This window comes from Myxocyprinus asiaticus, chromosome 10 (assembly GCF_019703515.2).
Source record: "Myxocyprinus asiaticus isolate MX2 ecotype Aquarium Trade chromosome 10, UBuf_Myxa_2, whole genome shotgun sequence".
Classification (NCBI taxonomy): domain Eukaryota; kingdom Metazoa; phylum Chordata; class Actinopteri; order Cypriniformes; family Catostomidae; genus Myxocyprinus; species Myxocyprinus asiaticus.
The window spans coordinates 380,996-514,952 of NC_059353.1; the positions used below are offsets into that span (position 1 = coordinate 380,996).

Here is a 133,957-nt window from a genome sequence, read left to right on the forward strand (position 1 = left end):
TGTTTGTGCACGCACAACTGTTTAAATTAATGCTGGGCAAATGAGGACATAAATTAGGTCAGACTACTACTAATTACTTTTCTCTTACTTTTGAAGCCCACATTAGAACCATCACTAAAACTGCTTTCTTCCATCTACGTCACATTGCATGACTTCACCCCATTCTCAGTTTGAAGGATGCAGAATCACTAGTTCGTGCTTTCATATCATCACATCTCGACTACTGTAACTGCCTCTTTACTGGCCTACCAGCTAAAACAATTTCCCGATTACAATACATCCAAAACTCTGCAGCTAGAGTTCTCACTAACACCAAGCGTTCTGCACACATTACTCCCATCTTGTTTAGTCTTCACTGGCTGCCTATCTCATGCCATATTAAGTTTAAAATTCTTCTCCTGACATACAAAGCTCTCAGTGATCTGGCACCTCGTTATATATGTGATCTGCTGCATCCATACACACCAGCATGCACTCTTCGTTCTTCTGATTCCAAATTGTTGTCTGTCCCTAGATTTCATCTATCCACTTTTGGTGGGAGATCCTTCAGTGTAGTTGCACCTAAACTGTGGAACTCACTACCTCAGAGCCTCTGTGACATCTCCTCTATTTCTATCTTTAAATCTCAGCTTAAAACACATCTTTTCTCAGCACATTATATGTCCATTACTGATTGATGTTTTATTTCCCCCTTTGAAATTGAAATTGTAACTTCTGTTGAAATGAATATTAATGTACTTTGTCCTGTTAAATGTTTATAGAGTGTAAAGTGTCCTTGAGCTTGTGGAAAGGCACTATATAAATAAAACGTATTATTATTATTATTATTACTTCATGTCTTCCTAACAAAACGGACAAACTACATCTCCTCAACCGTAGAAACAAGGACTTTTCAACCTCTGCTGCCTTGTGCCAGTGCCATTCCAGACAGCGCATTACATCTGCTGGGCTTCCAGCTGTTCAGAGCGGATCACATCACAGATTTAACAGGGAAATCGAGAGGCGGTGGAACATGCTTTTACATCAATGAAGGCTGGTGTACAGATGTAAATGTTAAAGAAGATGTGCTGTCCTAATTTGGAAGCGCTCTTCATTAACTGTAAGCCTTTCTACTCGCCACGGGAGTTTTCCTTGTTTATTCTGGTGAGTGTTTATATCCTGCCACACGTGTTTGTGAATGCAGCGCTGCAACAGCTGGCTGATCAAATCACAGACACGGAACAACAATACCCGGACTCAGTTATTATTATTCTTGGAGATTTTAACAAAGCAAACCTCACACGTGAACTGGCCAAATACAAACAGCACATTGCATGCCCAACCAGAGACAGAAATATATTGGATCATTGCTACACAACAATAAAGGATGCATATCGCTCTGTCCCTAGAGCAGCTTTTGGGACTGTCTGATCATTGTCTGGTTCATCATCTTCCAACCTACAAGCAGAAACTAAAATCTGCTAAGCCTGTAGTAAGGACTGTAAAGAGATGGAGCAATGAAGCAGAGCTGGAACTACAAGCCTGCTTTAACTGCACTGATTAGAGTGTTTTTGAGGCTACAGACACCAATCTAGACGAGTTCACAGATACTGTTTCATCATATATCAGTTTCTGTGAGGATTTGTGCATTCCTACTAGGACTAATTTAACATACAACAAAGACAACTGTGGTTTACAGCAGAACTCAGGCATCTTCATCAGGCCAAAGAGGATGCTTACAGAGGTGGGGATAAAGTTTTGTACAATCAGGCCAGGAACACACTGAATAAGGAAATCAGGGTGGCTAAAAAAAGAATACTCAGATACTCTGTGAAGCTGAAGTTTTCAGCTAACGACACTGCATCAGTGTGGAGTGGCATGAAACAACTTATGAATTACAGGACTCCTGCCCCCAGCACTGTAGGGGACCAACATCTGGCTGCCGATTTGAAAGTGTTCTACTGTAGATTTGAAAGGCCCAATCTCACACCCCACAGCCGTTCTGACCTTCACTTCACACAAACACTAACACCTCCTGCAACCCCCCTCATCCCCCCTCCTGCTACTCAACCTGCACTTAAGATCTGTGAAGAAGAGGTGTGCCATGTCTTCCGAAAACAAAAGACAAGGAAAGCACGAGGTCCAGATGGTGTTTCACCCACTTGTCTTAGATCCTGTGCTAACCAGCTGGTCCCCATCTACACACTGATCTTCAATAGATCACTGGAGCAGTGTGAAGTCCCATGCTGCTTCAAATGCTCAATCATCATTCCAGTCCCAAAGAAACCCAAAATCACAAGACTTAGCCAGAGGGGAACTGGTCCCCACAGTGGTTCTGGTTTCTCCTAAGGTTATTTTTCTCCATTAACCAACATCTTATGGAATTTTGTGTTCCTTGCCACGGTCACCTTTGGCTTGCTCACTGGGGTTATAAATACAATTATTATTTAATTATTTATTTTTAAACACAATTCACAATTGTATTTTATCAAACTACACAATGATGACTCTAAGACATTTTAGATATTACAGTTTTATTTTCTGTTAATGCCTGATCTTCTGTAAAGCTGCTTTGAAACGATGTGCGTTGTGAAAGGCGCTATACAAATAAAAATGACTTGACTTAATGACTACAGACCTGTCGCCCTGACGTCTGTGGTCATGAAATCATTTAAGAGACTGGTGTTGGCCCACCTGAAGGACATCACTAGACCCTTTCTAGATCCCCTTCAATTTGCTTGTCGAGCAAACAGGTCTGTGGAGGATGCAGTCAACATGGGATTGCATCATATCCTGCAACATCTGGACAGACCAGGGACATATGCAAGGATCCTTTTTGTGGACTTCAGTTCGGCTTTCAACACCATCATCCCAGCTATTCTCCAGACTAAATTACACCAACTCTCAGTTCCCACGTCTATCTGTCAGTGGATTACCAGCTTTCTGACGGACAAGCAGCAACTAGTGAGACCAGGGAAATTCACTTCCAGCACCTGTACAATCAACACAGGTGCTCCCCATGGATGTGTGCTCTCCCCACTACTCTTCTCCCTGTATACAAATGACTGCACCGCCAAGGACCCCTCTGTCAAGCTCCTGAAGTTTGCAGACGACACCACTGTCATCAGCCTCATCCAAGATGACGATGAGTCTGTATATACAGAAGGGAGGTTGAACAACTGGCTGTCTGGTGCAGTCAAAACAACCTGGAGCTGAACACGCTCAAAATGGTGGAGATGATTGTGGACTTTAGGAGGAACACCCCAACACTGACCCCCCTCACCATTCTAAACAGCACTGTGGCAGCAGTGGAGTCATTCAGGTTCCTGGGCACTACCATCTCACAGGACCTGAAGTGGGAGACCCACAATGACTAATTGTGAAAAAGGCCCAACAGAGGTTGTACTTCCTTTGCCAGTTGAGGAAGTTCAACCTGCTACAGGCGCTGCTGATACAGTTCTACTCAGCAGTCATTGAGTCTGTCTTCTGCAATTCAGTAACTGTCTGGTTTGGTGCAGCTATGAAATCGGATATCAGAGGACTACAGAGGAGAGTTCGGACTGCTGAGAGGATTATTGGTTGCCCCCTGCCCTTCCTTCAAGAACTATACAATTCCAGAGTGAGGAAAAAGGCCGGAAAAATCACTCTGGACCCCACTCAACCCTACCCACTACCTTTCTGAACTGTTGCCTTCTGGCCGACACTACACAGAAACATTTTTCCTTTGCGTTTTTGAAAAGTTTCACGTACAGACGACAACGTTGTCAAAATGATCCCCGTTCACACGGATCCGCGAAAATGACTAAAAACACTGTATTATGCATGCCAGGCCAGTAGTTGGCGATGTCAATTTCTAAAGAAACACTACGCGCCTGCGCATATAAGCATTCTTCCACAGAGTGGTGAATACAAAAAAAGAAGATGGCGAAATTTGTCTGGACGGACGATGATGTTGCATAATTACTACAATTACTTTGCTGGAGAAGCGTTAATAAACTCAAAATCTTGAGCAGCACAAACACAGTCTTGTAGTCCGTCATTGTAATTTTGAATGTCTCATGCGTTGTTTTGAAGTACTCGCGCGCATGCCTATAGACTGGACTCTCAAGATTATTCAATAAACTTTGCTCATTTTTACCATCACTTTTTCTCCTGCCTTCTTCTGTATTCCCCCTGTGGACTCTTGGGCTGGTAAGAGAGTAAGTTAACATAACAAGCTGTTGATGTTGACTGGTTTTGGATATCAGACAGAACTCTGATATTTGGATATCTTCTGACGGAGAAAGAGGTCTTGTGTACACTGGATCTAACATGCATTTTCACTGCCACATGTTTTCATATTTTAAGCATATCATTGAATACTGTACATGGCATCACATCTCTGTCTATAGGCTATATACATAAGCGGTGGGTGAATGAATTGCAGGGTAAAGGTTCATCAAATAAAATTAAGTAAATAAATAAATAACATTTAAAATACAGATACATTTTTCGCATCTGAATCCATACATTAATTTCAAGATTTTCAAATTGCAGGTTCTGCCTACTGTACAATGTTCACACTCCATACAAAACACTCCAAATGAATAAATTGTTGATTATTGTTATTTGCACAGACACCAGTATTCATAGTATACATCTCAAATTGATGCCTATCAATCCATAATTCTTTATATAACATATTGTATGTTTACAAAGAGACGATAACGGCATCGTTTTCAAAAACTTGCACTTTGAAACCTGTTTTCAAAAGTTTACGTTTTCAGGCCCCAAAACGCCGTTGTCGTGTAAACGAACAGCCAAAATGCATAAAACGTTTTCAGTTTTTAGTTGAAAACGTTGTCGTGTAAACGGCCCCTCTGATTCTGATTCTGTTGTCCGCCCATAGAGTAATCATTAAAAGTAAAAATTACCAACTGGTAACCAACAAAAAACCATTGAACCACTTTTCTGGTTGTCACAAGTTACGTTGCCAAGACGAAAGTTTGGTCATCAAATTATGGTGCAGGGGCGCCTTCAGGATTTAATCTGAGGGTACACACAGAAATCTGTCTAATAAACCTTATATCTAGTGGGGTCCAGGGGCATGCTTCCCCGGGAGAATTCTTTTTCTTTTTTTTTTGTTGCAAAAAACAACACCAAAGAGTTCAATTCTGGTGACTTTGAGATAAGCATTTGTTTTATTTTCTCAAGTATGAGTAGCATTATTGTAACTATTGGCTAAAGCATTTCTTCCAGTAACCATTCAGACAGACGCGTTTTCGCACTAAAAAAGCAAAACATTTCAACTTGACAGCATCTAAAAATGTAGCGCTCCCGTGAGAGATGCTAAATACACAGTGAAATGTGACGCAGTTGTCAAAAGACATCCATTTAGCAACAGCCCCTTGTTCACTTGCCACAGCACTAGCTGAAGTTTCTCAAAGTTACCTCTCAAAAAGACAGCCTTTTGTTTTAGTTGATTGTTGGTACATTTCCACTATATGCAGCACTGTTTGTTATTTGTATTCGTAATATCCCGATACTGTTTTACTGTGTAAGAAACCGCTCCAAATGATTCAGTGAGAGAGCGCTCCGGACCGTTTTGCAAGCCTGTTTGGCCAATTCACTGAAAAGAACCAACTCAAAAGAATTATTCATTCACAAATTGGGCATTGCTAGTTCTTTTAAACAGCCAACAGAAATACGGGACACATTTCATGATTGATGAAATATTCTGAGAGCACTTGCTTCATTCATGAGGATAGTTCGTATCTGTTTGGGTATATATATTTTTATTTAATACATTTCTGTGCCATGCATTAACTTACGTCCAGTTAAGGATTGCCAGCTATGTTTCTGATTTCCTCGGGACAGTCAATATATTTATAATAATATAAGTAAAATATATGTCTTTGTGTTTTGTTTGTTATAATCTGACATTTATTTGTTGTGGTACTGAAATACTTGCTTTTGACTAAATTTGCTGTGTCTTTACAGTGCCGGGTATAAACCATATAGGTGATTCACAAACTTTCTCATGTGTGTCAGGGCTGAGAAATATTTATTAAGTCAAGTCATTTTTATTTGTTTAGCGCTTTTCACAATGCATTGTCTCAAAGCAGCTTTACAGAAAATTATGATGTAACAATTGGAGCTTTAATTTCAAAAAGTCTTAAAGTCATCTTTATGCTGTTTGGATGAATAGCGTCTTTCTTCGTAGATTCTTCATTTTAATGAAAAAGCTACTTGTCTTTAGGCCCCAAAAACAAATATTTTTTTGAAATGCCTATGAAGAAAATTAATGGAGAATATCTCGTGCTTTTCCATGGGTGCTCGTGCTTTTCAGTGGATGCTTGGTCATTCCCGTGGCTGTTTAAGCCGGGATGTCTGGAGCAGAGTATGTAAGTGGAGTGGAGTGGAGCGGCAATTTCTCCTCCGTGCTCAAAGCATTCTTTAATCACTCCGCTCCAGCTTCATTTCCCGCTCCGCGCTCCTGTATTAGAGAAACCCCGCTGCATGTTCGCTCCATGGCAAAATTAGCGCCTAAATACCTCTCCACTGTAAAGTTATTTCAGTATGCTTTTTAATATCACAACCTTCCATGCAGAAGGTGTATTAAATGAAAAATAAATACACAATACTAGAAGAAAAGCTACAATGTGCTTGATTAGAACACTAACATTAGCCCAAGACTAAATTACATAATTTGTATAGCTTACTTTTGAAACATATCGGCAGCATTCTCTGGGTTTGATCAATTAAATAAATTGCTAAATGCAAAAAAAAAAAAAAAAAAACAACAACAACAACAAAAAAAACATTACATTAAATATATAAATTACCAAACAATTTTTTTTAAATAAATTACCAGAACAAAAACAAAACATTAAATCAAATTAATAAATTACCAAAAAAAAAAAATAAATAAATAAAAAAATAAAAAATAAAAAACATTATTAGGCCTATGTATTATTGCCTAATTATTGCCTATTATTTTATATTATTGCACTTCTTTTAATTAACCTTGCCCTATAATTCTGTGAACGAAAAAAAAAAATACATTCTCAGACTGTTCTACACTTTTTTTAATCAAAACTAGATAAGACTGTCAAAACTATATGTCTAATGCAGAGTTCACTTTTAGAAATACTAGCATTTGAATTTTTTAAGATTTTAAATATTCCTCTATTCGCATTTGCTGAGCTTCTTCATCTGCATATGTATAACGCATAAATTACTACACAATATTAATATGTTGATTAGTTCAGTTGGTGTTTTACGTCATTAAAAGTTCGATTCTATTTAATGCAGGACATAATAGCCTACAGTTAAGATCGAGATGCATTAGATTAGAATGTTGATATGATTATTCAAAATATTTAATAGGGGATATATGTATTACTGACCTTTAGATTTTCTCTGCACATGTGAACGGATTATCATGTTTTATGGAGATGTCTTTTAGGATTTCACTACAAACCTTTGATTGTGGCAATCACCTCCCCACTCGTGTTCTCCTTTGCCATCCCATCATTAATTTTCACTATATGCCAGTTGACGTAAGAATAAAGAGACGAGACACAAGCATGTAGTTAAGTCAAGCTTTACCGTAAGCTTAACTCAGTAATAGTGAGCGTGAAAACAGAAAGCGAAAGTAACCTTCGCGCTGGAGGTCGAACATTACCATGTACCATTTTTTTTTTTTTTTTTTATCACATTCTTTCTGGTTATATCAGAAATTCCATCTTTCCTTCATGCAAATAGTGTTTAACACTGCTTAAAACGTGGTGAATTATTGCATTAAGGTCCATTAACAGGTGTTTTGCCCATGATGGAGCATTTGTGGAGCGCTCTTTGAGCGAGAGAAAACAATGACGTTCCGATTTTTTTAAAACCCGCTCCTTGCTCCAGGCAAAATCATGCCGCTCCACTCCTTGCTCCACTCCCACTCCGCTCCGCTCACATACTCTGGTCCAGAGCGCTTGTTGCCGTGGTTCACTCATTCAGACCTCTTGAGTTTAGAAGATAAAAATGTCCTGCCAGAACTTACATTTTTTTAGCAAATTAGCCATCAAAACAGTCCCATGGTTTGTTAATAAAGAAGCCATGGCTGCAGTATTACACTTTATATAACTTTAATAATACTACACATAAATAGCTAAATCAGCCACTATAAAATGTGGACTAGTTGGAGGATACAATTGAAGCATATGAAGATAAATGAAGGTAAGAAAAACACAAATGTGTTACTACGTGTCTTCATACGTAGACAACGCGTTGGAAAGACGATCGGTTACTCGCATCTCTGACCAGACGTCATAGGTACATGTTAGCAATGTGTAAGCACATGTAGGAACATATGCATATGATTTATTTATTTTTTATTTTATTTTTTTTTTGCATATGGCTCATTGTTTGTATGTCGCTGACATGAAAATTAACGAATATAATTTAGGATTTAAGATATTTTATAATATTAAGGATATTTTATTCTACAATTTACTTTGAGTTTTTAAAGCATGTGAAATTTTAAAACAATTGCAATCTTATTTAATTACAAAGTTTAGCCTGTCTGTGCGCACACTCTTCTAGGTAAAGAAATCAGATTCAGCTGATTGTATAATAGAATAATACTGAAACAGAAAACTAACCTTGAAAAGTGAGCCTTTGTTGGTGAAACAATATACTTCCATATACAGCTTTTTTGTGTAATCCCAAAAGATAAAAGAGTAAACAGTGTTTGGAATGCTTTAAACTGTTTATTATATACCTGTTTTAGAATATAAAAATATATACTTAGAATAGAAAAGTTTAACATAAATGTAACGAATGATGGAAACATGTAGTAAACATATATATATACAACAGACAATTGGGGAATGTATGAATATGTTTTACAGACAAAACTTCGGAGACTCAGAAGAAAGAGATCCAGGAGAAGGAAAGGTTGTCTGGCCAATAAACTGTGAAAGAGGGCTCTAAAGGCTCTCTTAAAGCTGCACATGACATCATCTGGAGGTTCTCTAGATTTCCTGGAAAGAGGGGTAAAGAGTAGGGCTGTGCCAATACAATCAAATATCAATATATCGTGATACTTTTTCTCATGCTGATGTATCGATCCAAGTATCAATATTTGTATTCAATTTTTTGGTGTATAATATATATATATATATATATATATATATATATATATATATATATATATATATATATATATATATACAGTCCGGAAAGTATTCACAGCGCTTCACTTTTTCCACATTTTGTTATGTTACAGCCTTATTTCAAAATGGATTAAATTCATTATTTTCCTCAAAATTCTACAAACAATACCCCATAATGACAATGTGAAAGAAGTTTGTTTGAAATCTTTGCAAATGTATTAAAAAGAAAAAAAGAAAAAAGAAAAAAAATCACATGTAGATAAGTATTCACATTCTTTGCCATAACACTCAAAATTGAGCTCAGGTGCATCCTGTTTCCACTGATCATCCTTGAGATGTTTCTACAACTTGATTGGAGTCCACCTGTGGTAAATTCAGTTGATTGGACATGATTGGAAAGGCACACACCTGTCTATATAAAGTCCCACAGTTAACAGTGCATGTTAGATCACAAACCAAGCCATGAAGTCCAAGGAATTGTCTGTAGACCTCTGAGACAGGATTGTATCAAGGCACAGATCTGGGGAAGGGTACAGAAAAATTTCTGCAGCATTGAAGGTCCCAATGAGCACAGTGGCCTCCATCATCCGTAAATGGAAGAAGTTTGGAACTACCAGGACTCTTCCTAGAGCTGGCCGCCCGGCCAAACTGAGCGATCGGGGGAGAAGAGCCTTAGTCAGGGAGGTGACCAAGAACCCGGTGGTCACTCTGACAGAGCTCCAGCGTTTCTCTGTGGAGAGAGGAGAACCTTCCAGAAGAACAACCATCTCTGCAGCACTCCAACAATCAGGCCTGTATGGTAGAGTGGCCAGACGGAAGCCACTCCTCAGTAAAAGGCACATGACAGCCCACCTGGTGTTTGCCAAAAGGCACCTGAAGGACTCTCAGACCATGAGAAACAAAATTCTTTGGTCTGATGAAACAAAGATTGAACTCTTTGGCCTGAACGGCAAGTGTCATGTCTAGAGGAAACCAGGCACCGCTCATCACCTGGCCAATACCATCCCACAGTGAAGCATGGTGGTGGCAGCATCATGCTGTGGGGATGTTTTTCAGCGGCAGGAACTGGGAGACTTGTCAGGATCGAGGGAAAGATGAATGCAGCAATGTACAGAGACATCCTTGATGAAAACCTGCTCCAGAGTGCTCTGGACCTCAGACTGGGGCGACGGTTCATCTTCCAACAGGACAACGACCCTAAGCACACAGCCAATATAAAAAAGGAGTGGCTACGGGACAACTCTGTGAATGTCCTTGAGTGGCCCAGCCAGAGCCCAGACTTGAACCCGATTGAACATCTCTGGAGAGATCTGAAAATGGCTGTGCACCGACACTCCCCATCCAACCTGATGGAGCTTGAGAGGTCCTGCAAAGAAGAATGGGAGAAACTGCCCAAAAATAGGTGTGCCAAGCTTGTAGCATCATACTCAAAAAGATTTGAGGCTGTAATTTGTGCCAAAGGTGCTTCAACAAAGTATTGAGCAAAGGCTGTGAATACTTATGTACATGTGATTTTTTTTATTTTTTATTTTTAATAAATTTGCAAAGATTTCAAACAAACTTCTTTCACGTTGTCATTATGGGGTATTGTTTGTAGAATTTTGAGGAAAATAATGAATTTAATCCATTTTGGAATAAGGCTGTATCTTAACAAAATGTGGAAAAAGTGAAGCGCAGTGAATACTTTCCGGATGCACTGTGTGTATATATATATAATGTCCAACAGTTTTATAAAGATGAAGCAGATTGTCTAAATAATAGTGGCATTCCTCATTTTTTTCATATATGAGCAAATATGGACATTATAACTGAAATATACCCAAATTAATTGGAATTTAATCAAGAGCTTGTGAATCATAACTGAATTTAATCATGATATTGTGATGTATCATGATATATCGAATCGTGACATATGTATGGTGATACGTATCGTAGCGTGAGGTGCCTGGCGACACCCAGCCCTAATAAAGAGACTGAATATATAAAGAATGATGGATTGATAGGCATCAATTTGAGATGTATAATTATCAATATGAATACTGATGTCTGTGCAAACAACAATTTATTAATTTGGAGTGTTTTGTATGGAGTGTGAACATTGTACAGTAGGCAGAAACTGCCATTTGAAAATCTACCCTTACCCTGCAATTTGTTCACCCACCGCCTATGTATATAGCCTATAGACGGAGATGTGATACCATGTACAGTATTCAATGATATGCTTAGAATATGAAAACATGAGAGGCAGTGAAAATGCATGTTAGAGCCAGTGTACACAAGACCTCTCTCTCCTTTTAGAAGATATCCATATATCAGAGTTCTGTCTGATATCCAAAACCAGTCAACATCAACAGCTTTTGTTAACTCACTCTCCTACCAGCCCAAGAATCAGCAGGGGGAATACAGAAGAAGGCAGGAGACGCAGTGAGTTTATTGAATAATATTAATTGCGTTTTTCTCAATGCTCAATCTGACCATCACTAATTCAACAAGTGTTACTATACCATGCAAAGTCAATGGACAATTACTTCTTCACAACATCGTCCCATGACATTGAAGACCTTGAAATTGAAACTCTTTATCTCTAACCTGTGAGACAATATAGCACACAACATAAAATTAAACAATTTGACAAATAACAATATGAAAAATGAGTAAAAAAAAAAAAGATTATATAAAAATGATATTTGTGAATAACAAAATAATATGGAAACAAAATGGAAAGACATGAATTAAGACTTTGTATGTATGTAAGTACAGTATGTTTGCTCTCTTTAAGTAACACACACTCACACACTCTCAAGCACACACAGACTCACACACACACATTTTTTTTTTTTTACAGCTGTCAGTTCATCACTCAGAATGACTTAGAATAGCCTACAACACCTTTCTCTAAATGCTTATTGAGGGAAGTAAAATGGTTGAGTATTGTTTTAGGTACAAAATGTCTACATCTAGTGCCTGTATTGTCCATTTATAGTCTTTAAACAACAGCTTGGCTCCATACCTAGTTAAAAACCAGCTAATTTCAAGACATTGACATCACATCAGGTGTCATGTGACGTCGTCACTAGTGATGGGAAAATTGGATCATTTTACTAACTTGGATTTTTGAGTCTCATTCAGCAAATGAACAGATCTTTATTCAAGAATTTTCGTTCATTTCGTTCATTTGAGCAGAATTAAATGAAAATGTTACATTTTCAATAGCCAAATCCACCCAACACGTCTGCTTATGCAAACTTTGATTATAGTCCCAATAAGGAAAAAATTATAATGCAGCCAAGGACAAATTATGAGCAACAGAAAGATTAGTTCACCTCTGGAATGTTCTTGTCCAAGTCGTTCGTTCTTTTGTCACTCTCTGAGACTACTCATTCTTCTGAGTCACATGAAAGATTCGTTCAAAATGAACGACCCATCACTAGTCTTCACGTTGGTCACCCGCTGTGTAAGACGTTAGGTCGGTCTGTCGGTTGGTCGGACGCTTGGGTTTCGGCACGGAGTTCCCTCCATAGCTGAGTCAAGGCAGGATGGGAAACGACTTGCTAATGACACAGCTTGATGCTGATTGGCTTAAACAACCATGATGCTTTGTTCTTTTTTAAATGTTTGATCTTTTTAACTGTCATATCATGTTTTTATGTGTATAAATTATGTGTGAATATTCCCAACACTGACAGTGCAATTTCTGTATGGGATATGTGATTATCAAATTTCTGAAATATCTCAAATGCATATCTTTATTGACTAAAAAATGGATGAAAATACACGTCTATGGTAGAAATGAAATAACATGTACATTGAGTGTCTTTTTCGTCATATTTCCTTTCAATATAAAGCAACAGAATTTAAATTATATCCACTTTATCAGCAACAGCCATGAAAGTGAATCCCGCGATATCTGCCTTTGATCTCGTAGCGGCTGATCCACTACGAGAAGTGAGAACTGTCTAACTCTTATTTCACTCCTCCCCTGGCTGCAGCCGCCTACTCTAATCTACTTTCAAGGCGAGGCGTTTGGCATCTCAGACAAGCCTCTTCTGTGACTGGTGTATGTTCAGCAGGCGACAGGAAGCGCAAGTGTGCGGCTTGCCTGCTCTCTTTTCAACTCCTCCCGCGACTGCAACCGGCAGATCTCGCCGAATCGAGATGTAGTTCAAGTCGAACTATTATTGCACTCTTCCCCAGATTGCACCAGCCTACTCTCGTCTACTCTCGTCTACTTTCGAGGCTAGGCATTTGGCATATCAAACGAGCCTGTGGAAACATTAAGCACGTGATTTTCAGTAATGACGTTGAGAAAGTAGAGTTGGGAACTCCCTGCAAACCCTTCGTAGTGTGAAACTCTATCAATATATGTAGAGGTACATCACATAACGTGCTCTCAATCACTGACGAACGGATAAAGAACGTCACGGATTTACAGGTATTGTGACAATTTAAACGTGTTTAAAGCCTTGTTACGGTGAATTTCAAAATCACTTGTGATTCTTGGACATTGACTCGTTGAATTGCATAATGTTTGTACCCGGGCGCGAGCAGTAATTCTTAAATGGAAATGCGTTGGTTTGTAAAGACAACGTATATATCGAAACATGACAAATAACGTTTATTTATCTGCTTTTTTTTTTGTCGCGAGTATTTAATTTCTGTTGCAAAACAAACAAGTACTCTGGCCGAACCATTGTACAGTGATTGTATCAGATGGTATTACCATGATAATACACAATATAAGGTACTGAATGATTAACAACCTCATATACAGTATATTTACTTGGTAGCCTTAAGTACTTAAAAGAATACCATAGTACTACCTTGGTACATGTGCAGAAAAGCGTGGTAGTACATGGTACTTATTTGAAAATGTATAATGGCTTGTAAAACTGTATTTTTCTCAAGAGAGCAATATTTTTATATTTTTATATCCTCCTGAGTCCCCGTATGACTGCTGTGTGCATTTTCCATTTCCCTTTTTGATTTGTAACTAGTAGCACCTAATTAACAAGTAATATATATATATATATATATATATATATATATATATATATATATATATATTTCTAGAGCAAATAGTTTTCCTAAAAATGAATGTCCACACATGTGGACAGTGAGACAAGGTTGTGAGATTTTAAATAACACCAAGCTATATATTTTTCATCAAATTGTTAATGTTTCCAGGAGTGTTTGTTTTTAATGTTTTTGAGATGTTACAGACATTACATCAGAAATTAGCATAATTAATTCTGATTCAAAGTATTGGCCAGCATCATCCAAACACTGCCAACCATGTTAAAATAAAATGTTGCATTATAAAATTCTGAATCTATGTACTGATTAGCATTGTCCCATGTCTGCCAAACATATTGAGTGGTCCAAACATCATCTGCAGTCTAAAACTGAACTTTTGGTCGGATTTTAGGATTGAATGCACTTAGCTGCATAGAAAGCTATAGGATGCTCCCCTGCTCCCTATTTAGTGCATGACGTAACCTCCAGTGTGCTGTCTGTCTGCACTGGTCTCAGAACAGTTTGAAATGCACCTTATTTTCATCCTAACTCCATATACAGCCTCTGAAAGCAACATTTTTCAGCTTTTGGATGAACCCATTTATTCTCAGTGTGAAAATGCACAGTTTACTAATTTACTATGTTAATGAATAGAATCCTATTGCACTGTAGTAACAAAATAATATATAACAAAATGTATATTAAATTGAAGCAAAATGACCCACAGATATTTTAGAGTTGAAAGTTATTCAAAATAACTAACATGTTTTTATTAATTTAAATTATGCCTTGCGTATAGCGAAGCCAAAATACAATGTCCACACATGTGGACGCGGGGTCGCACGAGGTTAAATCAATAAACTTCAGTTTATTTGGGAGGTGGGGGTTCTGATGTTCTGCACGCTCCAGTGACGTCATCATAAGATTATTGTATTGCATATCGCATTTTTCCTCTATATCGTGCAGTCCTACTCACAACTGACTAAACCACATATGAGCACACACAAAGTGTTCCCGACCTTTGCCAATGGTGACTACATTTTTAATTATTGTTGCAATTATTTTTTGTCGACCATTTTAGTAGCAGTCTGGAGCCCGGACATATATATTTTGTTACATTTTTATTATTTACATGCCTAATTTGAACCATTTACAAATGTTTACATTGATATGTATAACAAGTGCTAAAAAAAATACTGTCTCTTTAAAACCAGTAGCAGGGACTTTGACGGAAGTGTTTGTTTTTGTCGGATGGCTTCTTTACAGTATCCGTGCTTCAGTATGTGTAATTAGAATGAAATGTTTCTTTTGTTGTTTTTGATCAACAACTGACTGTAAAAAAAAAAACCAGAAAGGGTATTAAAAGAGACATTATTCAATGACAGTTGGATTGTGTGGATCTCGTCTTTGGACAGACATTACACGGAACGAGTGAAACCAAACTTTTGCTCTCAGCACGCAGTGAAAGAATCTCGCTGCTGAACTTCACCACTACACTACTCGATCACTGGTGAGTGGAATCTGAAAAATTACCAGCGAGTGGCTAATCACAGACATTTTTAGTCATGTGTGTGATTTAAACACATTGGAGAAGGTTGCTCTTAGAATAAAAAGCGATCTTAGGATGTTAAGAAACGACATCGGGATTGTTTAAATGAAGATTGCGATTAAGCGGAAAATCAATATTAAAAATCAAATCACTTTTATTGTCACACAACCATATACACAAGTGCAATAGTGGGTGAAAGTCTTGGGTGTAGTTCCGAGCAACATAGCAGTCATGACAGTGATGAGACATTTACCAATTACAATAAACATCAGATTTACACAACACAGTTTACATATCTAATATACACATAATTACACACAACACTACAAATAATAATATACAATGTATAGTATACAATACACACAATATAGAATACACATACAATAACAATAGTACAGTAGGTTGTATCGTACTGTATTAACATTCAGGCTGTCAGTTGATAGTCAGTTGCCAGTGTGTTGTTAAGAGAGAATATAATTTATGACAGTCCAGTTTGAGATAATAAGATTAATAAAGTGCAGTGCAGATATATATTGATTGTGAGCGATCAAGAGTTCAAAAGTCTGATTGCTTGGGGGAAGAAGCTGTCATGAAGTCGGCTGGTGCGGGTCCTGATGCTGCGATACCGCCTGCCTGATGGTAGCAGTGAGAGCAGCCCATGGCTAGAGTGGCTGGAGTCTCTGATGATCCTCCGAGCTTTTTTCATACACCGCCCGGTATAGATGTCCTGGAGAGAGGGAAGCTCACCTCTGATGATGTTTCTGGCAGTTCGCACCACCCTTTGCAAGGCTTTGCGGTTGTGGGCGGTGCTATTGCCGTACCAGTTAGGATGCTCTCTACAGTGCTGGTGTAGAACCGTGTGAGGATGTGGCGGTTCATTCCAAACTTCCTCAGCCATCTCAGGAAGAAGAGGCGCTGATGAGCCTTCTTCACAATGGCCTCGGTGTGGACGGAGCATGTGAGTTCCTCGGTGATGTGGACACCGAGGAACTTGAAGCTGCTGACTCTCTCCACCGGAGCTCCATTGATGGTGATGGGGCTGTGTTCTCTGTCTTTTCTCCTGAAGTCCACCACGAGCTCCTTTGTCTTGCTGACGTTGAGGTAGAGGTTGTGCTCCTGACACCAGCTGTTTCATCATTGTCAGTGATCAGACCTTGTCGTATCATCAGCAAACTTAATGATGGCACTGGAGCTGTGTGTTGCCACACAGTCGTGTGTACAGGGAATACAGGAGTGGGCTGAGAACACAGCCCTGCGGGGCTCCAGTGTTGAGGGTCAGTGATGAGATGTTGCTGCCCATTCTAACCACCTGGTGTCTGCTTGACAGGAAGTCCAGTATCCAGCTGCACAGAGAGCTGTTTAAGCCCAGAGCCCGGAGTTTCACATCAAGCTTGGAGGGCACTATGGTGTTGAATGCTGAGCTGTAGTCTACAAACAGCATTCTCACATACAGTGGTGTGAAAAAGTGTTTGCCCCCTTCCTGATTTCTTATTTTTTTGCATGTTTGTCACACTTAAATGTTTCAGATCATCAAACAAGTTTAAATATTAGTCAAAGATAACACAAGTAAACACAAAATGCAGTTTTTAAATGAAGGTTGTTATTATTAAGGGAAAACAAAATCCAAACCTACATGGCCCTGTGTGAAAAAGTGTTTGCCCCCTAAACCTAATAACTGGTTGGGCCACCCTTAGCAGCAACAACTGCAATCAAGCGTTTGCGATAACTTGCAATGTGTCTTTTACAGCGCTGTGGAGGAATTTTGGCCCACTCATCTTTGCAGAATTGTTGTAATTCAGCCACATTGGAGGGTTTTCGAGCATGAACTGCCTTTTTAAGGTCATGCCACAGCATCTCAATAGGATTCAGGTCAGGACTTTGACTAGGCCACTCCAAAGTCTTCATTTTGTTTTTCTTCAGCCATTCAGAGGTGGACTTGCTGGTGTGTTTTGGATCATTGTCCTGCTGCAGAACCCAAGTTCGCTTCAGCTTGAGGTCACGAACAGATGGCCGGACATTCTCCTTCAGGATTTTTTGGTAGACAGCAGAATTCATGGTTCCATTTATCACAGCAAGTCTTCCAGGTCCTGAAGCAGCAAAACAGCCCCAGACCATCACACTACCACCACCATATTTTACTGTTGGTATGATGTTCTTTTTCTGAAATGCGGTGTTACTTTTACGCCAGATGTAATGGGACACACACCTTCCAAAAAGTTCAGTTTTTGTCTCGTCAGTCCACAGAGTATTTTCCCAAAAGTCTTGGGGATCATCAAGATGTTTTCTGGCAAAAATGAGATGAGCCTTAATGTTCTTTTTGCTCAGCAGTGGTTTTCGTCTTGGAACTCTGCCATGCAGGCCATTTTTGCCCAGTCTCTTTCTTCTGGTGGAGTCATGAACACTGACCTTAACTGCGGCAAGTGAGGCCTGCAGTTCTTTGGATGTTGTTGTGGGATCTTTTGTGACCTCTTGGATGAGTCGTCGCTGCGCTCTTGGGGTAATTTTGGTCGGCCAGCCACTCCTGGGAAGGTTCACCACCGTTCCATGTTTTCGCCATTTGTGGATAATGGCTCTCACTGTGGTTCTCTGGAGTCCCAAAGCTTTAGAAATGGCTTTATAACCTTTTCCAGACTGATAGATCTCAATTACTTTCTTTCTCATTTGTTCCTGAATTTCTTTGGATCTCGGCATGATGTCTAGCTTTTGAAGATCTTTTGCTCTACTTCACTTTGTCAGGCAGGTCCTATTTAAGCGATTTCTTGATTGAGAACAGGTGTGGCAGTAATCAGGCCTGGGTGTGGCTAGAGAAATTGAACTCAGGTGTGATAAACCACAGTTAAGTTATGTTTTAACAGGTGGGGCAAACACTTTCACACAGGGCCATGTAGGTTTGGATTTTGTTTTCCCTTAATAATAACAACCTTCATTTAAAAACTGCATTTTGTGTTTACTTGTGTAATCTTTGACTAATATTTAAACTTGTTTGATGATCTGAAACATTTAAGTGTGACAAACATGCAAAAAAATAAGAAATCAGGAAGGGGGCAAACACTTTTTCACACCACTGTAAGTGTTCCTTTTTTCCAGGTGGGAGAGAACAGTGTGAAGTGTAGATGCAATGGCATCATCAGTGGAGCGGTTGTTGTGGTAAGCAAACTGCAATGGGTCCAGTGAGGGAGGCAGCACAGAGCAGATGTAATCTCTGATTAGTCTCTCAAAGCATTTGCTGATGATGGGGCAACAGGATGCCAGTCATTTAAGCAAGTGACTTTGGATTGCTTTGGTACAGGCACAATGGTAGACGTTTTAAAGCATGTGGGGACCACAGACAAGGAGAGGGAAAGGTTGAAAATGTCTGTAAAAACACCAGCCAGTTTGTTCACGCACGCTCTGATGACGTGGCCCGGAATGCCGTCTGGACCCGCGGCTTTACGGATATTCACCGTTGGAAGGATCGGGTTACATCCGCTACAGACACGGAGAGCGAACTAACCTCTGTAGCTTCGGCCGCATGAGCTCTCTCCAAGAGGGTGGTGTTATTTCCCTCGAAACGAGCATAAAAAGTATTTAGCTCATCCGGGAGAGAGGCAGCGGTGTTCACGGCAGAGTTTTTATTCCCTTTGTAGTCCGTGATGATATTAATTCCCTGCCACATGCTTCTAGAGTTGGTGGTGTTAAACTGTCCTTCAGTCTTGTCCCTGTACTGCCGTTTTGCTACTCTTGATAGTTTTGCGGAATGCATAACTGGCTTGTTTCTGCTCCTCCGCGTTCCCGGAATCAAAAGCGAAGGTCCGCGCATCAAGTGCCACGCGAACATCGCTATTTATCCATTGCTTCTGGTTGGGGTAGATCCGTATTGTTTTGGTCGGAGCAACATCCTTTACCCACTTTCTGATGAAACATGTTACGCTATCAGCGTAAACCTTGATGTCTTCATCAGAGGTGGACCGGCACATCTTCCAGTCCGCGTGATCAAACAGTCTTGTAGCGTAGAATCTGATTGGTCCGACCAGCACTGGATCGTTCTGAGGATGGGTGCTTCCTGTTTCAGTTTCTGCCTGTAAGTGGGCAGAAGCAGAATGGAAGAGTGGTCCCATTTGCCAAATGGTGGGCGGGGGAGGGATTTGTTGCCATCCTGGAAGGGAGAGTAGCAATGGTCCAAAACCCGGTCCCCTCGTGTGTTGAAACTGATGTTTTAGTGGTATTTTGGTGCGATTGATTTGAAAATGGCTTTGTTAAAGTCCCCGGTCACAATGAACACGGCCTCAGGGTGCACGGTTTCCTGCTCACTTATACTCCCATACAGTTCTTTGAGTGCCCGGTCTGTGTCGGCTTGTGGCGGGATGTACACAGCAGTGATAATGACCGCTGTGAATTCCCTCGGTAGCCAGAATGGTCGACACAGAAGCATGAGAAATTCCAGATCAGGAGAGCAGAAAGACTTGATAGAATGTACGTTCCTCTGATCACACCAGGATTTGTTGATCATAAAACATACACCACCACCTCTACTTTTACCTGAGAGGTCTTTCGCTCTGTCCGCTCGGTGCACGGAGAACCCCGCAGGTTCGATGGCTGAATCTGGAATCTCAGCAGACATTCAAGTTTCCGTAAGGCAGATAATGCAGTAGTCCCTCGTCTCTCGTTGGAAAGAGATCTGCGCTCTCAGCTCGCAGAGCTTTTTGTCCAGAGGTCAATTTGCACGACATCTTAATCTGATGAGAATGCCGGCTCTCCTTCCCCTTTTCCTTCTGCGTTTCCGCGGTTGGGCTGCCCAGACAAAGGGCTCCGCTGCCGTGTTTGTACACAGCAGGTTGGCATTGAGGAATTTGAAATCAGGTTTACGGTGTGCAATTGCAGAACCAATGTCCAAAAGTGTTTGTCTGTCATAGACAATAAGGCAGACAACATCCAAGACAAAAAACATAAGAATTGTAAACAAAACAAACAAAAAACTGCAATGTTGTGTCGGAGCTCACAACGCAGCAGCCATACTCGGCACCATCTTGAGTCCATAATATTCTTGCCCGGTCCTAGTGCCAAACACGTGAGAGAGGCCCAGCGTGTCTGCGAGAGAATCCGGCTCAGTTTCAGTCTCTCTCGCTCCTCTTAAAAACATCTCTGACTGCACTAAGGAACACCACTCTGAGTTTGCACTTATTTAGACAACCTGCTGCTTCTTTGTTGAAATGCTGGACATGATATCATATAAATATAGATACATGTATCTAAAGTATAGATACAATGTCATGGCAAGGTACAGTGATACAGTTGTGCTCAAAAGTTTGCATAAAAGACAGAAATTGTGAAATGTTGGCATTGATTTTGAAAATATGACTGATCATGCAAAAAAACAACAACTGTCTTTTATTTAAGGATAGTGATCATATGAAGCCATTTATTATCACTTAATTGTTTGGCTCCTTTTTAAATCATAATGGTAACAGAAATCATCCAAATGGCCCTGATCAAAAGTTTACATGCCCTTGAATGTTTGGCCTCGTTACAGACACACAAGGTGACACACACAGGTTTAAATGGCAATTAAAGGTTAATTTCCCACACCTGTGGCTTTTTAAATTGAAATGAGTGTCTGTGTATAAATAGTCAGTGAGTTTGTTAGCTCTCACGTGGATGCACTGAGCAGGCTAGATACTGAGCCATGGGGAGCAGAAAAGAACTGTCAAAAGAACTGTGTAACAAGGTAATGGAACTTTATAAAGATGGAAAAGGATATAAAAAATATATCCAAAGCCTTGAAAATGCCAGTCAGTACTGTTCAATCACTTATTAAGAAGTGGAAAATTCAGGGATCTCTTGATACCAAGCCAAGGTCAGGTAGACCAAGAAAGATTTCAGCCACAACTGCCAGAAGAATTGTTTGGGATACAAAGAAAAACCCACAGGTAACCTCAGGAGAAATACAGGCTGCTCTGGAAAAAGACGGTGTGGTTGTTTCAAGGAGCACAACTTGAAACATAATCAGTCATATTTTCAAAATCAGTGCCAAAATTTCAAATGACTAATTACTTCATGGAAAGGTAATCATATTACTAATTACTTTTAAAGTAAGTTATTTTCTTAAACACTTTACACAGGAAAGTTTTCGTTTTTCTGTTCAACGAATCCAAAACAGTGTATAAATGTCCTCCTTTTTCATTGGGGCATACAAGTCAAATACTCAGCACCATGTGTTTCTCCCTTACAATGAGTCGTTTGGGGCCGCACGTCCTTCTCTCACAGAAATGCAAACACGTGCATGTGAATATAATTAAGTTCTACTTAAAAGTAATTAGCTTAATTAAAAGTTAGTAACTAATTTGATGTACAAGAATTAAAAATTAAATATACACTACTTGTTACTTTAAAAGTTACTTTAAAAAAGTTACTTTAACAGAACACTGTATCCATTATCATCTCATTAAAAAGTATTAAAAAGTATTACATTACATTTCCCAAGGTATTTAGGTTTTTTGGTGGTTGAATGAAAACCTTATGAATGAACACCTTCCACGTCTTGCAGATTGCAGAGAATAGAGTGGGTGCGCGATTGTCACTTGATGTGTGTGTGTGCATTCAGTGTACATACAGTAGGCGCTGATCCCGCCTGCTCTGGGGCTAGACATTTTCCGCATCATTTTTTCCATCATTTCAACATTAACAGACTGGGCGATTACACGAGGGAAGACACATTTCAGTAAATTGTACCGTATCTTTCAACATGCACTCAGATGTTCATTCTTGTTTTTTTCTTGTATAAGTCTGAGAGAGAGAGCGTTGTGCCGCACCATTAAAGAGCATGAATTTCGAGATAAAAGCGACATCAGTTGAAAGCATCATTTGATCATCCAAAAAATGGGAGTGTGTCACAAATTGTGCATAAGTAGCTGTAATCGGCGCTGTCCTGTGCTTTTATACTGCATTGGTCTGTGTGTAGATAATGATGAGATGCTGGTAACATCATTTTTCAAAATAAAAGTCCCAATTTGAACATGAATTAGTGTAAAATAAAATATTCTACAACAGATTATTAGAATATCACACAATATGGTGAAATTAACTTTATATTCTTATGCTTTTTACATAAAATACAAATAATTGAATATACATTTTACAAAGCTAATGATAAAACTGCATAATACTACATATTAAATGCAGTCCATATGCAGTTTGGAATAGAAGACAACTATGTGGTATCTGGAGAATATTTATCTGACATCTGATGGAAGCACATTCCCCACTGAGGAACAGAAAATGTGAATGATCTGGAGAGCGACTTTGTGCCTCGTTGCAATGGAACCACCAGCAGAACCCTCCTACATAGGGGAGCCTACAAGCTTAGACTAAAATAGCATTACGCAGCGGTCCCATAGACATTCAATGGGCTGTACACAGGCTAGGAGACTAGAGACCGTTTTTTAATGGATGTCTATGGAGGAGATGCTTCTGTACACTGAATAAACTGCTTTTGTGTGGAAACAGCTCATTTAATGAATTAACCACCTGTCCGCTAATCTTCAACATGTTTTACAAAAAAAAAAAAAAAAACCTTTTGGAATGAACTATGTGTGGATTTTACTATGATAAAATAGCTGTTTTATGAGAGAAGACATGGACAATTGTGCGACAGTTAAGTGTCAGTTTGCAGCTCTCCCCATTAATTTGTATAGTATCCACAAACAGTGACTTACTTTCGTAACAGGCTAGTTGACCGTAACGCTCTCTCCTATGGTAAAAGTGCTGAGGTTGTTATCTCTGTATAGAATATCTCTGCCAACAGGCGTTGCTCATTCTTAGATCGCAGGGAGCGGGAGAGGACATAAACCTGGAGGAGTGAGTTTTAAGTAAGAGGGTATGGGCCAAGAGAATGCCAAAGTCAAAGCCAAGTTATTATACAAATCGAATAAAGTGACACGGTTCCATAGAAGAGGAGATGACTGTCTTTAACCAGATTTAAAATGAGGAACAATGTAAACTGTGTTTACTTTCCGCCAAAATAAAGGCTCCAGGTCTGCCAAAATAAAAGCTCCTAGTGAAAGTGAAGTAAATACTACAGAAGTATATTACTATTATATAAAACAAATCTAATTCTCAAAATTATCATGTCAATTTTACATTATAATAAAAAACATACATAATAATATCATAAAATTCCAATGGGTTCCATGAAAAAGTGATGTTGTACAGTCGTTTTTGCACATCCTGTTAATACACAAAGTTTTATTAGAAATATATGTTGGTAACTAAATACTGCTTTTTATTAGGCCAACTTTATTGCTGTATTGCTGCAAATAAATAAAAAGGGCCTGTAGAAGTGACTGCTTCAGTGTGGCCTGAACAGAACAGTGGTAAAGCACCACCCATACAGGTTTAATGAAGATATTTGCCAGCTTTTTCAAAAAAATTCCCAGATATAACAAAAAATATATCTCCGATAAAGCTAAAAGTTTCACGTGTGGCATGACGTCATATATAATTCAGTTTGGTCTAGTTCAAGGAAAAGCTTGTTAGAAGTGTTAATAATTTGTGCTCATGTTTAACGAGAGCCTCAATGAGTGCACGAAAAAACAAATGGATGGTCATGTAAGATTTTTGGAGTGACGTCCAGTCGAGTTACCTTGGGTATTGAATGAACATAAGCCTAAGTAATTAACTTTAATTACTACTGTAGATGAACACAAAAATACAGACAGTACTGTAGGCATACAGTATCAAACCAGATCTTTCCTCTCGCATTAGGTACGTGTCATTTTAATATGTGATTTCATTTTGCATCTAGTGGTGGGAAAATATATACATTAACCCTGATAGTGACTGAAGTGATGTTCAGGTCTTAAATATTTTTGAAAAGGTCTTGAAAAGTGTATTTAAAATTATTAAACTGGATGTGCTGATACCTGCAGGTGGTTAATATCAGATTGGAATAAGTATAGTCTGGGTACCTAAATGAGTATATAGATACACACAGTGTAATTTTAACCTTTCCACAACCATGGATGGAGAACAGGTTTTATTTTGATGGGGAGTGCTTGTGACTTGGAGGGGAATTAGAATACAGCTTAGATATAGTGGCTGTATAGAATATAACTGGTAGCCAACCCGTAACAGAGGGTTTGGCTTATCTGCTGAATAAATAAGTGCTCCAGACAGAGAGGACTTGTGAAGAGATGGATGCCACGTCCAGGTTGTAAAACCTGGTGAACGGGCTTTTTGAAGACCATCCTGCTGCTAAGCATTTGTCTTGTAAGGACACCCTGTTTGTCCATGCCCATGAGGATGCCATACCTTTAGTTGAATGTACTTTGACCACAAAAGGGCAATTTGTGCCTTGTGATTTTTATGTGAAGTTGATCGCATCTACAGTCCAGTGAGAGAGTCTTTGTTTGGAAACGGCCATGTATTTCCTGCGGCCTCCATAACAAATAAATAGTTAATCTGACAGCCGTGACTGGTGGGTGCGTACAACATTTGTGTAATACCCGCACCGGGCATAACGGATGCATAGACTGCTCTTGGTCTGAATTAAACTGTGGTGGACAGAAGGCTCGTAGGTGGACCACTTGAACCCTGAAGGATGTTGACAAAACCTTAGGCTCGTAGCCTTTCCTTGGTTTAAGCATGGCTTTTGAAATCCCTGGTCCGAACTCCAAGCATGAGCTGTCAGTCGACAGTGCCTGTATGTCACTCACTCATTTGAATGAGGCCAGATCCAACAGGAGTGCGGTTGGAACTCAATAGATTCTTATGTTTCAAACGGGGCCCCTTTAAATACTTTCAGCACTAGATTTAGGTCCCAAGTTGGTACCATAGCAGGGGGAAGGGGGGATCAGACACCTTGCTCCTCTAAGGAATTTTATGATCAGATCATGGCTACCTACAGCAGAACCCGCCTCTAAGCATGGAAAACCGAGATAGTTGCTACATAAACTTTGAGTTGACCAGGTAAGACCAGTGTCTAATCGCTCTTGAAAGAATATAAGGATCTCAGCTATGGAGCAATTTACTGGGTCTTCGCCATGCAAAGAGCACCAGTTTGCAAAGACTTGTCATTTTAGCGCATAGAGGCATCTCATGGACGGTGCCCTAGCCTGTAAAATGGTGTTCATCAGCGATTGAGCCAGTTCTGGCTGTTTCGATGTGCTCCATTCAAGGGCCACTCATGTAGGTTCCACAGCTCTTGCTGGGGATTCCAAATCATGCCCTGTGCTTGAGAGAGGAGGTTCCTCCTCAGTGGTATTTCTCACGGAGGGCCATCCAATACCTCTATCATCTCCGGAAACCAGGACTGATTGGGCCATTTCGGCGCCATCAACAGAACCATTTCCTTGTCCTCTCGGACTTTGCTGATGACAGAATGAAGGAGGCATACCAGGGGAAATGTGTATTTGCATTTCACAGGCCATTTATGGGCCAATGCGCCCAGCGGCGCGTGGGGCATGGAGTACCCAAGGGGACAGTGGGCATTTCCTGCTGAGGCAACTTAAGTTGACTTCCACTTTGCTGAATACTTCCCAAATCCTCAGAACTTTCTGAGGGTAAAGTCTGCATTCCCCTGGTAGCACTCCCTGGCATAATAGATCTGCCCCGTAACTGAGGCAGCCCAGAATGTGTGTCGCACGTAGGGAGAGGAGATGATGTCATGCTCGTTAATTGTGGCGATTTTATTTACGCCACTACTGTTGTGTTGTCCGAATGAATCAGAATATGATGATTCACCATGTCAGAATGAAAACCCTTCAAGGCTAGAAAGACAGCCAGTAGTTCTAGGTGATTGATGTGCCACGTTCGCTTCACACCTGTCCAGGTACCGAAAGCGGGGCGTTCACCGCACACCATGTCCCAACCTGTGTCGCACTCGTCTATGGTCACCACTTTTCATCTGAAAACTTGACCCAGGATAAAACCTTGCTGATAGAAGGCTGGAGCTGTCCAAGGTGCTAAAGCAGCCAGACAGTGGCAAGTAATCCCAATGCATTGTGGAAAATGTTGTTTGAGCCAATACTGAAGAGGTCTCGTGTAACAGACCTAACGGGATGATGGCGGATGCTGTCGCCATGAAATCCATATCTTCTGAAAAGACTTCAGTGGACATGCTTTCACCAGTTTGAACTGGGATAGACACTGAAGAATGGCCTGAATGTGCTCGCTCGTGAGGTGCGCATGCATGCTCACAGAGTTGAGTTGAACCCCTAAAAAGATTTGTTGGCTGTGGGAAAGCGTTGCTTTTCACCCGGTTGACATTCAAACCCAGGTTTTTCATATGGCAAAGCAATAAGTCTCTGTGCTCGCTCAACATGGCCTCTGATTGGCCTAGAACAGCCAATCATTGAGGTAATTCAACATGCGCACACTGTTCATTTTCAGTGGGGCGAGTGCTGCATCGATACATTTCGCAAACGTACGTGGAGCCAGAGACAGACCAAAAGAAAGGACTTTGAACAGATATGCAGTTCCCTTGAACGTGAATCTCAAAAATCTGCCTTTAACGCGCGCAATTTGTACATGAAAATACGTGTCCTTCAGGTCTACTGGCGTAAACCAGTCCTGTGGATGAATGTGCGATAGGATTTGTTTTCTGGGTTAACATTTTGAATGAGCACTGTGCAAGAGCATGATTCCAGCATCTCAGATCTAAAATGGGCCAAAGCCCGCCGCCTTTCTTAGGAGTAGGAAAATAGCATCTGTAAGCCCTGCTGTGGCCGTAGCAGTCCGGGACAGTCTCCATCGTGTTTCTCGCGAGTAGATTGTGTATTTCTGGTCACAATACTGGTGCGTCCAGTGGTGGGACCACAGATGACGCCTTTGAAGCAGGGTTGCCAGCATACAAACTGAATCATATAGCCGTGCTCCATTGTTCTCAACACCCAATTTAACATGAAGTGAGAGCTTGCCTTGCGTCTGCGCAGCGGGACAGGTGGCTTAATGATTCACTCACTGTAGGGGACAGAGCGCCGCTTACCATAGTGAAGCAGTTGGCCATGGTGTGTGGAGTGAGATAACAGGCTTATTGATTCACTCGTTACAGGAGACAGAGTGCCACAGGGAAGCGGTTGATCAATATGTGTGGGTGAGATAGACCCTTTTAATGTAGACATTAGTATGGTATCCATTAAAGCTACATGATTGATTAAGATTGAAATCGCAGTATGGTCTTGCATGATTACTAAACATTAAAAAAGCTTAAAAAGCTTAAAGACTGCATTTAGTACTTAAGTCAGCGCTTCAGTTAGCATTGTGTAAGCAAGCGGCACCCTCTAGTGGTATGCATGGCGTTATCCATTATACCGCTTTAAAAGGGTGTTTTGTTCCTTAGATAACTTTTAAATTTTTCCATGATGATCGACATTTACGTGGAATTGCCCAACATATGCGTAATATGAATTTGTAATGTTCTATTATATACAGTATAAACATGTGAGTTCTGTTGTTTTGAACCACAAAAAGAAGTGCAAAAATGTTTTAGAAGTACAAAATGTTTTTTTTTTTTACATCAGTCATCATGCTTTTATATTTAGTTATTTTTCAATATTATTTAATATAATATATTTTTATCGTCTATTTATCTTTCTTTGTGGCTCTCTTTAAAATTTTGGCCTGTCATGTGTTCAACAGATTCAATCCATTTTCAATGGAAATTATTTTTAGAATAATAAAAAGCTTTTGTAACAATTTGTATATTTTTAAAACATAATTTCTGAGCAAAAACAGTGATCTGATGACAAGGCAAGTAGCAAAATATCGGTGTCTGTGTCAGCCAATAGTTTTTTGTTAAAATCAGTCTCGGCCAAATATTTTCATATCGGTGCAACCCTACTAGAATCGTGTTGTCATTTGAACTCATTTTGCAGTTGTACTGTATGTTGAACTTCTTGTATGATGAATATACGATAAGCTAGTTTTTAAAGTTAACAAGCGATCTTGTGTTATGAAGCTGGCTATTATTGTTAAAAATAAATCCGCTAACACATTTTTGGTAAGATAGAACCTCACCTGTCTCGTATCCAGTATTACAGAGCATGGGTTGCAGAACAGAACGTGCAATTGAAATATTTTTTTTACATGCCTGCAAGGTAATAAAACGGCATTAAACTGATTTAGTGAGATTTACATTACTGTTTATATTAAATACTCCCGAGATATGTCATTTAATCAAGGTCTCTCAGCTGTGATAAACCTTAATGTGAAGCTGTTCCCAGGTGTAGTGTAGTTGTAATCCAAGCAATTATGGAGTGTGAGACAATGACGATGACTTCAAAGAAACTTCGCTGGCTGAGGTGCGCTGATTTGATGCGTCAAACTTTACTGGCTCATAACGCACAAAAATTCTTTTGGTGCCACCTGCTGGCTAAAATCTTGAATGTCACAGGGAAAAATTAAAAGATGCATCTAGCTGCTCTTACACTTTAGTTTAGAACACTACGAACACAAACGCAGTGATACACACAGTGAAGCGTCCGAGTGCTGATAGTGTGAGACATCAGTACTCATGGAATGTCTCTCGTCCAATCAGATTCATGGACTGGACCTAACTGTTGTATAAAACTCCACATAAACTTAATTTTCCATCTAATTCTGTTTTGTTGTTGTTGTTGTTTTTTTGTGTGATGCAAATTAATAATTTTTATTTTGTTTCCTCTTTTATATTTCAGTGTGAGGTTGTTGGCGATGGTGAATTATGATTGTCAGTCAACATGAGCACATATTTATGGGGCTTTTAACCCTCATGCCTCTCTTTACAGGTATGTTGATAAATGGCATTTGTCAAAAGCAGAATCCGTCCTTAACATCAATATACATTTTCCTTTTTTACGCAACTTTTTTGGCTCACAAAACAATTGTCATTTGCAGTTCAGTGCTAATGTGGCTTAGAAAATCCAGCTGTTCATTCTAAATAGGAGCACTAAACAACACCAAAATACAGATTTAAAGTTTTTTTATTTTATTGGATTGATTAAATCAACCTACTTATTCTCATGAGTAATGAAATCACTTTGGGCAATTGATAAATAGGCCTGAGACAGACACTCATATTGAGTTGTCATGATTGAACAAATTATATAATGATCAAATATTAAAACAAGATGAGAGCTGGTATTATATGATTTCATAATTTATTTTCGTAAGTAAATTTCATAAGTGGCATACTTTTTCACTGTTTTTTGACATTTGCTGCAATGAATGAGCATGTTAGACTTTTGGTTTCCTTTTCTACAACTTTGCAGCTGTGGCGTCTCTACCTGTATGTGCATTTGCTTATTTTCCGGCTTTGTGTTTTGTTAGACAACATTTCTAACTTTTTTCTTAACAATCTGGTTTTCTATTTTCATATTAGTAATTTATTGTGTATGGAATTTGATCACTGTCAAAACTAAATGTAAAGAGACTTGGCAAAGAAAGACAGCAACCAAATCTAGACAGTACAAAAGATACTACATAAATACATAAATCAACAACATATAAAAACACAATCATTTACAACAATTACAATCAAAACATTCTAGTTCATTAGATTTAAAAATCATTTTAAATTTACTAAGAGGAATAAGACTTTTAAGTTTAAGGACAGATTGTAAATTGTTCCAAGAAAGTTTCACAGCAAATTTAAAAACCAGAGAAGGCTTTTGGAACAGTCATAAGCACCATATCACATAGCATAGAAACACAGTATATACTGTATAACAAATATCTCGAGGAAACTGAGGTGAGACATTCTAGGTCACAATTGGTAATGGAAATAAATCTGGAAAATTTTCTCTGGATAAAATTTGCTGATAAAATTAGGTAATGTTCACCTTATTTCTGCCCTTTTATTTAAATAAGAACTTTTTTCCAACGTTTTGCATAGTTCGAGTAGAAGGAGAAAAGCAATTGTTTGTGATGTTTGTCTTTTTATATTTATGTTTGTTTCCTTAAGTACTCCACACAATCCCTTCTCCAGTTAATGTCACAATACTGTCTCACAACTTCAATCACATCTTACAATGGAGCCCTGGCAGAAATTCACCTCCACAGACTGTTTTCAATCTTAAACCAAGGTAAGTCAACTCTGGAAGCAGATTCTACAACAAATCAATTTAACATTTCTTTTCATTTCATTTCATGGTAGAGAGGAAAATAGAGAAGGTGATTTAGTGTGCAAAATATATTTAAAAAAATAAAATAAAATACACCATTGTATTCCATGTGATCCAGTATTCTCAGTGTAATGATCTTCCTCAGGGATTTTTCAAAGTCTTAAAAAGTAAAAATATTAAAGGCTGTGTCCCACTTAAGACCATTATGGTTAATTTATATAGATGTATATACATACAATAATGTTGTATATAGGCCTATACAGTAGCCAAGTAAAAAAATAAGATAATATTAAAAAATAACTTTTTTCCACTAAAAAGAGCAGTACATTCTTGACACTTGTCAGGTTTTATCAGGTTTTGTAACATATAAAATGTTATTTTATCTAAATGTATCATATTTCAGGCTTTGAGGCAATTCACACTGGAAAAAAGTGAAAGCAGCTCTAATGTAAATACTTAATGCATTTATGTTTGAGATGAGAACATAATTATATTGTGTTAAGTCCAAGTGATATTCAACACAGTTATCAAAAAGTGATAAGATCACATTGCTATGAAATGTTCAAATGCATTCAGACCTCTAACAAATGATGTTCACTCATCGAGTTAACTTATTTAAAATGAGCTAATGCAACACAGTTCTTTAGCATTTGGTCTCAACTTAATTTCATTATGTACAATCCATCTGTGTTCACTTAATCAAATTGTGTTGGGACAATGTGAATAATTTTAATTGCATCAATGTATTGCTGAAGCCGGACATGGGGATTTCCAGTTACCAGTATGCTTTGCATAGGGATGGATTGGGAGAGTAAATTTAAAAATAAAGTGTTATTTTAATGTATTTTTACGCAAAATGAAACAAGTAGGCAACTTGTTAGTGTTTAATGTTCTGTAATGTTGCTTGGAATTTAGAGCAGTTTCTGTCATGTTTATTTTTTTTGGAGGTTACCATTGTAGAGAAGAGTGGAGCCAATGGTTAGGCCATAGGTTGTGTACATTACTACTGGAAAAATCAATGCATATTGTTTTTCTCATGAAGCAAATACTGAGGGATCATCAGTATAATGACTGATTGGGGATCTTTAAACTCTCAACAGCACAATCTTTGTCATACAGTACAAAAAGATTTATATGTAATATGCTAATGTGTTTGTTGCTAGCTAGCAACAAGCTGCAAGGTTCAACAGAGTTTGAACAGATCAAATTTAAGTTACTTTAACTCAGTTGATTTATGTTTTTGCTACAAATGCACAAAGTATTTGAGTAGAGCCTACATTTAAATTTTATATCAAAGAAACTCATTTTCATTGTGTGCGTGATTTACGGCTATAAATATTTCTATTAATAAAATGAAACAATATGATTGACTTATTTTTTTTTTACATTAAAAATACATGTTTGACCTTATGATAATGGGATTGCTGAACATTTTGTAGTCTATATTTTTATAAACTTGCATCACTTGAGCCAGTCTGTGTCACTTGTCACAAGCACTTGAAGACGCATCGACCCGAAATTGTTAAATTCTTAATAATGGACACGTCGTAATTTTGTTCCACATATTTTCTATGTATGTGAAGCCACATGAGTTCTGAGAAAATCGTTTATGCACCCTAGTTAAACTTGTACAGGTAAGTTTTCCATTGAGGTGACAGAAGACGTGAGTCACAACAAATGCTCTTAGTTGAAGGTTTGTCATTTTGATATGCTTGCGTCTCTTACATCATCAGCAAGCATCAGAATATTATTCTTACAATATGAATTTAACCATGTATAACCATATTTAACTGCAGTTCCTAAAAAGTTACCGGCCAAATGGGCAGTTGATTCCTCAAACTCCAGTGTTGTTTCTCCCTCGATATAACATCTCAGTGAGGCAGAATATTTGTATGAATGAACAGAGGTAGAGCTTTATGGCGTTATAATAGATTTGCGAGTGCACAGGACATGTTTTGATTGTGCATATGCACTCTATGAGCAAGAGCAGGGAGATATTTGTAGTATATATTATATTTGAGAGCGTGCATCCAGTTTTGTGCAAGGGCGAAGAGATTCGCGCTTGGGCAACAGCTACATGGATGCGCTTTTCCATGACATGCATGTGATCTCAACATTTAACTGTATTATAACAGCATAGAGATACAGTCTTTTAAGCTGGACTATGGTCTATTAAACTATTTTCATTTATCTTTAAAATACCTTTTTATCGTATTTATATATATTTAGATTTTAATTGGTGAATTTATCATAGTTTTCTGCAACGCCCTCTGAAATGCTCTGGCACCCCCCAGTTTGAAAACTGTGGTTCTTCCTTAAACTACAGGAGAAGGAAATAGTAAGTGTTGAAATGTATTTACAATGCCTTCAAGAATATATTCACATATTCAGATTTCAGTAAAATTACCTTTCCTTCAAATGTACCACATCTGCTATTCATTGTTTCTGAGGCAATTTTTTTCTGTGTGGCATACACTGAACATAAACCTATTTATTAACCTATAAACCTATTAATTTATTCGGATTGACTGTTTGCACTAGGTGTAAAAAGCACCTGCCACACAACGCAGCTATTTGCACTCAAATAGTCTGGTGGAAACAAAGAAATTAAAGAAAAACTGTGCCCCCAACTGCCTGTGCAGTGGCTTAGTGTGTAAAGATGGTGTGGATGTGCTTTTAGTGCAGACAACCCGGGTTCGATTTCCCCCTTTTGTCTCACTTTTCCCCATCCTGTTTCCTGTCTCCACTCTTAATATTTCTTTAGTACTACTTATAATAATAATAATAAATAATATAAAGGTTGATTTTCTCGCAGTGATTTGGTCACGATGAAGGTCAGAATTTTTGTTTGATCCGGGTAAAATTAACCATGGTTTTACTATAGTAATATTGTAGTAACCATGTTTTTGGCGGAAGCTATAGTTTTATTGCAATTAACCATGGTGTTACTACAGTAATATGGTGTTAACATAGTAACCATGTTTCATTTTGTTGTTACTATGATTTTACATCAAAATACCAGAGTGACACTATGGTTACTGTAGTAAAACCATGGTTAAATTTTGTAATGTTAGGTTTAGGGGTAGGGGTTGGTATAGGGTGTCTGTGGGACTCTAAATACACGCAATAAACACGCTGCAGTGATGCCACTATACTGTATGTTAGTATTTAATTAGGGGTGCAAATAGCATCTAACAATATTTGCGCTTGGTGCAAAAAAAATGCTTTTTTGTTGCTATTTACACTTCATGTAAATCAAATACATAGCTATTTGGGCTCCTATGGACAGCAAAAATATATTGTAGTGAACTACTTGTCCTCTGTTTAAACACATTTATCTGTTGGGCTTGATGCAAGTTCCAAACACAGTAACAGGTCCTGTACATAAACAGGTTCTTTTCAATAAATCTGACCGATTCCAGATATTTAAGCAAGTCTCAGATTTCAATTTTTTTTTTTTTTTTTTTTTTTTTTGAAAGTCACAGTAAAACTGACTTAGAAACATTTACCAGGCCTTTATCATTTATTCTTGGTATTTTTCAAATGTCCATTATAAAAAAATGCAAATTATCACATGCTGTAAACTATGAGAATCTAAACAAAGAAATAAACAAACCATTTTGATATTTATTGTGCAAAAATGATTTTAAAAAAATGATGACTGTCTCACAGTTGTGGCATCATTTCAACCAAACAATTTAGGTATCCATTTTCATGAGTGCGCAAAGCGCAGCGCTACATACTACGACTGTAGTCGACGTCGTGTCCCATTTCGTGAGAGCGCTAATTCTAAGTGCACTTTTTGTGCCTGCTCAAAACGCAAGTGGCCGTGTGTGGGAGTGTTTGTGCTACTGTGAGTGTAGGTGCATAGATAAATAGGTCATTGCGATAAGACGTTTCAATACCACGTCTTATCTCGGCGCAAAGTCCAAATTCAGTTTCTGCATTTGAAGTTTTGAGATTCCATCAACAGGTGTTAATAAAGTTCATGTCAAAACTCTTAAATATATTGGAACATTAAATATATTTAAAACATAAAAGTCCCTGACAATCACTGTCGTAGCCGTTTTAAGAAAAAATATTTATGAGATTGTGTCATGGCTTATTTTACAATTATTATTATTATTATTGTTTATATTTACAATTGTCTAATTTATATTGGTGTTTTTCCACCTGTTGTTGTAGAGTGATTTTAAGTCACCGCAAAAGGGGCTGGTGGAAGAAGTTGGAGAGGGTTAAATGTTTGAATTTGGTCCGATATTTTTTATTTTTTTTATTTTTTTTGACCAATTTATTTTGATTATATTTTTTAGTTTGAAGTGTAATTTGAATTTAGGAATATTTTTTGTTTATAATTTTTTCGTGTTTCAATAAATGAATATTTCAAAATTGACTAGTAGAAGGAAAGTGTGTTCTGATACAATCACTGTTAATACTAGCCATGATTTGTGTGTCAGTAGATGAAAATGATTAATAATACTTACATTCTCTATAATTTAACAGTGCATACATCCAAATTCTGACAAGAATCAAATTTTCTATGCATATAAAAGAAGTGTCACTTTCATAGAAATATGCCTGGCTATAAAGGACGCAGTTAATGCTCAATAGAATGTCATTTTCAATTCTTCTAATTCATTGCATACAGTCCATTCACACTACCAACTTCTTATGAATGTGCTGTCTTTGTTAATATCGCTGGTGCTTGACAAGGAATAGACTATATAATAGGACGCATACGATCCAGACTATTTGAGTGTTACGGCAGTGATTTCGCCAAACCCATTTGCGCCTAGACTTAGTGCATGCTTACGTGAAAATACAAAAACTTCATGGCCATACCCACTGACTTTGAGCGTATGACTTATGGAATAGCACTGCGTTTAACGCTAGCACTCTTAAAATAGGGCCCTACTTGTTAAGCAAGTTGAAAAAAGTGTTAGTGAAATTAAAAAATAAGTGATGTTTGAAGAAAACATAGAAAGTGTAAGGTAAATATTACTTGTGAGCAAAAAAAAGCTTTCAGAAAAATAATAAATTACATAAATGTCCTGTGATTCATGTACATATTTTTCCAGGGTTTTTGTAGAAAGCGGTATCCCGAAACGTCATGTAAACAAGATTTCAGATTTGCTTACGCCGTTTAAGGTATTAAGAGAAAGCGGTTAAACACACCCATGTTTCTCCCGGAGAACACTGTTTATGTGGTCACGTAAATGCATAAGCAGCATTCTTACAGGCTTTTGAAGAGTGTGCATGTGCGTAAAATAGACCGAAATGAAGTCATAGGATGGAGCCCAACAAGATGTCAATACGGCATAAAGAATTCAACATTTCTGGGGGTACTGTGGGAAAAGCACATACACTATAAACTATATCCATTTACACACCAATGAAACAAACACCTTAACAACTCTGGAATATCTGGAAATAAAGCAAAGCAATGGGGAATAAAACAGTGAAGTCTTCCTAGGATCCCATATTTGTTAGTTGTGGGGAAATTATGTTACATGTATACAGGAGTAAAAAAAAAAAAAAAGCTGATAACACATGTAAACGGGAACGCCACTTTCTCGCAATAAAACACTTTCTGGTGTCCATGTAAACATAGTCATTGTTAGTAGACAAATTAAATAAACTAGTGTGTCAATTGTTTTTAACAAGAGTTTACTTTCTAGAAGTAAACAGTGCTAAAAGTGCCTGAAGTTGAAGAAGCGCCCATATATACTTATTCATATTCTGCAGTTTGAGGTTTCGGTTCAGTTCTGTGAATGAATGACAACGTTGATGTAATGATGTGGTCAATGCAATCCTCCTCTTCTATGCGACAAAATACAATGGAGTGAATACTGTAACTAACCGTAAAAGTTAGGAGGCACTATTTCCCAATTCCTGTTTTGTAGTATTCAAGACTGGACTTGGTCTTGGACTCACTCTCGAGACCATATTTTTATGGTCTTGGTCTTGGCATCCACTCGACCCTCTCCGGTCTTGGACTTGACTCTGATTCAAACAAGTGTGGAATCTGATTTTTCCTGAGACCAGTCGAGTTCCTTGAAGAAAAAAAGCCTGCTTATTATCATGGCCTGTCTGGTGGCTGCTTTCCAGTACGCATGCAAGAAGAAAGTTTGCGACTCACTATTGCGGCTGTGCATGAGAACAGTCAAAATGTCTTCGTAAGATATTGAAAACTGTTCGACTTGGTCTATCCACAGAAACAAAGATTAACAGATGTATGTGAGGAATTTACAAGCTTTTTTGCAAAACTCTTTTATTAAGATGCAGTGCTATGAACCTCCCAAACTTGGGCATATCCAGAAATATTTTTTTCCTCAAGCAGCTATTTTTAACAGCCTGCTAAATTCTAAACTAACTTAAACACACAATGAAACAATGATATGATATTGTTAGTTGTACATAATGTGATTTAACTACGGAATGCCTAAAGGGACTTGAGTGGTTTTTAATCATGTTTTTAAAGTGCATTGGTTTAAAAGAAAAAAAAAAAATCTGCTCTGAGCAAATCTGAGGCTGAAACAAAAGTTAGTGGGACCTTTTAGTTTTAGTTCCAGAAATATTGACATTTTTACTTTATATCAAGAAAAGCACATAGGTTATCTGGAGCCTGGTGTATGTTTGGGTAACAGGGTGGTCTCTCTCAAATTTTGTCAAGTAATTATTCCTTGCTGTAGCTGTCAAGACCTGACGTTATAATACAGTAGGACTGTATTTTGTATATCAGAAATGTGAACTTGGGTTACATTGGATGGAATATAATAGTGCAATTGAAGAAATTGTAAACATTGAAAGTAAAGCTTTCGCTTCACTTAATGCGTTTACATTTTATACATCATAGTTTTGTTTCCCCATTTTAGTTATAATACAATAATACTGTATTTTATAAGCAGAAATGTTTACTTGACTAGAATATAATAGAACAAAGAAGCAGGTAGTTTGTATTGCCATGCTAAGCCAAAGAAACCTTGCACCTTTAATTTGAGTTTTTACTGACTGATTGTTAACACTGACATGTCATATTTGTGTTAAAATTGTGTTCATTTAACCTAGGATATGGCATTTTTCATTTTCATTCTCAAATAATATATGTGGTATATTTGATAAATTATGAGCTTAGTTGTTTACATGGTATATTTAACATTAATTGAGATTGAATTACTGTAGGTCTAATATGAGTCTTGTCTCAGACTCAGCCTCTATGGTCTTGACTCGGATGAGCTGGTCTTGACTACAAAACTGACCTGTCTTTTAAAACTCAGTTAGGTTACATAATTGCAGCTGCTTTTCCAGTGCAAAATGTCACACAATTTGGCTTAAAAGTTTGCTGATTTTGACCATCAAAAAAATTGTTTATCTGTTATTATCTGTACAGCTGTTATGAAAAGTCACCAATGCAGCTGAACATCAGAAATACAACAGTAGATGTGTCTGGAGTGTTAGAGGACATCTATACACCCTGCACTTTCTCTGTCTGGGCATCTCTGGACAACATGACATCACGCAAGCGTAAACTCACTATTACACCATATGAAGACAGTAAGTCATGCTTGAAACGCTGCAGGTTAGCCATGATGTGAAGCAAGTTTTACAATTTAACATTTTCATAATTTACTTTAGTTTTTACATGTGAATGTGGGTTATTCAATTAGGAGAACTTTTCTGTCCCCTAGGAAAATGTAAGGAAAAAATATTTAATAAAAACATCCATTCTAGTTTTAATAATAGCTTTAAAAAAAAATTTTAAATTATGTGTTACTTTAATGTTACATTTGCTAGAATGTCTCTACTTTAGGCATGTCTGTCACCCAGACCTTTTAATTTTCCCTCTAATAATTTATAAAATGTATTAAATTCAGGAAAATTCTACTTCGCACACAATTGAATCATATTTTCAATTAATTTGGTATTTACACTCACTGACCATTTTATTAGGAACATCTGTACACCTACTTATTCATGTGATCATCTAATCAGCCAGTCATGTTGCAGCAATGTAATGCTTAAAATCATGCAGGTCCGGTTGATCATGCATGATTTTGGTGATTTGGACCGTGGCATGATTGTTGGTGCCAGACAGGCTGGTTTAAGTATTTCTGTAACTGCTGATCTCCTGGGATTTTCACACACAACAGTCTCTAGAATTGTCTCAGAATGGTGCCAAACACAAAAAACATCCAGTGAGTGGCAGTTCTGCAGATGGAAAAACCTTGTTGATGAGAGAGGTCAACAGAGAATGGCCAGACGGTAACTTGGATAACCACTCTGTACAACTGTAATAAGCAGAATAGCATCTAAGAATGCACAACACGTTGAAACTTGAGGCAGATGGGCTACAACAGCAGATCACCACGTGGGGCACTTTACTAGGACCATAGTGTTCATAATAAAGTGCTAAGTGTGTATGAGTACAGTTCTTAATATTTTATAACAAAGAATCGCTGACCTAAGTGTCATTACTATCAGGCCAAGCACTTAACAGAACAATTGAGTTGTTACGAAGAGTTTATTTGTTTATAAAGGAATTAAAAAGTGACAGAAATGTAATTAACATTTTTACATCATCAGAGAGTTATGGTGTCATTTCCAAACCCATCTGTAACTCAATCGAAATTCAAAGTTAATTAACTGCTAGCTAACTTGTAGTGTGAAAAAAAAAGTCCAAGTCTTATCAAATTTTCCTTTAGAAAAAGTGACTTTCACACACAATATCACAAATCCACTTGAAGGTCTTTACTCCAGGACAGGTGAAACACATCTTGACGAAGTTTCATTTTTCAAGATCACAAATTGTCAAAAGGAGTTCCCGGGGACGCCATGCGAGAAGCAGACGTGTGAGACACGAGCTCTGCGAACTTTGCTAGTTTTTTAATTATTTTCATGTTATAATCTGGTGAGATTTGATACACCCAGTTACATACTTGCTCTTTGAGGTAAACATGGCAAAGAAATCAAAATCCTCAGACTCTGGAGACATTAAAAAACACTTACGTGTTCAAGCTGAGGCCTCTGACGGGACTGCGAGACAGGGACTCGATTTGGACTGCACGTCGGTAGATGAAATTCAGTGTCAACTGTCCAACATGTCGGTGATGCTGACGAAGGTTGTTGCTGACTTGGAGGATCTTGCTGTAATACGTCGATCGATTACGGCTATGGAAACAAAATTCTCTGAGTTGTTTACAAGAGTGACAGAAGTTGAAAAACGAATCGATTATCTTGAGTCATCGAAAAGGGAATTATCCGCTAATCTGCCCGCGTCCAAAACAGATTTGGAATTAATTTCGGAAAAACTGGAATATTTTGAAAATATGAGCCGAAGGAATAACATACGAATTGTTGGAATTCCTGAGCATGAAGAGGGCAGAGATATGGTGAAATTCCTGGACGAACTCTTCCCGGGTCTGCTCGACATAACAGGCCATAAACTGGAAATCGAGCGAGCTCACAGTGTCCCGGCTCGCAGATCTGCTGAGGGAGATAGGCCCCGATCGATTTTGGCCAAATTTCTGAGATCATCCGATAAAGATCTCGTGTTGCGCCAGGCGAGGAGCAAAGGGAAGCTTTCTTGGAAGAACTATAATATTTTCTTGTTCCTGGACTTTGCGAATTCGACGAGAGAAACGCAATCAGTTCAAGGAATGTAAGAAACTCTTACATCAGAAAAAGATCTCGTTTGCTCTGATGTTTCCGGCCAAACTGAGAATAGAAACGAAGAATGGTCGCAAAGTATTTACATGGCCAAAACAGGCACTCTCCTTTATAAATACATTGGAGTAAGCCATTTGATGTTTCTTATATTGGTGGACTGACTCGTGGTTCAGTGACTCTATTATCTGAGGAAGCTGGGTGCCGTTTTTGTTTCTTTTTGCGCTGGTTCCACCTAGCGGCTGGAGTTTGTTTTGTGGCATGACTCCAAGAAACTTTTGCATTGATGGAAGATCTTTTTTTACACTGAAGTTTCCGGCCAGATCAAGAATCGACACTTTGGATGACCGCAAAATATCTACATGCTCACATAAAGGATGTCTTTTATAAAGTTGATGGGCTGAGTAAGTTACGGTGTATTTTTCTTATTTTTTTATTTTTATTTTTTTTGCGGCCTCCGAGTTAGTTTGGCTCTTGATCATCCGAGGAACCGGGATGCCGGTTTTGTTTTTCGTGCTGGCTCCGCCTAGCGGCTGGAGCTTGTTCTGTTGAATATCACTCCTTTGGAACAGCTGTGGATAAATCTGTTTGTTCTTTGTGCTTATTCCTCCTGCTGGCTGGAGTCTGTTTTGTTGAGTATTTTTACGGGACATTGGAATGATTATGTCATCCGCTGAACTCATAACAGCCGGCTCACTGAACAATTGCTTGTCTGTCCGAGAAAACTGAACGGCTTCATATCAGCTAGAGTTTATTTTGTGGAGGAACACACCTTCGAGACGGTTCTGTGAATGAATCTACATGTTTTTTCCGTTATTCTGCCTGTTGGCTGGGGTCTGTTTTGCAAAGTATTTTCTGTTATGTAATTTTGCCTTACAAAATTTGTGTAGAAGCTTGTATATACTTGTATAGACTTGAGCAATCTGATGGCAAAGTTGTCGTGGGGGCTCTCATAGGCGTACATGGACTCTTTGAGTTTTAAGGGATTTACGCCGGTTGGCGCTGTCGTGCGAGGGGTTAATGCACACGTTTTTCTTTTTTCTGTATGTTTTGTTTGGGGGGAAGTTCAGGGTTTGATTGTTGCATTAATGGGGAATGTGGTCTGTATAATCTTGTTTTTCACACACAATTTATTTATTTTTATTATATCAAAATGTCAAATGTTAATATGAATAAGTTGTCTCTCTCCACATGGAATGTAAATGGGTTGGGGCACCCCATAAAAAGAAGGAAAGTTATTTCTTTTCTTAAGCGTAAGAAATATGATATAGTGTTTCTTCAAGAAACACATCTTTCCCCTGGTGAGTTTGGAGATGTTGCCACATACGGAGAAAAATAAATCATATAGTTGGCGCTTTAATGTTTCCCTTTTGCATAATCCTGATTTCCAACAAATGTTAATGACCGAAATCAGTGTTTATATGGAGACCAGCTAGTCCTCAGTATCCCCTGTGGGCATGGCTTGGGAGGCACTTAAGGCAGTTCTTAGGGGTCGGATCATACAGTATGCCTCATTCACCAAAAAATCCAAAGCACGAGAACTTGTGGAGTTGGAAGAGAATATTAAAAGTGCAGAAGCAGAGCTGAAGCGCAGAATGTCGTCTGATGGCCTCAGAGAATTGACTAGATTGAAATACAGATATAATGCTATTTTGTTGCGGAAAGTGGAGTTTTGATTATTCAGGGCAAGACAGTCATACTTTGAGTCAGGGGACAAAGCAGAGAAGCTTTTGGCTAGATATATAAAGCAGAGAGAGTCTTTTTCTACTATTCCCTCAGTGAAATCTGCTGGTGGTGAAATATTTACCTCGGCCACTGATATTAATAATGCTTTTAAAGAATTCTATATTGATCTTTATAGTTCTACGTCTTCGTCTACTGATGAAGATATTAGAAACTGTGGAACCATTAAAACTCCCTAAACTGACGACTGAGCAGAGAAATTGTCTTGATTCTAAGATAACCTTGGAGGAACTTGACGAGGTAATTAAGGCCTTACCTACAGACAAAGCTCCAGGGCCAGATGGTTTTGCTGCTGAATTTTTTAGATCTTATGCTACAGAACTGGCTCCACTTTTGTTAGAAGTTTATACAGAATCATTAAAGAATGGAAAGCTTCCTCCAACCATGACACAAGCCCGGATCAGTCTGATTCTTAAAAAGGACAAAGATCCGTGTGTGTGTAAAAGTTACCCACCAATTTCTCTGATCCAGCTAGATGTAAAAATTTTGTCCAGAATTTTGGCTAATCGTTTAAGTAAGGTTATGACATCTCTTATACATATAGATCAAGTGGGGTTTATTCGGGGCCGCAGCTCTTCTGATAACATCAGGCGTTTCATTAATATCATGTGGTCAGTAGTGAATGATCAGTCTCCGGTCGCTGCCATTTCACTTGACGCCGAAATGACGTTTGATATGGTAGAATGGGATTATCTTTTTAAGATTTTAGAAATGTATGGGTTCAGGAGTACATTCATTGGTTGGATTAAGTTACTTTATAGACACCCTGTTGCAGCGGTACAAACAAATGGACTAATTTCAGATTATTTTACTCTGGATAGGGGCACTCGGCAGGGTTGCCCTCTTTCTCCATTATTGTTCTGTCTTGCCCTGGAACCATTAGCAGCTGCGATAAGAAAGGAGGATGATTTTCCAGGGGTGGAGGCGGGAGGTATGGCGTATAAGCTTCTGCTTTACACAGATGATATTTTATTATTAGTCTCTGACCCCACTAGATCTGTGCCTGCCCTCCACAGAATTATTAATTCCTTTTCCAATTTCTCAGGATACAAAGTCAATTGGTCTAAATCCGAAGCTTTGGCTCTGATAGCATACTGTCCAGCATAACGGCTTTCCAGCCGGGCGCCTTTCAGTTAAGCATTAAGTATTTGGGTATTTTATTCCCAGCAAATTTGTCTGATTTAGTTAGTTAATTTTGACCTTTTAATACGTTTTTCGAGCGATATGGACAGATGGGCTTCATTACATTTATCGATGATTGGGAAGATTAATGTTATTAAAATTAATTGTATTCCAAAATTCAACTACTTGCTACAGTCTCTCCCTGTAGATGTCCCCCTCTCTTATTTTAAGCAGTTTGATAGCATAGCGAAGTCCATTTGGAATGGTAAACGTCCCAGACTACATTCCAACAAATTACATAGGCCGATTGACAAAGGTGGGTTAGGCTTACCCAAGATTTTGTTTTATTATTACGCATTCGGTCTCAGACATTTGGCTCATTGGTCGCTTCCATCTGAAAGAGCCCCTCCCTGGTTTTCTATTGAACAGGAAGTCCTTGCCCCTATTTCACCATTGCAGATTCTTTCTATTAAACTAACCGGAGAAGTTAAGTCACACCCCATTATTTCACATTTGCACATGATTTGGACAAGAGTGGCCAGAGTATTTAATTTGGACGTTTATTTAAATGTTGCCTCAAGCATATGGCTGAACCCAAAATTATGTATCAATAAGTACCCATTCTGTTGGTCAGAGTGGATTGTGAGAGGGGTTGTTACACTCAGCAACCTGTATGAGAGTGGAGTGTTGAGATCTTTTGAGAATCTGGTTCATCATTTTGGGATTCCCAGATCTCAGTTTTATAGGTATTTACAGCTGTGCCACATGCTCTGTACTATTTTTGGGAGTAGCACACACCCCCCTAAAGTGGCAGATGCTTTGGGAGAGGTGATTACTGCTTTTGGAAAAGGTCATGAGGCATCAGTGTATTACTCCCTGCTGGTTTGGTGTCTGGGGGATGGAGCTTTAGCTTCTATCAAGAGATTATGGGAAAAAGATTTGAATTTGGTATTGGAGGAAGAAGTGTGGACTAGGATTCTAAAAAATGTCAAGTCTGCATCTAGAGATGCAAGGGTTCACCTTATGCAATTTAAGATTCTACACAGATTTTACTGGACCCCCTCTAGATTATATAGGCTTGGTCTTAAAGACACACCCAACTGCTGGCATTGTCAGAAGTTGGAGACACAACTCATGCCTTTTGGGGGTGTGTTAAGATTCAAGATTTTTGGATGAAGGTGCAGAGCTATTTGTTTGATGTTTTGGGCACTCAAGTTTTGCTTTGCCCCAGACTTTGTATTTTGGGTGACAGAGCTGTCATAAATTTGGGGGACAAATTTATAAAAATAATTGGGTTTTAACAAGTGTTATGATTGTCAGACAAGTCATTTTAAGTGGTTGGAAGTCCGACAGAGCGCCATCATTTCTAGAGTGGTGTACAGAGTTTGGGAGGGTGGCAGCATTTGAAGGGGTTTCTAGAGGATTGGGTAATTTGGACTTGTTTATGGGAAAATGGGGCAAATATTTGGCATTTTTGGAGGGCTCTCGGGGAGGGACAGTGGAGAGAGTTATGTAGAGTTTGTGTGTGAATAATTCTATTTTATTAATGATTTTATTTTTTAATATTTGTTTTTGTGTGTCTATAATTATGTGGGACCACTGGGATGTTGTTTTGGGTGGGTGGGTGGGTGGGGGTTAAGTATTGAGTCTGTTTGTATATGTTCTTGCTTGTATGTGTTAATATAGGAATCAATATAAAATGTTAATAGAAAAAGAAATTTGTCAAAAGTGCCTCTAATTGAAAAAAATCACCTCAGTCGAGATCTGATCCAAAGGTTACTGTTGGTCTTTGGTTTGTTTTGTCCAGCCATCATCGGTCCACCCACTGTACATCTGTCTGGCTGTGGAGACTGTCTGAAAATCAAGATCTCTCTTCCTAAAGGATCCGGGAAGAAGGATCAGCTGCTTCAGTTTTATACTTCTGTGTCCTTCAAAGTAAGCTGGAAGAAAGCAGGAGAAAATAAGGTAAGAAGTGCTGTATGGAGGAGTGTCTTTGTATCCTGATAAGTGAAGTTAATTGCAGGCTCTGTGCAGTTCAAGGATGTTTCACTGGGAGTTTCTTATCATGCAGCGTTCTCCTCCTTTCTCTTCTCAGTGGGTTAATCTCTCAAAAACATGTCACATTTCGCTCCTCCAAGAACACAAAAAAAGGGATTGTATTTTGCCTAAAGAAAATGAAGCTTATTTTAGACTGTTTTTTTTTGTGTTGTGACGTTATTTTCATGACAATTACGCATCCCTCCCCCAGTAATTTTTATTGTATTACCGTTAAATATTCTTTCAATTTAAATCAGCATGAAGGCAGTATAATAAATACAGCCATGATGTGTAAATTCTTTATAATTTAAATAATACTGTTATTTTTTTCCGGATTACTGTAATGACAGATACATTTTAGCATTACGGTAATGAGAATTTGAGAGGAAAATTGACTGATCATGAAAATAATGTCACCATCCAAAAAATATTAAAGTTCCTGAAAAAGGTGTCACAGAGCAACAGTGATGGGCCAAGGGAGGTGGTAGATAGGTGAGGACCTCAATCGGGTATATCCCCAAAGGTGCTTTATTGTAGTTAGTGCAAGGACAGGGGTGCGATATACTGTACATACTACTGATCAATAAACTAGACAAAAAAGAAAATAGGAAAAATATACAGTATGTAGTCAGCGTACATTTTGGCAACTAGATCGGTACCATATAAAAGTTGCTTCAAACAGCAAAACCACTACAATCTACAGTAAATGTGAATATGAACCACTTTACCCCCTTCACTCTCCCCAAACTGCTGAGAGAGACTGACATAAATAGTCTACATTCCTGCCAACATGCCAAGGAATAAACCAAATTAGACAATGGGGTGAAATATATAAAAAGTGTAATAATAAACAACAATGACAAAAATGAACAACACTCAACATACGCATTGATCATACTGGGGATATTATGAACAAAAAATATGAACAAACTGAAATTATCCTTTTCTTAAATTTTTTTTATTTTTTTATTTTTTTTATCTTTGCTGCTGTTTTTTTATGTACTTGACAGATTTATGAGATTCACCTGAGCATGTGCTGCTGTGTCTGTTTGAGCTAGCTCATTTTGTAAAAAATAAAGAGTACTCTTGCTCAAGAACAAATCTGGACCTTTTATTTTTAGAAGATTATTTATTCAACAATCACTGATGACAACGAACTGAATGCTTACGTACTCCTATTGATTCTGTTTAAAAACTTTGTATGTGATATCAGCAGTTCTGACTTCTAGTTTTGTGTTCATGTAAATGCAGTCTAACGAGATCTGGATATCGAGTGGCAAGTATTTACTGCAGAATCTACAGGCGGGGGATCAGTACTGTGTCAGAGTACTTCCGTGGATCAACTCCAATCGCAACACTCGTCCATCTGCCTGGCAGTGTGAATACACTAGCAAAGAAGAGCCAAGAGGAGGTAAGGACGTACATTTAACGGTGATTATTTAAGTGCTTGCATGGCAGCACTGTATCAATATTCCTCAAGCATTCTGGTGAGGGTTTGTTCTAAACCACTAACACCAAGTATTAAACTTCTGCAATTAATACACATCGAACCACTTAACACATAGACTCCATTCAAACTTCGTTTTGTAGGTAAATTCAGCATTAGATTTGCTGTTCACAGAAGTAACACTGCAGTGCTATTTCCTTCAGGAAATACAAATCTAGTTTTTAATTAATTGATTCTGTGTTTGAAACAACGAGAAAAAGTCTACAGTTGATATTTACATTACATTTATGTTCTTAGGAGTTCATATCAAAGTGACTTACAGTGTAAGAAAGTGCATTGCGCCAATTACCAGGGTTAGTAGTTAACAAGACAAATCAAGTGCTTAGACTTGAAACTTGCAATGATACACCAAAGATTCCTGCATAAAATAACAAATAGACTGTGTTGGGTAGTAAGACTACATGTACTCTGGATTATGTAATCAGATTAAAAACAAGTACTTGTAATCAGATTACATCACATTTTAAAATGTGCCTAATCAAATTAAATTTTGTTCTATGGATTACATGATTACATTTTTATTACATTACCAATCAGCCAACAGCAAAAACTAGCATGTAATGTACATATTATGCTCCTAAATTTTAAAAGAGCTGTTTGAGCCAGAGCTAGAAATGCATGCGATAGACCCAGCCTGGCAGCACTTCATATGAAGTGAAATTTTTTTAATGAAAAATACTTAAGAAGCATAAAGAAGCGCTTGGAGGTACATTCTCTATATTTGTATGTGCACAAAAGATTAAGGCCACACTTTCTCTTGAATAATTATGAGGTACAAATATTACATCTTTACAGTACAACATATTTTGAGACCTTCACTCATTATTGACTTCCAAGCTGTTTTATCTCTATTCCTAATTTCCTAAATAATAGTAATAAGCACCTTTGTTTTACTTAGTGACTGACTGAAAGAGTAAATTTTTTTTTTTTTTTGTCTAAATCCAAACTAGTGGATGGAGATTCAAATCAGTGACTTCACTGAACTCTCCATGAGGTGAGAAATCAGAGGACAAAATGTGACAATGCTTTAGTTACAAGTAGTAAAACAGTGTACAATTTAAACTGATGGTGCACTAGAGAAAGTGGAAGACCGAAAATTGTTATCTATATATACAGATTATTCAGACCCTCCTCAATCAGTGTGTGAAATTTCACAACTTTCCTCCATACTGTTCTATGGGCTGCCATTGACTCCGGGATGGGGACGTCCTGGCTTATACTGGACAGACAACCCTATTCACATAGTACCTGAGCTCACTTGCAATATTTGAAAGTATTATGTAAATGTGTGTGTGTGTCTCTCTCTCTGTCTGTGTGCAGTGGTATATTTAGTGAGTTGGTCTTTGGGAGCAACAATATCAGGTTTATGTGTGCTGGTTCTGGCAGTCAGTCTGTTCTACACGGGGTCTGTGTGTAAGATCATGACCCCTCTTCCTAAACCAATGGTAAGACTCGATCTACATCCAAATACAGTGTTTTCTATTTTCCATCAGGATTGTAATGCATCATTACTTTTTCTAACCTTATAACAAACATTTGTTTTTAGAAACTGTTTGTTACTAAACAGTGTAAGGTTGTTTAATAAAAGATTGTAGATTATGGCTTAAAATTAAAGTTATAGGTAAAGTTGGCTAAGCTTTATACAGCTCCACTGCTTCAGAATAAACTCAACACTGATGTCATCTTCCCAGCAGAAAGCATCCCACTCTTTCTTTTAGGAGTCTTTGATATCTAGACGGTAGCTTCCAGTTAACTTCAACATCTTGACATGTGCTTGAATATGACCTAGTGTTTACTAGAAATACTCCACACACACACACACACACACACACACACACACACACACACACACACACACACACACACACGCACACACACGTCTCTTACCCTGCTTCATTTTTTTTCCTACTTGTCTTTTTCACTCACACCCCTCACTGCTATGGAAGCCCAGAAGTGCCATTTACAAAAGAATGAAGGAATTATAAATCTATTAATTTGAAAATAAAAATGTGAATAAATAAACCAATTTATAAATGGACAAATAAATAGACATATAAATATGTGTTTATTTAATTCATGTTTTAAAATGTACTTATATTTAGCAATAAAACAGTACATTAATAAGTGATTTGTAAATGCACCTTGAAATCGCATTTTAAAAAGCATTTGGCAATTGCTTTTCTTCATCCATTTTCCAGTTGCTGTTCTTCATCCATTTGCCAATTGCTTTTCTTTATTGTTTGATTTTCCTTTTTTTTTTTTTTGCTCCCAATTTGGAATGCCCAATTCCCAATGTGCTTTTAAGTCCTTGTGGTCGTGTAGTGATTCGCCTCAATCCGGGTGGCGGAGGACAAATCCCAGCTGCCTCCGCGTCTGAGACCATCAACCCGCGCATCTTAACACATGGCTTGTTGAGCGCGTCGCCACGGAGACATAACGCGTGTGGATGCTTCACGCCATACACCGTGGCATCCATGCTCCACTCACCACGTGCCCCACCGAGAACGAACCACATTATAGCGACCACGAGAAGGTTACCCCATGTGACTCTACCCTCCCTAGCAACCGGGCCAATTTGGTTGCTTAGGAGACCTGGCTGGAGTCACTCAGCACGCCCTGGGGTGCGAACTCCAGGGGTGGTAGCCAGCGTCTTTTACCACTGAGCTACCCAGGCCCCCAACTTTTCCTTTTCTTTTACAATTTGTCAATCCATACCAGCTGAAGCCCAGGAGTGCCAGTTAAAAAAGAATGAAGGAATAAATTACAAATCTATTAATTTTGAAAATAAAAACTTGAATGAATAAATCAATTTATAAATGGACAAATAAAAAGACACATTTAAATGTGTTTATTTAATTCATGTTTAAAAATGTAATTGTATTTAACAACAAAATTGTGCATTAATATATAATTTATTTTGTGTTTAAAATGTCATTAAATGTAGCAATAAATGAGTACATTAATTAGTCTTTTAAATGCACTTTTTAATGCACTTTAAAAGCACGTTTTAAATTGCATTTTAGGTATTTGGCAATTGCTTTTCTTAATACATTTGACAATTGCTTTTCCTCATCCATTTGTCAATGGCTTTCCTTTTTCGTTTTGCTTTTCTTTTTCCTTTTCTCTTAATTCTCCAATTGAGAATCGAGTTATAAAAATGCCATTTGACTGTTGACTTGTGAGAGCAACCAATGATCTTTCGACTTAGTTATAAGACACACCCCCTCTCCCACTTGCTACTCAGAGGATGTAAGACGACGGTACGAGCAGTTTACGTGATATTATTGGCTCTCCGAATCCCACGCATAAGAAACGGATGTGAAGCATATCAGAAGTTAATGGTGGCTCCTTCACTGTTGCTGTGAAATGCTGAATGCAGCCCTACCTGAGTGGCCCAGCCAGAGCCCAGGCTTGAACCCGATTGAACATCTCTGGAGAGATCTGAAAATGGATGTGCACTGACGCTCCCCATCCAACCTGATGGAGCTTGAGAGGTCCTGCAAAGAAGAATGGGAGAAACTGCCCAAAAATAGGTGTGCCAAGCTTGTAACATCATACTCAAAAAGACTTGAGGCTGTAATTGGTGCCAAAGGTGCTTCAACAAAGTATTGAGCAAAGGCTGTTTCACGTTGTCATTATGGGATATTGTTTGTAGAATTTTGAGGAAAATAATGAATTTAATCCATTTTGGAATAAGGCTGTAACATAACAAAATGTGGAAAAAGTGAAGTGCTGTGAATACTTTCCGGATGCACTGTAAACCAGTGAGATTCGATACATCCTGATCCATAACTGTTCTATGAAGACAATATGTAAAAGAATTCAAAATCCTCAGGCTCTGGAGACATTAAAAGACACTTACGTGCTCAAGCTGATTCCCCAGACAGGGCCGCAGACAAGGGACTCGGTTTGGACAGTGCGGCGGGAGAAATTCAGCATCAACTGGCGAGTATGTCTGTGATGCTGGTGAAGGTCATTGCATACTTGGAAGATCTTGCTGTAATATGTCGATCGATCACTTCAATAGAGACAAAATTCTCCGAGTTGGTTACGAGAAACGGATCGATTATCTGGAGTCATTGGAGAGGGAATTAGCTGCTAACCCGCTAGCGACCAAGGTGGACTTGGAACACGTTTTGGAAAAATTGGAAGACCGTGAGAATTGTAGCCGGCGAAACATTGTCCGAATTGTTGGAATTCCTGAGAACAGAGGAGGCAGAGATATGGTGAAATTCCTAGACGAGCTCTTCCCGAGTCTGCTCGACATAACAGACCATAAGCTGGAAATCGAGTGAGCTCACAGAGTCCCGGCTCGGAGATCCGCTGAGGGAGACAGGCTTTGATAAATTCTGGCCAAATTTGTGAGATCATCCAATAAAGATCTTTTGTTATGCAAGGCGAGGAGTCTTCTTGGAAGAACCACAGCATTTTCTTGTTCCCAGACTTTGCGAATTCGACTAGAGAGAAACGGGATCGATTCAAGGAATACAAGTAACTCTTACATCAACGGATGGTTGCTTTTGCACTGATGTTTCCGGCTATTTTCACATGCCCACAGCAAGCATTATACTTCATAGAGTCAATGGAGTAAGTAAATGGGTGATGCAGCCGAGTGGACCTGACTCACTGAACATACACTCGACTGTTCGAGGAAGCTGGGCACGTTCTTTGTTTCTTTTTGTGCTGGTTCCGCCTAGTGGCCGGAGTATGTTTTGTGGAGTAAAACTCCTTCGGGACAGTTGTGGTTGAATCTGCACATTCTTTGTTCTTACACCTCCTATTGGTTGGAGTTTGTTCTGTGGAATATTTCTTGCAAAACATTGGAGAGATTAGGGCATTATTTTATTTATTTTTTTGCACTCATGTAACAGCCAAGTGAGCCTGACTCACTGAACATTCAATTGACTGTCCGAAGAACTGAGCGCCTTGTTTTGTTTTTTGTGCTGGTTCCGCCTAGCGGCTGGAGTTTGTTTTGTGGTGGAACACACCTTTGGAACAGTTATGTGGAGGAATTTACACGTCTTTGTGTTTATCCCGCCTATTGGCTGGAGTTTGTTTTATAGTTTATTTTCTGTTGTGTAATTCTGTCTCACAAAATTTGTATAGAAGCACTTGAGCAATCCGACGGCAAATTGTCGCGGGGACTCTCATGGATGCCGGTTGGTGCTGTCGTGCATGGGGTTAATGCGCATGTTTTTCTTTTTTCAATTTTTTTGGTTTTGGGGGAAGTTCGGGGTTTGTTTGTTGCTCTAATGTTGGAATGTGGTCTTTATCATTTTGTTTTTGACGATGTTAATATGAGTAGATTATCTCTCTCCACATGGAATGTGAATGGGTTTGGGCACCCCATAAAAAAAAATGAAGGTTATTTCTTTTCTTAAATGAAGGAAATATGATATAGTGTTTCTTCAAGAAATGCATCTTTCCACGCAGAAAGCTGAAAAATTTGGGAAGATATGGGGTGGACATGTTTTCTTTTAGTGCTGGCTCAAGTAAGAGCAGGGGAGTTATTACATTGATAAGTAAACATCTACAATTAAAATGTCTCAAACAGATTAAAGATAAATTAGGAAGAGTCATTATTGTTTTAGCATAAATTCAGGGGCAAAGGTTGATTTTGGCTAATCTTTACGCACCTAACGCGGATGATCAGGGCTTTTTATAGATCTTGAAAAGATGTTGCAAGCCACTGGCACCCTTCATGATATAATATTGGGAGGAGACTTTAATCTTTTGATGGACTCAGTCCTTGATTATAGTGAAGCAAAAGTGTGTAAGCCCCCTAGAGCAACATTGACGCTTCATAAGATGTGTAAAAATCTTGGTCTTACAGGAGACTTTTGAATCCATCTGGTAGGGACTATAACTTTTTTCATCAGTCCATAAGATTTATTCTAGAATAGAATTTTTTTTATATATCTAAGTGCCTCATTTCATCTGTTGTGGATTGCGCAATTGGAAACATCTTAGTCTCAGATCACACCCTGGTGAATTTAGAGGTGTTGCCATATTTGGAGAAAAAGAAATCATACAGTTGGCGCTTTAATGTATCCCTTTTGCAAGATCCTGAATTCCAACAAATGTTAAAGGCTGAAATCAATGTTTAAATGGAGACCAAATGGTACTCAGTGGGCGTGGCTTGGGTGGCACTTAAGGCGGTTCTTAGGGGCCGGATCATAGAGTATTCCTCATTCATCAAAAAATTCAAGCACGAGAAATCGTGGAGCTAGAAGAGAATATTAAAAGTGCTGAGGCAGAGCTGAAGTGCCAAATGTCGTCTGATATAATACTATTTTGTCACAGAAGGTGGAGTTTTGGCTATTCAGGGCAAGATTTTAAGTCGGGGGACAAAGAAGGGAAGCTTTTGGCTAGATATATAAAGCAGAGAGAGTCTTTTTCTACCATTCCCTCAGTGAAAACGGCTAGTGGTGAAATATTTACCTCGGTCATTGATATTAATAATGCTTTTAAAGAATTCTATTTTGATCTTTATAGTTCCACGTCTTTGTCTACTGATGAAGATATTAGGAACTTTGTGGAACCATTACATTTCCCTAAACTGATGACGGAGCAAAAAAATTCTCTTGATTCTGGGATAACCTTGGAGGAGCTTGATTAGGTAATTGGCCTTAGCTACAGACAAGGCTCTGGGGCCAGATGGCTTTGTTGCTGAATTTTTAGATCTTATGCTACAGAACTGGCTCCACTTTTGTTAGAAGTCAATACTGAATCATTGAAGAATGGAAAGCTTCCACCAACCATGACACAAGCCCGGATCAGTCTGATTCTTAAATAGGACAAAGATCCAAGCGATCCAAGTGTAAGAGTTACCGTCCAATTTCCCTGATTCAGCTAGACGTTAAAATTTTGTCCAAAATGTTGGCTAACCGATTAAGTTATGACATCTTTATACATATAGATCAGGTGGTCAGGAATTTCTTGCCCCTATTTGGCCATTGCAAAGCCTCCCTATCAAACTAACCAGAGAAGTTAAGTTACACCCTGTTATCTCGCATTTGCGTTCGGTATGGACAAAAGTGTCTAGAGTGTTTAATTCGGACATTTATTTTTAAATGCTGCCCCGAGCATATGGTGGAACCCTAAATTATGTATTAATAAGTCCCCTTTCTGCTGGTCAGAGTGGATTGTGAGGGGGGGTTTCTACACTCTGTGACCAATATGAGAGTGAAGTGTTGCGATCCTTTGATAATTTGGTTCAACATTTTGGGATTCCCAGATCTCAGTTTTTTTAGGTATTTACAGTTGCACCACCTGCTCTGTATTATTTTGGGGAGTAGCATACACCCCCCCTAAAGCGGCAGACACTAAATACACAACATTAGTTTAAACACTACCATTTGTTCCACAAAAATGTGCTTGCTTGCCTTCTCTGTATCATCAGCTGACCGTCATTCTGAGGGTCCGCCTTTTCTCGATCATACACAGGCAGTTATTTTAATAAAAATAAAATATTTAAAGATGATCATACAGTGTTTTTAAAATGAATGTGATATAACTGAAAGGGGAAGTGTGTTTTCTTCAGTATAAGTTCTGGCTTTCTCCAGAGGCTCGAGCTGTTGCCCTTGCTCACCTCCGTCGCGTGTTTCAGTTTGGGGTGCGGGTCGGGATGCTGGTTCTGTTGACAGCATCACGATTACCAGCTCCCATCCTGGACACGTATCACTGTGCACGCTCGGGTAGGGTCGCGTTCAGCATTTCACAGCAGCAGTGAACGAGCCACCATTAACTTCTGATATGCTTCGCATCCGTTTCTTATGCGCAGGATTCGCAGATCCAATAATATCACGTAAACTGCTCGTACCGTCGTCGAATGACAGGCCTTCTTACATCCTCCTCGAGTGGCACGTGGGAGAGGGGATGTCTTATAACCGAGTCGAAAGTTCATTGGTTGCTCTCACAAGGCAACAGTCCAGTGGCATTTTTTTAAACTCCATTCTCAATTGGAAAAAGAAAAGGAAAAGCAAAACGAAAAAGAAGAGCCATTGGCAAATGGATGAGGTAAAGCAATTGTCAAATGAATTAAGAAAAGCAATTGCCAAATACCTTTTTAAAATGCAATTTAAAATGTGCTTTTAAAGTGCATTTAAAAGACTAATGAATGTACTCATTTATTGCTACATTTAATGACATATTAAACATGAAATAAATATGATTTATTAATGCACAATTTTATTGTTAAATATAATGACATTTTTAAACATGAATTAAACTAACACATTTAAATGTCTTTTTTTGTCCATTTATAAATTGATTGATTTATTCAAGTTTTATTTTCAAATTAATAGATTGATAATTTATTTCTTAATTCTTTTTTAATTGGCACTTCTTGGCTTCAGCTTGTGTGGATTGACAAATGGTAAAAGAAAAGGAAAAGTCAAACACTAAAGAAAAGCAACTGGCAAATGGATGAAGAAAAGCAGCTGGTAAATGGATGAAAAAAAGCAATTGCCAAATGCTTTTTAAAATGTAATTTAAAGGTGCATTTATTAATGTGCTGTTTTATTGCAGTCACATGTGTACCAGTGTAACATCAGCTCTCACTACTCACTAGTGTCTGAGGTTAGAGGTCAGCCATAAATATCACATTTGAATACATTTTCCATTCAAATTCATGTTAATTATACACTTTCAAACTACTGTATTAGGCAGGACATACTATTTTTTATCCCTGGTTTTAACATAGACAGCTGAGAAAATCATAGATGCATCTTGACTTAAAATATCATTCTTTGATGTCATGCAAAAATATGTCTTGATATAATTGATATGCCAATCAATTATAAAATGGCAATCAATTATAAAATGTCAATATCTTGCATTTTAGTCGCTTTAGTAGTAAAGTAGTAGCCCTTTGTCTAGATTCCAGCTCTGCACACTCTGTTCATTCTCTCAAGCAGTGCGTATGAGGTGTGTTTATTTAAATGATATGTATTTAAACAGAATTGAAGGAGTTCATATGTATGCTGAACACTTGTTAACTGCTTTTTTTGTCAATATTGGTCTTTCCAGAGAAAAACAATTATTAAAGGGGTCATGACATGAGGAATCAAATTTTCCTTGGTCTTTTGACATATAAGATGTCATTGTACTATAAAAACATACTGTAAGTTTCAAAACTGAAAACTTCCTCAATAGAAAAAGAGTATTTATTTAAACCAAAAATGCAAAAATGGCTCGTTTGGAACTTGTGATGTCACAAGGACCAAATACATATGCATATGCAATGTCTATTTTTCTACACTTTTATTGAATGGATTAAGTTACTTTATAGACACCTGGTAGCAGCGGTACAAACACATGGATTAATTTCAGATTATTTTACTCTGGATAGGGGCACCCGGCAGGTTTGCCCTCTCTCCCCATTATTGTTCTGTCTTGCCCTGGAACCATTAGCAGCTGCGATAAGAAAGGAGGATGATTTTCCAGGGGTGATGGCGGGAGGTGTGGCGCATAAGCTTTTGCTTGACGCAGATTATATTTTGTTATTCGTATCCGACCCCACTAGATCTATGCCTTGGCCCCGCCCACTGGCACTCAGTCAGTCACATAGGTGAAGAGGAGAGAGATGGGCCTGTCATGGGAGATTCATCCAAAGTGGTCTTACACAGGGCACCTTCATGTGCCTGTCTGGATTTAAATGTTTTTCTATATAAACTTGCACTAGACGAACAGCATTTACCGTTATCATACATCTTGCGCCACTTTTAAAAGACGCAATGTCAAGTTATATCTCTAAAATGGAAACCCCCATTGTGTTTCATTCAGCTGCGCTGTCATTTGAAGGCATCCTGGACCGTTGTTGCACCCATCTGTGGTATTATTAATTGTTGGTCTTTTGTAAACATGGATGTCTTTGATCATATTGATGCGTTTCCGCATAATACTGGCGATGTGAGCCGCGTTTTAAAGAGCAAACAAGCAAAACTTTTAAAAATGCGTCTCATTCTGCTGCTGCCACTGGATGGGTGAAACACATGCAGTCCTGTGTGTAAACAAACACGGAAGATGTAAGATGTGAAGACCAGTCAAACCAGACTGCTTTGGCCTGTTGAAGCACCCAACATCATGGATTGTATTAAGAGTCACAGTATGATTCAAGCTTTGCAAAGTAACTGTTATTGAAGGATGGGGCAGTTAAAACCCTATTGGACTGCAAATCCGTAAGTTATCAATTTTATTCATGGATATTTCATGTCATTACTTTTTCATATTTTATGGTGCTGCTTGAGTGAACAGTTTAATATACTGTATTAAGATGAAATGTGTTGGATCTGGGTTTTATGTTAATCCTGAAATTAATTTTTATAAATGTTTTGGAGTTTGTTCATTTTCTTCGGATTGCGTTTAAAATATAGTTGTATTGGAAGGGCTGCATGATGTTAGCCAATCATAACAGTGGCCGTTTAATTTGAAGTCCTAAAGTGCTAGACAGCTTAAAACTGAGGGTTTCAGACAGAGGGCCAGAGACAGGGTGGAAAATGATTATGTATGACTAAATTATAAGTGGACCTCAGGGAAGATAATAACATTATTTATATATATATATATATATGAGTATGTCATGATCCCTTTAAAATGTTACTTTTTTAAAGTAATTCATACATAGGCACAATTAATCTTTGTCTACAAAACAGATTTCAAGCATTTAAGAAAAACCTTTTTTGATCACAAGTTTTTTTTATACCTCTTCAGCATTGCATACCTCTGTGGAGAAAATAGACTGGATTTCACAATAGACTAGATATCTATGGATGAACACATGGCGATTGCTCAGCTGCTTTAGATCGCCACCTGAATTTCAGATCTGTATATTGTGGTGGAGGAAAAAACATTTTCTATAATTTTCTGCAGCCTAGTGGAATGCAGGGACACAGAGCCTGAATCACAGGTTTTCAAAGAAAAAATATATGTTCATCATAAGATTGTAAACATATATATTATGTATTAATGATTATATTATGAATTGTTGGAATGCTTTTTTTTTTGTCTTTTCTGAAAAGGAAACCAATATTTTAAAATAGGTCCACTGTATAAAGAGGTTAAGATCATGAGACAAATAAATTCAGTCTTGTGTCCGATCTTTGACTGTTAGTGTAGGAACAAGATCCATCGGTTTGATCTCTAAAACTTGTGTATTATCACATATAACAGTTGTTTATCTCTCTCTCTCTCTCTCTCTCTCTCTCTCTCTGTATGTTTTCTATTTCAGATTAATATAGCACAAGCACACTATCTGCACCCTGAACAAACAGTAACTGAGAGTGTGTCGCTGCCTGATGATCAGCTGATGAGCAGATTTGAAAATAATCCCACCAAAAACAATCACACACTAAATGTTCAGCAACATTTACAAGAGGAACGTAGAGATGAAAAAAACTATGCCAACAAGGTCTGTCTGATGCTTTTTTTATATTAAATTACAAACATTGAGTTCATTCATTTATTCATTCAAATTAATATATCAATGTATATTATCAACAACAACACTTATAAGAATATATTATGCTTATTTTTAAATAAATTCTGATGGAGTCAAATGACAGTCTCTGTTTCTATCCTTACAAGCCTGATAGATAAAGTGACTGACTTTGTGTTTGTTTTCTGAAATGAAGTCAACATGAAATCAAAATTAACATTATGACCACTCACAGGTGAAGTAAATAACGTTGATTATCTAACAAGGCCACATGTCAAGGTCTGGGTAGATTAGATGGTAAGCAAACAATCAGTTCTTGTAGTCAGCATGTTGAATGCAGGAGAAATGGGCAAGAGTAAAGACCTGAGCAACTTTGACAAGAGCCAACTTGTTATGGCCAGACGACTGGGTCAGAGCATCTCTGAAATGGCAAGGCTTGTGGGGTGCTCTCGGACAGCAGTGGTGAGTACCTGCCGATGATGATTACTGGAGGAATGTGTCACAACACACAGTGCATCGCACCCTGCTGTGTATGGAGCTGTGTAGCCGCAGACCGATCAGAGTGCCCATGATGACCCCTGTCCACCATCGAAAGTGCCTAAAATGGGCACGTGAGCATCGGAACTGGATCTTAGAGCAGTGGAAGAAGGTTGCCTGGTCTGATGAGTCCCATTTTTTTTTTTGTTTTTTGTTAACATGTTACCTGGGGAAGTGATGGCACCAGGATGCACTGTGGAAAGACGACAAGCCGGTGGAGGGAGTGTGATACTCTGGGAAATGTTCAGCTGGGGAAACCCTGGGTCCTGCCATTCATGTGGATGTCAGTTTGACATGTGCCACCTACCTAAACATTGTTGCAGACCAGATACACCCCTTCATGGCAATGGCATTCCCTGATGGAAGTGGCCTCTTTCAGCAGGATAATGCATCCTGCCACACTGCACGCATTGTTCGGGAATGGTTTGAGGAACATGATGAAGAGTTCAAGGTGTTTCCCTGGCCTCCAAATTCCCCAGATCTCAATCCGATTGAGCATCTGTGGGATATGCTGGACCAACAAGTCCGATCCACGGCTGCTCCACCTCGCAGCTTACTGGATTTGAAGGATCTGTTGCTAATTTCTTGGTGCCAGATACCACAGGACACCTTCAGGGGTCTTGTAGAGTCCATGCCTTGGCGGGTAGGCGCTGTTTTGGCGGCACGCGGAGGACCAACAGCATATTAGGCAGGTGGTCATAATGTTTTGACTCAGAGACATATATTTTCCTGGTGTTATTGTGAACGATTCATCTTATCAAAATTTTTCTTTTTGTTGTTTTTTTGTTGCTAATGTGTAATTGTTAACCATTAGTCAAATAGTTATGTAGGCATTGGGATGTTTATTCAACTTTGGGTACTGTTGACTTCTAGAAAGTAAAGTCTCATAAAAAAAAAAAAAAAAAAATTCTTACACTAAAAAAAAGTTTTTTTTATTTTTTATTTGTCAATAACAATTTCCTGCACATGCATTACAGGAGATCTATGTCATTGTATTTTTTTTTGAAAGTCTTGTAAATTCTCAGCATAGTCATTTCCAGCACATCTCAAATTCTGTATTGTGTTCAATGGAATTCTGTGCTGTAAATGTTTAAAAAATAAAAAATAAATTATTTTTTGAAATAAAATAGCCGACTTCTTTGTCTTGCTAAAGCTAATTTCATAGCCAACATTTTATGTATACTAAATACACACAAATAATATTTTGCACTTTTTGATTGGAAATGACAACCAATAAAAATGTTCGCTCATACGTGATATTTACCTTGAAATTTCTTAGTCTTCTTCAAACATTGCTTGTCTTATATTTCATGCTCTACACTAACTTTTGAAAAAACTTTATTAGAGGCTGAATTGTTTTGCAACTGTGGGAAATTTTTATTTTTTAAAAATGTTTAGAAATAATTTTCACAATAAATATTGAAATGGTTTTTCACTTTTTGTTTAGATGATCATAGTTTTAAGCATGTGATTATTTGTATTTTTATAATGTATTTAAATAGTTTCATATTGAAAGTCTGGGTCTGGGACAAGGCTAAAACAGTCAAATCTATACTTTAAAGGCATTTGAAAAATACAACATGAAAGTGCCCGCAGTTGAAGAAACACTCATTGTTTTTTTTGGCACTGCAGCCTTTCTAAAATCATGCCAATAGTTAACACAATAATTTGCAACACTGGATTGCAAGGATTGTGATGTTCACATGTAGGTACTTTGACTAGAAGTCACTCTTTTATCTTTAAAGGTGAAGTATGAAATGCTGCACCACCGGCTTCACCAAACAGAATTAAAACAGGTTTCCCAAACACATGAAACTTACTAACAAGATTCTTTTCAAAATGTTGTTCAGCTATGACATTAGTTGGCCTGAAAGAGAAAACTGCCTATAGATGATGACGATTTTCACTAATGTGCACTGTAGTGCCACTTGCAGCAGTGCTAAGAATGTTATGAATTGTCTTCTGGCAGGGTTCCCACAAATCCTTAAAATGTCTTAAATTCAGTTTTGCAAAATGTAAGGTCTTAAATATCTTAAATGATACAACAAAAGTCTTAATTTTTATTTAAAGAGGTCTTAAATTTGGAGGGAAAGACAGGAATCGTGATATGACCTAATGTGATTATCAAACTTCAGAAGAATATGATTTAATTGAATAAATGCATGCGCTGCGTCCCTCAGAGTGGAAACGTGGCACTATTGTATTTTCTCCAAGCACGCGGGGGCTTGTGAACGTTTCCAGCTGTTGCAGAGCAGTTCACAATCATTAAGCCATATCGGAAATTTATGATAAACTATCACTAATGATCAACTGTTGATGATGATGGTATTAGTGTTAATGAAATATGACATTGTTTACTTTTAATTGTTTTATTGTAAAACCATAAAGTGCATCTGGAATTTAATTAAATTTTGACTCTTGTAGCCTCTGGCCCTCCCCATTACTGGAAGGAAAGACTAAGAACATTTAACATAGGCTACCAATTTTAAAAAACTCAACACATTCAATAAATTATCGAATCGGCACAATCCAATATTGGTCAACCTCTAATTTGTATTTATTTATATAATGGTACATAAACCCATTTTAATGTGATATTTATGTGGAAAACATGTCTTGAGTATTTTAAACTTGCATATATCCTACCCTGTTTTACTGATAAGCAATGTTAAGTTCATGTTGAATGTGTGCCCCTGCCTGTTTAAGTAAGAGTCTATGCACATGATTTATTTTGAGATTGTGTGGGTTTGTTTTTGTTTGGGGATACTGTATTAATTTTATTTGTTCAGGTCTTGAAAAAAGGTCTTAAAAAGTCTAAAACTCTGCAGCAACCCTGTCTGGGTTCTGGCACATTTGAATCAATTATGATTTGTGATGCTAGTGGAGCAGAAATAACACTCCACCTTTAAATTTCAAAATCAAAAAATTAACCCTTCGTTTTGAACTATTTTGCATTCAATTGTACACTGTCACCTTGAAACAGTTTATAAGTTCTCCTACTGATGCTTTCACAGGTGGACACAGAGGATGAGAATGACTATGATGATGAAGACGAGGAAGGCGGTTGCACCTACATGGGGTGCGTAATTAACCACAGTGATTTGGAAAGTAATAACTGTGAAGAGAACTCTCTTCATGACTGTTCTGGAGTGTGTCATACAGAAGATGAAGCAGCCCTGGACCTTGTTGTAATCATGCCCTCCCAACTTGAGTGTGAGGAGGAAGTGATGTCAGAAATGTCTGCAGAGATAACCAGACCTGAAATCACAGAGACTCAGCTAGAGAAAAATGCACCAGGGTATAGTTCAGGAAACGTCAACTTGTTCTCAGTGACTCTGAGTGCTCTGGGACCGCAGGAAGATAATGAAGAGCTGTGTGAACCTCTGATACCCAAACCACTGGAAAGTGAAGTACTACAAGTCAGAATACCTCTGATGACGATACGGACAGCAGAGGAATTTGAAGGAACATCTGCATCTGTGCAAACAGAAATAATAAAAACGGATGTTCTGATGTCAATTGGAAGCCTTCTTTCTGTATGTTCTCCTGTCCTGGACATACAGAATGAGTCTGACACAGTATCAGGTTATATGGTGACACACTCGGGACACATGCACAAACAAAATACTGACTCGTCAGAGGAAAGTGATTATTGTGACACAAACTATATAACAAGATGAAGATGTATAATATTTATATAAAGACTTGAACGTGTTCATATTCAGAATTTGTCCGTGTCTGTTTGAACAAGGACTTTTATAGTTCAGATCAGTTGTTAAAGGGATTGATCACCCCTGAATTAAAATTCTGCCATCATTTACTCACCCTCATGTTGTTCCAAATCTGTATGATTTTGATGGAACACAAAAAGAGATGTGCGGAATGTTAGAGACTATCAGAAAAAAAAAGATGCAATGAAAATGAATGGTGACTGAGGTTAACATCCTGCCTAACATCTCCTTTTGTGATATGAAAAATGAGGGTGAGTAAATGACAACAGAATTTTCATTTTTGGATGAACAATTCCTTTAAAACCTTAAATTCTATGGACCCGCCGACGGGTTCAAAGGGGGGGCTATATTGCTAAAAAATGTATACTTAATTTGTTAATGTCTCTGTATGCACAAGTCAGGCATTTGAGGTATAATTTGAAAGCTTAGGATCTGAACTTTTCAGAAATAACCATTTGTTACTTAAAATAACATAACAAGGCCTCAAAACATTCTCATTGAAAATTAGCAATGGGGTAGAACTATTTATATAAAAATAAAAGTCCTTCACGTAGCACCTAAATGGACAAGTCATATATCAAATTAAAGTTCTCATTCTCAAGAATGTGACTGTACAGTTAATTTTGTTTCCCTAATACCACAGTTCGAAATATTTTCAAAAGAATGACCAAGTGAAATATGATTTCTGTCATCAAATACAAACATCTCTTTTATGCTCCGATTAATGCAGCTATAAGCCCCAAGTAGCTAAAAACTTTATATCTGCTTTTACCTTTAGGTAGTTTTCTAAGCAATTTTTTACTTGTCTTTGAGCTTGCTTGGCTGAATAATTCAATGTTATATCTTAGATGTCCAGAACAAAATATGCCATCCAGAAGGAAATGCATGCAAAACAAATCATTAGAAAATGTTATCAACTATTGATGATAAAATGTTATATATCAAAGGGGAGTATCTCACCTTTCTAATGACACCTAGATTGAGCTTCTAGTCCACTCAGAGTCAGAGATATTCAATGAAACAATGAGGTTGGCGCTTGAACTGAAAATTAGACTGAATGTCTATGGACGAGCTTGTCTGTGAGGGATAAAATGCATTAGAGCACCACCTACATTTCAGATCTGTATATTACGATGGAATGTGATAGAGAAAAAAAAATTGTTGTAGTGCTTGCTGCCATCTAGTCGAATAAAATGAGACTTCTCAAAGTGAGAGAGAGTGAACAGAATTACAAGTTAGGACAACAGAATATATATATATAATTTTTTTTTTTTTTTTTTTTTCAAAAAACTATCATAAAATTATAAACACATACAATATTATTTATGAATAATTGGAGTCTTTTTATTTTTATTTGGGGGGGGGGGGGGGGGGTCTCTTTTAAATTTGAGTGTGAAAAATTGGGGACTGCAGCCCGAAACTGCGCCTGAGTATAAGGAGTTATTATTACTATTGCTCATTCAAGAGGTTAGTGATTTGAACAAACGTCTAAGCAGAAGTATTAAGCTTCGCACGTAACTCGTCCCACACTGTTTGTGTTATGGGTATGATTGATACCTCAAATCATGCTGCTTACTGAGGAGAGGTGTGATTTTTACTTTTCTAAGCAATCAGGCTTATGATTTTCATTTGCCAGATGATAAAATGGGCAAAAAAAGAAAAAAAAAGGCCCATAGATTTACATTGAATGAGGGACCCGAAACAGAATATCAGTGACTTGACGGTGGAGTCTTTGCAACCACCCTGAACACCAGAACCACCCAAAAGTTTGATACAGTTAAGCACCAGAAATCTAGTTGCAATTACAGTGAGGCCCCAAGAAAATAATCTGATTAAATTCTTATGGCAAACATTTTTAATAATGGTAATAATTAACTCCTCAAGCAATGTGTATTAAATGGAAGGGCATTGGCTTTATTTTGTGAATGAACGTAGATATTTATAGATCTTTGTGTAAAATAATATGTATTTTAAAAGGGACATACAGGTGCATCTCAATAAATTAGAATGTCGTGGAAAAGTTCATTTATTTCAGTAATTCAACTCAAATTGTGAAACTCGTGTATTAAATAAATTCAATGCACACAGACTGAAGTAGTTTAAGTCTTTGGTTCTTTTAATTGTGATGATTTTGGCTCACATTTAACAAAAACCCACCAATTCACTATCTCAAAAAATTAGAATATGGTGACATGCCAATCAGCTAATCAACTCAAAACACCTGCAAAGGTTTCCTGAGCCTTCAAAATGGTCTCTCAGTTTGGTTCACTAGGCTACACAATCATGGGGAAGACTGCTGATCTGACAATTGTCCAGAAGACAATCATTGACACCCTTCACAAGGAGGGTAAGCCACAAACATTCATTGCCAAAGAAGCTGGCTGTTCACAGAGTGCTGTATCCAAGCGTGTTAACAGAAAGTTGAGTGGAAGGAAAAAGTGTGGAAGAAAAAGATGCACAACCAACCGAGAGAACCGCAGCCTTACGATTGTCAAGCAAAATCGATTCAAGAATTTGGGTGAACTTCACAAGGAATGGACTGAGGCTGGGGTCAAGGCATCAAGAGCCACCACACACAGACACTACAGTTGTCGTATTCCTCTTGTTAAGCCACTCCTGAACCACAGACAACGTCAGAGGCGTCTTACCTGGGCTAAGGAGAAGAAGAACTGGACTGTTGCCCAGTGTTCCAAAGTCCTCTTTTCAGATGAGAGCAAGTTTTGTATTTCATTTGGAAACTAAGGTCCTAGAGTCTGGAGGAAGGGTGGAGAAGCTCATAGCCCAAGTTGCTTGAAGTCCAGTGTTAAGTTTCCACAGTCTGTGATGATTTGAGGTACAATGTCATCTGCTGGTGTTGGTCCATTGTGTTTTTTGAAAACCAAAGTCACTGCACCCATTTACCAAGAAATTTTGGAGCACTTCATGCTTCCTTCTGCTGACCAGCTTTTTAAAGATGCTGATTTCATTTTCCAGCAGGATTTGGCACCTGCCCACACTGCCAAAAGCACCAAAAGTTGGTTAAATGACCATGGTGTTGGTGTGCTTGACTGGCCAGCAAACTCACCAGACCTGAACCCCATAGAGAATCTATGGGGTATTGTCAAGAGGAAAATGAGAAACAAGAGACCAAAAAATGCAGATGAGCTGAAGGCCACTGTCAAAGAAACCTGGGCTTCCATACCACCTCAGCAGTGCCACAAACTGATCACCTCCATGCCACGCTGAATTGAGGCAGTAATTAAAGCAAAAAGGATCCCCTACCAAGTATTGAGTACATATACAGTAAATGAACATACTTTCCAGAAGGCCAACAATTCACTAAAAATGTTTTTTTATTGGTCTTATGATGTATTCTAATTTTTTGAGATGGTGAATTGGTGGGTTTTTGTTAAATGTGAGCCAAAATCATCACAATTAAAAGAACCAAAGACTTAAACTACTTCAGTCTGAGTGCACTGAATTTATTTAATACACGAGTTTCACAATTTGAGTTGAATTACTGAAATAAATGAACTTTTCCACGACATTCTAATTTATTGAGATGCACCTGTACATGCAGATATTCTTGCAATTGCTGGAATTGTGTTTGTCCTCTTGGCGTGTATATATTAGACAACTGTACACATTTTATTCCAGGAATCAGGTAATGCAAAGTTGAGGGATCTGACAGGTTGGCTCAATTAAGAGTAACCTCTTAACAAATTGTGTAGATGTCTCTGAAATTTTGTGGAATTCTGTATAGTGAGATTTACAATAAAGCACCTGCAATAAGTGTGTGTGTGTGTGTGTGTGTGTGTGTGTGTGTGTGTGTGTCTCAGCCTGAAGGAATAGTATTTCTCATGCTTATCTGTTTTTATGCATATTTTTCTGCAAATAACAAATGTGACGAGAGTGTGTCATCCACATGTCAACGGCAAGTGTATAGTCAGTATCGAGCTGGGGTAAAGGTTCATACTCTTCGTAAGGTTACAATTGGGTTCAAAATAAGTTAAAGGAATACACAAAAGTTCACCCAAAAATGACAATTCTCTCATCATTTACTCACTCTCATGTCATCCCAGATGTATATGACTTGCTTTCTTCAGCAGAACACAAATGAAGATTTTTAAAAGAATATCTCAGCTCTGTATTTTCATACAATGTAAGCTGACAATGCAATGCAAGAGTTCACCACTGTTTAATAACATTGACCTCTCCACCTTTTTTATTTATTTGTCCATATCTGGCTTATTCCTGTTATGCAGTACCTTTTGAGCGCTGTAAATTTTAAATAATGAATATAACTGTGATGTACTGTAATTTAAGGAAGTATAAAACACGATCTGGTCAAGCTCAGGAACTTGAATTTATCAATTATAACTTGATTATTTACACAATGGCAAATGATTAACAGGATGCCTAAAACGATGAGACCAATCAGGAAACACTATGTCTTAATAAATATAAAACATATTAATAAATATTTCTTTATTAACTGGTTGTTTTAAAGTTACCCGAGGACAAGGAAAAAATGGCAACATCTGCTCTAACCAAAGTACTAAAATCATTTAAAAATGTACCCATGGTCACTTAATTGTGTTAATGTGATAAAAGAAAAATAATATTATTTCCATCTTAAAAATTGTGTTATCTCATATATTAAGACAATATATGATGGGGAGATGAAACAGTGGCGATTTTAGGGGGTGGCCTGTGGTGGCCTGGGCCACCCCTGAAATCTCATTGGCCACTCTGTGGCCACCCCAGAACTGATTGGTAGTTCATCATGTTCATCAACACAAGAACGAAGAACCAATAGAAACACCTGTCAGTCAAAGATGACATCTCAGGTCATTTGTTGATTTAGAGCCACGCTGACCCAGGGTCAGTTTTATATTTCTGACTATTATAGTAGTGGGGGGACTGAAGCTGTGTGAGCTGATCTTTGATCAGTGGGGGGAGGGGCAGGCCGCGGGTGGCCAGGCAGGTGCCGCAGGTCGCGGGCGCCAGGTCTGGAGTATAATGGTCAGTCAGAAGCACGAAGCTGACACGAGCTAGCGTCTACCTCCAACTTCCAATGAGTTGACGACGTCGATTTGTGGTCAAAAAGAAAGCTGTTATTTGAGAGGTATGTTCATCTAATCTAACGTTTAATTTATCCCGAATTTCCATGTGAATGTGAAAACATTTTTTCATTGTTACAGTAGCTAGGTTAAAGAGTAAGCTAGACCCTACACCACATTCAGCATGTTATCTTTATATTGGCATGAAATATTAAATGCCATGTTTTCTGATTTAATGACGGAGGTGTGTAAAGCGTTTTACAGATATATATGTTCAATAGCTGAAGTTATATATATGGCTAACCTGTGTGTTTGTGCTGTGACTGTACTTTAAGTCTTTACATGAGTTATTTATGAGCTCTTTATGTGTATTATTGGTCAGTCAGACCAATAAAATCTTCAAAGTTTTTATACCTTATTTGACATTTTAAATATGCAGAGGCAGGGCAAATTGCACTTAAATGATGCAAATGATTTAACTAACTATTTTATTTGGTAATATTCAAAGTAATTGAAGCTATCAGAACATGTGGAAAATAAACCTGAGTAGACATTGTAAATAGAGTTTTGTTTTTTACTGTATACAGAGCTCAATCTGCAATTTTGGGGTTTCCAGACAGACACCTATAAGCCCTCATAGCCAATTTCACACACTGATTTGTACCCAATTTAACAATATTTCTGCTGGACAGTGCAGTTATAGCTAATAAATGAATGAATAATTGATTGAATGATTGATTGAATTGCGCCTCAATCAGTTATCACCTGTACTTGTATCTTTTTATGATTATACACTATACCTGATGGTATATGCAGATTAATTCTCTACAATGAGAATAGCTCTTAAAAATGTGTAACTGACTTTTCCTAAACAATTACTGATTTACTGGATGTTATGTTAAAATAACCAGAGATTCCCAGAAACTGTAATAGGTTGAACTAGAACAGGAATAGAAAACTGTCAAATGTCAAAACAACAGTCTGATATTGAATACAAACAATTCAGTGAATGCTAACATGAGTTTAAGAATTCATTTATTCTACATGTGTAGATGTTGAAGCAAAGCAATGCGATATTTACACATTTTGATCATGTGCCATTCATAAAGGTTCTCCCAGTATCGCCACTCCACACTAGGTCTGTGCCCCATCTTGGCCACCCCAGTAAAAATGTCCTGGATACGCCACTGAGATGAAAATGTAATGCACAACAGAAATGACCCAATCTAGGATATTTTAGCACTTGTTCCATCCAAAGAAAAATCTTGCTGAATTTCAGTTTTCGTGGTCACATGTTGTGCAGTTATGAAATGACTGAGTCTGAAATTTTATTCGATTTGTTGTTTGTTCTCAGATTGCTTTGGTGACTGTGTGTAAAAAGTTGTTATATTTGGATATCATATCAGTCATTATGAGCTACACCCAAAAATGTTATCGGCCTGTATCTGCCAAACAGTTTGACAATTATTTAAATAACGTTTGTCAGGAAGGCCTTTACAGGATAAATTAATAGATAAATTAAAGTTGTTCAAATCAGATGTTCAAGGACAAGTTTCAGAACATTCAAATGACGGAAATGTTTCAAATCTTAAGAATTCCGTTTAAAACCGTCTGGAAAGCAAACCTGTATTGAGCAATCTTACACAACGTATCGTACAGTGAACTGAAGCTTCGTCACTACGTCACAGCTGACGAATCAAAGATCACTTCCGCATCTTCAGCCACACGCTTGCTTCTGACTAATGTCGATACTAGTCTACGGAAACTGAACAAATCTCACCTCAACTCGGTCAGACAGCGCGATGTGGACTTAAGTCATCACTGTATGGAAATATGAACGCGCGTTGCTGCTCTGCACTTTGTTTTTTCCTCCTGGTTGAAGTATCTGTGGGTAAGTTCCTCAAATGATGACGAAAATGAGATGAGCTGTTAACAGTAATGATCATGTTTGTTTAATAATAATAATAAGTTTCATTTATATAGGTCCTTTCTAGAGCTCAAGGACACTTTACAATAGTAACAATAATATACAAACGAAGAACAGTCACAAAAACACAGTTCAGATAGCACAGTAGTTTCAATTCTCGTTTTTCTCTTTGATGAGAACTTGTCAAATTAGTGAGTAGGTGTTCAGTGATTCATTACTGTTACTGTTATGTTGTCTGACTGAATCAGTGGTGGTTTAGATGTGTGCTTTTCTATATGAGACATTGATCATGTCAAACGGATCTCAGATAAATACATAAAGAGCGATAGACCACACAACATGGTTTGTTTTTCTACCGCGTCCTTTTCGATTTACCTGCTCCACCTTAAATGTTACTTGCGCTTTCTGTCTGTTTGATTTCAACGGCTTTCTCTTTGATGTCGAAATATTAGCGTTATCTGACACACGGACCGTCAAACAACATGCAAAAGTAAAATGTATTCTAAATCAAGATTATGATACTCTGTTGCACTAAGTCAAAGCTTAACTGATATACTTTATGTTGATATTATTCAGAGGTAAAAGTCATGATATCAGACTGAAAGCGGAAGTGGAATTGTTTACAAAACTGAAGCGTTTAAGATGGAACAGCATTGCAAGCACTTTTTATTTCTAGCTTACCAGCAAAGGGCGTGGTCACGGGTGGGGGAAAACTAAGTTGACATAAAACTGTTAATGAAGCTTTTTTCCCCGCTCGTTTTGCTTTTTACATTTTTTTTAATGCACTTTTTTTTAACAGAATTATTTTTATTTATTTATTTATTTTGCAATAATAACAAGGTGCTATTTAGTTTGTAATGTATTTTTTGCGCCCTCTTGTGAACTTAGGACATATTACATTTATATATTTGATTTACAACTATATTGCATTTTTGCATAGATTGAAGCAGAGAACATTTTGTCAGAACCTCTAGTAAATTATGTTAGGTTGTTTAGTACCCTTATGTCTAGGTTTTGTAAATCTCATAAGCATTTTTTTCTTCAGAATTGAGAGAAAATCGTGATCTTTATTCTAAGCAAAAAAAATCGTGATTCTCAATTTATCCAGAATTGTACAGCTCATATATATTATTTTTTTAAACAGCACAAAATCATTAATTTCTGGTGATTTTAGGAGCATAATTTGAACGTTTTCTTTAGTAGCCTACATATATTGTGTAGCATTAATGAGACTATCGTCTAAAATCATATTGGCACCTTTTTACAATACATAACACAAGATGAAGTTTATCAAAGTTATCTTTCTCAAAAGCCTGCTGTGGCAGTATCATGATACAATGATGGTACAATATGGTAAAACCTTGGTATTTTTTATACTATATCATGATATTTATATGGTAGGCTACTCCCATGAACACGCCCAATAAACATGGTATTGGCTTGGTAATTTTTAGTACTTTTAAGTGCTTTCATGTAATTTTAGTATTTCTATAGACTTTTATTTAGAAAATGTCTTTACCTGCATTCGATAATTGCTCAAAGGCTGTTCACGCACTCACACATGACCTTCTTTATCACTGATAAACAATTGAATGCAGTTGCAGGTTTTGTTTAAATTAATTGTAAGTAAATATCCACTTCATTCAGCGTTGTCTTCTAAAGCATCCCGATGCTGTTTTACTGTGTGACAAAGTGCTTTAAATGATTCAGCCCACACTTTAGAGAAGTTCATGTGGAAAAACTGACTCAAAGTTATTAATTCATGCATCAAGCATCATCCGATTCACAAGCCCTGCGCTCATGAGTCTATGACCGTGTTCACAATAGCATACTAGCCATACTACTCTCATTGTTTTTGCCAAACACAGACATAACAGTAAGAGTAGAATGGTAGTAAGGCGTTCAGTACATGGTCTATATGTTCTGTGAAGGGCGCAACAACATGTTATCGGAAGGTGCAGGGCGTGTTTTGTTCGACACCGATTGGACACATGCTGAAATTGGCTCTGTAGATTGGCGCCCCCTGATGTGATCGCCCCTAGGCTGTCGCCTAATGGGTTGACTGGCCCTGACAATGACCCTAAACATCGAAGTAAATCCACTACAGAATGGCCTCAAAAAATATAATCCTCCTTTGGAGTGGCCCAGTCAGAACCCAGACCTTAACCCAATAGAGGTGCTGTGGAATGACCTCAAATCACATCAGACATCCTAAGAATATGGCTGAACTGAATCAGTTCTGTAAGGAAGAATGGTCCAAAATTCCTTCTGAACGTTGTGCAGGTCTAATACCGGAACACTTGGTTGAGGTTATTGCTGCCAAAGGAGAATCGCCCAGTTATTAAATCAAAGGGTTCACTTACTTTTTCCAGAGCACTGTGAGTGTTTAATAGGAGGTGTTCAATAACTGTATGAAAGATTATAAATGTTTGTGTGTTGTTAGCTTAAGCACATTGTGTTTGTGTATACTTATCACTTCGATGAAGATGAGATCACATTTTATGACCAATTAATGAAGTTGCTCGTCAACTTCTGGTAGAGTGAACACTGGCGTGTTTGTCTGCCGCTGCTCTCCAGGTTCTTTTCAGTGTTTTTAGATGCTTTTGTTTTAGTGGCCTTTTGTATGTGCGACCTCAGGAAATCAAGTTTTATACAATCTTGGACAATCTTATGGACTATTGACTTTTTAGTTTGTTTGAAATCTACGCTACATCTCACGTCTGGCTGGATTACCTCAAAGGAAATTAACACCGCTGCACTCACCGATGGTTTTCACCAGGACTGCTACGTGCAGTCTTAAATAGGCTGCTTGATTCCCTGTCCATTGTCGGCGTCCAGTGGGGCTGGAGTGCGTGGACTTTGAATTCGGGTCGTGTTGGTGGATGCATTGAGGATGTTCTGCCTTCTGTTGCCCATCTTGGCCTACTGGAGTTTTTCTGTTGGCCCTCGCCAGTTTCAGCGGAGAGCTCCCTGCTTGTTTGCAAGTTCATGTAATCATCTTTCTTCCGATATGGTTTTATTCTACTCATCTCTGGATTTACGGCATTTAAATTACTCGGCCCGCCTGTCAGATGGAGTTTAAAACTATTGCGCGGCTCTTGGAATTGCACTTCTCCCCAGGTATGACTATTGAAGGTCACGCCGACATCCCTGCAGATTACCGGCTGATTCCCCTGACAACCATCACATACCGGTCATCTGGTCTTCACGCCATTGTCCTCCGACAGTTAAAAGTGATGTGAAGCGGGGTGTCAACTTTGATAATCTCAGCTTGCTGAAACGCACATCTTTTATTTCACCGCAAAACACAGATGTCGCCACTATTAAGATGGCCCTCATTAATGCACGTTGAATATCGAACAAGTCTTTTATCCTGAATGACTTTTTTATATCACGATCATTGGACTTTTTATTCATCACTGATACCTGGCTGAATCCTAGCAAACAAATGACCCTGGGGGATCTAACACCACCAAGCTGTGACTTTTTAAATTCCCCATGGACTTCAGGGCAAAGAGGTGGTGTTGACACTGTTCTTAGAAACTCTTTTAAATGTAGAACACTACCTATGGACATATATGCCATTTTGAGGTCCAAATATTTAAAGATTGATATCTTGGGTCATGCTTTCTGTGCATTTGTGTACAGACCTCCCAGATTTAATAAGGACTTCATCCAACAATTTTGGGAATTAGTTTATACATAGGGTTATGTTCTACCTAAGTTTGATGGTGCAATGCTCAAATATTTAGTAGAGTGTAAATTCTGACTTGGTGCCCATTTACGCCACAACTAGGCTGTTGTAACGTACGTATAGCTGGTGCAACCGGCCCCTGATGTTTATTTAGCTATTTATTTTATTTTTATTTATTCTTTGTTAATGGTCAACCATTGACTGATACTGAACATACAGTACTGATGTTTATTTAGCTATTTATTGTATTTTTATTTATTCTTTATTTAAATGTTCAGCAACTGACTGATACTAAACATACAGTACTGATGTTTATTTAGCTAAATCGGTGCACAATCCACATAGAAAAGGTCTGTTTTCATTCCAGCTCAAAAATTAACTATATCGGCCACCATATCGGTATCGGTGAATTTTCCCTCTCTAAAATCGGTAACTGTCTCAAAAATCCCATATCGGTCGGGCTCTAGTGGCTTCTCCTGGGTCCTAATGCCTGCTGCATGAAACCTATGTCAGTGTGACTTCTACACAAATGTGATTTATCTGTGGGGGGGGGGGTCTCTCAACAACGTGATTTTGACCTATGTGACATATTCAGGTGCGACTTTATTTTCAGAAAATACAGTATTTATTAGATACTAGTACTTATTACAAAGTAGCCATTTGGACTTGGTTTTACATTTGGCAATTAAAAAAAAAAAATTGTTGTGACCAGTGACATGAGAAATATTACTTGTAGTTTTAACTATCTTGTTTAATGATATAAAGGCAAATATAAATAAAACTTCTATCATATACTGTCTGAAAATATGCAGAGATCTTGTTTAAACAGATGCAGTTCACAAACCTCGCAAAACTTGAACAAATCCAGCATTTCTTTCAGTGGAGTGAACATATATTTTCCTCTGAAGTGCGCATTCTATCAGTCTAGATCAAAACTCTGTTCCTCTGGCTAACGAATGTTACATGACAGTCAGTCCATTACACTCAAAGCAGGCAATCTGGGCCATGTAAACTGAAAGCTGCCAGGAGATTGCTGCTCGCTGGATCCGCACGAGCATGAGCAACTTCAAAATAAAAGCACTTGTGCGATTAAGTAAATGTCACATTCACTGTGCACTGTATGTGCAATTAGTTTGATTCGGCCTTTTGTGAGAGAATGCGATTGCTATTGTGCACATGCCACCTGTTGTTGCTGGATGACTGAGTGCACTGTTGTTATTTTATTCTAATATATTAAGTTTCTTTGCACAAACAAATTACTACTGTTGGTTGACTAAACAGAAACCAGAAGAAACTGCTATCTGCCATTTAAAAAACACAATCTGATTTTTTTTTTTTAAAGATTTTTTTTTTTTTACAAAGTTAGTTTTGTGTGAAACATTGAGTAAATATAGCATAGTGCTAAATAAAAGTTAATTAAATGTTCTCTAATTGTTTAAAAATTTTGTGTTATATATCGGCCTATTGTCCACCCTGCTCTCTGGATATCAGCCTCTCTGGATACTGGCATCGGCCATTAAAAAAACCCATAATCCAGTCCCTCCAGGATTTTGCAATCTTGCAATCGCAAGAATTCTTGCAAATTCAACCAATCTGCATTATTTGCAGTAGCTTGCAATTTTTTTTTTTTATAATTTCCGCACATTTTCTTCAAAAAACGTAAATCTGAGGGAATCCCATAGCTTTTCTTCATGTTTGACAGCGGCAAAACAAATGTTTGAAAAGCTTGAAGCAGTCACAACATATCCAAATGCACAGCAGCCATTGTATCATCTCCGTTTAAGACTTTTAAGGGTCTCCACCTCATCTCCTCCACATTGTGCGTTCACCTATCAAAATCCTTGTCTAAATGTTCATGGGACCGCAGACAGCACACACAGGGTACATCACAGCTAGCATTTCATTTTCACCCAGAGTGCTGTGAATGAGACACAAAAACCCACGTTAATACAAAGAATCCCAAACATTCACTTAAAAACCCAATTAAATGTGATATGAATTTGAAGTGCTTAATACAGTAGGCTACGAATATGAAAATGAACACTTGTTGAAAATAAATGTTTATAAATGTTTTTTTACTGATATAAAATATTTACATGTGATTGCAGAGGTGTGTAATGAGTATGAATTTTCATTTTGTGAGTTTTCACTGCAAAACAACCAAAACAAACAACCAAAACATTTAGAAAAACTGCAGCCAATTCAGTCATTTTGGTCCGCAAAAATCAGGAAAAAGTGCAGCGAAATCCTGGTGGGACTGATAATAGGTCGACCACTAGTAACATTTGGAATAGACACTGCCTAATAAATGAGTATTAGTGTTTAATATATAAGTACTAGTAAATTGGAATAGATATTATTGTAACATACTAGATCTAATGAATAAGGATTATGTCACAATTTATGCGTTCACAAATGGAAAGTGCAATTGCAAATACAATTTAATACTTACATAATATAGACCCCGTTTCCACCTGGTATTAAAATGCTTTTCAGGTGATCCGATCACATGTGGTCAGCCCTAATATATATCGCGAACCAGTGTGATCCTAAATGAAATGACCCGTCAAACATAATCTCTCTATTGCTTGATTTTTACCCTTGCTGCGCTTTTTTTCTACACTGTTTACAGGGTGCACACAAGGTCCTTTAAAGTGCTTGAATTTAGCTTTTGGTAATTTAAGAACGGGAATACCTGGAAAATCGCCTTTTGATAAAAAGTGCTTGAGATTCAAATGGTCATTTCTTCCGTGTGTTCATCAAAGAAGAGGCGACTCAACTTTCATCTTAACTGTCTTAAAATCCTTTCTGTTCTTTACAGTCAGATAAACTGGAACACTGTGAGCTGCTTGTTGAACCCTTAAAGTGACAGTAACCTTTTTAGCGTTTCTTATACAGATGAATGTAAACTCAGTGTTATTACTTGTAAATTGTACACATTATTTCAAACAGTGATGGCTCATATCATTTATATATACAATTTCATGATGTAATATTATTAAAATAATGTAGAAATTTTGTATTTTTATAAAGTTAAATTTAGATTATAATAATGTTGACAAACAAATTATTATAAATATACACTTTCACATCCTTTTTTTCAGGACAGGTTTTGTTCAGTTCTGTTGCTTGTTCTGCACCTGATTAGCTTGAATGTAGCCCACTATTTTTAAAAATTTTAAAAAAGAGAAATGTATATGAGAAAATCTTATTAAAATTGAGCATTTATATTGTGTATTAAAGAACTTTATTTTGATAAGAAATTATGAGAATTTTGCTTAAAAATGCAGAAAATAAAAAAAATTCTGTCATATTTTGTCATTTGTGTTATTATATCGAATCGAGATTATATCGTATCGTGAACCTCGTTGTATATCGAACCAAATCGTAAGATCACCATACATTCCTATGCCCGAACACACAATCACGAGAGCTCACAGATCTTTTTAGTGTGTCTGATGATTCAGTTTCATTTTCTGTTATGCATGATTTTCTGTAAAGTTGCTTTGAAACGATGTGTGTTGTTATACAAATAAAAATGTCTTGACTCTGATATCAACACTGATGATAAGTACAAACACATGAAGCTCCTTTACTGACTTTGATGCGCTTTATTATCATGCAGTGCCACACTGACATAGTGATTGATGTATGTCGTCATGAAACAGAGACCCTCCAAATCCGAAAACAAGTGGTCACAGGAGACGCATTTAAGCGACCAAGTTTAAACAGCGATGTGTCTCACCTGACCACATGTGATCGGATCACACGAGGCACATCTTAATACCAGGTGGAAACGGAGTATGCATTTAATGGTTAAGAATTTTTTTTGAAGTGCTCAGCAGCATAGGAGCAGATCAGTAAAATAATAGGCTGTAAATAAAGGAAATAAATTAAGTCATGTTTTGTCACGGAACGTGAAGGAGTAAAGGGAAGACTCTTAAGTAGAGTGAATCTCCTGAATTCTGATAATGCATCAAATATTTTCCTCTCATTTCCTGTTTTCATTATGTAACTGCTCAGTTTAGTGTGTGTTTCACAAAAAACCTTCAAATGTAAACCACATACAAAGCCACATCGTTTTCCTCCTGCCAGATGTGTAGCTTTTGTAAGAGAACTGCTGTGGTGCATTGAAAGCTAATAATATAATTTTCTCATCGGTTAAAAGAAATATCAAAGACTATGTTGAAGCAAGGTCTTAAAACACATACAGTATTATACCACTGTGTTCTGTTTGTGGATTTGATATATTCATTAGGCATTATTTTACTGTCCATGTCATTGCTTATGTGATTTAGGCTGTCACTGTGTATAGACTGCGGATATCCAACAAAGCATTTAAATGAACATGTGCCATTTTACTTTCACCTGTATTATAGCCTAATGTGTGTGTATGTGTGTCTCACAGTTCTAGGAGATTTGCTCGGTCCTCGGAATGTGACTCTTGAGACGCTGAACACGCATTATGTCCTGCAATGGGACTGGAGTCAGCAGATGGCTGTTAACAGCACTGTCACCTTCACTGCACAGTATCTCGCGTAAGAGGCTGCTTCATTTCTCATTGCTTATGTGATTTGAACTATAGCTGATTCATAATCAGCTTTTCATTAATTATATAATTTATATATAATAATAATGCTTTTGGCAGTGGCAAAGACATTTTAAGCACTACAATATAATAAGAAATTCTGTCTTTGGATATTTGAGTAAAATTTGTAGGGGATTTGGACTCTTGTGTGGGTTTGTTTCCTGTAGTTTATTTCCCGTTGCAGGAAGCTGAATAATGTGTCAGACGATATTATCACAGTTTCTAGCAGAACACAGCTTTGTACAATATATTGTACTATGATTTTTCCATGTCATATTTCACCCAGTAATCAAAAGGAAAAAAGTTTCTTGAAGACACCTTGACATCTTTGTTTGGGTCTGACTGACTTTCACTGTCTGTTATAGGTTAAGAGTGAACTTCATTAAACTTGTCAAGAACATGTGCAGGTCATATTTCACCTCAAAATCAAAAGAAAGAAATAAAGATATATATTTTATTTATGAAAGGACATTTCAAATTTTTAGGACCATTAAGATTTGTTGCACTGGACATTATTTTCATGAAGATAAAGCACACACATATATATAATATACACACACACACACACACACACACACACACACTGATGAAAACATTATGACCACTCACAGGTGAAGTGAATAACCTTGATCATCTCCTAACAAGACCACATGTCAAGGTCTGGGTAGATTTAGATAGTAAGTGATGGTAATCAGTTCTCATAGTCAGCGTGTAGAATCCAGGAGAAATAGGCAGGTGTAAAGACCTGAGTGACTTTGCCAAGGGCCAAATTTTTATGGCCAGATGACTGGGTCAGAGCATCTCTGAAACAGCAAAGCTTCTGGGGTACTCCCAGTGAGAAGTGGTGAGTACCTATTGACAGTGGTCTGAGGAGGGACAAACCAAAAACCGGCGACAATGTTTTGCGCGCCCAAGGCTCATCGATGTGTGAGGGCAACGAAGTCTATCCCGTCTGGTCCGAACTGACAGAAGGTCTACTGTGGCACAAGTCACAGAAAATTGTATTGATGGTTACGGGGAAATGTGTCACACTCACAACACCCAGTGCATGTATGGGACTGAGAAACTACAGACCAGTCAGAGTGCCCATGATGACCACTATCCGCCGTCAAAAGCACCTACAATGGGCACACGAGCATCGGAACTGGACTTTAGAGCAGTGGAAGTAGTCACCTGGTCTGATGAGTCCCATTTTCTTTTACATCACATGGATGGCCGTCTATGTGTGCGCCATTTACCTGGGGAAGTGATGGCACCAGGATACATTGTGGGCAGACGATAAGCCGGTGGAGGGAGTGTGATACTCTGGGCAGTTCTGCTAGGAAACCCTGGATCAGGCCATTCATGTGAATGTCAGTTTGACACATACCACCTACCTAAACATCATTGCAGACCAGATACACCCCTTCATGGCAATGGTATTCCCTGATGGCAGTGGCCTCTTTCAGCAGTATAATGTGCCCTGCCACACTGCACACATTGTTCAGAAATGGTTTGAGGTACATGATGAAGAGTTCAAGGTGTTGCCCTGGCCTCCAAATTCCCCAGATCTCAATCAGATTGAGCATCTGTGGGATGTTCTGGACCAACAAGTCAGATCCATGGCAGCTCCACCTCGCAAACTACAGGACTTGAAGGATCTGCTGCTAATGTCTTGGTGCTAGATACCACAGGACACCTTCAGGGTTCTCGTAGAGTCCATGCATCGGAGGGTCGGTGCTGTTTTGGCAGCACGTGGACGACCAACAGCATATTAGGCAGGTGGTCATAATGTTTTGGCTCATCTGTCTCTGTGTGTGTGTGTGTGTGTGTGTGTGTGTGTGTGTGTGTGTGTGTGATCAAATCAAAAATCAAATCACTTTGTCACACAGCCATATACACAAGTGCAGTGGTGTGAAATTCTTGGGTGCAGTTCTGATCAACAAACCAATTTACAATAACATAAAATTAACACAACACAATTTAAACATCTGATATACATAATTACACTCAACAGTATACAAATAATAACATACACTGTACAGTATACAATACGCACTATATAGATACACATTATTCAATAAAAAAATATATATAAAAAAGTATATATAGAATGTACAGTAGGTTGTATGGGTCCTGATGCTGCGATACCGCCTGCCTGATGGTAGCAGTGAGAACAGCCCATGGCTCAGGTGGCTGGAGTCTTTGATGATCCTCCGAGCTTTTTTCACACACCGCCTTGTATATATTTCCTGGAGGGTGGGAAGCTCACCTCCGATGATGTGTCTGGCAGTTCGCACCACCCTTTGCAGTGCTTTGCGGTTGTGGGTGGTGCTATTGCCGTACCAGGCGGAGATGCAGCCAGTCAAGATGCTCTCTACAGTGCAGGTGTAGAACCGTGTGAGGATGTGGTGGTTCATTCCAAACTTCCTCAGCCGTCTCAGGAAGAAGAGGCGCTGATGAGCTTTCTTCACAACGACTTCAGTGTGGATGTACCATGTGAGTTCCTCAGTGATGTGGACACCCAGGAACTTGAAGCTGCTGACTCTCTCCAATGGTGCTCCATTGATGGTGATGGGACTGTGTGCTCTGTCTTTTCTTCTGAAGTCCACCACAAGTTCCTTTGTCTTACTGACGTTGAGGGAGAGGTTGTGCTCCTGACACCAGTGTGTCAGAGTGTGCACCTCCTCTCTGTAGGCTGTTTCATCATTGTCAGTGATCAGACCTACCACCGTCGTGTCATCAGCAAACTTAATGATGGCATTGGAGCTATGTGTTGCCACACAGTCATGTGTGTACAAGGAATACAGTAGTGGGCTGAGAACACAGCCCTGTGGGGCTCCAGTGTTGAGGGTTAGTGATGAGATGTTGCTGCCTATTCTAACCACCTGGCATCTGCTTGACAGGAAGTCCAGGATCCAGCTGCACAGCGAGCTGTTTAAGCCCAGAGCCCTGAGTTTCTCATCTCATATATATATATATACTACTGGCAGCCAAAAGTTTGGAATAATGTACAGATTTTGCTGTTTCGGAAGGAAACTGGTACTTAAATTCACCAAAGTGGCATTCAACTGATCACAAAGTATAGTCAGAACATTACTGATGTAAAAAAACAGCACCATCGCTATTTGAAAAAAGTCATTTTTGATCAAATCTAGACAGGCCCCATTTCCAGCAGCCATCACTCCAAAAATTTATCCATGAGTAATCATGCTAATTTGGTACTAGAAAATCACTTGCCATTATATCAAACACAGTTGAAAGCTATTTTGTTTGTTAAATGAAGCTTAACATTGTCTTTGTGTTTTGCTTTTGAGTTGCCACAGTATGCAATAGACTGGCATGTCTTAAGGTCAATATTAGGTAAAAAATGGCAAAAAAAGAAACCGCTTTCTCTAGAAACTCGTCAGTCAATCATTGTTTTGAGGAATGCTTGAAATTGCCAAAAAACTGAAGATTTCATACAAAGGTGTACACTAAAGTCTTCAAAGACAGGACAACTGGCTCTAACAAGGACAGAAAGAGATGTGGAAGGCCAGATGTACAACTAAACAAGAGGATAAGTACATCAGAGTCTCTAGTTTGAGAAATAGACACCCTAACCCTACCACTTTTTCTCTTCCGATATCAGAAATCTCAGTATCAGCCGACGCCGATACCAGTGTTTGTTTTTTTTTTGTTTTTTTTGCATAATCAGTTTAGAATATCTTTACATTATTGTGTGGAACTAATTGGCAGTACTCTTTAATATGTAAAGAAACACAAACCTCTAACTACACATTATTTCAATATAATAGCTTATTAAGAAACACTTTATTATTAACTAGTATACTGGATAATGTAGCAGCAAAATTAACAGTAATTCCAGTCTTCAGGTGTTCAGTAGAAAAGAATCCAGTGTTTTTGCCTTTTATTTATTTTTTTGATTCAAAGTAAAAACCCGACAGAGAAAAACACAACACATACACACCAAATCAACATTTAACTTTTAACCCCCATTAATATCCCTCACCAACCCCACCCTAACCCCCAACCCCCGTGGTCACATAAAATAATACACAATCAAACAAACCAAGAAAAAACAAATAAATAAATAAACATACATAATTAAACTAAACTTCTCTCTCCCCATCCCTTCCCAGAGAGTCCCCCAAAACCACCAAATGCCTACCCAACTTTCTGAAAAAACAAGTCCCCAAACCCCAGCCTTCTACCTGCCACCTCCTCAAAAGCTGCCACCCTCCCCATCTCTGCACACCACTCTTGAAATGATGGCACTCCGTCCGACTTCCAGCCCCTTAAAATAATTTGTCTGCCAATCATAATACTAGTCAGAACCATATTTTTTTTATATATTTGACCCCTAAATTTATGACCGCCCCATCGCCCAAAATACAAAGTCTGGGGCAAAGTAAAATTTGAGTGCCCAAAACGTCACACAAGTAACTCTGAAATTTCAACCAAAAATCTTGGATCTTAACACACCCCCAAAAGACATGGGTTATGTCTCCAACTTCTGATTAGCATTGCCAGCAGGTGGGTGTGTCTTTAAGACCAAGCCTATATAATCTAGAGTTATACATATAATCTGTGTAAAATCTTAAATTGCATAAGGCGAGACTGCTTTGCCGCTGAATTTTTAGATCTTATGCTACAGAATTGGCTCCACTTTTGTTAGAAGTTTATATGGAATCATTAAAGAATGGAAAGCTTCCTCCAACCATGACACAAGCCTGGATCAGTCTGATTCTTAAAAAGGACAAAGATCCAAGCGAGTGTAAGAGTTACCGTCCAATTTCCCTGATCCAGCTAGATGTTACAATTTTGTCAAAGTTTGGTGAACCGATTAATTGAAGTTATGACATCTTTTATACGTATAGATCAGGTGGGGTTTATTCGGGGCCATAGCTCTTCTGATAACATTATGCGTTTCATCAATATCATGCGTTCATTGGCGAATGATCAGACAGAATGTCGCTGCCATCTCACTTGACGCCGAAAAGGCATTTGATATGGTAGAATGGGATTATCTTTTTAAGATTTTGGAAATATACGAGTTCGGGAGTACATTTATTGGATGGATTAAGTTACTATATATACACCCGGTAGCGGCGGTACAAACAAATGGGCTAATTACTCTGGATAGGGGCACTCGGCAGGGTTGCCCTCTTTCCCCATTATTGTTCTGTCTTGCTCTGGAACCATTAGCAGCCGCAATAACAAAGGAGGATAATTTTCCAGGGGTGGTGGCGGGAGATATGGTGCATAAACTTTTGCTTTACGCAGATTATATTTTATTATTCATCTCTGACCCCACTAGATCTATGCCTTGCCTTCCACAGAATTATTAATTCCTTTTCTAAGTTTTCAGGATATAGAGACAATTGGTCTAAATCCGAAGCTTTGGCTCTGACAGCGTACTGCCCAGTAACGGCTTTCCAGCCGGGTGCTTTCCAGTGGCCCAAACAAGGCATTAAGTATTTGGGCATTTTATTCCCAGCAAAATTGTGTGATTTAGTTAGTTAATTTTGACCCCTTAATAAAACGGTTTTCGATTGATGTGGATAGGTGGGCTTCATTACATTTATCTATGATTGGGAAAGTTAATGTTATTAAAATTAATTGTATTCCAAAATTCAATTAATTGCTGCAGTCTCTCCCTGTAGATGTCCCCCTCTCTTATTTCAAGCAATTTGATAGCATAGCGAAGTCCTTCATTTGGAATGGTAAGCGTCCCAAATTACATTTCAATAAGTAACATAGGTCGATTGACAAAGGTGGGCTAGGTCTACCCAAGATTTTATTTTATTATTATGCATTCGGTCTCAGACATTTGGCTCATTGGTCACTTCCACCTGAGAGAGCCCCTCCCTGGTTCTGTATAGAACAGGAAGTTATTGTCCCTATTTCGCCATTGCAGAGCCTCTCTGTTTAATTCGGACATTTTTTTAAATGTTGCCTCGAGCATATGGCTGAACCCCAAATTATGCATCAACAAGTCCCCTTTTTGCTGGTCGGAGTGGATTGGAAGGGTGGTTACTACACTCGGTGACCTATATGAGAATGGAGTGTTGAGATCCTTTCAAAATTTGGTTAAACTTTTTGGGATTCCTAGATCTCAGTTCTCTAAGTATTTACAGCTGCACCTCCTGCTCTGTAATGTTTTTGGGAGAGGTTTACACCCCCCAAAAGCGGCAGATACTGAGGGAGAGGTGATTACTACTTTTGGAAAAGGTCATGAGGCATCGGTGTATTACTCCCTGCTAATTCAGAGTCTGGGGGACGGAACTTCAACTTCTCTTAAGAGATTATGGGAGAAAGATCTAAACTTGGCATTGGATGAGGGAGTGTGAGCTAGGATTCTAAAAAACATCAAATCTGCATCTAGAGATGCAAGGGTTCGCCTTATGCAATTTAAGATTTTACATAGTCTATTGGACCCCCTCTAGATTGCATAGGCTTGGTCTTAAAGACACACCCACCTGCTGGCGATGTCAATCAGAAGATGGAGACACAACCCTTGTCTTTTGGGGATGTGTTAAAGTTCAAGAATTTTGGTTGAGGGTCCAGAGTTTTATGGGTGACGTATTAGGTACTCAAATCTCATTTTGCCCCAGACTCTGTATTTTAGGTGATGGGGCGGTCATTGGATTCTGGCTGGTGTTATGATAGGCTAACAGGTTGTCCTTAGAGGATGGAAGTCAGATGGAGCCCCCTCATTTTGTGAGTGGTACAAGGAGACTCTTAAAATTTAAAACTGTTAATAGCAACAAAAAAAAAAAAAACAACAACAAAAAAAACAATTGCATAAGGCGAACCCTTGCATCTCTAGATGCAGACTTGACATTTTTTAGAATCCTAGCCCACACTCCTTCCTCCAATACAAAGTTCAAATCTTTCTCCCATAATCTCTTGATAGAAGTTAAAGCTCCGTCCGAATTAGCAGGGAGTAATACACTGATGCCTCATGACCTTTTCCAAAAGCAGTAATCACCTCTCCCAAAGTATCTGCTGCTTTAGGGGTGTGTGTGCTACTACAGAGCAGGTGGCACAGCTTTAAATACCTATAAGACTGAGATCTGGGAATCCCAAAATGATGAACCAAATTCTCAAAAGATCTCAACACTCCACTCTCATACAGGTCACCGAGTGTAGTAACCCCCTCACAATCCACTCTGACCAACAGAAAGGGGACTTATTAATACGTAATTTAGGGTTCAGCCATATGCTTGAGGCAACATTTAAATAAATATCCGAATGAAACCCTCTGGACACTTTTGTCCAAACCACATGCAAATGCGAGATAACAGGGTGTGACTTCTCCGGTTAGTTTGATAGAAAGGCTTTGCAATGGCAAAATAGGGGCAAGGACTTCATGTTCGATATGAAACCAGGGAGGGGCTCTCTCAGGTGGAAGTGACCAATGAGCCAAATGTCTGAGACCGAACGCATAATAAAACAAAATCTTGGGTAGGCCTAGCCTACCTTTGTCAATCGGCCTATGTAACTTGTTGAAATGTAATCTGGGATGTTTACCATTCCAAATAAAGGACTTCACTATGCTATCAAATTGCTTGAAATAAGAGAGGGGGAGAGGAATCTACAGGGAGAGATTGTAGCAGGTAGTTGAATTTTGGAATACAATTCATTTTAATACCATTAACCTTCCCAATCATAGATAAATGTAATGAAGCCCACCGACTCACATCACTTGAAAACCTTTTTATTAAGGGGTCAAAATTAACACTAACTAAATCACACATATTTGCTGCAAAATGAAATGACCAAATACTTAATGCCCTGTTTGGGCCACTGGAAGGTGCCCAGCTGAAAATCCTTTACTGGGCAGTACGCTGTCAGAGCCAAAGCTTCGGATTTAGACCAATTGACTCTGTAACCTGAGAACTTAGAGAAGAAACTACTAATCCTGTGGAGACAAGGCATAGATCTTATCGGATCAGAGACAAATAATAAAATATATTCTGCATAAAGCAAAAGCTTATGCGCCATACCTCCCACCATTACCCCCGGAAAATCATCCTCCTTTCTTATTGCGGCTGCTAATGGTTCCAGGGCAAGACAGAACAATAATGGGGAAAGAGGGCAACTCTGCTGGGTGCCCCTATCCAGAGTAAAATAATCTGAAATTAATCCATTTATTTGTACCGCAGCTACCAAGTGTCTATAAAGTAACTTAATCCATTCAATAAAAGTATTCCTGAACCCGTACACTTCCAAAATCTTAAAAAGATAATCCCATTCTACCATATCAAATGCCTTTTCGGCATCGTGAGATGGCAGCGACCGGAGTCTGAGCATTCGCTACTGACCACATGATATTGATGAAACGCCTAATGTTATCAGAAGAGCAATGGCCCCGAATAAACTCTACCTGATCTATTTGTATAAGAAATGTCATAACTTAATCGGTTAGCCAGAATTTTTGACAAAATTTTAACATCTAGCTGGGTATGGGAAATTGGACGGTAACTCTTACACACGCTTGGATCTTTGTCCTTTTTAAGAATCGGACTGATCCAGGCTTGTGTCATGGCTGGCGGAAGCTTTCCATTCTTTAATGATTCTGTATAAACTTCTATCAAAAGTAGAGCCAGTTCTGTAGCATAAGATCTAAAAAATACAGCGGCAAAGCCATCTGGCCTTGCCTGTAGGTAGGGACTTAATTAACCAAGGTTATCTTTTTGCTCGGTCATCAGTTTAGGGAGATCTAATGGTTCCACAAAGTTTCTAATATCTTCATCAGTAGACGAAGACATGGATCTATAAAGATCAAGATAGAATTCTTTAAAAGCATTATTAATATCAATGGCCGAGGTAAAAATTCGTAGAAAAGGTTTGGAATGGTAGAAAAAGACTCTCTCTGATTTATATATCTATCCAAAAGCTTCCCTGCTTTGTCCCCATGCCTGTCTTGCCCTAAATAACCAACTTCTCAGAGTATCTTCTTTTAGCCACTCTGATTCCCTTATTCAGTGTGTTCCTGGCCTGACTGTACAAGACTTTATCCCCAACTCTGTAAGCATCCTCTTTGGCCTGACGAAGCTGCCCAAGTTCCGCTGTAAACCATGGTTTGTCGTTGTTAATGTTAAATAAGTCCTAGTAGGAATGCACATATCGAGTAGAAAGGTTTACAGAAATCAAATCAAATCACTTTATTGTTATTATGGTAACTTTATTGTTAATAAAGAGCGCTTCCAAATTAGGACAGCACATCTTCTTTAATGTTGTTACATCTGTACACCAACTTTCATTGATGTAAAATGAAATGAAAATTTATGAAGACATGATGCCATGAACCTCGTAAACTTTGCCAAATCTAGCAACAATTTTTTTCTTATAAGCACACATTTTAGCATATTTACAGACTGTTATTTGTTTACACCAGATAAATTAATAAGCTATAAAACTGTCAATTGTACACAATGCGTGTTGAACTACGGAAAGGTAAAAGGGACAAAATAGTGTTTTTTGTTTTTGTTTTTTTTAAACCATGTTTTAAAATGCATACTTTTAATACTATATAATTTCTAATCTTTGAGCAGCATATATGAGGCTGATATAAAAGTAGGACAAATTATTTTTAGTTTCAGTAATATTTAAATATTAATTATATAAATGACACCTCACAGTTAAAACATTTTAAACTTTTAATAAAAGTATTTTATATTTTGATATTTCATCAAAGGTGGCCTCATGTATCCACAGTGGTTTGGGCAAGCCCTAGTATCCACTGGCCCTAGAAATGCCCCTATTAATGTTAGTTTTTTTGTTGTACATTATGCTAATGAGAGTGAGTTTTTGTGCATTTCTGTAATGAGTTAGATTTTTTTTGTGTGTGCACTATGGGAATGAGAGTGAATTTTTTACGTTATGTTAACAATAAATACTTTTTTTTTTATCCTTGCGGAGATCTTTTTTTTTTTTACGGTAATGAGTAGGAGATTTTATTTCTTTATTTTCACATTATGGTAATGAGATCCAGGAGAAATTGTCTTAATTTAAGGTCTTAGTTGAATAAACGTTAAAGGTCCTCAAATTTGCTTCTATTTTAAGGCAAATACAATTTTTCATTTCTTTCTTTTGATTTTGGGGAAAATATGATCTGAACATGTTTTTGACAGGTTACAAGGTTCACCCTTAAACTGTTGTGACATATAGTGAAAGTCATTCAAACCAAACTTCGGACAGACATCACAGTGTCTTCCAGGCAAATTATTGTAAGTAAAGGTAATGATGTCATGCTGAATGGGTGACACTGAACTGTATCTCATTAAAAAAAAAATTATCTCTCCAGGACGAATACATAGAAATAGTTATTTTGTTTTGGTACTTTGAAGGTTAATACAAGGATGGCAAAGATAATGGAATATGATTATGCTCAGCAAAAAAAAAAGATCTAAACAAGATTACTTTGAGAAGCAAAATTGTGTAAGATAATAAGATTTGTTTCCAGGGAATATATCTTAAAGTTTTTTGTTTTTTGTTTTTTATTTTTAAAGCAAAAACCTTACTAAATGTTGTTAGATTTATGCTTAAAAAAATATTTTGCCAGTGGGGCATGATCTCAAGATATACTCTGACAAGAAGTCTTATTATCTTACATATTTTAAAGTAAATGTATTTTTTTATATATATTTTTACTGAAAAATAAGACAAAAATACTGATCAAGTATATAATACTAATTTACGTGTTTACGTGATAAAACACTTTGAAGTGGCCAGCAGAATGTAACCTGACAGAATGTAACCTCTTTTCACGCTTCTCTTTCGCAGGCAGTATAAGGCACGTAAGCCAGCTCATAAGCAGGACTGGAAGACTGTGTGTGTGAATGTAACAGAGCACCACTGTGATTTCTCTAATGCTGGTCTGCATTACTTCGGCATGTTTTTGCTGCGTGTGCAGGCGAACACACCTCAACAGTCCTCCAGCTGGGTCCAGATCGAGTTCTGCCCTGATAAACATGGTGACATACCACAAACTTTTTCTTGTCCTTCTCACGTTTGCTTTTAAAGACCCCATGAAATGTCTTGAAGAGCACAGTTTTCTTACTAGGAAGAGAGACATTCTCATTCTAGAGAGCTTTTGATTCGACCATAGTCTTTGTAGTGCAAGATGAGTCATCAATATTGTTGGTCCATTTTCCCAGAAGAGAAAGACTACACATGTTAAATGTTTATGTCTTCTAAAAGTGTATGTTGAGAAGCAACCAATAAAAATGTTAATCTGAAAAAAGATGACCTCAAAGCTAACAGACATAAAAGCACAAAACTCCAGCTTTGATTTCATGGCGTCTTTAATGCTCCTCTTGTCATGTCTGAAGCTGATTTAGGTCCTCCGTCCAGTGTGAAGCTGAACTCTGTCAAAGAAGATCTTGAGATCATCATCTCTGATCCTCTGAGCAGCAAAAACCAGTCCATGAATGAGCTGGTGCAGAAGATGTATTACCTCATCCAGTACTGGAAGAAATCAGACAGCTCACAGGTATCTATGTACATCACTGCACATAACAGATGGAAATCTTTTGCACAGATTTACTAAATTTCATTTATCTAGTATCTAGTAGAATTTATTAAATAATTAGTTAGTTTTTTGAATATCTTGCACTTTTGTGACTGTACAAGCAAAACTTTTAAATGCAGAAGTGATCTAATATCTCTACATGATTTCAGGAACTGAAACTGCAGGAATATTGAAGTAGCTTTTAATATCATGACCTCAGCTTTCAAAAGGAATACACCTGCGCTTTTAGTGATGTTGGTTTCTAATGCTGTTGTAAAATAGACTCCTCAAAGGACTTTAAAACTATTTTCACATGCTTCTTTTTTACACTGTTGAATGTTTCAGTCCAAATGCCTGTATTCAGTGTTTTATAAGATTAGAACTGCACTGGTTTACCAGGATGAAAGGTGAATCTTTGCATATAGGTAAAAAAGTTTTTGAATAGAGAATAATTTTCCTTTTGAACCTTAGGGTTTGTAGTTCAGGGTTCCCTATTTGATTTACAGGCCTGGAAATATGAAATTTAATAAAATCATTGTCAAGAAAAAAAATGTAAGAATTTTTATAGTGATTATTATTATTATTATTATTATTATTATTATTATTATATTTTATTTAAATTTTATTTATTTTATTTTTTTTTACTGGTTATGCTTTGTGAGTGCAATCAGATCTCTATGAAATTTATTTTTTTAAATCCTTATCCAATAATCACAAATGACTGCTGCTAGTGTCTGTGGAGTTAAGGAGGAGTTCAGCAAAAAAGATAGTACTGATGAGTTAGTGTTATTCAGAAGATACTAGCAGAGATGTTGATTTTAACTGGCAAAAGAAAATGATGTAAACAGCGATCAGAATAGAATCAAATCAGTATTTTCACAGATGCATCCCCACATTGTTTCACCCTGAGAATCAGTGTTGTCTATCATTGTTCTTTAATGGCTGTCCTTTTACAGAAGTGTAGATCATGTCAGATAATTACGAGGTAGAGTGTTTTGTCAGAGTTACGAGTTGTAGACATGTTTTGACCAAACAAAGCTTTATTTTTATTGTAAGTAATGGTCTTTATGCTAAAGGTATTGTCTTACTTTTTGGCACATTGTTTTTAGTATATTTACCAGTCAGATCTTTCTCCTTTTTACATTATTTGCCTATATTCAATGTGACTGTGTGCTTACATTTTATTTATAACACTACATGTGTTGTATACACAGGTGACTTTCACATCTTTTACTACCACAAAATTTGAACCATTCACCTTAAGTTGCTTATGCACATATTAAATAACAACCACAAAAATTTGTTTCAAGACTTTGCAATACAATTGTTTCATTAATGTCTGTGCTGTGCAAAAAAATAAGTTTGAAAAGCCCAGTTTTGTCTGTTGCTGTTTCTTTGCAGCAGGCAGAAGTTTTGAGGACGGAGAGTAATGTTGTGACGCTGTCTAAACTGGACAGATTGACGCAGTACTGTGTGAGAGTTCAGTCCCGCTGCGAGTTCTACAACAAGAGCAGTGTCTTCAGTGATGTACACTGTACACAGACTGGTGGTGAGAGACCACATCACACACACACATTTTGTACAGGAACTATATTTCCAGTGAGTTTACATGTAAGAAATAAGGGGTATCATTCACTATTCTTTGTAAAGCTGCTTTGAAACAATATTTATTGTTTTGTTGTATACTTTTACAAATTTATTTGTAGTGCTTTTCACAATAAATATTTAAAATAAATATAATTGTATTTTATATATAAAATATAATTTTCTTTTTTTTTTTTTTTTTTAATTGAATTGAAAATGTTTCACTTCAGGTAGTTTTTACATCTAAAATTACTTCAGCATAAGAAAGATACTTCCAGATATTTTAAGAATTTCTTTTGGCTTTAGTGCAATGACAATAGCCACAGCCAATTATTTAATTTTGAAAACAAGAAGTCTTTATCATTTACTATTTATAAGGGGTCCCTTGCAAGGGGATCATTACATTTGGGGGTCCTTGGCATAAAAATGTTTGAAAATACCTGCCTTATATGACAGAGAGGGAATTTGTTTTCTGAAATACTGTAGTTTTGTGTTCTGTTGCAATTGTTTGCATTCCCTCACAATAGTTTTTAATACCTCATAGTAACCGCAACATTAATGTTAATTTACTCGAGTAACCATGTTAACTATGGTACTTTACTATACTAACACCATGGTTAATTTGTGGTACATGTACCATGTTTTTTAAACGTGCTGCTCTCATCACAGAAATGGTTACTGCAGTCATGGCTACTGTAGGTTTTCTTACAGTGAAACCATGGTTAATTTTCATAAGCACATGTTTTTGGTGGGAACTATAGTTTTAAAAACCATGGAACTTGTGCCACAAATTAACCAAGGTTACTGTAGTAAAACTGTAGTGACCATGTTTTTTTATTTTTTTTTATTTTGAGATCCATGCTCTGTGGGGGCCATACCATCTGTTAAAGGACTCCTTGTTCTGCTTCTAATCTATTCTGTCCTATTTGCAAAAGGAATTTTTGAAATCTTAAATTGATATTTTCTATTGACACATTAAAGCAAACGATACAAAATAATTGTCTTAAGACTGATGTTTTTGTGAAACATCTAGTGTGCCAAAGACTTTTGCACAGTACTGTATAGGGCATGGGATGCACGATAAATGGCATAAACATTGAACTGAATGTGTGTTTTCAGGAGAGACTCCGTATCTGCAGATATTTGTCTTCCTGTTGTCTCTGCTCATCTGTTTCCTGGTGGTGCTTTTACTGTCGTTCTGCTTGTATAAGATCATAAAGAGCATCTTTTACCCCTCCATTCAACTGCCAGTGTACATAAAAGAGGTACCAAACATATATACTCACTTTGAAATGGATTATCAAATACAATATTTTATTACATATCTCAAAGGAATTCACTGAATCAAAATATTCTCCACGACTCTCAATCAAAAGAGATAAAATATTCATTCTACGTATATTCAACTCAAGTAATGAACTAAGACATTAATGCATTATTTAATATAGTTTAATAATTATATTAGTATCCAAAATCACTTCACATCACATCTTATTACATCTGATGTTACTTAACAGAAAGGTTCTTTATAAACGTGGGCTGACTTCATACTTCATGGTTTATGCCAGGGTTCCTCAATAGGCAGTAGGGCTGCTCGATTATGGCAGAAACCATAATCACAATAATTGTTGTCAATATTGAGATCTCGATTATTTGTCACGATTACACATTGACTTTGGAAACATCATGCATTTATTGAACTTTAAAAAAAAAATCTTTTTAACAGTGGATTTCCTTGAACTTGAAATGTAAACTGCGCTGGGTAGGGGAAGAGGCTGTTGTCATATGATAATTATTTTATGTAACGTATGGTAGTGGAAAAGCCTCCATTGCCATCATTAACTGCAGGGATGCTCATAGTTCTATGGAATAAGATCTACTTTTTCATCATGTTCTTGCAGCAAGATCTACCAAAATACAAATTAAGACAATTCAGTGCTTTTTTTTTAACAGCTTTAAAAGTTTTTAACAGCAGTATCAAGTATTCAATTAAACCTTCAGAAAGAAAAGCAACATAAAACTACTACTGGTCTTCACTGTATGATTATAATATATTAATACTTTTTAAAGCTACTAAAGTTACCCAGCCAAGAGTGTTTTCAGTGTGTTTTTCAGAGAAGGCAGCAGGTCTATTATCTTACATTTATACTTACAAATCCGACATTTTAATACAAGTCCACTTTTTTCTCCACTGTTTACTTTAGCTTTAGACATCACTCTCTGTGTTTACATGAATACCACACCAAGACGGGCACTTTGAAATGTATTTGACTGTTCAGCATTTTCAGAGCACACATGCATGTTCAGCACACACATACACCGCCTGTCAATCAAACAGGGCGCAGCTGTTACTAGATCACAAGCGAATAATATAATTACGTGCTCTTCATTACTTTCAACAGCAGAATAAGAATATGAACTCTCTAATAAGTGACACAGGCCTAGGCTATCACAAATATAGCCAGTTATTTTTTTGTTATTGACGTTTTAATCAGTCTTCTTGTCGGGTAAGTAAAATTCTCTTTCACTTGCCCCTTCAAAAATCCACTTGTCCCGGACAAGCGTAAATGTCGAACCCTGATTAAATATTGTATTCAGTGTTCTCAGATAGCAGTTTTTTCTTCTGCAGTATAGCGCCTAAAGTAAATGTACCTTGTTTTAAAGGAGTTTTAGATATTATTTTGGAAAACAAGCCAAAAAAAACTAATCAAAAACATATTGTGTTCCAGTGTATAATGGGCTAAGACTACGATCTTTCAACTTTTTATGTTCACTTCGATCCACCTTTAACTCACAAAAAACAACTTTTCTCTTCTTAATAGAGCTTGAATTGCCGATTTTTTTTTTTTTTTTTTTTCATGATAAGATAGACACAGTGAACGTGACATATATTATGATTCATTACGTCGCAAGCCATCACGTTATAATCTAGCTGCAGCAAACGCATGTGAGCAACAAGTGTGCATCAGCTGGGAGAAGATTCAGTCTCTTCCCCGGTTACTTCACGCAACACAGACGCTGCGCTGACCACACAGAGAAATGCCAGTTTCGAAATGTATTTTCATAACCCGCTTCCTTATTATTTAAACTTCAATAAAAGATGCTTTAAAGATATAACGCTGGGGTGTTTCATTGTGAAATGGAATGCGGCACAATAATAGTTTTATCTCGATTTATATTGTTTTCATAATTGTTGGAAGCCAAAATCGTAATTGAAAATAAAATTAGATTAATCGCCCAGCCCCAATAGGTGGCCCGTGAGAGACAAATGCTTGGCCCGCACTAAAGCCTTGTTTATATTTTCGTCTGACACTGCAATGCGTTTTGCGTGCACAGCTCAGCGACAGCTTGAGGCATGTACGACCGGCTAGGCAACAGCAGCGATGACATCACTTTGTGCGCACGAACACTCGCGAACAAGTGGTTGCTGGCGTGAAGCAGCTTCACTGACAGTTGACAGCGAAAACATGGCGAGTGTGGGAAAAAAAAAAGAAAGTGGACACTGAAAACAGACAATTCAAAGGTGAATGGACTGAACAGTCTTGTTTTATTTTGCTAGACCACCATAATGCAGAAAGTGTTTGCTTTGCATGCAGACGTGGCAGTGTGTAAGGTTGATAACATCAAACGGCATTTCAATGCATTGCATAGCAACTTTAACTGCAATTATCCAGAACATTCTGAGAGCCGCAAACAGAAGGTAACACAATTGGTGGCTGCATACAAGCACTCAGTTGCTGTTATTCACAAAACCACATCAGTGCAGCAGAATGCCATAGCAGCATCCTTGCGTTTGGCTTGGAACCTGGCAAAGGTCAAAAAGCCGTTCACGGATGCCAAATTGATTTAAACCTGTGCAATTGACATGGAAGACATTTTAAATCACGATGACAAAATGGCGATGGTCATGGAGCTATTACAGCAGGTGCCATTATTTGATTGCACGGCAACAAGGAGAGTAGAGACACTGGCTGGTGAGTGTCTGTCCAATCTTTTGTCTGACATATAGAAAGCAGAAGTCATATCGCTTGCAATAGTCTTGCGATCGAACCGACATTGAACAGCTGTCAGTGTGAAGAGCTTCTTTGTTTGCTGCCATTTCAGGGCGCATGACTGGGAAATCCTTTTTAATGAACTGATGCAGAATGGACTGAATTTAAGCAAAATTGTGTCAGTTGTGACTGACGGGGCTCCATCAATGTTTGGACATCACCAAGGCCTGATAAGCCGGCTAACTGCTGTCAACCCAACACCCATGGCATTTCACTGCATAATTCAAAAATCAGTGTTGTGTGCCAAATTGTGTGGAAAAATAAAGAGACAATGGATACTGTGATGAGGCTGGTAAACTTTATTTGCGAGAGTTCTAGTCTGCAACATTGTCTTTTCCGAGCCTTGCTGGAGGAAATGTCAGGAGAAAGGCACAATCTATTGCTGCACAATGACATTCGCAGGCTGAGCAAGGATCGTGTATTGGAGAGAGTGTGTGAACTGCAAGATGAACTTTGTTCATTTTTAAACAGTCTGCAAAGCCAAAAGGCCGACAAATTTCAGAGGTTTTTGAACAACAGCACGGAGATGGCATATGTGCATTTTTTGTGTGACATCATGTCTCATCTAAATCATCTTTATTTGCAATTGCAAGGCAAGAACTACACTGTTGCAGACATGTACAAAGCTGTTGAAGCTTTCCGTTCGAAGCTGATGCTTTTTGAAAAGGATCTTGCAGGAAGAAAGCTACACTTTCCACATTTGTGATAGTATTGCGAGAAATACCAGATGCGAGAGGACCCCCTGATGCGCGACTTCATAACTAGACTGGCAGAGAATTGCAAGGAGTGATTTAAGAGCTGTAACCTGTCGAGTGAAATCCTTCTGTTCGTAAGACAGCTGTTCTCAGTTCCAGCAGATGGCCAGTGGACTGCTGAGGCCTAAAATCTGGCTCCATCCTTAGATGAAGTATCTCTTCAGCTGGAGATTTTGGAAATGTCAGTCTGACTTGCTCAGAGCACAACACAAGGAAGTTAATGTGAGTGACTTTTGGACAAACGTGGTTTCCCAAGCTAAATTCAAAATCTGCAGAATCATTGCAATGTGCCTACTTTCAATGTTCCACTCCACCTACATCTGTGAGTCATTGTTTTCTATTATGAACATCATCAAGAACCAGGATAGAAACAGACTCTCCAGTGCTCATCTTTATCAGTGTCTCAGGATTGCTACTACAGTGTATAGCCCCAACATCAGAAGTATTGCTTCAGCCAGTCACTGTCACTTATCTCATTGAATGGTGAGTAGATGTCAGTTAATACAAATATGGATTGACCCCCATAAAATTAAAGTAAGAACAATAATAATATTAATGCTAATAGGTCTAATTATTGAATCTGCAGTTTTGGCAAAAGTGCAGGTTGGAGTTCCCATTTAGTGATGAGCAGGAACAGTTGACTTGTATGGAGGACATGGAAATCCAGATGGTTCTTTAAAGTTTATTTTTTGTTGTTTTTTTGTTCATTTGTTAATTTTCAACAGACAAAGTTGTTTAGTTTTGTGTGTCTGTATACAAACAAAATGTTCATCATTGTTTAAAGAAATAAAACAGGATACTAATACTAAGAAAAAGAGGCAATACAAATCTGAATATTTATGACACAATACAGTTTTGTCTCTTAACAACAAAAACAATAAAATAATAATTATAATAATAGCAGCAGTACAAATACTTTGTCATAACATCAAGCATGGTGGTCCTTGGCTTTGCATTACTGACAGAATTTGGCCCTTGGTGAAAACTAATTGAGGAACTCTGGTTTATGCAGTAGTCCTGATTCATGAAACCAGGTGTCAGTGAGTTGTGTTAGGGCTGATGTCTATGATGTCCTTTTTGTTTACAGTCATTATCAGATATGCGCTCCACTGCCCACTCATGGCCGTGCTGATCTGTCTTGCAACTTAAAGCAATCCCTGCACACATGAGCTCTGTCTCCTGATTAACAGAGCTGCAATCTCACTGCATCTGCAATTGAAACTACATACATTTCATAATCTTATTAAAGACATGAAAAGAAAAAAAGGTTTAACATTTTATTGGAAAAAACCCCCCCTGCTTTTTAAAGCATTTTAACTGTTTCGTTTCAGCTTCATGTCACAAAAGTTTTATTTAAAAAATACAATGAAAATTCAAGACAGTCTTTCAATTTTCAGTTTGACTCTTCAATGAAAAATCTTTTATCTTAATGAACTTTGTGCCATTAGGCCTTCATTGTTCTGTTATTTTCTGTATACTTTGTATACTGTTACATAAAACATTTTTAATTTCTACACTTTAAGTAACCACTGCTCTTTGTTGAAGAAAATACTGCAATATTACAACAATAAAAATATTAATAATTGGTGTGGGAAATTAGTTTGAGCAAGAGTTTAATCTGTTTTCTTAATAGAGGAAGTTCATACAGATACAGCAGCATGTATTCATATACAGCTCACAAGAGGATGAAGACTTCCAATTATTATTTCTCTCTCTCTCTCTCTCTCTCTCTCTCTCTCTCTCTCTCTCTCTCTCTCTCTCTCTCTCTCTCTAGCGCTGGTCATGCAGTTCTGATATGCTGCTGAATCCTGAGTCAGAGTCCATCTCTGAGCATCTTGGCATCAGCAGTGTAGAGAAACAGGATCCTGTAGCAGCAGTGATAGACGTCCGCATCTCACAGGACACAGGCAATCACAGCAGACATGGCAGTGGAGACTCCGGTGTTTACTCCACAGAGGAGGACTCGTGTCACACACACATCACACACACTGATGTTCAGATAGAAAACATGTTTAAGACAAAAACAGGCCACAGAGAAGAGACACATGATGGGATGCACGAGCTCTGTGTTTGAAAATAATCAACTTAAGATGAATCTGTTTTTCTTACAAGCAAGCATCACTTTTGAGATCAGTAGTCAAGCAGCACTATTGCTTATAGAGCTTGAGGTTGTTCACTTAAACCTCTAACCCCTGAGTATTAAAGGAATATTCCTGGTTCAATACAAGACAACATTTGTGGCATAATGTTGATTACCTACAAATAATTCCCACTTATCCCTCTCTTTTTTTTATTTTTATTTTTTTTTTATTTATTTTTTTTTATTACACTTACAGTGGAATTGAATGGGGTCAATCCGTAAGCCACAAGATGTAAACAACATGCGTTATCCAACTGGCTCGAAAGCCATGACAAATGGAGACCACGTGTTGGTTAAATGCTTACAAAATAAATGTATTAAAAATAGGCCTATAAGTCCCTCATTTCATCTGTTGTTGATTGCTCAATTGGAAACATCTTAGTCTCAGATCATGCCCTGGTGCGTTGAGGTGTTGCCTCATATGGAGAAAAATAAATCATATAGTTGGCACTTTAATGTATCCCTTTTGCAAAATTCTGGTTTCCAACAAATGTTAAAGGCTGAAATCAATGTTTATATGGAGACCAACTGGACCTCAGTATCCTCTGTGGGTGTGGCTTGGGAGGCACTTAAGGTGGTTCTTAGGGCTCGGATCATACAGTATACCTCAAAAAAATACAAAGTACGAGAACTCGTGGAGTTGGAAGGGAATATTAAAAGTGCCGAGGCACAGCTGAAGCGCCGAATGTCATCTGATGGCCTCGATTGAAATACAAATATAATACTATTTTGTTGCGGAAGGTGGAGTTTTGGCTATTCAGGGCAAGACAGTCTTATTTTGAGTCGGGGGACAAAGCAGGGAAGCTTTTGGCTAGATATTTAAAACTGAGAGAGTCTTTTTCTACCATTCCCACAGTGAAATCTGCTGGTGGTGAAATATTTACCTCAGCCATTGATATTAATAATGCTTTTAAAGAATTCTATCTTGATCTCTATAGTTCCACGTCTTCGTCTGCTGGTGAAGACATTAGAAACTTTGTGGAACCATTAGAACTCCCTAAACTGACAAATGAGCAAAAAAATTCTCTTGATTCTGAGATAAACTTGGAGGAACTTGGCAAGGTAATTAAGGCCTTACCTACAGGCAAGGCTCTGGGGCCAGTTGGTTTTGCCGTTGAATTTTTTAGATCTTATGCTACAGAACTGGCTCCACTTTTGTTAGAAGTTTATACGGAATCATTAAAGAATAGAAAGCTTCCGCCAACCATGACACAAGCCCGGAACAGTCTGATCCTTAAAAAGGACAAAGATCCAAGTGAGTGTAAGCGTTACCAACCATCTGATAAAATTGCTTACTAACCTTGTCTGTGTTGTTATATAAAATTGTACAACTTTGTTGCAATGATGATGTAATGCTGTAAACCCTAAAATTAATGTAAAAAACAATAATTTAAACAACTTTACAGCTCAAATAATGTACAAGTTTTAACAGAATAATTAATGTAGGTGCTTTTATAAAATTACAAGCTTTAGAGTTCTGCCTTTTAAACCCTTCAAAAATTGGCCCCATTCACTTCCGTTTGTAAGTGCCTCACTGTAACCTGGATTTTTGCTTTTTTATTTTTTTGTAAAGAATAGGAGAGACGATTGGAAATACATTTTTGTGGTAATCCCACCGGCTTACATTAGGTGGGTTTCCATCCAACTTTTTTATGGGCATTTTGAAATTACGCATAAATACTGAATAGAAATGTTTGACATGCAAATAAACTCTCTAAATTCCCTTCAAATGTAATGCACTAGGAGGAGGTGGATTTTCCAGAGTTTTGCATTAGTTAAAATGTGCATTAAGGTGATCAAAACAGTTAATATATGTATGTATGAAACAGTAAAATGATGATGTGTTTTGACCATTCGTGCACATGTTATGAGTGTGCGATAACTTGATGTCTGGGCCAATGAAATGTCAGACCTTGGCACACAGTTCTTCAAACATAGCTTGACTTTTGGAAATGCTTAACCCACAGCTGATTGTTAAAGTGGGTCCTCACAATCCGACAGAACAGTTTTGAGCGTGGGCGCTCCCAGGTATGCGGAGGCTGGCGGCGTGTGGGCATCGCAGCCATTTCAGCCCTCATTATATCAGATATTACACTTGTTCTGCAGTGACTCCTGGCAGCATTTCATAAAAATTAAAGGAGGTAATTTAGCTGCTCCATCATGACATGGCGGTTCCTCAATATATTGCATGACATAGTGGATGGAAATGTACAATGATTCGTATTTTCTTTAGTCAGATTTTTAGAACTGCGCTTAAAAAATGCTAAACATTTTGATGGAAACCCTGCTATTGAAGTCGGGACCCGAGCCATATCTACAGGCCAGAATATCATAGAGATTTGGAGGCGGGCTCTATAGAGCACAACAGTGCCCGTCCACTTTTTCAGCCGCATGGGTTTCATAAGTATTTATCCCATTCATTTCTTCCATAGAACTCTTATGACAGAATTTATAAGTCTATGCCATGAACCAAACCAACCAGCTCTGAGGTGAATCACAATATTATAAACTTTATTTTGAGGCAAAAAAGCATTTGAAAATTGTATTAAAAGACAAAGGCACAAGACTGTGGACTTACCGACTTTCACGAGGGTCCGAACTGCAATGGCATGAAGCAATGCAAATGAAAAATAAATTAGGTTGTTGATTTGTAAGTATAGAAACAATATAGTTTATGTCTGTTAAAAATATTCTGATATATACAAGTATACAAGGGTGAAGGGAGTCTTGACTCATTTCCGTAATTCACAGTGCGTCATGGTAGAGGGCGGTGGCTGCAAAGCTCTTTTGCCAGGCTTTTTTGGGATGGACCATGGGTAATGTGGTTGTTCTCCAGGAACTCCACAATTAAACACGAGTTGAAATAACACAGACCAATGGCTTCAACAGAAACATATACAGTTGTGCTCAAAAGTTTGCATACCCTTGGAGAATTGCTAATGTATGTACCATTTTTAAAGAAAACATGAGTGAGCAGGCAAAACACATTTCTTCTTATTTCTTATGGGATTCATATTCAACTGTAGGTTATAACAGAATGGCACAATCATAAAACAAAACATGGCAACAAAGAAAAAAATGAAATGACCCCTGTTCAAAAGTCTGCATACCCTTAGTTCTTAATACTGTGTATTGCCCCCTTTAGCATCAATGACAGGGTGCAGTCTTTTGTAGTAGTTGTCTATGAGGCCCCAAATTCTTGCAGGTGGTATAGCTGCCCATTCGTCTTGGCAAAATGCCTCCAGGTCATGCAAAGTCTTTGGTCGTCTTGCATGAACCGCACGTTTGAGATCTCCCCAGAGTGGCTCGATGATATTAAGGTCAGGAGACTGTGATGGCCACTCCAGAATCTTCACCTTTTTCTGCTGTAACCACTGAAGGGTCAACTTGGCCTTGTGCTTAGGGTCATCGTTGTGCTGGAAAGTCCAAGAACGTCCCATGCACAGCTTTCGTGCAGAAGAACGCAAATTGTCTGCCAGTATTTTCTGATAACATGCTGCATTCATCTTGCCATCAATTTTCACAAGATTCCCTGTGCCTTTTAGAGCTCACACACCCCCAAAACATCAGTGAGCAACCACCATGCTTCACAGTGGGGATGGTATTCTTTTCACTATAGGACTTGTTGACCCCTCTTCAAACATAGCGCTTATGGTTGTGGCCATAAAGCTCTATTTTGGTCTCGTCATTCCAGATTACAGTGTGCCAGAAGCTGTGAGGCGTGTCAAGGTGTTGTCAGGTATATTGTAACCAGGCTTTTTTGTGGCATTGGCGCAGTAAAGGCTTCTTTCTGGCAACTCGACCATGCAGCTCATTTTTGTTCAAGTATCATCGTATTGTGCTCCTTGAAACAACCACACCATCTTTTTCCAGGTTACCTGTGGGTTTTTCTTTGTATCCCGACAATTCTTCTGGCAGTTGTGGCTGAAATCTTTCTTGGTCTACCTGATCTTGGCTTGGTATCAAGAGATCCCTGAATTTTCCACTTATTAATAAGTGATTGAACAGTACTGACTGGCATTTTCAAGGCTTTGGATATATTTTTATATCCTTTTCCATCTTTAAAAAGTTCCATTACCTTGTTATGCAGGTCTTTTAACAGTTCTTTTCTGCTCCCCGTGGCTCAGTATCTAGCCTGCTCAGTGCATCCACGTGAGAGCTAACAAACTCATTGACTATTTATACACAAACCCTAACTGCAATTTAAAAAGCCACAGGTGTGGGAAATTAACCTTTAATTGCCATTTAAACCTGTGTGTATCACCTTGTGATAACAAGGCCAAACATTCAAGGTTATGTAAACTTTTGATCAAGGCCATTTGGGTGATTTCTGTTATCATTATGATTTAAAAAGGAGCCAAACAACTATGTGATAATAAATGGCTTCATATGATCACTATCATTAAATAAAAGACAGGTTTTTTTGCATGATCAGTCATTTTCAAATCAATGCCAAAATTTCAATATTTCTGCCAGGGTATGCAAACTTTTGAGCACAACTGTATCATTGATGAACAACCTCAGAGCTCATGATAGGTCTGTCTATAAAGGTTTGTAACCCATCAGTAAAAATCAATTCACCTATGGAAAAAATTAATGGGATTTTAACTTCCGGAACCAGAATGTTGCGTTCTATTGACTTGGGCCGGTAAGCAACCACCCAGAACACCCTAGCAATGCCCCGGCAACTGTATAGCAGTGTGCTAAAAGCCTCTTGGAACACGCCATAAAGCAACACCATAGCTTCATAGCAAGAACTTTGGCATGGGCAAATACCACTCTTTTTTTTTTTTTTTTTTTTTTTTTTTTTTCAGAACATAAAAATGTAGTTTAACATGATTTTGTTAAACACATGATGTGACCAGAGGGCAGTTTTTAACCTAGGGTGAAATTGCAGCCAAGCAGCTTTGCAATTTATCTGTCAGTTTATTTACACTTTATAAAGCACAGTACTGTGTGTGCGTGCTAGGGTTGTATGGTGTACAGTGTTACTGTTTTTACAAGGGACAACACCAGTGTGAAATTTTATACCTGGTAAAGGGGGGAAACATTATGAATGGAATTCCAATATCAATACAATAGCCTAACGAATAGAATAGCCTTAAATAATGAATAGTTGCCTAATGAAGAGTTTGTGACCCATGATGAATGAGCCTAAATAACGCATTGAAAGCCAGATGTTCTTTACCAAAGTATCAAATTACACAGGCAGCAAAGTATGCGCATTGACAGAAGACGTTTAATTACAGGTAGCGAATATAATGTGCATGGTGGGTACTAAGATGTCTCAGAATAGGAATGACACAAGAAATGCTGTAAGACACACAGACACGCGCTTAAAGAAACACACTATTATAAGAACAGAAAACAGAAAAGCTGTCTGCGCATGTCTGACGCACTGTTTGTTCAGAGGCATGCAGTTTCGTGGAACGCGTATGTAAAGGGTTCTCACTCTTTGTTTCAGTCTTCTGAAAGTTTTTTGCCAGAATAGTATCGTCTATGAGAATGCTGCAAATGACCTAAGACCATCTCGGCTCAGGAGGTGCTCTGAGTTCAGTTTGCTTTATTTCCACAGAGCAGTTCGTTGTGTGCGCAACTCTGCAGGGTCACTTTATATATAGCCTATACATATGTGATTAAATCATAAAATAATACAAAAACATGTTCACCTCGAACCATGATTTATATTTCGGTGATTATTATCATCGTTATAATTGTTTACATTTATAATTGTATAATTATATATATATATATATATATATATAAATGTTTTTTTTTTTTTTTTGACCACTTTGTTATTTTAATTGCTTTTTCATTTAGTTTGAAGTGCAAGTTGAATTTAGAAATTAGGTTTTTTTCTCCCCCAATTTGGAATGCCCAATGCGCTCTTAAGTCCTCGTGGTAGCATAGTAACTCGCATCAATCTGGGTGGCGGAGGATGAATCTCAGTTGCCTCCGCATCTGAGACCGTCAATCCGCGCATCTTATTACAAGGCTTGTTGAGCACGTTACTGCGTAAATGTAGCGCGTGCGGAGGCTTCACTCTATTCTCCGCGCCATCCACGCACAACTCACCACGTGCCCCACCGAGAGCGAGCCACATTATAGCGACCACGAGGAGGTTACCCCATGTGACACTACCCTCCCTAGCAACCGGGCCAAATTGGTTGCTTAGGAGACCTGGCTGGAGTCACTCAGCATGCCAAGTTTTTCGTTTTTTAAATAAATGAATTTAATTTTCAATGCAAAATTACTAAAGCAAGAATATTCACTGATCCCTCAGCCAGGGGGTTGACGATGTAATTGGATATTGGATACAAATATTGTGAACATATTTCTTGCATATCGCCCAGCCCTAGGAGAGAACAAAAATGTATTCGCACACAAAGTCATTACCCATCCGAAGCAGCTAAACTGGGTCCTGGGGTGAAAGATAATAAAACACCAACATTAAACCTGCAACAACCACAATAAGTGATTTGTATTTGCCCGGACAACGAAATAACCCGACAGGTAGCCCATGATGGAGAGAATGCACAGATGAAGTCGGTTTGTTGCCAAAGAGATGTTGCCCTTCACAACTGTTGAAAAGCCATCTTTCAAAAAGTTGAACAACACACATTTTAACTGCACTTCATTTTTTTCAGTTTCATTTGAATTTTTAGTTCAAATAAATAAAAAATGAAGTTCAAAGTTTAAAATCAAGCTGCCTTGCGTTATTGTGTAGGCTATTGCTTAACGAAAATTACTCCATAGTAGCACTTGGCGTCCAACCAGCGGTAATACCGGTGTTAGTTGGTTTGAACGTGAACATCGCACCGGTGTAAAAATTATGAAATCTTGGCAAGTCTAGTGCGTGCGTGCTAAATGTCATGCAGAAACTGAAAAGGAAATGTAAAACTTCCTGTATGAACTTGTTTTTATGTATTTTATGGCCTGTATGCAAAATGTTCTTTCTTTGATGCTTATAGAATCTGAATTTATTATTTTTTTCTTTTGTGTCCCTTGATGTATTTCTTTATCTTTCTGAATCTCAAACGAGAATATAAATGTACATTCACATGTCACTGATGCTGTTGCACTCCTTTGACTTTACTACACCTCAGTGAGTGTCACTATTATTGTGCCCTTCATATGTAATTTTTCTGTGCTTGTTCAGGGCCCCTGTGTACAGTACCTGTATGTCTGACTGTATAATCTGAATATTGACACCATCAATACATATTTGACAGCAAATTATAGAGCAATCCTCATCTTTTGTCCATGTTGAGCTTCAGTGTTTTCTCTACACCAGAAAACCTCCTGTTATCATGAGTCACACCCTCTACAATCAGTTAAGCACAGCACACAAGTTATATATGCGGTACTCATACTGCTGTAATGTTTTTGCACTAAACTGTAAATTTTAAGGTTTAGATTTTAAAATATTAGTCTAAACTGTATTGATACTGTGACATATATTTAGTTAACGCAATAGTTAATACATTTACTGCATTTAATTGGTTGTTACATTATATATACAGTTAATACAGTGTGTATGTGTGTGTGTGTGTGTGTGTGTGTGTATATATATATATATATATATATATATATATATATATATACATACATACATATATACACATCATTTTATAATAGAAAGTAAAGTCATCAAAACTATGGAATAACATAAATGGAACTATGGGAATTATATTGTAACTAAACAAAATCCAAAATAAATCAAAACTGTGTTATATTTTAGCATCTTCAAAGTAGTCACCCTTTGCCTAGAATTTGCAGACATGTACTCTGGACATTTTCTCAACCAACTTGAGGTATCACCCTGGGATGCTTTTTAAACAGTATTGAAGGAGTTCCCATCTATGTTGGGCACTTATTGGCTTCTTTTATTTTATTTTTTGGTTCAAGTCATCAATTTCAAAAACGTTTTTTTATTTTTTTAATAAATTTTAGTTTTATAATGAAATAAATGTATATGGCGGCACAATTATATTTTTGTCTACAAAACTAATTTCAAACATTTAAGCATATGCCTTCAGATCAAAAGATTAAGATCATGAGGAACATTTGTCAAGTGTTTTAAAAGTTTTGACCGTGTGTGTGTATGTATGTATATATGTGTATGTGTGTGTGTATATATATATATATATATATATATATTAGTTGAAATATTGGCATTGATTTTGAAAATATGACGGATCATGCAAAAAAAACTGTCTTTTATTTAAGGATAGTGATCATATGAAGCCACTGGTTATCACATAGTTGTTTGGCTCTCTTTAAATCGTAATGATAACAGAAATCACCCAAATGGCCCTGATCAAAAGTTTACATAGCCTTGAATGTTTGGCCTTGTTACAGACACACAAGGTGACACACACAGGTTTAAATGGCAATTAAAGGTTAATTTCCCTCACCTGTGGCTTTTTAAATTGCAATTAGTGTCTGTGTATAAATAGTCAATGAGTTTGTTAGCTCTCACGTGGATGCACTGAGCAGGCTAGATACTGAGCCATGGGGAGCAGAAAAGGACTGTCAAAAGACCTGTGTAACAAGGTAATGGAACTTTTTAAAGATGGAAAAGGATATAAAAATATATCCAAAGCCTTGAAAATGCCAGTCAGTACTGTTCAATCACTTATTAAGAAGTGGAAAATTCGGGGATCTCTTGATACCAAGCCAAGGTCAGGTAGACCAAGAAAGATTTCAGCCACAACTGCCAGAAGACTTGTTCGGGATACAAAGAAAACCCATAGGTAACCTCAGGAGAAATACAGGCTGCTCTGGAAAAAAGATGGTGTGGCTGTTTCAAGGAGCACAATACGACGATACTTGAACAAAAATGAGCTGCATGGTCGAGTTGCCAGAAAGAAGCCTTTACTGCGCCTATGCCACAAAAAAGCCCGGTTACAATATGCCCGACAACACCTTGACACGCCTCACAGCTTCTGGCACACTAATTTGGTGTGACGAGACTTTATGGTCACAACCATAAGCGCTATGATTGAAGAGGGGTCAACAAGTATTGTGCTCCTTGAAACAACCACACCGTCTTTTTCCAGAGCAGCCTGTATTTCTCCTGAGGTTACCTGTGGGTTTTTTTTTTGTATCCCGTACAATTCTCTCCCTCTCTCTCTCTCACTGATATTCACTGAGTGAGCGGCGCCGCGGTTTATGTCCGACTCAGGCTAAGGTACCAAATTCTCCCACCTGTTTCGTCAGTTCCTTTTGTGTGTCCGCTTGTTTCCACCCTTATGTGGTATCAGCTTCACCACTCTGGAACTGATCCGGCCATCTTTCCTTTTCCCCCTTTTTTTTTTACACACTCAAATGATCGAGTCCTCCATTTTAAATGTAGTCCTCCATTTTGGTTCCTTTGTTACCGCATCTAGATACACACACACACACACACACACACACACACACTCACTCTAGAATATCACTTCACTGTTAGTTTAGGATTTCCTTGTTATGTTTTGGTTATATTCAGATAGTATTGGCTGTGTTCATTACTGCTTGATTATAATAAATCTTGTTATATTATAATAAGAAGTACTCCTGGATGTTTTTGCTTGAATATTGTGTTGAAGCCAGCCTCTGCCACATCAAGAACTCCCATGTTACCTCAGCGTACTGTTATTTTATTGGTATTAGAAACTAACTGTAATTAGAATACTATTAGATTTGTATGGCAATAATTTAACTAGTTCCTCCCCTTTTTGATTAATAATTAAAATACTCAACCTTCAGGGTAGATTTCTTTTTTTTTATTTTTTTTTTTTATGAGACTCGATCAGTAACTTGCTATCATTTTTCTCTTGTCAAAGAATGGTGCCCCGAGGATAAGATTTGAGTTAAATTCTATTATTTGATTTAAATATTAATTAATAATTAATAAATATTAATTATTAATTATTTCTGATAGTAAAACTGATTTAAACAACCTGTAGCACCTACATAATCACTGGTGCCCCATGTGAGGCATGATAATTGTTGGCTTCCTCCAAAATTCTTGCAAATAACTCCTAAATATTTTAGAGTAGCCAAAGGTTTCCCCTCTTGGCTTCCTTTTCCTCAGGAAGTTCAAACTGCTAAGGCATCTCTCTTCCTCCATAACCTCCTCCCCTGCGTGCGAACCCACATTACACTGATGTGTAAACAGGGTAGACCGACCGTGCAGGGTATTTGAAAGATGGCCCAGATGACTTGAGAAACAGTCATGCATCCGACTGATAAACAAGAAGACTATGTCAGAGTCCTAGACATCCAGTCTTCAGGGAGGGCAGACTTAGGGCTTAAGGGCTATGAAATGCCTCAACCTAGAGTAAGCAGCGAAGTGGCAGCCCCAAATCGCTTGCCCAACCACCCACAGGGGGGTTGGTGGAACCAAGGGAATGACCACATGTGTCCCTCCCAGGGTCAGAAAAAAACCCAAAAGCAGAATCCCTTTCCAAAGAAAAGGAATGTCAGTTTGTGAAAAACCCCAGACATTGGAATGGAAACAAAGGGAATTGTTCGGAGCCTCCCGGAAAGAGTGATCTGAAGCGGGAGCTCTGTCTCATCTGCAAAAGCCTAGCAGACGTGACAAAGCACATCGAAGGGCCAGACGATGGCCACAAGAAACCCGATGGTGACAATACATCAGCATGACTAGGCCATACACTTCCTCCCTCTTCCCCCAGAGTCTATTTCGTAGGCTGGGGGAAGAACACAGGGGAGACCCAGACACTCCCAGTGGCAGTCATGCCCAATACCCATGCTCCGCTCCTTCGATTCTTGGGAGACCTTGTCCACAAGGGTAATGCCAGATGCATATACACCTCAGTGTCAGTAGGAAGGTGTATAGACATCCATGCGTTACTGGACACTGGGTCTGAAATCAGCCTAATGTGGGAGGAGACTTTTGCAGAAGTCGCCAGGGCAATGCTCTCTCTTGGTAAACCACTGCAGACAGAGCCCTGTGACATGAGCCTTGTCAGCTACACACAAAACAGGGCCCCCATCACAAAACGTGCTTGGCTTGATCTCACCTTCCAGGAGATGACCCTCAACCATCCCATCTACATCTGTGCTTTCGACACAGAACAACTTCTTATCGGCCAAGACCTGCTGGACTGACTGGCCCCGCTGAACGACTGCCTTCACGGGCACATGTGGGACTAGGTCGTAACCCCGAATCCAGTCCGTTTAGCCCACAGCCGTCATGCTTCAGATGACCAAGTCACTTATATCCAAGAGTCAGGAGAGCCCCTTGTGACACTGTTCTTGAGTCAGCGCATTGTCATCACCCAGACATCCAGACTAATCTTGGCTCTGAGCCTCTTGAGTCATCTGTGACTCCACCAACACCGCAGCTTAGCGGACCCATGAGCACCCACGAATCATTCCTTTGCTCACTACAAAACTCAAACCCAGCTTTGTACAGCCCCCGCAGAGCTGGAGGCATGCATGCTAACGGTATCTTGGTACCTGATGTGCTTGTCCACTCTGGCCTGAAAAGTCCACCGTTAGTCAAGCTTTGTACGACAAGCTATGTCAGAACAGCTCCTCTCTGTCCTTCATGCACAAAAGTCACCACCTTCTGCGGCAGAGTCACTGCAGAGGCTCATCATGGCTATTGGGAAATGTGCTCTTTCCATTCAAATTGGAAAGAAGAGGTTTACACACTTCATAAGGGTGATTCCCCAACTTGACCCCTCACTCCTCGTGGGGTCTCTGCTGGACACTGTCAACCAGGTCCTATGGTCTCAGGCAAGCACTGAAAACCATTCTGTTGGGGTTGATCCAGAACACATGCTGTCTGATCAGACCATCCCTCAGGCATGTCAGGCAGCGAGCGAGTTTGACCTGACTATCCCAGCTAGAACTGCAGGTGCCCCTGTCCACCTCATGATCCTCAAGGGATAGATGATACCAGGTTCACAGGCATTCTTCCAACCATTGCCATACTTCTGGGAACTCAGCTGACCGTCTGTGGCACACCTCTGCTTGAGCTCAACAACCGCTCAGCTTACTTGCTTGTCCAGAACCTAACGAACATACCAATTGTTGTGACGGCACGTAGACCATTAGGGCTGCTGATCGACAGCTCGTTTCATGACTTTGAGCTGACAGTGCCCGTGATTGGAGAGCTGCCTCCATCCATGACGAGGGGGGAGAACCTCGAATCCCTCCTTCTCACCTTCCCGAACAAAATGATCACTGTTGCTTGTCATGAGGTGCTACACAATGAAGATGTCTGCAGTACTGCCTTGGGCACGGAAACAAACATGGTTGTATACGCCCTTGCTGCTCATTCTGGTGACATGATTTCAACTGGTGGCGAAGCCGGTTCCCCGCCAGAGGAACCTTACCTGGGATTTGAGGATGAAATGGAACTGAACAACTCACTAAGGCAGATGCCTTAACGACAGAGGGTCAAAGATGAGAACTGCGGAAGTAGTTTCATGACTTCCAACAGATCTTCTCAAGGGATTCCAACGACTGTGGAATCACCGAGCTCCATACAGTTCGTATCCCAACTGTCCCAAATGCACCATCCACGTTCGTACGCCAGTACAGAATTCCTTTAGCCGCCTACAAGTCAGTCCAAGAGATTCTTGACACGTTGCTGAGGAAACGCATCATTCAGGAGTGTAAATCCACATACAACTCACCATTATGGCCGGTGTTGAAGCCAAATGGTAAGTGGCGCTTGACGATTGACTATCTACAACTGAACAAACAGGTCCCTCTTTCACAATGGCCCATGATCCACCTGGATCAGGAGCTTGCGAAAGTGAAAAGAGCCAGTTTCTTTTCGACCGTTGACGTGTCCAATGGGTTTTGGACAATAAAAGTCAACCTAGTGGATCAGTACAAGCTGGCTTTCTCTTTTGGCAATCGACAGTTCACTTGGAACCGATGCCCATTCGGATATTCAAACTCCCCATCTGAGTTTAATATATTCTTGCACAAAGCCATGAGTGATGATGTTGCCCGCGGCAACCTGATCTATGTGGATGACATCCTCATGCGAAGTCAGACACACCTGACCACCATACGATACATGCTCAGCCAGCTTTCCAGTACAGGAGCCAAGCTGGCCCTCTCCAAGTGTCAGTGGTGCCGCACCACCACAGCTTCGTCTCGCACTTCCCCACGTGGAAAGAAAATGGCTTGAAGAACACCAGAGTTAAAGAGGTCAATCACTCTGAACTCTTCCTGGCTTGTGACCAACACGTGACTGATAGAGGGATGACTATGTATTGGAAGAAGGTCAAAGGTCATTCACAATCTTGTGGCGCCGACAAAGAGGGCAACGATGAAGCTGATCGCTTAGCTAAGCGAGGTGCAGTAGAGGGCCCACTATGTTAATTCAATGGGGAATGGCTCACAAAACCATTATCTTGCTTTGTGAATGCCATCACCCGTAGACAGGCAAGAGAGAACCGGGAAAATCCCCAAAACTGCCTGCAGGCTGTGAACCTGGGTAGACAACCGGGCGACACAGACTTAAGTGTCATGCAGGAATGGGACCCGGTGATCCAGGCAATCCGGCAGCGGTTGATGGAACCTCAGACACAACGGGCCCTACCATCCACTTTATAGGACTCAAAAGAACTAAAAGCTCTCTGTCAGGTACAACAACACCTGAAACTTGAGAAGGGCCTGTTGGTCTATGTTCCCGATGGTCCAGGTCCACCCCGGTGGGTCGTTCCAACCGACCATAGGGGGGTGATGCTGCTACATGCCCACAATGCTCCCATTGGAGGTCACAGGAGCTACAAAGCTTCCTACCACACCCTCTAACAGGTTGCATACTGGCCATTTATGCTTAAAGACTAATGCGAATGTAAAGGGCTGTCTGATCTGTTGTTAGTTCCGTCCTTCCCGGCCACTGAATCAAGCTCCACTGCAGGTCAAGGGAATCACGTTTCCTTGGTCCATTCTGCAGATGGATTGGATCGGACCAGTACCCAAATCGGCACGGGGTAACAAGTATCTCCTCACTGTCACCTTTGCTTTCACAAAGTGTGTGGAGTGTTTACCAGCACCCAATGACACGGCTGAAACCACAGCCCTCGTGCTGATGAACCATGTGTTCAGCCATTGGGGGCTACCTCTCTCGATTGACTTGGACAGAGGCACTCATTTCACGGTGGCTGTGTGGGAAATGTTGGGTGTGGATGCCAAATTCCACATTGCATACCACCCCCAGTCATCAGGTCAGGTTGAGCGAACCAACCGTACCATTGTCAGCATGCTCAAGAAGTATGTCAACAGCAATGGCAAAGATTGGGATATGAAACTCCCCTTGGTACTGATGGCCATCAGGTCTACTCCACACCGCACCACGGGGGTCACACCTTTTGAAATGATGACTGGGAGAGAAATGACTCTCCCACTGCATCTGCTGTACCGTGTTGCAACCGCATTTACTGCACATCAGTACGTGACCGATTTACGCAAACACCTCCAAACTACGTTTGCTTGGGCCCAAACAAACCTGGGAACCAGTGTCAAAGGACAAAAGGCCTATTATGATAGGAAAACGTCTGACCGTGAATATAAAGTAGGTGATAAAGTCCTCTACTTCAAGTTCGTTAAACCAGTGGGAATCTCCAAAAAGTTCCTACCAAGCTGGTCATGCCCCTTTGAGATCACAGGGAAGCTCTCCCCGGTAGCTTACCGAATCCAGATATCGAAGCCAAACCAAACACCAATGTACAAATGAGTCCATTCAAATTAGATCAAACCCTTTGAACAGTCTCCACTACAAAGGGAGGTGGACCCACAACAATAGTGTCCCCAGTAGTTAGGTGTAGCATGCTTTACTCACAACATTAGCATGCACTAACCCTTAAGACTACTCCCGCAAACACAAGAACAATTACAGGATCTGGGTAAAACCCTGCAGGGTACCATACTCACTGTAAACATGCATTCTGCAATTCTAAACACTTTGCATGCTCTGGATGCCTTGTCAGAAGTTGGGAGATCAGAACTTTTGTGCAAATATGTGCGAATGGTTAGAGATCTAATGCATGACCTTGTGAGGGAAATTAGCACTTCAGTTAACAGCCTGAGTGGTGGAAAGATCCCATCTTACCTAGTTCCCCTAAACATGGTTGAACAAATCCTTAGATCTGCCACTACCACCATTGTGCAAACTTCTCAGATACATCTGGCATACAGCCTTGGCAGTGCAATCCCCATCCATGTAAATCCTCAGAACCTAGAGATAGGATTTATCCTTACCCATTATAGAGAAACAGAACATTTACCGACTAAAATCCATATTGAACATTGGATTTTGGAAGAATAATGTACATGTACATATCAAAACACCGCCTGTGCACACCTACCATGATGATAACCCCTCTCTCTACATTATTCCCAATCTGAACTTGTGTACGAACACCAAGGACATACATTGGGTTTGCCCCAGTAACCCTTTTATCAGAGATATAACAGACCACCTGTGCGGTTTCAGGGCTGACACCTTAGAGCAAAAATTCCAGGCTAGTATGTCTGTTAAAGACGAAGGAACAGAAGCTAGGGTAGAAAGAGCTGGTAGTCGATGGCTTGTCAGAACCCCTGCCACCGAGATCCTAATGTCATACGACCATCATGACACAAACACTAAATTAACAATCCCAAACCAAACGGTGTTCTTGAAGGTCCCACAAGGGGCCACTGTACATATAGCCGACATTGTCCTCCACCATCTCAGTCCAGAGAGACACGATACAGAGATTGAGATGATGGATGCATTCAGAGTCCACGACCTCACTATTGACGACACCCTTCAACAGCAGCTTCTAGCTGAAGGGACCAAAGTAGTAAAGTTCAGTCTTAAATCGACTGGGCTCACGACTACATTTCTCAATCGTATAGGAAAATTATCGGCTTATCAAGAACACCCCATCAGTTTGACTGCCCTTGGATGACTCCTTAGTGGTTGGATCATCACGTCAGGTATCACATACGCCATGCACAGACACATCCAAACACTACACACTAGACTGGATGCCATGACATTCATTCCACAGCGTTTCAATCACCTGTCTACCCCTCTACCACTAACTGCTCCTAACTCTGCCCAGGAACAGTTTTACTAACTGTAACAATCTTTCCCATTTTCCCTTTCATAATCATTGAAAACTCAGGGATAACAAAGGCTTGTTGCAATGTTTGATGTGCTTACCAATGTGAAGTGCTGTGTTTTGATAGAGGTAATGTTAGTTAGCCTATTCATCTGCCCAGATGTTACCTACTATGACTGCCCAGGTGTCAAATGCCTTTATGAACTGTTAATGCTTCCAGGAACTAAGCTCATGCTAACCCAGGACACATGGACTGTACAACCTTCGAGTTGTTTCCAGGGACCTGGGAACTATTCAACTTTTGAGTTGCTCTCATGGACCGTCGCAGGAACCCCTGCGGGGGGGGTGTAGGGCCTTGGCCCACTCAAAATGGCAGCAGAGACCGCATGGCCCTTTGTGCTATAATCAAAGGAGAGACAATGAACTCAGTTTCCCAGGATCCTTCACAATTTCACAACTGGATGTGAAGTCCCGCCCATGGACCCAGTCTCAAACGCCATTGATCGAAAGCAGCCTTCGACCGATGATGTCATCTTGTCAGTAAAACCAGCGGACAGATGTAGATCTCCCTCCTTTTTTGGACTAAGAACAAAGAGACCACGTTTTTCTAACCTCACCATTTGGCCACGGTAGAGTAAGATTAACTTAGCATTGTTCAAGTCTTCTAGTATACTTATAATAACCGGTTCAGTTTCACTGCAAGGCAACAGTGAATTTATTTTGAAAAACGGAAAGGCGACCTCTTTTTCCATCAACGTTGAATACCTTCTGCATTCTTCTCCACCGCTGGATACGAAGAATAATGCAGAGACGCGTCTTTTCACTGACGAGCATAAGACAATGGACCATCCAAACCGTTTCTCCTGACCACTCAACACACAGGAATTCTAACGGACAACCCTACTGAAATCACACAGGATTTCCCAAGTAAGGCTTGATATCTGGGCAGATTTAGTTTAGAAACTGTGATTTTCTTGCGCAAATAAATCTTATGTTTGATTCTAAATGCTGATGTTTTGAGTATATTTTGTATGTTGAACTCTGCTGGCTGTTTGCTGTTTTGAGTTGGGAGATTTTCATTTTTGGGTGAAGTTTGTTTTGAGTGACCTGAACTAGTAATTCAGTCCCGCTGTTACGAGCGGTTACCCTCAATTAGAGTGAGCGGCACCGCAGTTTATGTCCGACTCAGGCTGAGGTACCAAATTCTTCCGCCTGTTTCGTCAGTTCTTTTGTGTCTCCGCTCGTTTCCACCCTCACGTGGTATCAGCTCCACTGCTCTGAAACTGATCCAGCCAACTTTCCTTTTCCCCTTTTCTAACACACTCAAATTACCTAGTCCTCCATTTTGGTTTCTTTGTTACCGTATCTACACACACACACACACACACACACATTCTAGCATATAACTCCACTGTTAGTTTAGGATTTCCTTGTTATGTTTTGGTTATATTCAGATAGTATTGGCTGTGTTCATTACTGCTTGATTATAGTAAATCTTGTTATATTATAATAAGTAGTACTCCTGGTTGTTTTTGCTTGAATATTGTGTTGAAGCTAGCCTCTGCCACGAACTCCCATGTTACCTCAGCGTACTGTTAATTTATTGGTGTTAGAAACTAACTGTAATTAGAATACTATTAGATTTGTATGGCAATAATTTAACTAGTTCTTCCCCTTTTTGATTATTTTGATTAATAATTAAAATATTCAACCTTCAGGGTAGATTTAAAAAAAAAAATTTTTTTATGAGACTCGATCAGTAACTTGCTATCATTTTTCTCTTGTCAAAGAGTGGTGCCCCGAGGATAGAATTTAATGAGTTAAATTCTATTATTTGATTTAAATATTAATTAATAATTAATAAATATTAATTATTATTTCTGATAGTAAAACTGATCTAAACAAGCACCTACATTGCATTAATATGAAAGGAATTAAATTGAAAGTACTATAGAAAGTTTTTGTGCTATAGAGGGGATGATGAGGTCAGAGAGGCAGTGGCGATTTTAGGGGGTGGCCTGTGGTGGCCTGGGCCACCCCTGAAATCTCATTGGCCACCCCAGAACTGATTGGTAGTTCATCATGTTCATCAACACAAGAACGAAGAACCAATAAAAACACCTGTCTATCAAAGATGACATCTCAGGTCATTTGTTGATTTAGAGCCACACTGGCCCAGGGTCAGTTTTATATTTCTGACCATTATAGTAGTGGTGGGACTGAAGCTGTGTAATCTGATCTTTGATCAGTGGGGGAGGGGCAGGCCGCGGGTGGCCAGGCAGGTGCCGCAGGTCACAGGCGCAGCGGGCGCCAGGTCTGGAGTATAATAGTCGGTCAGAAGCACGAAGCTGACACGAGCTAGCGTCTACCTCCAACTTCCAATGAGTTGATGACGATTTGTAGTCAGAAAGAAAGCTGTTATTTGAGAGGTATGTTCATCTAATCTATTGTTTAATTTATCACGAATTTCCATGTGACTGTGAAAATTTTTTTTCATTGTTACAGTAGCTAGGTTAAAGAGTAAGCTAAACCCTACACCACATTCAGCATGTTATCTTTATATTGACATGAAATATGAAATGCCATGTTTTCTGATTTAATGACGGAGGTGTGTAAAGCGTTTTACAGATATATATGTTCAGTAGCTAAAGTTATATATATGGTTAACCTGTGTGTTTGTGCTGTGACTGTACTTTAAATCTTTACATGAGTTATTTATGAGCTCTTTATGTGTATTATTGGTCAGTCGGAACCAATAAAATCTTCAAAGTTTTTATACCTTATTTGACATTTTAAATATGCAGAGGCAGGGCAAATTGCACTTAAATGCCGCAAATGATTTGACTAACTATTTTATTTGGTAATATTCAAAGTAATTGAAGCTATCAGAACATGTGGAAAATAAACCTGAGTAGACATTGTAAATAGAGTTTTGTTTTTTACTGTATACAGAGCTCAATCTGCAATTTTGGGGTTTCCAGACAGACACCTATAAGCCCTCGTAGCCAATTTCACACACTAATTTGTACCCAATTTAACAATATTTCTGCTGGACAGTGCAGTTATAGCTAATGAATGAATAATTGATTGAATGATTGATTGAATTGCGCCTCAATCAGTTATCACCTGTACTTGTATCTTTTTATGATTATACACTATACCTGATGTTATATGCAGATTAATTCTCTACAATGAGTATAGTTCTTAAAAATGTGTAACTGACTTTTCCTAAACAATTACTGATTTAAAAATGGATGTTATGTTAAAATAACCAGAGATTCCCAGAAACTGTAATAGGTTGAAATAGAACAGGAATAGAAAACTGTCAAATGTCAAAACAACAGTCTGATATTGAATACAAACAATTCAGTGAATGCTAACATGAGTTTAAGAGTTCATTTATTCTACATGTAGATGTTGAAGCAAAGCAATGTGATATTTACACATTTTGATCATGTGCCATTCATAAAGGTTCTCCCAGTATCGCCACCCCACACTAGGTCTGTGCCCCATCTTGGCCACCCCAGTAAAAATGTCCTGGATACGCCACTGCAGAGAGGAAGCAGCAGAGATGACAGGGTGAAAGTGAGGGAGCAGACATGAGAGAGAGAAAGTGAAGAGAAGACTGATGGGATAAGAAAAAATTAGCACTTTGAAACACTGTGGTGTGACCAGGGCAGTGTTGGGGAGTAGCTAACTACATGTAGCGACGCTACTAACTTAACTACATTTTTCAGTAGCTTGATAGTAGCTCAGCTGCTTTTAAAACAGAGTAGCTTTTCCAGTAGCGAACTACTTTTTCAAGCAGTGTAGCGTGACCAAACGCTACATCATGTTGGTCAGATTATAACTAATAGCCTTTCTTATTAGTCCAGCAAAACATCCGACGATCTAGTAGCATATTTCTGTCTGCTGATCAGAATCAGGCAGCGTCGTCGTCATCTTTTGTAATGGCAAGACCACAAACAAAAATAGTGAATTACCACCATCTACTGAGAGCTTATTACAGCTGACTTGGATAAGAAGAGATTGTCTGATGATTATGTAAAGCGAGCAACCACAGTATGTTTACCTTTACAAGACGTACAGGAGCAGGTAAATCTGAAAATGATAAAAGAACACCATTTTATTCTTCTATGTAACAAAGAATGTTTCAGACACTTTGTTCTTAATAGATCACACAACAGCATATTTACATTTACTATTTTAAATAAATAATTCAAAAAGTTATTATTGCCTTTTGGATTTTGTTTCTGTTCTAAATGTTTATTTCGCTTCTCATCATCTGTGATTTATTGGGAGCAGCGAGTGAATTATTATTATAATATTTATAAATATACAGTATATATTAATTATTATAATAATTACTATCATGCAGAACTATTTGAATCCTCCATTTCTTAGCATTTAATTAACTATTATTTTGGGGAAAAATGGACGCCATGCAAGGAGCAGACGTGTGAGCGACGAGCTCTGCGCACTTTACTGAATTTTCGATTATTCTCATGTTATAATCTGGTGAAATTTGTTACACCCAGTTACACATTTGTCATTTGTTGCAAAACATGGCAAAGAAGTCAAAATCCTCGGGCTCTGGAGATATTACAAGACACTTATTTGTTCAGGATGAAAGCACCGAGAGGCCTACAGACCGGGGACTCGATTTGGATGGCGCGGCGAGAGAGGAGATCCAGCGTCAGTTGTCCAACATGTCGATGATGTTGACAAAGATTCTTGCTGACTTGGAGGAACTCGCTGTAATACGTCGATCGATCACGGCGATGGAAATAAAATTCTCTGAGTTAGGTACAAGAGTGTCTGATGTTGAAAAACGAATCGATTTTCTGGAATCTTCAGAGAGGGAATTAACCTCTAATCCGCCCGTGACCAAAGTTGATTTGGAACATCTTTTTGAAAAGCTCGAAGATCTTGAGAATAGAAACCGCAGGAATAACGTTCGAATTGTTGGAATTCCTGAGCATGAAGAGGGCAGAGATATGGTGAAATTCCTGGACGAGCTCTTCCCGAGTCTGCTCGAAATAACAGGCCACAAGCTGGAAATCGAGCGAACTCACAGAGTTCCAGCTCACAGATCTGCTGAGGGAGACAGGCCCCGATCGATTCTGGCCAGATTTCTGAGATCATCCGATAAAGATCATGTGTTGCGCCAGGCAAGGAGCAAAAGGGAAGCTTTCTTGGAAGAACCATAATGTTTTCTTGTTCCCATACTTTGCGAGTTCGACAAGAGAGAAACGCGATCGGTTCAAGGAATGTAAGAAACTCTTACATCAGAAAAAGATCTCGTTTGCTCTGATGTTTCCTGCCAAACTGAGAATAGAAACGAAAAACGGTCGCAAAGTATTCACATGTCCAAATCTGGCAATGTCTTTTATAGAATCAATGACTGAGTAAACCGTTGGATGTTTCTCATGTGAGTGGGCCTGACTCGCTGTACCTAACTCTTGAGGAAGCTGGGTGAAATTTTGGGTTTTTTGCATTGGCTACGCTGTGCGGCTGGAGATTGTTTTGTGAATAACACTTTTCCTTAAACTTTTGCATAGAAGTTCCCGGCCAGTTTGAGAGTGGACACTACGGATGACCGCAAAATATTTACATGCTCACTCAAAGGATGTCTTTTATAAAGCTGACGGATCATGTAAGTCATGGTATATACTTTTATGCAGCCTCCGAGTGAATTGACTCGACCATCCGGGGATCCGGGATGCCGGTTTTGTTTCTTTTTGTATTGGTTCCGCCTAGCGGTTGGAGCATGTTCTGTTGAATAACCTTCCTTTGGAACAGCTGTGGATTAATCTGTTTGTTCTTCGTGCTTATTCCTCCTGCTGGCTGGAGTTTGTTTTGAGGTTTTTTTTTTATGGGACATTTGAATGATTACGTCATTCGCTGAACTCATAACAGCCGGCTCACTGAACATTCGTTTGTCTGTCCGAGGAATCTGAACGGATTTATATCAGCTGGAATTTGTTTTGTGGAAGATCACACCTTTGAGACAGTTCTGTGAATGAATCTACACATCTACACTTCTTCCTATTAACTGGGTTTATTTCACAAAGTATTTTCTGCTATGTAATTTTGCCTCACAAATTTGTGAGGCAAAATTGAGCAATCCGATGGCAAAGTTGTCGTGGGGACTCGTGGGCATTCATGGACCTTTTGAGTTTAGAGGGATTGTCGCCGGTTGGTGCTTTCGTGCGCAGGGTTAATGTGCATGTTTTTCTTTTTTCTATTTGTTTTGTTCCAGGGGATGTTCGGGGGTTGATTGTTTCGCTAATGGGGAATGTGGTCTTCATAATTTTGTTTTTCACACACAATTTTTTATTTTTATTATATCAATATGTCAAATGTTAATATGAATAAGTTGTTTCTCTCCACATGGAATGTGAATGGGTTTGGGCACCCCATAAAAAGAAGGAAGGTTGTTACTTTTCTTAAACGTAAGAAATATGATATAGTGTTTCTTCAAGAAACACATCTCTCCCCGCAGGAAGCTGAAAAATTTGGGAAGATATGGGGTGGACATGTTTTCTTTAGTGTTGGCTCAAGTAAGAGCAAGGGAGTCATTATATTGATAAATAAACATTTACAATTCAAATTTCTCAAACAGATTAAAGATAAATTAGGAAGAGTAATTATTGTTTTAGCTGAAATTCAAGGGCAAAGTCTGATTTTGGCTAATATTTACGCACCTAATGTTGATGATCAAGGCTTTTTTTATAGATCTTGAAGGGATGTTGCAAACCGCTGGCACCCCTCATGATATAATATTGGGAGGAGACTTTAATCTTTTGATGGATTCAGTCCTTGATCATAGTGAAGCTAAAGTGTGTAAACCCCCTAGAGCAACACTGACGCTTCATAGGATGTGTAAAAATCTTGGTCTTTCGGATATTTGGAGACTTTTGAACCCATCCGGTAGGGACTATACATTTTTTTCATCAGTCCATAAGATTTATTCTAGAATAGATTTTTTTTTTTTATATCCAAATCCCTCATTTCATCTGTTGTTGATTGCTCAATTGGAAACATTTTAGTCTCAGATCACGCCCTGGTGAGTTTAGAGGTGATGCCACATATAGAGAAAAAGAAATCATATAGTTGGCGCCTTAATGTATCCCTTTTACAAAATCCTGATTTCCAACAAATATTAAAGACTGAAATCAATGTTTATATGGAGACCAACTGGTCCTCAGTATCCTCTGTGGGTGTGGCTTGGGAGGCACTTAAGGCGGTTCTTAGGGGCCGGATCATACAGTATGCCTCATTTATCAAAAAATCCAAAGCACGAGAACTTGTGGAGTTGGAAGGAAATATTAAAAGTGCCGAGGCAGAGCTGAAGCGCCGTATGTCAGCTGATGGCCTCAGAGAATTGACCCGATTGAAATATAGATATAATACTATTTTGTTGCGGAAAGTGGAGTTTTGGTTATTCAGGGCAAGACAGTCATACTTTGAGTCAGGGTACAAAACAAGGAAGCTTTTGGCTAGATATATAAAGCAGAGAGAGTCTTTTTCTACCATTCCCTCAGTGAAATCTGCTGGTGGTGAAATATTTACCTCAGCCATTGATATTAATAATGCTTTTAAAGAATTCTATATTAATCTTTTTAGTTCCACGCCTTCACCTACTGATGAAGAGATTAGAAACTTTGTGGAACCATTAGATCTTCCTAAACTGATGACTGAGCAAAAAAACTCTCTTGATTCTGAGATAAACTTGGAGGAGCTTGACGAGGTAATTAAGTCCCTACCTACTGGCAAAGCTCCGGGGCCAGATGGTTTTGCCGCAGAATTTTTTAGATACTATGCTACAGAACTGGCCCCATTTTTGTTAGAAGTTTATACTGAATCATTAAAGAAGGGAAAACTTCCTCCAACCATGACACAAGCCCGGATCAGTCTGATTCTTAAAAAGGACAAAGATCCAAGCGAGTGTAAAAGTTACCGTCCAATCTCCCTGATCCAACTAGATGTAAAAATATTGTCAAAAATTTTGGCTAACCGATTAAGTAAGGTTATGACATCTCTTATACATAGAGATCAGGTGGGATTTATTCGGGGCCGTAGCTCTTCTGATAACATCAGGCTTCTCATCAATATCATGTGGTCAGTGGCGAATGAACAATCTCCGGTCGCTGCCATCTCACTTGACGCCGAAAAGGTGTTTGATATGGTAGAATGGGATTATCTTTTTAAGATTTTGGAAATGTATGGGTTCGGGAGTACATTTATTAGTTGGATTAAGTTACTTTATAAACACCCTGTAGCAGCGGTACAAACAAATGGATTAATTTCAGATTATTTTACTCTGGATAGGGGCACTCGACAGGGTTGCCCTCTTTCCCTGTTTTTGTTCTGTCTTGCCCTGGAACCATTAGCAGCTGTGATAAGAAAGGAGGATGATTTTCCAGGGGTGACAGCGGGAGGTGCGGTGCATAAGCTTCTGCTTTACGCAGATGATATTTTATTATTTGTCTCTGAACCTACTAGATCTATGCCTTGCCTCCACAGAATTATTAATTCCTTTTCCAAGTTCTCAGGATACAAAGTCAATTGGTCTAAATCCGAAGCTTTGGCGCTGACAGCGTACTGCCCAGAAATGGCTTTCCAGCCGGGCGCCTTCCAGTGGCCCAAACAGGGCATTAAGTATTTGGGGATTTTATTCCCAGCAAATTTGTCTGATTTAGTTAGAGTTAATTTTGACCCTTTAATAAAAAGGTTTTCGAGCGATGTCAGCAGGTGGGCTTTATTACATTTATCGATGATTGGGAAGGTTAATGTTATTAAAATGAATTGTATTCCAAAATTCAACTACCTGCTTCAGTCTCTCCCAGTAGATGTCCCCCTCTCTTATTTCAAGCAATTTGATAGCATAGCGAAGTCCTTTATTTGGAATGGTAAGCGCCCCAGGTTAAATTTCAATAAGTTACATAGGCCAATTGACAGAGGAGGGCTAGGCCTACCCAAGATTTTGTCTTATTATTATGCGTTCGGTCTTAGACATTTGGCTCATTGGTCGCTTCCACCTGAGAGGGCCCCTCCCTGGTTTTGTATTGAAAAGGAAGTTCTTGCCCCTATCTCGCCACTGCATAGCCTTTTGATTAAACTAGCCGGAAAGGTTAAGTCGCATCCCGTTATTTTGCATTTGCACTCGATATGGACAAAAGTGTCCAGAGTGTTTAATTCTGATATTTATTTAAATGTTGCCTCGAGCATATGGCAGAAACCTAAACTATGTATTAATAAGTCCCCTTTTTGTTGGTCAGATTGGATTGTGAGGGGGGTTAATGCACTTGGTGACCTATATGAGGGTGGAGTATTGAGATCTTTTGAAAATTTGGTTCAACATTTTGGCATTCCCAGATCTCAGTTTTATAAGTATTTACAGCTTCGCCACCTTCTCTGCACTATTTTTGGGAGTGGCACGCACCCCCCTAAAGCGGCAGGTGCTTTGGGAGAGGTGATTGCTGCTTTTGGAAAAGGCCATGAAGCATCAGTGTATTACTCCCTACTAACTCAGAGTCTGGGGGATGGAGCCTTGACTTCTCTCAAGAGAGTATGGGAAAAAGATTTGAATTTGGTATTGGAGGATGGAGTGTGGACTAAGATTCTTAAAAATGTCAAGTCTGTATCTAGAGATGCAAGGGTTTGCCTTATGCAATTTAAGATTTTACATAGATTTTATTGGACCCCCTCTAGATTATATAGGCTTGGTCTTAAAGACACACCCACTTGCTGACGATGCCAGTCAGAAGTTGGAGACACTACCCATGTCTTTTGGGGGTGTGTTCAGATCCAGGAGTTTTGGTTGAGGGTTCAGAGGTATTTGTGCGACGTTTTGAACACTCAGGTTTTGCTTTGTCCCAGACTCTGTATTTTGGGTGATGGAGCGGTCATGCATTTTGGGGACAATCATATAAAAAACTGGGTTATGACCAGTCTCATGATCGGCAGGCAAGTAATTTTAAGGGGTTGGAAGTCAAATGGAGCGCCCTCTTTTTCGGAGTGGTGTGTGGAAATGGAGAGGGTAGCTGCATTTGAAGAGGCGGTAAGTAGAAGGCTGGGGTTGAGGGACTTATTTGCTAAAAAATGGGGCAAATATTTAGTTTTTTGGGGGGAATCTCGGGGAGGGGATGTGGAGAGTGTAGTTTAATCATGTATGTTTATTATTTTATTTATTTTTGTATGTGTGTAAATATATATATATTTTATTTTATGTAAGTGTATGTATGTGTATCTGTGTATGTATATGTATGTGTGTGTGTGTATATGTGTGTATGTGTATATGTGTGTATATGTATGTGTGTGTGTATAATATATATATATATATGTATATGTGTGTGTGTGTGTGTATGTATGTGTGTGTGTGTGTGTATATATATATATATATATATATATATATAATTTTTTTGGATTGTGTGTGTGTTATGTGGGACCACAGGGGTGTTTGTTAGGGGTCAGGGTGGGATTGTATTAGTAGGGTTTAAATGTAAAATGTTGATTCATTATATGTGTGTTGATTTTTTTTTTACTGTCATATGCTCATGAATCAATAAAAATGTTAATTACAATTAACTATTATTTTCATCTAAAATAAATCAAATGATTGGTAAAATAAATGTATGGCATGTATTATTATTCAACAATCTAGGATGACCATACATCCACTTTTTTTGGACCTGAACAAAGCGAACAAATATTTGTAGAGCAACCTCTGTATGTGACCTGTAAAGCTGGCACTTGCATGTCAATGGCAAAAAAGTCAGAAAATACAATGAGCATGAACCCAGGTGAGGGGAGAAACAAGCCCCGAGTCTTTATTCACATATTATCCACACTAAATATTACATGGCAAGAACAAAAAATACCAGCTCAAGGAGAGTTTGTCATAAAAATGTGATCTTTAGGGAAGTAGGCTACACCTGGCCACAGCAGGACTAAAAAGTGTATAGTATAAAATTATTTTTAATGACATCTGATATTTTTTGTTTTTCTTTTATACTGTTGTATTTTATTTTATGGGCATTATTAACTGTATTAATGTTACTATTAATTCATATATTTAGTTAAACACTTTAAATGTATTTAATTAATACATTAATAAATGTCATTAGTGTAAATTATGTTATTAATATTACTGTTTTGTTAGTAACATTTAAAAAAAAAATATTGCCTCATTAAGTAGCTTAAATGTAGCTAGCTACTTTTTGATAGTAACTTGTAGAGTAGCTAACTTCTTTTTCAAAAGGGTAGTTTGACTGTAGCTTAACAACTTAAAATTATGAGTAGCTTGTAGCTTGTCGAACTACAGTTACAAAGTAGTTTACCCAACACTGGACCAGGGTAATACCGTGGTACTGAATTATTATTATATTAATATTTAATGATTTTTCCAAGGTAAAAAAAAATAAAAATAAAACTTGGGTACTTGTTACGCTGAACACGTTTACATACGAACATTGACAGAGTTGAATTGGGTGGCAGATAAGCTCCTGTAACACCTTGCATTAATGCAGCCCTGGTCGTGTGAGGTGGTCACGTTCTTCTCATAGGCTCTCAAGATGTGCAAAGCACAAGACATTAGGTCAGATGGGAGGTCGGTCTGTCGGACTGTTTTGGCACGTAGTTCCGCCATACTCTGTATTTCATTGGCTGTTGCTAATTGCCGGTCACTTGCTCGTTGGGACAGTGAACAATCCTGATAATTCGTTGGCCAGATTTCTTAGGCACCTAAACAGAGATTATGACCAGCTGGAGAACTCTGAAGTAACAGCTCAAATGCTTGAGACTTTACAGAATGGATAATAGTAAAAAAAATTACAATTCTTTCACAGACAAGGAAAGAAACAAGAAAAGAGAATAGGTCATCTCCTCATTCATGCCACTAGAGATTTCTATTCAAAAATTAAAATAGAGAAAAACAGTTTGGTTCCTGAAGTAAAAGCCCCATTTATTTTTTTTTCAATTGCCAAATTAATTTTTAACGATAATTTATAAACCTTTTAATACACACCTTGTTAGACACAGGGGGTTCTAGGGTCAGTGGATTTTCGGGGCTCAGCCCAGACCTCTTTGGTTCCGTATGGGGCATTCTTTCGTTGAAATATCAAAATATAATACACTTTATAAAATCTGTGGGTTGTCATTAAAGTAAATCTTGAAATATTGCTGAAACTAAAACTAAGAGGTCCCACTAACTTTTGTCTCAGCTCCAGATATGCTTAAAGAACAGGAGTTATGTGCTTTTAACACCATGTACTTTTAAAAGTGATTTAAAAAATAAACTGTTTTTGTCCCTTTCGGCTTTGCATAGTTCGAAGACGGTTTTGAAGCCTATTATTGATTCGTCGGGTGTTTTAAGTTAGTTTAGAAGACTGCAGGCTGTAAATAGACTAAAATAGGTGCTTATGAGAAAGAAGGAATTGCTATATTTGCCAGAGTTTTGCAAAAATGTAAATGTCCTTCCTGCCTTCTGACAAAGTGTGCAAATTTCTTGAGCAGAACTGTATATATTACTCTTTGTTTTCAGGGTTATATATCTTAACATTTAGTACTTTCTGCATCTGAATGGACCGACTTTTAACACAGTATAAAAGGTAATCTCTCACCAAGACTTCCTGACCGTTCGCAATCGCGAGTGCTCTTCTTGCATGTGCGCACGAGTGCTGAAAGGCAGCTACATAACAAGACAGCACGTGGGTACTGAATTGAGTCGGTATTTGGTATTATCAATACTGTGTCGAAAGACATTGATGTGGATGGGGATCACGGGTGTTGAGGTCACAAATAGAATGGTCCTTTAATATAGTAAAAACATTTCTGAATAAAGGCTTTAAATGAGATAAAGGTCCAAAATTTTATAATTTTTGGTTTTAAAAGATACATTAATTTTTAGTTCACAAGACAAACACTGTCTGCATTGCTAGCAATTTGCCTGTTTCAGTCATCTTTTCTTTCTTTTTTGTGCTGTCTCAAAGAAAAGATGAATAGAATTTGAATTTCTTTCCATCATTGATGTATGCGCGCTGTGCATTAACAAGCAGTTCTAAACATGAGTGTTTGTGTCATGTGAGATGTATCTAACTAAACATGCAATATTTGACCACTGTTTTATGATTGAAATGTTGTACCGAAAGACATTAATTTCCAAGGGTGAAAACTATTCACAATTTGGAGAAATTCACTGTTTTAAATTTAAAATATCATGTACAGTACATGATTTGTATGTCATTCATAATTGTGAAAGTGTCATATTCTCAATGCAAATATTATTAGTCAATACTTTAAAATCAATTTATGTTTTTCTAAATAATTTCTTTGTTTTTAATTCTGAATTTTGTACATTGTCTCCTAAGAGTCTTCTTTTAAAAGAAACAATTTTATTTTGAAGATGAGCCACCAGTTAAAGGAGTAGTTCACCTAAAAATGGAAAATGTACTTTTACTAATTTACTCACCCTTGTGTTGTTCAAATCCCATATGTTTGTTTTTTTGGGACATAAAAATATATATTTTTAAGCAGCTCTATTCCATAGAATAACAGTTTATAGTGAGCAGGAGCTGTCAAGCTTAAAAAAGGACAAATACTATAAAGCATTATTAAAGGTTCAATATAAAGACATCATAACAGAAGTCCATATGACAAGTGCAATATAGTCCAAGCTTTCTGGGCCATACAGCAGTTATGTGTTGTATGGACTACTTTTATGATATTTTTATAATGATTGTTTTTTTTTTTTCTCTTTGGACATTGACAGCAGTGGTCAGTATGAACATTTTTTTTTTTTATGGAAAAGAGCAGTGTTAAGATTCTTGAAGAAAATATTGTTACGATTCTACTCAGAGGAAAAAAAACGATGAGGGACAACTTGATGGTAGTAAATCATTTTGTGTATTTTCCTTTTGCTAGCCAGCTGACATTGCATCTACAATACACACTGCTCTCTCCCACCTGGAAAAAAGGAACACTTATGTGAGAATGCTGTTTGTAGACTACAGCTCAGCATTCAACACCATAGTGCCCTCCAAGCTAGATGAGAAACTCCGGGCTCTGGGCTTTAAACAGCTCGCTGTGCAGCTGGATCCTGGACTTCCTGTCAAGCAGACGCCAGGTGGTTAGAATAGGCAGCAACATCTCCTCATCACTGACCCTCAACACTGGAGCCCCACAGGGCTGTGTTCTCAGCCCACTCCTGTATTCTCTGTACACACATGACTGTGTGGCAACACATAGCTCCAATGCCATCATTAAGTTTGCTGATGACACGACGGTGGTAGGTCTGATCACTGACAATGATGAAACAGCCTACAGAGAGGAGGTGCACACTCTGACACACTGGTGTCAGGAGCACAACCTCTCCCTCCACGTCAGTAAGACAAAGGAGCTTGTGGTGGACTTCAGAAGAAAAGACAGAGAACACAGTCCCATCACCATCAATGGAGCACCAGTGGAGAGAGTCAGCAGCTTCAAGTTCCTGGGTGTCCACATCACTGAGGAACTCACATGGTCCATCCACACTGAAGTCGTTGTGAAGAAGGCTCATCAGCACCTCTTCTTCCTGAGATAGCTGAGGAAGTTTGGAATGAACCGCCACATCCTCACACGGTTCTACACCTGCACTGTGGAGAGCATCCTGACTGGCTGCATCTCCGCCTTGTACGGCAATAGCACTGCCCACAACCGCAAAGCACTGCAAAGGGTGGTGCGAACTGCCAGACACATCATCGGAGGTGAGCTTCCCTCCCTCCAGGAAATATATACAAGGCGGTGTGTGAAAAAAGCTCGGAGGATCATCAGAGACTCCAGCCACCCGAGCCATGGGCTGTTCTCACTGCTACCATCAGGCAGGCGGTATCGCAGCATCAGGACCCGCACCAGCCGACTCCATGATAGCTTCTTCCCCCAAGCAATCAGACTTCTGAACTCTTGATCTCCCACGATCAAAATACATCAGCACTGCACTTTATTACTCTTACTCTATCTCACACCGGACTGTCATAAATTATATTATTATTATATTAGATTCTCTCTTAACAACTGACTATCAACCGACAGCCTGAATGTCAATACAGTACAATACTGTACATTCTATATATATATATATATATATATATAGATACTTTTTTTATATATATATTTTTATTTTTAATTTTTATTGAATAATGTGTATCTATATAGTAAAAAAAAAAAAAAAAAACAGCGTATTGTACAGTGTATGTTATTATTTGTATATTGTTGAGTGTAATTACGTGTATATCAGATGTTTAAATTGTGTTGTGTTAATTTGATGTTATTGTAAATTGGTATATGTCTCATCACTGTCACGACTGCTATGTTGATCGGAACTGCACCCAAGAATTTCACACACCATTGCACTTGTGTATATGGCTGTGTGACAATAAAGTGATTTGATTTGACACGGTCATGTCATTTTACAGATACATCAATGATAAAAAGAAATTCAAATTCTATTCATCTTTCAGGCAGCACAAAAAAGAAAAGACTGTCTGCATTGCTAGCAATTCGTCTGTTTCAGTGTTTGTCTTGTACTGTGTGAACTTTACAAATACATGTATCTTTTAAAACAAAAATTATACAATTTGGGGCCTTTATTGCATTTAAAGCCTTTATTCAGAAAAGTATTGCATTCAGTCCCTTTATTATATTAAAGGACCAAAGTGGACCATTATATTTGTGACCTCAACATCCGTGATTTTAACTTTATATCTTTCACTCTTTTGTACACTTTTCTTTATACAAATGTAAAATATTTTTCATACAATTCTTACAATATTAATAGTACAGTGTTTTTGAAGTTGTTTTGTTACCGTTTTCACCTACAACAGCTGATTATCACAAGATTTCCTCTTTCAGTTCTGTGGGTTTCTGTGGTGATGTCAAATATACCCTCCACCCACCCACAACCCACCTGAGCGAAACAATTCAACAGCATTCAGCGGAAATTGAGCATTGTGAGTTATGATCCAGAGTACAATACAGCAAAACATACACTCCCCACACACAGCTGGTTCATACTGAAATGAGACCTGTTACAGCTTTGTGCATTTGGTTCATATAGACTCAAATTATAAAAACAGAAATAAAACATCTCTTGCTGGTTGGATAGAGTTTTGTGTGCTGTGAAGCAGTGAATGTCTACATTTGTCGGAGGAGTACAGAAAACATATCCACACGTATCACATGCTGTGGAAACACCCATGCACATGAACACGCATGACGCACACACATATTATAACCAGAGTCGGCAAACAACTACAGCACATACATGAGCACAGCACAGGATATACAGTGCAAAACACCTTTTGTCCTTTAGACTTTGTCTTTTTCCTCCATATGGTCCTTTGTTGTTTTGAATGAGTTTTTTCTCACTAAAGCATCTATATTTCTGTATGCAAGTCAAGATACAACACAAACAAAAGGAGGAACATCTACAGTGACAGGCAAACATCACAAGTGCTCTCTTACACATGTGCACAGTTGTACTGCATCCATGTGTGTATAAGGCTTAATTACAGGGCACAATTAAGGCAAATTAAAAATTAATCAGAGATGACAGGTGATGAACGTCGAGCCAATCAGAGAAACAATACACAACCAACAAATCAAGAAACATTCATACATCTGAAATAATATGGACTGGTGATATATATAAAAAAAAAATCTGGGGCCTGGGTAGCTCAGCGAGTACTGACACTGACTACCACCCCTGGAGTCGCAAGTTTGAATCCAGGGTGTGCTGAGTGACTCCAGCCAGGTCTCCTAAGCAACCCAATTGGCCCGGTTGCTAGGGAGGGTAGAGTCACATGGGGTAACCTCTTCGTGGTAGCGATTAGTGGTTCTCGCTCTCAATGGGGCGCGTAGAAAGTTGTGCATGGATCGCAGAGTTTAGCATGAGCCTCCACATGTGGAGTCTCCGTGGTGTCATGCACAACGAGCCACGTGATAAAATGTGTGGATTGACCGTCTCAGAAGTGGAGGCAACTAAGACTTGTCCTCCACCACCTGGATTAAGGTGAGTAACCACACCACCACGAGGACCTACTAAGTAGTGGGAATTGGGCATTCCAAATTGGGAGAAAAGGGGATAAAAACTAAATAAAAAAAAATATTCATCTTAAGACACATATTGCAGAATCTCTGAGAACTTAAGAAGTTTACTGGCACATCAGACAGCAGATTCAGTCTAAACATCAGCATGACAATGATTTACAACACCATATGAATGATTGAAAATAAAATTAAACAAATCCCTGTGAAACATACAGATACTCTGTGGTTCATATCTTCAATCTTTCTTCATACGGTGGTTTTGGGTATATTTTAACTAAGAAAACAAAAAGGTAATGTGCAGGTCCCTTTTTAGTTCTGAGATGAACAAAACATATTAATTTACCTTTAAAGGTACACAATAGGTCCTTAGGGTACCCAAAATGAGTTATACATTTTAACTAGAGGTTCAAAAAAGGTACCACCCTTGTGATGGGTCTTGTAACTTAAAGGAATATTCCAGGTTCAATACAAGTTAAGCTCAATTGAAAGCATTTGGGGCGTAATGCTGATTACCACAAAAATTTACTTCGAATCATGCTTCCTTTTTTCACTTCCAATGAAAGTCAATGGAGCCAATCTATAAATATTAAAATTCACTGTTTTAAAAGTATAGACACAAGACATAAACAATATGCGAGTTAACATGATTTAGTGTGATAAAATCACTCACTAACCGCATCTGTGTAAAGTTATGGCCAATTTTACTACTTTGTTGCCATGACGATGTAAAGTCGTCAAACCTAAAATTCACATGAAACAAATCTTCTGAAAAAGGCAAGGAGCAAAGATGTTTTACACATAATAAAAATAATGTTGGTATCATTATTAACCCGCTTTGCATGATCGATGTCTATTCCAATTAATTTTACACAGTTTTAGAGTGATTTTAACATGGTTTCACAGGGTAACATGCTTGCCCATGTTAACGTGAGACATTGACAAGTGTAATTGCCAGTTCCCATTCAAACCAGAGAAGTAAATTGCATGTGGAAGTCTTTTATTTGCAACACTAAAGCTTCATAGGCGTATGTGTCAACAATAGGCCAATACTCTTATATTACTTTTAGTCATATATATAAAAAAAAAAACAACAGCTTGATAAAGTTGATAAAATTGTTACTGTTCACATTGTTGGTCTGGGGGTAGTGTGTTCGCTAACTATGCATTCAGGCCTGGGATCAATTCCATGTAAGTATCTGCATTTTTCTTTAAATTGTTAAAAACAGCATCTTTTCAACTTTTCAAAGGTTCTGTGCATGACAATGTCATGTTTGACTACCCATGACTGCCAAAAGATGATCTTTCAGAACAGTGCAACATTTTTGGTGGAGAGCAAGTACAAAGGCTAAATTGACCAATGGGTAAGAATAAATTGTACTCTGAGAAAGCATGAGAATGTTCTTCAGAAACATAATGATTTTGTTTCTTAGGCAAAATCTTAAGATTTTCAATTGTTTTGACAATTTAGAAAATGTAGCTTGTGTTTTTTTCTCAGTAATTCAACCATTCTCAGAAAATTCAGTAGAGTGCACCTTAATTACTGGCTGTTAGATTCAGTTGCAATTTTGATTAATTTATTTAAAACAATATAATAAATTGTGTCTGTGTATGTTATTTACAAAATAGTTTTCAATAGACCTGTTAAAAATACATCATAATCTGCATCAAAGCTTCAAATTTGTCCTGATTTGAACCCAGGTCATTGTGTTTACTGCCAATATGTCTTACAACTGGACCAGTGTCCCATCTATAATTATTCATTCACTTTGTCGGAGAAAGTTACTCAAACTATTAGTTCATCAAGCCATTTTTCATTATAAAGAAATAAAAGCAATTGAAAGTACATTATTGACACACATCAGCATATGATGCTTTAGTGTTGCAAATAAAAGACTTCCACATGTTCTTGACAAGTGTAATCGCCAGTTCCCATTCAAACCGATGTCCCACGTTAACATGAGCAACCATATGTTACCCTGTGAAACGATTAAAATCACCCTTAAACTGTGTCAAATTTATTAGAACAGAAATCGATGAAACAACTCAGTTTAATAATGATACCAACATTTTTTATAATGTGCCAAAAGTCTTTTCTTTGCTTCACATTAAACAAATCTGCTGAAAATGCAAGTAAAATTATTCACGTGCACGTGCACATCCCGTTAACACGATCCCCAGCTGATCGAGAACACTGGAACACTCCTTTAAAAAGTACCTTTTTTCTGGGAGTGCTTAGTCAGGTACACACCTTATTTAATTAGACATGATTGAAAACGGGGCTGTGAGGGATAGACATACAGTGAGTTCAATATATTGTACCGTCTTCTGGTTTCAGGTCACATCTAATTTTCACACAGTTTGAAAAAAGTTTGGCAACATATTGTTTCAGTGTTGATGTAGTTACAGCATGTTGCCTTTGTAGTACAGTACACAACACTGTCATATATTGAATGTACTGTACATCTATCCAGGGGCGCCTACAGGATTTCATCTCGGGGTATGCACAGAATTTTTTTTTTCTTTTCTTGCAAAATCCTACCTTTTCTTGATTCAGGCTTTGTTTAAAGTACAGTGAGAGTATCAAATTGTGAATTCAGTATGGTGAATCGAATTGTGAGATGAGTGAATTTACTTACACCCCTATTATATATAATATATACACCGATCAGTCACAACATTAAAACCACCTGCTTAATATTGTGTAGATCCCCCTTGTGCCACCAAAACAGCGCCAACCTGCATCTCAGAATAGCATTCTGAGATGATTTTCTTCTCACCACAATTTTCAGAGTGGTTATCTGAGTTACCGTAGACTGTCAGTTCAAACCAGTCTGGCCATTCTCTGTTGACCTCTCTCATCAACAAGGCATTTCCGTATACAGAACTGCCGCTCACTGGATGTTTTTTGTTTTTGGCACCATTCGGACTGGTGCCAGACTGGCTGGTTTGAGTATTTCTGTG

The 133,957-nt window shown here is 38.4% G+C and overlaps 2 protein-coding genes across 3 annotated transcripts; both read left to right on the forward strand.

Moving 5' to 3' along the window:
• Nucleotides 1-13,130: 13,130 nt before the first annotated feature.
• LOC127446839 (uncharacterized) lies at nt 13,131-63,896 on the forward strand. 2 transcript variants are annotated; one of them, XM_051708122.1, is made up of 9 exons: nt 13,131-13,557; nt 29,337-29,426; nt 30,602-30,722; nt 38,152-38,315; nt 45,097-45,254; nt 46,578-46,737; nt 48,154-48,278; nt 58,064-58,243; nt 61,822-63,896. In XM_051708122.1, exons 2-9 carry the CDS (start codon nt 29,363-29,365, stop codon nt 62,485-62,487), a joined length of 1,638 nt encoding a protein of 545 aa, XP_051564082.1. In that variant the 5' UTR covers nt 13,131-13,557; nt 29,337-29,362; the 3' UTR covers nt 62,488-63,896. The 2 variants fall into 2 exon arrangements, with proteins under 2 accessions (XP_051564082.1, XP_051564083.1); XM_051708123.1 differs by lacking the exon at nt 38,152-38,315.
• A 5,381-nt stretch (nt 63,897-69,277) lies between these two features.
• Nucleotides 69,278-102,615, forward strand: LOC127446849 (interferon alpha/beta receptor 1a-like). The gene is made up of 7 exons (XM_051708139.1): nt 69,278-69,471; nt 77,610-77,739; nt 88,563-88,753; nt 89,111-89,271; nt 90,691-90,838; nt 91,993-92,138; nt 97,455-102,615. Exons 1-7 carry the CDS (start codon nt 69,414-69,416, stop codon nt 97,752-97,754), a joined length of 1,134 nt encoding a protein of 377 aa, XP_051564099.1. The 5' UTR covers nt 69,278-69,413; the 3' UTR covers nt 97,755-102,615.
• The last annotated feature ends 31,342 nt before the right edge of the window (nt 102,616-133,957 follow it).

Coding starts and splice junctions, on each gene's coding strand:
- LOC127446839 (XM_051708122.1), top strand. CDS start 29,363: ATGATTGTCAGTCAACATGAGCACATATTTATGGGGCTTTTAACCCTC. Junction 45,255..46,577: donor AGAAAGCAGGAGAAAATAAG/GTAAGAAGTGCT, acceptor ATGTAAATGCAG/TCTAACGAGATCTGGATATC. Junction 58,244..61,821: donor AAAAAAACTATGCCAACAAG/GTCTGTCTGATG, acceptor ATGCTTTCACAG/GTGGACACAGAGGATGAGAA.
- LOC127446849 (XM_051708139.1), top strand. CDS start 69,414: ATGAACGCGCGTTGCTGCTCTGCACTTTGTTTTTTCCTCCTGGTTGAA. Junction 77,740..88,562: donor TTCACTGCACAGTATCTCGC/GTAAGAGGCTGC, acceptor TCTCTTTCGCAG/GCAGTATAAGGCACGTAAGC. Junction 90,839..91,992: donor ACACTGTACACAGACTGGTG/GTGAGAGACCAC, acceptor GTGTGTTTTCAG/GAGAGACTCCGTATCTGCAG.